Raw genomic sequence first — 144179 nt, forward strand, 5'->3', positions numbered from 1 at the left:
TTGGAGTAATTTTAGCTGGTCAACCATTCCAGGGAATGTTCGCCACGGTTCTCAGTTTTATCCATTTGTGGATAATGGCTATGACAGTGGATTGCTGAAGGCCCAGAGTCTTGGAAATGGCTTTTCCAGACTGATAGATTTCAATAACAATAACATGATGCATTCGTTTCTTGAGCTCTTGTAGCCCTACTTCACTTTATCTAACAGATTCTATTGATGTGATTTATTGATTCAACAAATGTGGTGCCAGGGTGTTGCCTGTTTAAATGAACTCACCTTTCCAAAAAAGGGTCGTTAGTCAGTTATTTTGTGATTTAACATGGGGGGACAATTACTTTTTCACGTAGGGACAGGCAGTTTTTGATTATTATTATTATTTTTTGTGCCTTAATAAATTGAATTGGCATTTAGAAACTGCATTTTGTATTTCCTTGGGCTTTTTCAGTGTGATATTAAAATTGGTTTGTTGAACTGAAACATTTGTATGTGATAAATATGCAAAGAACACAGAAATCATAAAGGGGTCAAATCCTATTTCACAGCTCTGTAACTGCTCATGCTACAATCTAACCTCGAGCTGTCCTAGTTATCTTGCAGAATAATTTCACTTGGCTGTTTGTCAGGCCATCATTTATCTATGAAGTAGCCAAAATGCTGTGCCCAGAGTGGAAAGGATAAGTGGTTGCATGTCCACAGAGAAAAATCCCGACAACTGAGAGGACAAAAAGGAAGAGAGCCATTGAATGGACACAGGCAAAGTTAAATGTTTACACACCCAATTGTTTGGTGCTAGCCAACAGATTCTCCTCATAAGACAAGATGTAGTAGAGGATAAGGAGTTGGGTTGTGATGGAGTTGCGTTGTCGTCCTCCTCGACTACTGTCTCCTTGCTAAAAGAGAAAAAAAAAACTCTTCATGATAATCTCTGTGACCCCCCTCTCACCCCCCCCCCTCCACCCTAAAAATTATTTTCTCTTGAATAACGTAATAAAATAGAATCAGTCACTGTGAAGTACTCAGGATGACTTACGGCAGAAGAGGCCTGGAAGACGCTGAGGATTTCCTGCTCTGTGATAGGTTGGTTGGTGGCCTCGGGGTTGGCCTTTGACGCTGGAGTGAGGATTGAGTTGATGTAAACGTCAACCAGAGGTATTAGCTGAGTGTGGATGGGGGTGTTTGTCTCACACAGCTGACGGTAGATCCAGTCCTGGTGAAAGGCAACGTCAATGAGGCGTGAATGTTTTGTACATTGCACTGAAAAAGTAGTCGGACCAATTATCTCACATAAAATGTCTACCTTGATTGACACTTTGTGCTTGGTGAAAGCTCGACTTCGAAGCAGCTGGTAGATGCAGTGAATGGGGAGAAATCCTGTGATGTTGGCACTTAGATTGTTGGTCACCGCAACCCTCACTGCATGGGCTGTGACCACCTGCACACAAAACACACGCTGTCAATAAAACAATGGAAATTTGAAGGGGGGAAAAAGACGACCACATTCTGTGCAGCTCCAGATAACACAAAATATATACCATGATTGTCCAAATAAATAGTCAATTCAAAAATCATACTTTAGCACTTGAGTCTGCAAAAAGACAGTGCTATAAAATGGACATGGGATTCTAAAAGCACCTGCTCTGTGAAGATCTCTTGTGTGAAGATGGTCTTCATCTTGCTTAGAGAGCTTGGTTTGATGGCAATCTACAGAAGAAAAAGATGAAAAGTGGCAGCTTTAATTCGAGTGAAAACAACCTGAAGGCAGCAGTGCATGTATTGCTATTTTTCAATTTCCTCTCTTCATATTTCATTAAAAAAACTCTTCATGGCAGGCACAATGCTGAATTGATAGTGTTGCCCTAGGGGCGGAAACAAACAGACTCTAAATCCAATTACATTGCACATCTTAGCGGAACATACACTGAGACGGGAAAACCACTTAGCACACATGCGGGAGAAAATAGTGCACTACAAGTTATAAAACAGTGAACATGCTGCAGGGGACATGGGAGTGTCTTTGCAGAAACTGCGTATGTATGCTGGAAGGGTTTCATCAGTGGTGGAGTCTTTTCATGTACTGCTAATGCAGCAGTGGGGGGGGGGGAGCATCTGGTCAGACAGACTAACATATTGATCACTGTCATCCTCCGACCGATCACCTTACCTTCATGCCCAAAGTAGAACACACCAACTCAATAATGGAGCTGAGCTGGTTGCTATGGAAATACATGGCCACCAATAAGAGCATCTCTCCGAAAGAAGCGGATACACCTGCAGCACTGTATGGGGGAGGACACACATAGGACAGCCTGGTTGCTCAACCCGCATTTTATAAGATAACATTTAAATAAAGAAACACCGAACATACACATGATCGGAATCTATAATTTTAGTCACTGTCACTTGAGAACGTTTCCCTGCTTATCTGTCAAATTGTGAATGCACTTCACAGAATGAGATGAACAAATTAAGAAACGCTTGCCGCTCTCTGAAGTCTGACACTTCTTCAGGACAAAATTCCAAAAGCGCCAAAGATGTCATAATTTGAGGGCAAATTATAAAACCTGATGACTGTAATGCCAAATAAATGGCAGACACAACAGCAAAGGGATTATTGCAAACAACAGCCCGTCTCAATGGCACGACAAAGCCCAATAAAAACTTGAATTGTGAATTTGTTGATTTGACATATCAGTGCAATGCAAGCATAGGCATTTCTAGTCGAGTAACAACTGTCATCAGACGATAGTTTTGCATCTTAGATCACTAACAGAAAAGTATTTCCACATTCAAAGTAATGTACCAATGGATACTGACATGTTTCAAATGTCAAATTACACCCAAATAGATCAACTCTCTTTTTCAGACTGACAAAAACGAAAAGTTTACAATGTCCAATTTCTCTTGATTGCTTATTTAACTCGCATTGTGCCTGATAAAAATGTTTGAAGACAACGTTAACCGATTCCACTGGGCATTATGATCGCCCAGTTACAGAAAATTCTGTAAACAGAAGTCTTTACCTCTCAAAGTATTCCTCTTCTTTGATCATCCAGCTGAGCCACATGACCATGAGTTGCTCCTGCTCTGGTGTGCTAAAGGCACGATGTCAGAAACAAGACAAGTGATCTCCGTCAATTGATTTTAACAATATAACACAGTGGCAGGCAATTGTTCCTTGAACAAGAGGAACCAGAATACAGAAATTTACTTAATCCCGGGGGATTAGGGATCAGTAAAGAGAACGTGGCGTACCTGACAAGCGTAGGGAAGGCGAGCAGTTTGCAGAAGGACAGGGAGACAAAGCGAACACCAGCGGGAGTGGCTGGAGGTCGGCTCGTCATCAGCTGGAGTAGCTGCTCTGCCTCCTCGTCTGTTGGTCTGGGTCAGGACCACAGTAAAAGGATTAAATTAAATCAAAAGTTTAAATCAAAGCATTTTCTTGTTTTCTACAAGTGAAACAACAAATATACTTTCCGTAAACAAGAAAATTACGGCTGAATGAAAGTATTTCGTTTCAGAGACGAAAAAAAGGGAGAAAAATGGCCAGCAAAACAAACAATCCCAAAAACAAACCAAAAAAAGCCCACCTACCCTATAATAAAGTGACATTACAAAAATCTGAGTTAGTATTGTATTTCCGCCGACTTACCTTAGGCCAGCTATGCCCATGAGAGCACAGTAGAGTCGGAGCAGAGCACTCGCCTTCACCACATGCTCCTCTCTGAGGCCTGAGTAGCCGAAGCCACCCTCGTCATCGATGGCACCGTCATTGGGAACATGGGTGCTGCGCGAGCGAGGCAGGATAGCAACCAATTCCAACAGCAGCTGCCTTCGCATCTGCCACAGCACTGAGCTGCTCTCTCGCTTTCTCTAGCAAGGAGAAGGGGGGGGGAAGAAAAAAAAAATCACAGGAGCTGATGAGCAATCATCCAGTAGCAACGAGCCAGTATTGGCATTTTAGGGGTGTTCACACGGCACACATTTGCTCCGGTGCTGCACCGATGTATTTTGTTGAGATATATTTTGCACCGCAGAAAATTGTGTGGAGCGTTCACACATACAAAGCCGCAGAGCGTGTCTGCGTCAGTGCAGCCCCACTTTCGTTCACACGGCAGTTTCTGCAGCGGAGCAAAACGACAGAACACAAATGAGCTGTCGTGTTGGTTCTTTTTAAAACGTATACACAACTCAAACGACTACTTACAGGCACATCCTTCTCCTTCTTGGTCTCTGTGCCTTCTGCTCGAGAGTGAGCGCCCCGAAAACGTAAATCGACGATCACTTCAATGACACTCAGAAAAGCAAATGCGTAATGCGCCAAACAAAAAATCAAGAGAGGAAAATAATATTAAATAAATAAATTATATGGGTTGCGAACACACAACAAAGGAGCAAACTACACAAACAACTCTGAGACAATCCAGTCTCCTGCAAAAGGAAAGATGTTACCAGCCAAGTCTTGTGTCGTTATTAAACAAACACATGATGGAAGTCAAACAGCGCGAAAGCAAGGCATTCTCGCTGTACGTAAACTCTTCACAAGCATTTGCTCTGGAGCAAATTGAAACCAGTTGCGTTCACACGTGCAAATTTACGTCGGTGCTGCTTCGCAAACGAGCATTTGCTCCGGAGCAAATTTTTAAACCACCTCTCTGAGGTGGATCAAATTTGGTCCGGTGTAAGTTGTTTTCCGGGGCTACACCGGAGCTAATTTGCACATGTGAACGCTCTACTGGGGCAGCCCAGGCGTAGCACCGGACCAAATCTTGCCGTGTAAACACCCCTTATGTAAGGTAATTGCTTTACTATTGTCTTACAATCAGAGCAACAAATTCATTTTTTTTCTTCTCCTGCTGAAATGCAATTGAGAATTTAGACTGTAAGGTGGTCTAAGAAGGTTAGGCCATATTGTGAAACATTTGACAGTGGCTTTTTTTTCTTCACGGCTGGGGAAAGGCTTTATTGCAGGGATATTAGGAGCAAACACCATGACATTTAGAGAGAAGCGCTCCTTGTTCTCCATAACCAAGAAGAAATGTCAGTAGACGGAAAGATAAGCAAGGCCATTTTCAGCCTCTGTGGTATTTTAAACGCACAATTCCATTCAGACTCACAGTACAACAGTAGGGCAGGTACAAAAGAAAAGGTCACAAATGGTGTGAAGTTGCAAATCCAAAAAAATATGATGGCTACATCAGAATGTCGATGAGTGTAAGTGACTGCAGTGCAATAATGATCGTCCTCTTAACCTTTGTCCTGCATTTAAAACAAAGGAACTTACTTGTTGCCCGTTGCGAATGAACATGCTGAACCATGTGCGGACTTTGCTGTTGGTACCAAGCAGTAAACCACTGACATAAGAAACAAGGGGGCTGACGGCCTCATCTGCTGTGTCTGGTTTGTAATCCAGCGTCAGAGCCACACCCAATCCAGGGAGATGACATTCCTCCACCTAAGATCAATATGAATACATAAAATAAACAATTGTTAGCCTATTCTCATAGTAACTGTTGACTGTGCTGGTGAGGTCCTGCTGTTATATTCGGCAATTAAGGTGGATGGTTTCATCAAATTCAGTCACATTTCTGACCAAAAGCAATTTCATACATCAGCCCACTGCTCGCCATATTTTTTTATAAAAGGTGTAATTTTTCTCAAAAGCAATTCATTTATTTGAATCCAATCTTTTCTTTAAGTATTGAAATATGGTGTCGAGTTCAAATGTTTTGCCACTGACCACCATGGCTCGAATGTTGAGAGCCTGTGAAGGATTCATCTGGCACAGTTGCCTCAGAGCTTCGGTCCTGCGTCGACCACCAACACTCTCCTCGTCCTGGCGCTCTCCATTCTTGATCAAACCTCTGCACACTGCAAACACAAACACAAACACAAACACACATTTTCATTAAGCATGGCTGTCTCAATGTATGTGAGTCAAGTCATTATTTTAGTATTCATACTTGTTGTGACATTTTTAGTTGGTGGCGTTCCATGAGATTTGGTTCAATAAAACAGGGGTAAATGCAGACCTAGAAAATCTTATTACGTTATTTCTGTATTGTCCTTAGAGCTGACAGCTTTAAATATGTATAATTTATTGTGGGGGGGGGGGGGGGGGGGCGGCACTGAAATGCATTTCTATCTGCTGAATCTGAATTTCTTCCCATAAAAAGGGATACTTTGTGTTTAAACTGAGGCGCCTTCAAAATTTAGAGCAGCCATTACCAAAAACTGGTGGGCCCGCAACAGAGCCTGTAGATATTTTATTATGCTCATGAGAGAAAAGCATCCTATTGGTTTTTAGATTAAGTAGGTTCGATTGTAATCTTTGTTCAACCGATAAGTAAAATAGAAACTCGCCAACCCACTATTCATAGCATTAGGAGCAAGAATACTCAGTGAAGTATAGCTGGAGAATTGCTGTGATAGACTCCTCCCTCTGAGTTTAGCAGCTAGCATACAGTGTGTGAAATTTACAGTATTTAAAGCAATTCAAATAGAGAAGACAAAGTGTACTTGGATGGGTTTTTCTAAATCAGATATTGTCAATTAACCCTTCCTTGCCTTGTCAGAAACAGAAGGAAAACAGATCCTGTACCTTCATTGAAGCTGTCGGGCACATTGGCAACCAGCAGACAAAGAAACCAATCTCCATTGCGAACATGCAGCAAAGCCTCTGCGACATCCACAATTGGCAGCAAGGAAGGCAGCTCTGGCGAGACAACATAAATATGCAGTTTATCAAAATGCACAAATTCTTGCTGGCTGGCTGGCTGAGCAGGAAATGTGATGACTTCTGATGCGAAACTAATATGTGTGGGATTTTAATGTAGTATACTACAGGATCAACAGGAATGCCAAATTGCTTTTTTTTGGTCCAAAAACATAACACCCACAGAATTTCAATGTCTATTACACCCAAATGTGTACAGCACTGCTTTACGAGCAAATAGTGAACGGTGGTTCTGTGAGGAGTGAGGAGCACTATTAAAAACGCTTAACAGGAAAGTAATATTGCAATGAAAGAATGGAGATTATTTGGACTGTTAATGATAATGAAACATCCTCCTTATGCCCGATGTTGTTTCATTCATTGAGAAATATGATTACAAACCCATGACCTTCTCTAAAAATCCATCTGGCATTCGAGATTTTAAATTTGATTTATGGGGCCCATCATTTTGCCTTTGACGTTTACAATATCTATTAAAAAAAAAAAAAGAAAATCACTTAACAGTATTTCCAAAGCTTTTATTCACTCACATTAATTTTATTTCCAAAATAGCAAAATGTGTGTTCTTGCCTCATATTTTCTGCATAGAACAAACAATAATTACCAAAAAAATTGTTAAAAAATATAACTTTCAAAAAGACTTGACGTGGTTATCAAAGGTGCATCGACATAGTAGTGAGCTGTGAAGACTTAAGTATTCATTTTTCATTAGAAAAATTTACCCCAAAGGGGTTTTTTCTTTCTTTTTTTTTTTTAAACATTTAAGCATGGAGCGTTCCTCCGTTCTGGAATAGGACTGACATGTAGCAAAATATGTGAGAAGTGAATTATTGTGAATATTTTTGGGATGCGCCTGACAAGAACTTCTGTGTGGATGTTTCTCTTATGAATACAGTCGAGACTGTTGAATTCAACATGATCCTATTTTGAACATATATATATATATATTATACCTGCTTGTAGAATGCAAAGCACATCTGCAACTTCTTCCAAGTAGACCGGGCTTTCAAAGAGCTCTGACGACTTGAGAAAGAATTCTCCATTTGAATCGACCACCTAAGAAATATGTAGATAAAGAACTTTGACTAGAGTGAAGTATTATCCACTTGTCCTTTGCTCTTTTTTTTTTAACTTGTTGCTGCTTTGATAAACTTGATAAACAGTCCTTAGTTAAGGAGCATTTTGACACCATTCGGCTTTTCGGATACGGTTACAGTGCTGCGATTGATTTATTCAGTACAAACAGTAACAATTATTATAGCAAATCTTTCCGACCTCTACAGTTGAACGCAAATGACAGTACACTGCAATCTCCTCGGCAAAAACTATGCAGCCAGCGACCAGAGCTGAATGAACTTCTGATTTGTTTGGAATCACAAATTATTGTTGAAATTGTCGCCATTGTAAAATCTTCATTAATAATGGCTTTTTACATATCAACATTTGCAACCTTCATACAAGCCTAAAAATAAGTTAACCACTGTCAAACACAAAAGCAATAAAACACATCCCTCACTTTGATTGAAAGTACCAACAGATATGATGAAACCTCTGAATTTGTTCAACTGCTTTGGATTTAAGTCTGCCATAACTTTGTTAGCTTACAAAAACTATCAGGTTGTAAAGCTCTCTTATTCATACACTACTCGACAAGTTACTCACCATATTATAAAAATAAGCAAATTATCCTTATGTAGATTTCTGTATTAATTTGAGAGAATGTGTGTGCAAAGCATCTCTCTCTCTCTTGAGGTATAGGAGCAGCAGATCCTTAAAACCAAAGATGATGAAGTCTTTACCTTACTCATGATTGCCAAAAGCTCACTCAGGGTCAGACGAAGTCTCCTGAGAGGATCACTGTGTTCAAACTCTAAGGTAAGGCCATGCTGCAGCTGTGACACCAGGATACTCTCCACATTGGAACCACCTGCCTTGTGCCTGTCCCAGTAATGAAAAATGCATAGCTAAGAAACAAGCAAATGTTGTGATTTGACATAGAAATGAGGTGTCAAGGGGATTACCTGAGCTGCTGCTCCTTCCTGGCATCCTGCTCCAACGCGTGAAAATCAACAGACAGCAGAGCTACAATAGAGTTGACAGCTTCCACTCCTGAAAGCAGGCGGAGGATGAGCTTCTTGTCCTCTGCCCATGCCTGGCTCTGGTCAGCTGGCGCACACAAAGCCATCCTCACCAGGCAGGGAAGCAGTAGCCTCAGCTCCGGGTCACTGAGAGCTGCCAGGCGCTGCACATCCACCTTCTGCATGGCTTCAAATGCAAAAGAGCTGACAAACTGCAGCCCTGCACTGTCTGTCATCTCTGAAACTACACCACAAAAAGTAAATGAGCAGCATAAGTTAACTGAATTAGGTAAATGCAATTTGTCTCATAATAGCATCAAAACGAAAGAGACCAGAAACAATAGAACCACGTGAACGCCAAAACACCACAATTGAGCTGTCAAAAGTAGCTAGAGTCTTATCACACAAGGGCACCGGACTCCTTCATTAATAGATCGCATCAAGTGTTTATTAGGAGTCGATAACTTGTGTATTTAGTCGTTGTAAGCCCAAAAAGTTGGAGGGGGTTTTAATTTACCTGTATATCTCAGTCCAAACACAATGACAGCTCGGCTAAACGCTAATTCATACAGGTGAATGTTATAAATGGTCACGTTCCGGGTCAAAACATACACTCAACATCAGACCAGTAAACAAACGTGGTTGTAATTCAACTTGCACTAATTTATAGCGCAGTCACTATTCTCGCCACTTTTGCGGTTGCTTAGCGTGCTACTAGCTAGGCAGCTATCAGCTAATGCTAGAATAAGAACGCAGACAACAAACCGTTGCACCATACGCGTATTTAAGACGCTATAAAATGTAACGGTTACACGCTTACCTCAATTAGTAGAATTACCGCGGTACAATTGGCTAACTTTCAGGTGGGAGGCCTCCAGACCTCGGGTTTAACTGAGCACCGAAGCCGCCAGAGGGGAGCGCTGAGACAGATAGCCTCCGCGAAAGTATCGTTCCTTTGCGGTCGCCGACGGGGTTCTCAAAATGTGTCACATTTTCCATAAGCTAACTATTAAAGTGTTGCCATTTCCAATCGGGCGGACTTCAACTGTACCCACAGAAAGAAAAGTAAGAAAACCAGTATGCCAGAAGCTCAAACCGCTCTGCAGAAAGACGGAGCGGTCTCGCGCATAGACTGCTTGAAGGATTCCTAATGCGCCGCTGTTCGTTGTATGGGCTTCTAGACATGTGTTATTAACATTTATTTGCATTGATAATAGACATTTGTGAATCCGCGTGTTTATTTCCACATTCATTTTATATATTTAATAGAATTTTATTTTTTAATCATGAAATGAGATAACGCTTTATGCGACATCCTTTTTTCTTTCAGGCCTGTGAAGTACGGTTTCATATACTGTACACTGGTACAGTACGAGCTGGGGACAAAAACACTCGCTATAAGATATACTGTAAGATACAAGTAAATAACTTTGTTTTAAAAAAAGACTGGTAAAAGTAGAACAGATTCTACCCATTTTCATAGGTAAAACAAAAAAGGACAGTCTCTCAAATGTAAGTACTGTAAGTACAAAAGTAAAACGAGCATTTTTTTGTTTAGGCAATGGACGGGAATATACAGTATTGCTTCTTCAAATCGCTTGCGTCAAAGTGTTCCCTGCTTCACGCGTTCCTACATGTAGCTGCTATCCTTGTGTTTTCTGCCTCAAACGTTTTCAACCCAAAAGCTCAGACAGTAATTTAAGAGCTCAGCTGCAAGGAATTTCTACTCTCTATTTTTTAACGTTGTTTGATCGTCCGCAGAGGTTGAAATAAGTAACAAATTATGTGAGCGGAAAAAAAAAGTCGCCCGAAAAATACTCAAGATACCTAAACTCATAAACTGCAGACCAGGAAATACATGTAGGACACATATACAGTACACCAGCGGTGTCCAACCAATTGAAAGGGAGCCCGCGGACTGGTCCCAAGTCGATGTCAGACTTGAATGAAGAAGAGCACTGTAGAAAAAGATGGATGGATTTTCCTTATTGCGATCGTAGTTTCCAGTGGTGTAGAACTGCACTGGAATGGTAAAAATCCATCCATTTTCTACTGCTTATCCAGGGTCGGGTCGCGGGGGCAATAGCTTTAGTAGGGAAGCCCAGGCTTCCCTCTTCTCAGCTACTTCCTTCAGCTCTTCCCGGGGGATCCCGAAGCGTTCCCAGGCCAGCTGGGAGACAGTCTCTCCAGCATGTCCTGGATCGTCCCTGGGGCCTCCCCCCGGTGCGACATGCCCGCCACACCTCACCTCACTAGCTCTAGGGATATGGAATGGTAAAATTAATTAAGCGGTAAGGTGATTTTTTTTAAATACATCAATTTAGAATTGAATTTGGGTGTACAGGTAATGTGGACTCCACTTGACTCGTCTCTGCCAAATTGCAAATTCCACAAGCCAATCTTGCCAAAAGCATAGAGACCAGTTGCAGTGTGATGACAGTGGACAGTAGGACCACTGCGTATTTATAAAGGTCGTTGACAGCAAGGCGCAATGATGGACATGGAACAGACAGCCAGCTGCTTATGCATTTTTGCACAATTGATAGCTCTCAATTAAAATGTGTTTTTTTTGGGGGGGGGGGGGGGTGCAAGGAAGCCGGTTTACCTGGGGAAAACTCACACAAGCATACAAAACATCCAAACTCCATCTAGGAAGTTAAATAAATGAAGTTGGAAGTTCATTTAACACCACACAAAAATGTCCACACTCAAGAAAAGTGACATAGGTAGAGCTGCCAAATACTGAAAGGCGACATTGGCCAATTAGAGGTAAAGAGCCAAGAACAACAATATAATGAATGATCATTTTATGCTGTAAGTCAAACCTGTGGGAAACAATTTGCAAGCGTTTGCCATAATTTGCCCACCTTTCTCATGGTGCGCCTGACCAACTGTGCAACCATTCCTTCCTCCTCAAAGCAATAAATACAACAAGCACAGGAAAATATGTTGACACATTTTATTCCTAAAACAGAAGCCACAGCACCAACTGCTGGCATGGCATTCATATATATAATTATTTATATAGATTGCAGTTTGGTTTTTGTGTCTAAATGTGTGGTATAAAATACTATATACAACAATGTACCTCTTTATTAGAACACAGTGAAGTTCATTGCTGTACAATTCCTATGTAGCAACAGCTTTGCTGTAATTCATAATTCTCCACTTCTGTACATTGTGACAATACAAATAGTCTTTTTCTCCATTACAAAAAAATAATACTCTGAAAGCAACCTACCGGGACTGTCTTTTGTTTTTGTTTTCTGCAATAGTTTCTCAGTTCTTAAGTAAGATGATTACATATATCTTTAGACCAATTGCTTTAAAGCAAGAAGGTGATACAAACCTTCTCCATTGATATATCTCTCTTTATATATACTTATAAAAGCGGTTAAGAAATAATACATTTCAAAACATACAATAAATAAGATCGATGCAGGCTATTCGTTTGGATTCAATTTCATTCAAACGAATTAAAAGGAATTTTAGGCTGCAAAGCCAAAAAATCCATTCTTTAAAAGTTATTTTCTCGATCAAGTACATCCCTTTATCTCTTTACACGTAGACATCTTTCCCAAATGCTGACTGGCCAGTGCGTGCGCTGCCATGTTTAAAAAAACAAAACAATACATGACAACCAATCTGTCGCTCTCTCACGTTCATGTTCTCTGATCTACCCATCACTGTAACTTATTTCCTCGTCTATTTGTGCATGTCTTTGCGCCAAGGGCGACAACCATCAAAATCTATCTCGGAATGAGAACCAACGCTGTGCTCCGGTCGGTGTGGTGAAACCCCTTTAGAGTTATCGCTTTGGACTTCTCTTCTTGAAATGTCTCTCCTATGAGTGGCTACAACATGTTCGTGATGAAGTTGTACATCTGGTTCAGCACCACAAAGTGAATGGGCAGGCATGATCGTCGGTCCTGTGTCGCCGGGTCGCATGTCAGCCAAGAGAGGGCGTTGTACTGCTCCAGCACAAAGCTAACAGGGCACAGAATACAAATAGATATGGTGTCACACACGTATATTCTTTTCATTCAAGTTCTCAATGACTCATCTTCGCAAAATGTGTATGAGGTGCGGTGCTCAATTCTTGTTTCACTGACATAATTTGAAATTCAAGAATCGGGACTTGGCAAAAGTAGCCTAGCCACAGGCTAAAGTGCGGTAAAAGCAGTGGTGATTTAACTCCTGTGACTAAATAGAAATATCAAAAGTATCAACAATAAAATGTACCTAATTACAAAAGTACAAAATTATTTTACACGTTATGTTTTCTTTTTTTAAAAGCAAGCTCTGCTTGGCTTGACTTTTATGCTATCGAAACAACTTTGCTAATGTGAACGAAGTAGAATTCTAAATTAGCCAATAACAACTGAAAAACCACACCTCAACTGTGTTTTTTTTGACAACATGACAAGATTTGCCCCAAATTACAATCTGTCCAAATACCGGTAGTTAAGTTTGGTTGGTTTTGGCCACTTTCAATCTGACTACACGAGGATCCCCTTCTCCGAATGTTTGACAAGTCCGAGTTAAAATATTCCTCCATAAATTGGTACAGTTGCTAAAATCAGTGGAGACAAAAAAAATTCAAGGTCAGAAGCAGGTAGCTTTTTGGCATGCCATGAGGAAAAACTGCTTCAAGTCTTTTGCCATTATCATCGGTGCTCCCTGGTTCAAATTCATCCAGCTCCATCTGATCTCAATCAATCAATATCTCAATTGCGATTGAATCTAACTCTCTCTATGAATGTCGTCTTTTTGTCTTATAATCCTAAGAGATTGAAAAAAAACCTAACAAGCCTCTTTTGACAGAGACAAATTAATTATGAGGAAAATAAATACTCAAAGTATAAACACAAAAGTCAAGTTCAGCACAGAAAAAAAAATGTTGCACGGTAGTTTTCACCAGTGCCAAGAATCCCACAGTGCAATCGGAGCAGTTATATGTTTAGTTGCTGTTTACCGTAGTACATCTGAGGTCTGATTGGAGTCAAGGGGGTGGGAGTGTCTGCTGTGCAGGAGCTCATCTGATTGCACTGAAGACACATGGAGGTGCAAAGAGGCCTGGGAGTGAGAGAGACAGAGTATGGGGGAGGGCAGGGGGAGGGGGAAAGACCTGGTGTCATATACACTGTATACAATAAGGTCATTCCACTCTCTTAGAAATGAAGGCATGATTCCACAGATGTGCAAAATACAGCAAACATAAAATAATAACCTAGTTCTTTTTTTTCCATTGCAAAAAAATTACTTTGCAAGAACGACACAAAACCGCTAAACAAGAAACCAAAAATTAGGTTCAAGAACTCATTTTGTACCTTTTTCCCCCCACAAAAATAAACTCACTTTCCCTGCATATCATTGCAAATCCACAAAAAAATATTAGGCCAACTCATGTGTAATAAGAACCGGTGTCAGTGCCAATTGAGACACTTCTGTCTTCTCGGGGTTTGAAACCCATGCATTTGCATGTTTGTTGACTTTTTATTTTCATAATTTTGATTTTTTATGAGCATTTTTTAAAGCATTTTTGCAAGGTTTGTTTAAAAAAAACAAACGAATACCGGTACCTTTCTGAGTCTATTAAAAATGAACATTACCTACTGTACATAAATGTGTCAGAAATTCTGACACATTTACTTTTACAGATGGACCGTAAACAGCTGTAACCAGTCAGTACATTTCTAATAGGCTTATTATAATGCAAGCGGCTCACATTTTCCACCATTCCTTTCTGGGAAAACTAACAAAAAGGGATCATGTGTGGGTCAGCAGAGCCTCCATACCTTGAGGAAGAGTGGACACTGGTTCTGAGCCTGCGGACAGGCTGACCAGAACCAGTCGGGCAGTGGGCCAGCTTTGGCCGTGGACACAAAGTAGCCGAGAGCGAGGGGTTGCTGCAGGAGGTTTGGCACCTCCTCACGAGACTCCATGCGGTCTGCACTCTGGCCCTGGAAAAGGAGCATATTTCAAGTTAGTTTTATGGGTAACCTCAGATGATGTGCAGTGTGCAAATTGAAAGTTAACAAAATAAAATCGACTGTTAAAGGCGTCGGTCCTCGGTTAACAATGGTCCTGACATATTACGATTCAAGGGCTGAACAACGAATCTACGGCATAATTCAAATTGACCTTGCAGTAGAGTGCAATTTCAATTGCAAAGTGTTTCATTTCGGTTGGTCACTAGGCTTTATCTATCTATACATGGATGCAATTTAGGTTTTTAAGTAATTGATTGATTAATTTATTTGCTTATATCGTCCCTTGATAAGTTCAGTGCTGTAGAAAAAAAGCCCACTTGGTTACGTTTACCACTAGTACAGTGGTAGTAGTTGTAATTCAGTTACCGTCGTACTTTTTTGCATTTGGCTGTTTTGTACGCATGGCCTAGAAGTGCATATTTCATACTATTTGATCTTTTTCGATATTTCATACTATTTGCTCTTTTTTTAAACTAGTCAACATCATTTGCTGAAAAATTAACCGTTTCACTCTTTCTGTGCTCATGCTAAAGCCTTGTGTAAAATAAAGTTCTTGGTTTGGCGCCGTCTTGTGACATCTTGTTGCAATGGAACTAGGGTGAAGTGAGGGGAGGAGCTTCACTTGCATAAGTCTTAGGAAAAAAAAGTCAAAGAAAAATCGTGCTTTACTCCTATCCTGTGGCCTTTTTGATCCCTAAATACAGCACTTGTCATTTTTGACTTTACTACTCTGCTACCGTAGGCTAGTGATAAACAACAAAATGTTATATGTTGCTGTCATAGGAATGTAAACCGAAGACCCTCTGTTCTAAAATTTAATACAGCGAAGAAGATCCGAGAATCTTACCTTACTGTCATCACCTCCATGGTGATAATGGGAACCTGGTGAATGTACTGGTGACGTGTTGGGTGAGATGTTGATGATGTCGGGATCCACCAACTCATTCTCTGGGTCCAGAAGAGCAAAGATGCCTCCAATATCGTCAGATCCATCTAAGTAGAAGAGTAGTAGAAGAAAAATTAGGTCCTGACACCTTTTTTTTCTCTGCTAGAATGTTACGTTCACAGAAGATGCTTGAAGGAGCAGCATTCAGTACGTATATTCGGATGAGAATGTCAATGAAAGGTGAACTGCAGAGAATGGCAACGTGCGTCTGACCTGTGGTAGCATTAAGAATGTCGATATTGGTGTCGATGTTGGTGTAATTCGAGCTGGCCACTTGGACAAAGGCAGAGGTGGGGAAGACTAAGATGTGCGTGCAGGAGGTGTCCTGGGGCGTGTTCAGCTGGGGTGTCTGCATGTTCAGGGTGGTGCTGCGGCCAAACACTGAGCCTGTCGACACAGAGTCTAATGGGAGAGATAGAAAGAGAGTGGTTCATAAAACTGAGTGACAAGAGAATAAAACAATGTAAGAATGCTTTTTAAATTCAATATCACACATATGTTGCTGCCCTATCATGTGTTGTAATATATGCGTGTGTTTATACTGTGTGAGTACTGCTGTTGTGATACCTTCATTTCCCTTACGGGATCAAGAACAGGAAGTGGAAATAATTATATAGAGTTAAAGTCTTGTCTGTCAATCTATCTTCACTATACAAATTCTGGAGCTGCAGATGTGAAAATGCCCCAACAGGCCAGTCCATTTGCTCTACTTTGTTAGCCTGCCAACTGTCAAGAATATAATGCTCTCCTTGGACTAACAATATTAGATGGATGGGCATTCATTTTGAAACGTGTGCAACACTGTGGTTGAAGTTTCCAGTATTGCACTTTGTGAGGAGCAAAATCTATTCATCATCTCTCCCGTCCCAAAAGTAAATACGGTAAATAAAAATCATCTACCACATTGTCTACTAGAATGACAAAATGAAATACATTTATTCTAATGTTGAACGATTGCAAAATTAAACTCAAGGTCGTTTATTGAATATCAAATCGGCATTTGAATTGGATTGGATCAACTTTATTGTCAAATGTACTGTATGTACATATGTATTTCATACGGAGAGCATTGATTTCCAGTGATTGGAGATTGGTGTTGAACTTACATTTTAATGTGTGTAGATTTGGAAATGTGGCACCGACAGCTTTATTTTATCTTCAAGTGATTTGAACTCATTTAGGACCAGCCAATTCTGGACCAAGTCTGAAAAGACGTTTAAAAACGTCTTTGGGAGTGAATGAGTTAAGAAAGTAGGCATCTTCATTCCATCACTCAATCCTGGTGTGTTGCACTGACAATCCCTCACTCACTGGTTTCCCAAAATAAACCTATTGATCGAGCTCCCCACCACACAGCATTTAGGTCAATGGGCATCTGAGAGGTAGTGCTTTATGAGCAAAAAAGTACACCATCTTCCCCGCCATCAATTTGCTCTGGACTAGGAGGTGACAAGCATTGTGATGTGCCTCTGCCATCCATCACGCCGTACCCACACAAGCAAATACACAAAAACTCACAAGACATGGCTGTTGTCATGACTCGAATGAACAGGACACACTCAAACGGATACCGTCAGTGAATTCATAGTCTCCATTTTGTGTGTTACCTGGCATGATGATGAAGGAACCCTGAGGTTCCATGGCAACTAAGCACACACTTAGGATGCAGGGAGTATCCGAGGAAGAGATGCCACACATTCGACACATTTCCTTCAGACGGCGACTCAGTGACTGAAGGTTTCTTCTACTCAGCAATATACTCCAGTCTGACATGTGACGAGAAGAGCACAAGGCGTGTCAAATGAAGAAAAACAAACAGTCGAGAATTTTGCCCCGACATTGACAGTCACCTTTCAACTCGCCGTGTCCTATCCTGCCCAGCCGTCCAATTACCACTCTCCAGGGCACCGATGTCATCTGCACTAGTCCCAAGCACCAATCCCACAGCTTTTGCAAGCCAAGGCGTCGAACAGAGCCCTTTTTCCTCCTGGCCCTGAGCAATGCGGAAAAACATGCGTGCAGTCATTCTTCAGTGTTCATAAATGTGTCAGAGTCGAGTACAAAAACAGCAGTTTTAGTCAAAACGCATACTTCTCAAGAATATGAGCAGTGAGCACGACTGATAGTTATATGCTCCATGCCTCAGGAAAAAAGGCAAATTTGACAACTCTTTCGATGTAATTGATGGGCAAAGTCACAGTATTCATATAAAAGTAGCGATATGACAATTGGAAATAACAGAAGCAGGATGCGGGGATTCGGAAATAAGATGGTTTTACAACAACGATGATTCTACCTGTTGGGCACATCGATGTTGATGATGCAGGTCTCCAGGAGTTCCCCATACTGGTCAGTGCACGTGGCAAGGAGCCAGCGCTGGTCATGGGAGAGACAGTATCCCACAAACAGCACATTGTATTTCTGCGACGCCTCGCCGAATGCCTCCCCGAGCTCGGTCTGCTTGTCCTTAACAGGTGCAAGGATGAATGGAGGTGTGTACAGACGCACACACTCCGGTCTCTGCAAAAAGGCAACACATTTTAGCAGTGAACATGAGGATATTTTGCATGTGCTCAAATGGAAGCAGGACATCGAGACAAAATTAAGAAGAAAATGATCACACAATTGCACTTATGTCACACTTTTTCAAGCAAGGCAAGTGTATTCAAGGGAAAATGTAGCAGTGGCGAATTAGAGCCTGTATGAAAGCCCATTAGGGGTTCTTGTGAAGTTAGCCAGAAAATAGAAAGAAAACTTTGGAGTAGCAGAATGTTAGAAATTTGCTCTGCCTTGTTCCAACAAACAAAAATGATCTTGAGTGCAAAATCAACTTTTTTTGGACCAGGGCTGAAAGGATCATTTTAGGTCAAGTCATGTCTCCAGAGAAATGGAAGGAACACGTTTGAAGAAGAAGCAGAACTAAAACAACTAATTAAAATAGTACAATTACATAAGAAAAAGAAACTGCTGAAAATATATTTATTTTACCTCTGAGCTTTTAAGTGCTGTGTCAATGGCTAAACCCGGGCCAAAGCCCGTTAGCGATTTGACATTGGTGGAAATGGGCAGAGGCCGCCTGCACTGAGCAAAGACGGAGAAGGCTAAAGATTTGAGGTGCTGAACGTAGATGTGGCGGTCTTCACTTCTCACAGGCTGAAGTAGATATTGGCAGGGCACAATCTGTAACAAGAAAAAAAAGGTATGAAGGGCATAAAAACATCCATCCATCCCTTTTCTAATCCACTTATCCTCACAAGGGTCGCACGATGATTAGAAAGTTGACCCACCTGTACAAAAATGGAATTACGGATCGGTGCGGGAAGCAACTGAAGCATCTCAAGGTAGCAGCGTAACAAACCAAGCGTCCACACACTAGACTGTGTTGGCACTGAGCCCGGGCTGCCTTCAGAATCCTCGTAGCTGAAAGGGTCCACGATGTAAACAACAATGGCCGGTGGATAGGTGATGGCGTGGGAGTCGCCATTTGTGGGTACGCCAATCTTGTCACGATCCAAAGTGCTGTGGGGGCACCGCACAAATCCATTTCATGACACAAGTCAGGTATTTGATTATTTCTGATCTTTAGAAGCGAACCAGTGACATATGATCAGCTTTTATATGCTGTCATGGCATGCCATACCTTTCTGGGGGTTCTGTGGGGGTCTGGCTGTTTGAATTGTCGCCTGAGGTGCTAATATTCTGGGTTCCAGCCTGCGGTCCCACCTGGCCACTTTGAGGGCCACCCCCCTGGTTTTGGCTGCCTATGGTTCCAAAGGGGGTAAAGGAGCTTGCTTTGGCAGACGGCATCCCGCCGTTAGGCTGTCCGGATGATGTCACCAGACTGTTGGATGATACGGAGCTGCTGTTGCTGTTGCTGTTGGGGACCGAGGAGCCGTGCATTGCACCCTGCTGGCCAACTGAGCTGGAGGCGGATCCCGTCAGGGGCGCAGATAATGACTGGTTGGATAACGACGGGGGACTTGGTTGCATGAGGAGAGAACTATCCAATGGTTGTGATGCGAGGTATGGAGCTAAAAAGAACAAGATGGAGACATTACTGGGTGACAAAGATTAAATTTGAGAGAATAAAAGCACCTCAACTGAACACTCAGCTTTCACATTTTTAAGACGTATTTTCAATTCACTAAGGCTCTTTCGCTTTTCTTTTTGCAACAAAAAGAGAGTAGGGTCAAGAGTGGGAAAGAGTAAAGAGCAGACGAAGCCAAAAACTGAGCAACAGATGCAGATCATAAGGCTCCCCTTACCGAGGCTGTGGCGGCACACTTGTGCATAGAGTTTGAGCTTTGTGAAGGCGTCGTCGTTGCTGCTGGCAGCCTTGAGGAACCAGTCGCTGACTGGCTGGTCCTCAAAGCTTTTAGCTCCACTGCCACCGACAAGGACTATTCCATCAGGGTAGCCTTTGGATATGGGCCGATGTTGGCCAAGTCGACACGACTGTAGAAAGGAAACAAAAGATTTGTTTTAATTCACACCGTGGGGATTCCATGTTACAGCAGCAAGATTATGAAAATTTAAGTTTAAGTGACGCATGCCAAACATGAACAGATAACCAACGTTGAAAACATTTCTGTACACATAATATAAATATTGCGCTATGATCAGTGTACAGATATTACCGTATTGGCCCGAATATAAGACGGCCCTGATTATAAGACGACCCCCTCTTTTTCAACACTCAAGTTTGAAAAAAAGACTTTTTGAACACCAAATTAATTTTTAGACAGAAAATAATTACAGTACATCTGAAACAAGTGATTCTAACAATATATTTGAGAGAAAACATGTTATTTTGCCTCATTCAAATCTGAACATTTAAATATGTAAACGAAAGGGCAATCACATTCGTAAATGAATGGCTTCTGGTTTATGAAATGTTATGTCCTAATTGCCCCACGGTGATAAATAAAGTTTTCCGAATCTGATTCTGAAATGTAATTGACATCATAACTTCTCCTCAGTTGCCGGTTAACCTGGCCGATCTTCGACCCACTTTTCTTCAGATTGTCACCAAGTTTCATCATTTTCTGTTATCTCTTCTATTATTTTCTTCTCTTTTCCTTCTTACCGCTATTTTTATTTTTATTCTTCGTGGCAGCGGTTCACACTTTGGCCTGGGGAGTCAAGTTCAGCATTCGCTTCATTGATATTTGGTGCCATCAGCGTCGTGAATGGGTATAATGTCTAGACCCCGTATATAAGATGACCCCCACATCTTTTTTCAATGCAAAAAACACCGTCTTATATTCGGGCCAATACGGTAATATTGTAAATCGGACTGTCTTCGAGCGATCCGATGGGAGCCACATTAAATCATAAACCCTGATAGCAGTTAGAAGGAAGGATCATCATCTTGACTGTTCCTTTTGGCACCTGTGGGTACCACACCATGTTGCTCAAAAGCTAACCAGTGCGGTCATTGAGTGCGCAGCACGGTGTGACATGTGTTGGGTATGAGAGATGACAGCTTGGCTGCCATTCTTCAAACATGCAACACCTTCACTGTGTCCAGAAGCTGACCCAGGTGAGCGCTGGCTCTCCTAAGTAGTTTGTTTATCCAGCGCCTGTCCTGCAGTAAATTGCTGGCAGACAACTCCATAAAGGATGTACGATGCTATCAATGGGTCAAGGAAGATGCAAGTGATTTTCATAGGAAAAAGTATTGTATTGTCTTTTTTGTGTGTTGATCAATAGTTAGTAGTAATATTCGAAGACTGATTCTGATAACAGTCAAATAATTGGCCTGCAGTAATCAGAATGAGAATACATTATTCATCCGTGGGGAAATTGGCAGTGTAGACTTTCAAATTTGCCCCGAAAGTTGTCTGAAGAAAATTTTAATATTGAATGAATTTATTTTTACATCAATGGACTTTGATCTAAATCTAGAATTTAACGACATCAATAATTACTGCAATGGTGCAATGTGCTGGAAAATACTGAACAGTGGTCCGTTCTTCATCAGGACAAGATCTTGGTGGCAAATAACATGACAAAAATACAAGTTGTAGCATTTCATTAGATTAGTGATGAATGTAAATTAGGGTGTGACATTCTGGGAACGCGGTAGTATATATTTTACAGCCGTACGACAGCTAAACCAGTGAAGGAACACGTAAATAAACATTAGACCAGTGCAAATACGAAAGCATTTCATCCTTCTATACCTCATAGACAGCTGTGAGGTCCCTGAAGAGGCTCTTTGCACCGCTGAGCAGAGCCTCATTGTCTGGACACACCACCAAATACCCAACGTCCCGCTGGGCGCCAAAGGGATCCAGCAACAGCTTCTCCCAATAGGGTAAACCAAAGGGAGACAGCACCACAAAGTCATACTCGTAACCCACTAGGAAGGTGGGGATGGGCAGTGGCTCAGGAGACTCATCTGTACCTGTGAGAATGAAACAGAAGAGGTGAACAGATCACACAAAGAGGGAAAAAAACATGACTCAAACGTTTGAAAATGGAGTTGATTTCTCTATTTTTAAATCCCTGGTCATTTCTTCTTATTTATGTCACTCGATGGCGTGACGTGTGCACACTCGTCTCATCTCTAAGGCAATTTGCATTAAGTCTTCCGCTACAAGAAAGTGACACTGAGGTGTTTTTTATTGATTTTTAAGACTACCTCTATCATGAGGTATAGTACCACAGTACTCTACAATAGTCGTAATGTGTATTAATGATAGGTGGGTGAGGAGGAATCTTGTAGTAATTGAAGGTTTTTTGGCTCCGGGACTGAGCGCTTCCCCTGCTCTCGTTTGGTGGTTTTGCATAACATTATCAAGTTATGTTGACATTTCTTTTTTACATAAATTGAACATGTGACAATCACAGCACGTCGCTTTAAATAATTGGCACTCGCTAAAATTTGAGTTGGCTTTCAAAATAATAGACCGAGTCAAACCTCTGCATACTGTTTCCAGGTAATCACAAACTCATCATCACATTAACCGATTTACCGTAAGAGCCCCGTCCAGCCATTTTGTGAAACTGCTGCCAGGTGAGTGGGCCCTGAACACCCCAGGAACGCACAGTCCTTTTCTTCTGGATGGCATCTTGGAGCACAGGCTGTAGAGACATCAATACTCGAAGCACGTCCTGAGAGCACAGCGCACTCACGTCCACTGCTGGAGAACGGAGGAATAAAGGCAATAACGATTAAAAGGCAGGACAATTCTTCAATTAAACAGAATATTAAGAATGCGATGATATTGAATAATCGAGCAAACCATTTGCAATTATGTCTTACCGTTTTGTTTGGACCAGTGGTGTAGACAAGTGCTTTTGACCAGTGCCTCGTCCACCTTTCCACCTGACATGTTGTCCATAAACTGCCTGCCGTGCTCCAGGGCCATGTAGCAGTCACTGTGAAAATCCCTCTCCTCCACCCTAACACAGGGTGGCACATGGCCGCCCTTCGCTCCACGTGTCGCTCCGTCATCCGGGCCTGAAATCGGCGAAAAGGGGTTGGTACACTGGTCCTGCATTAGCAGAATCAGTTCATCCGGGGGACGGTCTCCCCTCCCAACGCCGGTTCTATCCAGCGAGGAGAGCCGCAGCTCCTCAAAGCGCCTTTCTGCCTCGCGGCTGACATCCGAACCACGGCCGATGATATCCAGCTCGTCCTCTAGGAAGAGGCCTGAGCCGTTGCCGTACCGCCTGTTGACCACAGCACTGAAACCACAGCTGCAGGCTTCCTGGGCCTCACTGATGGGGTCGCTGAGATACACGCCCACGTCGGCTCCTTTGATGTTCATGTTACAAACGCAGATGCAGCAGCTGTCAAAGTTGCAGTCCTTGAAGAGGTTCATGACTGACTCGGAGAGAATGAGGGTGACGTAGAGACTGTGAGCCTCTGGGACAGGAGCGACGGTGGCTGGCTCCACTGAGTTGAGCGGTCGACAGGTAGAGGGGGTGGAGGCTGGCGAGTACAGGTCTGAGTTCTCGTACTTGAGTGAGCCCTGGACGCTGGCGGGACCTCGAGGTGTGCGTGGAGTGCGCGGCGTACGTGGGGTAGGCGCTGAAAAACGTGGCGTGGCGGGGGAAGGCAGGATGCCAGTGCCGCTGTTACTTGGTGGAGCGCTGTTGGACATGAAGGGCGTGTGAGTTTGCGGGGTGTAGCTCTGGTTGTATTCCTGGTCCAGAGTACTGCCCACACTTGGGATATTACTGGGAGAAGAGAGACAAAAGAACACATGAAAAAAATGACAGCAATTGAAAGTTGAAACACACTTTGCTTTTAAGAAAGGGGAAGATTTAAAAGTAATCAAAGTTAATACTGCTAATACATTATATTTGAGTGGACACTTAAATATTTGCGGTTCAGCACCTGCCGATTCGCACATCCATGGATGTTTTTCAATATTTTATTGATTGAATGTTGGGAAGAATCTTTGGGGGTCAAAAAAACGCTCCCGCCAATGCACTTTAAAGGGGCATCAATTATATATTTGTGGATAGGTTCGGTCCCTATTCTTACTATATACAGCGCAGATCACAATTATTTACCCACCTGTCATAAATACACCACCGGGAATCATGAAGTGCTTGAGGGCAAACTCATATTGAGTCATATTTCTTTGCAAATTCGAGCTATTTAATATATATAATATGTTTTATGTGCGAGAATGACAGTAAACAGAATGACATCTTGATCAAATCTCAGTTGAGGACCTTCTGAGTGAAGTTTGCATGCTCTCCTCTTTCTCCGGATACTCCCGCTTCCTCCCACATTCCAAAGACACGCATGTCGATTCGAAAAATAATCGCAAAAGAGATGGGAAAAATCCAAGTCGCCCAATCACAAACCTGGCAACACTGATTGCAGTGATTTTGTCAACAAGCTCATTGTCACTGGTGCTATTAGTGGACGTCAGCGAACTCTGAACACCCCCCCCAAAAAAAAAAAAGTTCTACGAGAGATGTTCTACTGTAAAAACATTTCCTCAAGCGCCCCTCTGAGGAAGGCTTATTTTTAGGCTGGCGACCAACTGTGAGGACGGAGTTGGAGAGTGAGGGAGCTCATTGTTTCCCCCCCAGCTGCATGTAAGCAACAACACCTGGCAGCGGCCTATTGCAAAGAAGTCCCCGCATGAATGCAGACAGGGCACGTTCCTAAACGGGACATGATCTCAAAGGCGGCAGCGACACATTGTTACAAGATTGTTAAGTATGATTATTTGGATGTTGGCCAAGTTGTTTTTAGTGCAGACACTTTTCCCTCCCAGCACAGCCCAGCCCATTTTGGGGCTAGCGACACATCATGTTTCAACATCACACAATGAACTAATTTGCGTAAGGATGTGTTGACCGGTGGCACAATAATTTTATTTACTGCCATACTTCCTTTTTTTGTTTGCTTGAAGGGGTTCACATTCACTGCAGAGAAGTCTTGTACATCCAAATATTTAATTATGACTTTACTATTAACCTGGTTTAGCGATTAGACTATGACACGCATAACAGGCCATTGATAAGCAAGTAGCAGTCATATGGTTCTCCTTTTGCAATCAGTCCTATTTCGTGACTCTCAATGTTTGTGCCCTGTTCATAAATAGCAACACGATCCATACTTAAACCAAGCCACAATCGTTGAATAATGTTTGTTCAAAACAAGCCGGTTGTAAGATCAGTGCTTTGGGTGATCTCATTCGGGTAAGTACAAATTTGTGTTTGTTTATGAGTCGGCAAACCTTGTGTTCCCTGACCAAGCATGAAAAGATAAATACAGGATTGGTTTACAACAAGCAGCAAAACATGTTCAGAACAAAACAAGGTACTTCGATTAAATATGCAGCGGATATGCAGAGGTTTTAAAATGTTGGCATATCAATGTGCAAGTAAGACAGGCAGTGTGACAAACACTACATAAACACCAAACTGTTAGTGTTAAACGCTGTCCTCTGATAAACACCTTTTCATAACAGAGATTCATTTTACTAAGTTCCTTGCGGGACCTGAGGCAGCTCTGCTTGGGAAATTGAAGAGGCTTCATAAGGACGTGCCCAGGGAGAGACCAAATGAGTGATAACTTAAACAAATGCAAATTGCGCAGCAACACAACAGGCACTAGATGGGAGGAAAAGCAGCAATTAACATTCAATCCCACCCTGTGGCATTTATAAAAATTCTGCGCGAGTCTCTATTTCGGATCAGTCAGGATGAAAAAAAGAAAAGCAAAAAGATCTGAGTGATTTGGAAATAGGGATGAATGTCGGGGCACAGATGGCAGAAGCTTGAGTCACAAAGATGCTTCACCGGCTGAGTGAGTCAACATGAGCAATGACTAAAGTGACGTCTGCATTTTAGATCTATGAAAAAGACATCACTGCACATTTGACGACCGGGGAAGCTAATTTATTAGTGTGAGATGTGAATAACAATATAGCTGAGTGCTCCTCAGTTGACTGAGAAGGTCAATTCGCTTAACATTAATCTAAACGAATCCACTTTCTCAGTGTGCGTATGCAATTATTCAGGTATGCATGCAAGGAGGATATGAACCCAAGCAAATCTCTGACAAGCAGTCGCATATCTTTGAGGCGTTTGTCACATGTGCAAAATTTCGGAAAACGATGCAGTAGTAAAGTTGTATGATTACATCTACTGAACAGAATCATATTAATTTAAGCGTAGTCATGTGCATCTAGTTGTTGTCAATAGTTCCCTGAATGCCTTTAGCCCTACCCACAAACTGGCACGGGTCGTATTGAGAAACTTTAATGTAAAGAAAGACATTTCTTTGTGTACTATTTAGAATGTTAAAATCATTTTTAGTGCATTGATGTATTTTGCTCTTTCAATCACAGACTTGATAATTGCAAATAACGGAGGGAGTCTGAAAACCTAACATACTTTTAGTGTTGGGACTTTTTTGACACTCCACAAATTCTTCCAAAAAATGATAACATGCAATATCGTATTGTGTAATGATACTGTGTGCTTATAAGGGCTTAAAAAATGTCAAAATGTGAAATCCAAAACAAGCGCTATACCTGTCTTTGTTGAGGACAGACATGACAGGTACGGGATTGAGCATCTCCCTGCCCATGGTCCAGCTTGGTCGGTAGATGCAATCCTCTGGTAGTTTAATAGGCGGCAGACAATGGCTGGGTAATGACTTCAATGGCGCAAACATGGAGCAGCCCACAAACGCCTGGCAAAGTTCTGGCTTGTACACAAATGAATAGTCCTGCAAAACAAACAGAATATTTATATAGTAACTGAACCTGCAGAGGAAGTCAATTTCATTTACAGTGTTCCCGAAAAGAAAAGCAAATCAAGGCGGCATGGGAATTCATTTGCTCGCCATCAATTTGAGTGACACTGAAAAGTGTTTCACTGTGCAGCCTCTCACTCAAAGTCAGCACACATAGGCTCCAGCTCAACCGTGACCCAAATGAATTTAAGTGGTATAGAAAATGGATGGGTGAAGTACATTTATCATAGACGTTGAGTAAAGAAGCTGATTTATTTTTCTTGTTCTTTACAGTCATATCTTCTATGTGCCTCCACGAGTTTCAACAGGGCATGCTGATTAATATTGGGGCAGCCATTTTGCCACTTGCTCATAACTGAAAGTGACATCACAAGTTGCTCAAGGGTCAGGTAACGAACGACCAATCACGGCCCGCCCGTTTTCTGAAGCTGAGCTATGATCGGTTATAAATCGCTGGCTCAAAGTGTAAATGTGTCGAATCAGTTCAGCCATTGTAGTTTCCTAAGCAATTTCACAAAACAAATTTAAGAAATTGCTGAAGGCTGACCTTGATCTCAGAAGGCTTTGGGCTACAGAAACTCTCCTCCACCTCGATCTTGAAGTGACCCCCCAGAGACGAGGTTCCATCCAGTGTGGTCATGCCAGGAGGTGGCTCCATGCTGCCGTACTCTTTGCTACACATGTTCATGGGTGAGTAGCCCATAATGTGCTGCTCAAGGGAGGGAGGAGTGGGGAACATCTGGTGCAGGTCTGCCGAGCCTGTGAGGATGGAGTGAACACAGTCTAGTCACTATAAAATATGAAATGTCACTATTTGTGAAAGGTTGACTTGACTTCAGCTATGCCCTCATATGATCTAGCAAACCATGTGCATGGTAATGTGAGTCGGACAGATTTTAAAGTCTCATAAAAACATAAGGAATGATCCATGCCAATATTTCAAGACACTAATCACGGAACAAATGCAAAATACAGGTTGTAAGAATGTTATTTCAACTTGAACATATAGCAATAAATGCAAAAACAAGAATGGAGTACAACAGAACAATAAAAAGACCTCACAATAAAAAGACCTCAATAAAAGGGACTGTAAAATAGAAAAAACCATAAAGACCTTAATAAAAGGCAAAGAACCCCTGGGTTCAATTCAAATACTATACCTGCTTAATAAAAAATAAACATACTTAAATTAAACTGTATTAATCGCATTGCAATTAATTGAAATCCTCCATCATTTGCAACCGGGTACCTTGCTTTATCTCTTGACCTTTTTTACCCTTCGTACTGGCCAAGACATTCCATAACAACTCTTCATTGTGGCTAGCCCACTTCTGCAATGGGAGTCATTTGTCGCAAGGCTGAGACGCACTCACATTATTCAAGACTAAAAGTCAAAAGTTCACAAGCTATCAGATATCATGGTAGTTTCTCCCATACACAAATGACAACTAGCGATCGTCTAGCGAAGAATGTGTCACTTCAAAGGAAGAAAAAAAAAGTGCACAACACCATTTCCACATTCCTCGCAACCACTTGAACTGGTTGGTCAATTACACAAAAACTTCTCAGACACACCGTGAGAAAAAAAATCTGCCAAATTGATGAGTGAGAAGTTTATCATCAGGGCTGTACGTTTCAAGAAATGATGCATTCTGATATCTAAGCTTTGGAAGCGAGTATTCATTCATTCATTCATTCATTCATCTTCCGAGCCGCTTGATCCTCACTAGGGTCGCGGGGGGTGTTGGAGCCTATCCCAGCTGTCTTCGGGCAGTAGGCGGGGGAAGCGAGTATATATTTCTCCATTGTTGCAGAACATGTATAGAACGTAAATGCACAAAGAGGCTTTGGGGCAGAAAACCTATATAAAAAAATATAAGAATAATGAGAATAAAATAACTCAGGCGACCCACTATTCCAGTGGTTAGCGCGTCGACCTCACAGTGCAGAGGTACCGGGTTCAATTCCATCTCCAGCCTCCCTCTGTGGAGTTTGCATGTTCTCCGCGGGCCTGCGTGGTTTTTATTCGGATACTCCGCTTTCCTCTCACATTCTGAAAACTTGCATAGCAGGCTGATTGAACACTCTAAATTGTCCCTAGGTGTGAGTGTGAGCGTGGATGGTTGTTCATCTCGATTGGCTAGCAACCGGTTCAGGGTGTCCCCTGCCTACTGCCCAAAGACAGCTGGGATAGGCTCCAGCACCCCGCAAGACCCATGTGAGGATAAAGCGGATCAGAAAATAGATGGATGGATAACATGACTCCTTAAAGTTCTGACTTTTTTCCCTAAACTCAAACTGAAGAAAACGCATAAAAAACCTCAAAGTACAACTGCAGCGTCACTACTACAACCACTAGGTGGCAACGTCAATGGTGAGTAGTAATCATATTTCGAGGGGTATCATTTTAATCCACAAAGTACTGTCTGATGATTTTGTCATTCCAATTAACATTAATTGAAAAACTGAGGCATGTGGCTGAAGCATCACTCAATTCACATCTGAGAAGAGATACTTACTAATGCAGGATACCGGGTCCAAAGTGGATGGCTTTGATTCCTTGCTGCCAAATTTTTCATCTGTTCCATTTACAGGCCGTCTGGAACCAGGCTGTGGACAAAGAGAAAAAAATTGTTTTAGAACCACAGTACCAGAGACAAAACACTTTCCCGTGGCTTCCACAAAAACAAGAGAGTTACAAATAAGGAGAATGTCTCACAAACCCCCAGTTCGTCTTCATCCGAGTTGAAGAGGTTGTCAAGGTCGTTGATGGAAACCACCAGGTCGGTCTCATGGATCAGGCTTGTGGAGGCTATGCGATTGTTAGCGCCTGCTCGCTGAGGATCTGCAGGCAAACATTCGAGAGTTAGGTTAAAAAAAAATGTTCAAAATGCAAACAAGAAAACAAACATTGTGTAATGAGATTATTTGCCATGGTTTACAGCTGAGACTTTTATTGAAAAAAATACACAAACAATTTGAATTTGTGAATGACTAACATTCATATGGACAACTGGGAATGTACTGAAACGACACCGATACAAGTTGCATTCCTCAGATGTGAATAGAAAGCAGGATGCAATGTTATTTAAAGACTTTGAGGTCGCCCGGGCGATTATGTGTCCGTGTAACAGCAGCCAAGTCATGCAAATAAACAAGAAGGATACAAAGGGAAAAAGAAATCAGCCTTACCATCTGATATACCCGATCCTCCATCGTCACCCTGTTAGAAAGTGTAAACAGAAAAGGATAGCGGGAGGAAGTAAAATACAGTGTGAAGTCTCAGATTAAACCGTAAACATGACACACCGCTTGTAGTTACTGACCGTACATTTGTTATTGTAAAGTAATATGAAACCACTGTCACATCTAAAAGGGCCTTCTTGAGCTTGTTGTAAATGAAATGATATTACTAAAAAATCCTTGGCCATTATACGAAAAACACAAAGCGTGCCATCAGGGGGATAGCAAAATGCATTTAAAGTACCACTTGGTTTGTAATAAAATTAAACCAACAATAGATGCTATAGTAGCAAGATTGAAAATATAAGAGAGTTGCAGAAACAGTTCATGGGGGCTACGGGGCGGGGGGCTATACCCAACTGTGGCAAATGGGATTTCCAGTGCGGATCAGAGGGAAATCAAGATCCAAGGAATGGGCTCTTGGGCTCCCACCCAGAAATCAATATCTCGGAGGGCTTGCCTTTCTTTATAACACGCAGGCAGTGTGTGTATGTGTACGTACTCCGAACAGTTCTTATTGCAGGAACAGGAATGTTATGTCCTAGCTATTGATTTCATTCTGCTCCGAGGCTTTTCTCAGCATAACAGGGTTTAATCGGTCTCCCTCTAAGAACCTGGTCCACAATAGTGTACAACCAGGGCCACAAGGCTCTTCACTATTTGCTTAACCTTGCACCCTGAGGAAGCTCATGTGGGGAATGTAGCTTTTCAACGTAATGCAAGTCCGAGATGCTTACATGAATCCCATCAACTTTTTTTTTTTTAACCGTTGTATAGCTTCATTTTATTCTCAACCCAGAGACGTCTAACAAAGCTCTCCCCCAGTCAACGTCCTACATCCTCTGTCTGTTGCTCAGCCATGTTAATCTGACATCTCACACGTGACCGCACATGTGTCATGACGTTGATGTATGATTGTGGGTGGATTCCAAATGTGCTCCCTCAGAAAAAAAACCATATATTTTACATCAAAAAGTCATAATATCACATCTCACTCAAAATAATATAAATACTGTATATATAGTATGCATTAAGATGAGGATTGTTGTCACGATGCACTTTAGTATGTGAGCTTCACAAATAAAGTTAGTGATGTTTTGGCACCTCAACAGAAACAGCAGTTAATATTTGACAGATATCTACAGAGAGACAGCTGGTACTTGTCTCAGACTGTTGCTTTTACGAGTCGTGTGGGAACTCGTCAAAATGATGACTTTACTCTAGTAAAAATTACAGCTTCTCTCTTGAAACAATATGATTATTCTCATAAGAGCTTTTTTTAACCAATAAAAAATGTGACTTTTACCTCTTATATCACATCTTTTTTCTCATGAAGGAAGATATTTTGGCTCTATTATGCCTTTGTACGTACCAATGCAGATGCAATGAACAAAAAAAAAAACAAGGAGAATGGACACTCAATGACTCTTTCCAAGAAAGAAACTGACACGCAATAAAGACATTCACAGATGCGAGTCCATTATATATACCATATTTGTTGGACCATAAGGCACACTTAAATTCTATTATTTTTCTCAAAACGTGATAGTGCACCTTGTAATCCGCTAATCCGTACTATATGGATGGATGTCGGCTTTTCAGTATGTGATCTTGAATGCAAATGGATTCTTAATACAATCATGTTCTCATTCTCATCCGCATCGAACCATCGGCAGGTGTCCATGTTTTGGTCATACCGGAATAGAACTACTTCTTGCATCCTTTTCCCAGCATCAAGGGCAATACAGTTCTACTATCCAGCTGCGCTAAATCCGAACGGGAGCTGTGTGTTTCCGGCCGCGTGTTCCAGATGTTACAATGTTGAATCGTGAGGTAAAAGACACAGCCAACTTCCAATAGCGGTCAGGACCGAGCAAAAAAAGGTTAGATAATGGTGAGCGAGGAAGCTGACGGATCTGGTGGGTGCACTCACTTGCTCACAGCTGTTAAACTGTCAATCAAGATAGGATTTAACATTAGCCAAAGTAATAACACAACCACCAGTCACCGGATTAATTATGAATGTTCAAACTCCCCCTCCCCCCCTGCACCCCGCATCTGTTTGAGGATCCCCCTCCTGTTCTCCCCCGTGTAGTTGCACGACCAACATAAGTAAGCGAGACACGCAGCGCTACACAATAATTCATGTCTGGTCTAAACTTAGCATAGTAGTGCTCAATCTATCAAGTTTCAAATCAAAACCCATTCATTGATATTACACCAATAATACAGTGTGATTAATATTCCGGCAAATACTGCAATGTGTCTTGTGACTTCCGACCAGTTTTATCCTGTTGTATTTTTTCTACTATGGATGTCTTGAGCCAGTCAGTAAGTAGGTTCTTAGTCGTCTGCTTGGGAATAATTACGATATTGATATAAATATCAGCAAACACACCGACAAGGTACATTTGAGTTATTTGGAGAACCTCAATTTCAAGGTGCCTATGAACTTAATTTGGGTGGGCTCTATTTGACAGAAGAACACATTTGAGGTATAATAGTTCACCAAGTCAGATTCTGTGCAGTGTTCAGATTACTGTCTGTAAAGCCTGCAGCAGACGCGCAGATAGACTCGACCGCTCAATAACAGGTGGCCTTTGTCTGGCAGGGGCAGCACTGAGGAGGACTGTATGTTTAAAAGGGGAAGGAGGCCAGATCAAATAAGAAAAACAAACGTAAAGAAAACTGGACAGGCCAACCAATTGATGTTCCTCTGGGCGAACTTACAATGGGGATTTTTTGGACAGCTTCCTGTTACAATAGACATCGGGCAGTGAAAGCGGATGAGGAAAGCAGTTATTTTTAGGGCAGTATTGCTTGAGACGATGATGGTATTTTTCTACCTCGCATCAATGATCCCTCTGCCCTCTTGTCCACCCCTGCCAAAGTGAGGACGGGTGAAGTGGTTTCTCTTCTGACCTTTCACAAAAGCTCGGCAAAGAATAAAAATAATGGAGAGTCTATTGTGTAATAAGATAAACTGGTCTGATCGATTCAAATACTGTAAAGTAATGCTTTTCTGTTCAAGAAGACACAACTAGTCCATATGATAAATTGCAATCGTGGTTCAGAGTGAATATGGAAACCAATTAGCCAATGGCACAAGCATAGAAAGCATGTTAAGAAAAGTAAATACATTTGAGGTAGCTTTACATTTTAAACGTTTTTTTTTCTGATGTATTTTCCCACAGCAACAGAAGATGAGAAAAAAGGTTCAGGACATTTTAACAAAGAGGACAAATACATCCATTAGTTCCAGCGAGCCCTGAAGCCTTACCTTATGTTTCTTGCCTGGCTCACGCTCCCCGCCTGCCTTATCCTTTTTGTTGGAAAATGTGAATTTCACGTCTCCTTCCTCAAAGGCATAGGGGTCCACCTCAGGCTCGTGATCTCCGTCTGTGATGGCAGCAACCAGGTACTGGCTTTTCCTGGCGCGATACATCTGAATGCGTTCATCAGAGACCTTCAGCGGGAATTTAGATGTGGACATCACCCTGGGGGGGAAGAGAAAAATGCTGGCACATGAGGACTGAAGCGTAAAGCCGGATGAGAGAAATCCAAGGCATCAGATAATGAATATTTATTACTCATGTCAATTTTGAAAGCTTTATTTTCAACTGTACACCAATAAAGATTGAATTTGATTAGCGAGTAAATAAAAATACATTTCAATATTTGCTAAAGTGCTGCGCCGCTGCCTGATAATCCTTGTCAGCACTGCTTTGTGTTTATCAACATTAAGCGCAAAGGCAGCGACAGCAAACAACTCTGACAGCTGTCTTGGAGCAACACTGGATGCCTGGTGTTGTCAGACATTTCAAACAGATTAACGAGAACATGGCGACGATTACCACGACGGACTGTTCATACACAGACACATTGATCACTTGTCACTGTGAGATGGCTCATCAGAATCTCCAATGTGACCGCGCCCTAATTGTTCTTCTCATGTGTGAATATTTAACGGGTGGTGCATCATAGATTACGCTGCTGTCAGGGTCCCCTCCAAACCACTCCTTAATTGTATCCCCCCCCCCCCCCCCGTCCCCCCACACACACATATGTCCTCTCGTCATGCATGTCCTATTCTGATGTGAGGTGATGGAATGCAGTGGTCTGGGCCACACATGAACCATCATTCAGGGACATAGCCGGAAGGGTTATAGCTCAACAGAATAGCCCATCCAAGCCTTTGGTCCATCGGGATTGCAGAAAATTTCCACTATGGCCACCCCCTCAGGGTGCTGCTCCTAAGTGCTATTCCTCAAACTCGACAGACACCCCTTGCTCTTTTCCATCCGTGCGCCTTCACTTAAAACAGCGTCTTCAGCGTAAATGTCTTACCCAAAAGCAAGCAATATTATAGCCATAGCTTTGACTCTATTATATCAACAGTTCATTTTTATCTAACCCGACGATTACTCTTGCTCTCTCCTAGCTTTGGCGCCTGCTGCTTGTGAGCAGGAATCATTGAGTAGTGCTGGCGGTGCACATCGGTGATGTATGATGTCAAAAGGGCACATAGCAAGGGATTAACATGCCGTGTGCGGCTAAGCGCTACACCGAACATACTGAAGATGAGGAATAAGATGGGAGACTGCAAATGGCTGAAGGGTCAACTGTATTGTGTGTGGCTGCAGAAGAATCAATTCCAAAATTAATTGAAGATCTCCCCCCCCCCCCGACTCTGTAGAATTTTTAATTCAAGTTGAATCCGTTGATGAATCATGTCCGAAAGCAACTGAGGCAAAATGGAGTGCATTACTAGACTATAACTAGCAGATGTGCTGTTGAAATAGTTTTAACTCCAGTGGTTCCTTTTTGAGAGTTTAATTCGTTCTGTGACCAAGACCAGACCTCAATTTAATTATATATCATATTGCTATTCATGGGCTGGTCCGGTCCATATTTCAGGGGCGGGTCTACTGAATACGCCTTTAAGGGGTGTGTCCGTGTGAGTGACATAAGGTGCATGGGTTAAAAGGATATGTGTGTGAGTTTTGGCCTTTTGTAGCCACTTTGAGGGTTCTCATTTCATATTTGTGTTTTACAGATAACTGTATTTTTTTCCTTTAAAAAAATTCTGAAAGTATTGGGAACTGCGGCTCTTTTTTTCCCCATCATACTCAAGCCGTGACGCGTCTAAAAAAATTGCGGCTCGCAACACAAAGGAGAAAAAAAAAATCTACCAAGTGACGAATAGTAGCACTAAAATAAAAACAACTTGTAATTTGGATAACATGGAAGTCCAGGTATCACTGTCGTAGAAAAACAGAAAGCACAACATAAGTTGGCGCAACTCCTGCAGGAAAAATTATTCTGCTCAACACGTCAGATGATTTCAAAATATCCAGAGAGCTTCTCCCATCAAAAGATTGATAAACGTTTATCAATTAAACAGACACCATTCAAGTGCGCATCTTGAGTGGCTGAGGCAGAAAGCACCCATTATTGATTTGTACTTACTCGGTCACAGACACAAGGTTGTCCTGTGAGGTTAAACCATCTTCCCGAAACTTTTCCCCCGGTAGTTGTGGTGTGGGCAGCTCTGCTTCTTTCTTGCGGGATAGGTTGAATAACCTCCATGGTAAATGAGTGCTGTCATCTTCTAGCTGGACCCCTGTGCCTGTATACACGGTGGGTTCGGGAGGGTCTGAATAACCAGAGGCTGAAGACTGAGGGTGGTGTGAGGAGAAGTGCTGGGTCAGACCCTCTGGGCCTACAGGCTCCTCATTGCCACCCTTTGCCCTGCCCTGGCATGGCTCCAGAGGAGGCTGGTAAAAGTGTTGGTTGTTGGGGGTGGAAGGGTTCTTCAAACCCTCCGCAGGATCTTCACCGCGCTCGCATGGGTGGGGGCTAAGTGGCGGTGGTTGAGGGGAGTTGGCAAGTTCTGACGCCCCTCCCGTGCTGACCACCCCGCTGTTGAGCTGAGGTGGTTTTTGGATGGCTGACACATCTGCCGAACGAATACTCGAGTATCTTCCTCCATCCTGACTCCTCATCACAAGTCTTTGGCCGGCCGTTGCCTCAGTCTCCATCGAGGTGTCTTCGTTGGTCAGGTTTCGATGATGGAAAGGTGTCTGGGGTCTTTTCTGCTGCTTGTCACTCTTGTCTGGCTTCTCTCCTCCAGCTTTGTGCTTAGTAGGAGTCTGCGAGGCCTGGCCCACTGACTGAGCTTGGCCCACATTTCCGCCTGTTCGCTGCTTCACTGATTTATGTCTGGAGGAAAGAGGATGAACATGAATATACGATGAGACTTTGATGGAATGGTGACACCAACCAAAAGTGAGCAGAGAACTCTGCAATGGAAGCAAATCACCTGTCAGTCAATGGATATCAGAAAGAAAGTTTTTTTCAAGTGCACAAATGGAGCTGTCATCCGACACATAACTGACACATCTGATTTCCTGGCAAGTAGAAATGACTATAATCTGTAAAATGTCATCCACGTGTATTCATCTAAAATCAGTTAACAAGAACTGTCAAAAACAAGCGTGTCAATTACTGTGAAAACTAACTACTTGCGTCTAAAACAAAGGAATAGAAATATAGGTATATGATAGAATAAAGAAAAGGCTAATGGCCATTCAAATTGAAAATAAACAGGGCTTCAAAATTCTATGTGATTAAAATGCTGGGCTATCCAAACTAATGCTGATCTCAGAGGCGGTCCAAACCAGCTCTGCTTTCAAAAGGTGGAAGAAAGATTTCCCACGTTAAACACATTTCTCTAAGATGAGCTAAGCATTTCGGCAGCCTGCTCACTTGGAATTTCAAACCACAAATTCATCTGACGACTATATAAATGGTCCTTTTTTGACAAACATAACTAGTTTGACAGGATCTAAATCATGGCTGAGACCAGGTGGTTACATACTGTACGGGGAAAAAAAACCCTGATTGGTTGGTCATAGAGAGCCATTTACCGGGAACAGCTGCAGTACGACCGCTCAGATGGCTCCACAAAATCCCAAATTCCCACTCTCTCTGTCCGGTCCTCCTCGCAGGTACCGTTGGTTGCAGCGGAGTATTTCCGCCTGTGGTGGAAGCAAATGAACACTTATAATAATGACCACAGCATGTTTATGAATATACATACTCTTTATTGATATATTCAAACTGTAGATGTTCATCACCCACATTTGATCATTTCATTTGATTATTTCTGGCATTCCACAATGGTAAATGCTGTTTGCTGCTGAGATTGACTTGACAAACCTGCTTGCAGCAATAGTATTTTGGATGACACGTTAATAGCTAACATCGACTGACATTTTGTGCTTGCACAGGGGCAACGGAACCCTTGATGCTCCCAATGTGTCAGATTCACTGATAGTAAATAATTCACAGGACCAAGGGAAAACACTGCAATATATCGCAGTTGAATAATATTGGTACAGCGTCAGGGTTTGTGCAGGTGGAGAATCACGCTTATGTTCAAGCCATTCATTTGTTTGTGTGCGTGTTTTTTTAATTATTTAATTCGTCCACATTAGTTGTAATCGTTGAAAGCTATTCTACCGCCAGCCTATCAGGATAGATGTTAAAAGTAGTTGATTTTTCATCAGATTCTGCTGCTTGTTGCTTAGCAGGGCGATTGTCCAAGAGAGCAGAACACTACTTTAATGTGCCAGCCTGTGCGCTCAGCCCATGTCATCAGCAGAAATCTATCTCCGGGTCTTTGCTGCCAGGATGATTGAAAAGTTGAATGTCTTTCAGACAGGGATTATCTCATTTAAATAAGGACAGCAGCATCTCTGCACCTCCCATTGAGAACTAATGACTGAGTTTAGTATTGAGAAGTGATGGCTAAATGTTGCGTTTTGGACAGCGACAATGGCGATAAGAGTATTCATGTAGTGATTTCAACTTGTGGGTCGCTGAAAATCGTTATTGAACACGATACATCGTTTCCATTCGATGAATATAAAATCAGCTTTGGAGTGGCCGCTTGCTTCGAAAGACAAATCAAATTAAAAAATGTTCACCACTGCTGGCATCGCAAGACACTTCCAAAGCCGAAGAGGACTCCACAGAGGCAATTAAAATCTTACTTGTTCTGGGCTCGGTTGATATTGCACTCCTGCCAGACACGCTCCACAACCTGACTGGCAAGCTGTCGAGGAATTTTGCCTCCGTGGTGACTTGATCTGTCCACACTGAACGTGTCACATGAAGAGGCCATCTTCAACCACTTCTGGGCAGAGTGAGAGTCCACTACGGAGAGAAAGATCCAACGCTAAACAAACCACTTGACTCATTGAATGATTACGATTAATTGAAAGACAAGATCCCATTAATAGAGTGAAGTCCCTTGTGTTGCAAATGCTTTTCTTTTTGGACTACTACCTGTGTGCACCTCCTCAGGCGACGTGGGAGGGGTGAGGGTCACCAATGACATGGCAGGCTCTCGCTGGGATGCAGGCACTTGGTGACTACCCGAATAGACGGTAGTACATTGGGAGGACCCCACGGGGGCTACAACAGGGATGTCTGACTGGGGCACAAGAACTAGGCAGGCTGGGTACACCATTCGCACACCACCTATACAGAAACAGGCACAGATAATTTACAGTAAAATATCGATACAACTCAATAAAACATCAACATAGCAATGTGTAAAACATGATAAAATAAATTTTTAAAAAACTGACCAACAAGGACCTCTACGGAGGCCAGAGAATCATCTTCCCAGTCCATATCTTCCATTTTGTCCTCTAACACACCATCCTTGGCACCAGGACTGATGGGATAAAACTGGTTCCAGTCCTCAATCAGCTTCTGGGTGGGCGGGTCAGACATCTTGAACGATTGGCCAGTCAGGGTCCCATTCAGCCCAAAAGGACTCAGGATGACTTTTGGAACGGGACCATTAGGGAGGACAGAATGACACACAGGAGACTGTTAGCCAGTAGCGGGCTGTAAGCACATCACGCGAACATCAATCTGCCAAAACGATGTACAGTCGCTACACTCATCGAAAATTTCACCCCTTTGTTGCTTTGGCTTACAGCTTGACTTCCATCCATATTGATATGCAAAATGATTTTATCCTTTTACCCTACTTTGCCCATTTCTTTTTCTAAATGTCTTATTTGCCCTTTTCCTTGCTTATCCTGAACTTAATAACCGCTTTCCTTTTTTCAATATTTTCAGCCCCATCGCCGCTCTTATAATTTAATCCTTTATATCCTCATAATGTTTTTCTTCCCCCGTTCTTTATGCTTTGGTTTCCTCATCACTCTGTCATCTCCGGCCTATTCAGGAGCATGGTGACCTTTCCATAGCAATGCTGGACTCAGCCAGTCCCAGAGGGGTTGCCAAATACTTACAGAGCAATCCAGACGTCAATTATTGGCAAGCGGCAGCCTCTCAGAGGCCATAAACAGAGGCTTATAAAAAGGGCCATTCCTCGACAAACACACTTCACTGCACAGACATATGGAGTCACAAAGAGCCCATCAGTCTGCTTATAGAACAGACCTTCATCCATCAGCAAATGGAGATACCGCTATAAACGAACATGCATAATGCATACATGTATGCATGAAAACCGTATGAATATCAACGTGTGTGCGCGAGCGGGCGTCTATGTGTGCTTTGTGTGTGTCGACATGCACATGTGCATCCACTCTCTCTGCATCTATCATACGTTTTAAGTGATGAGGGGTTATACAAATGATTCGACCTGCTGGGTGGGTGTGTGAGTGAGCATTTGTTAATGCCCCTCTCTTTTTCATGAGGAGACAAGATGGCCTGGAAGCCTCAAGTATTGATCCCGTGACTGGACCGTTGAAGAGCTTCAAGGATGCCAAAACAGGCTGTAGATAATGAGAAAAAAGTTAGGATACGGAAGGGATGTGTCCTTTCAAATCTTTTGTCACAGAGGTTTCAGGGCTTCTTCTAAAAGAAACCCTTATGCATGGGTGTGAGCTTCCATTCCATATCTGACACTTTAATTATTGGGGAACATGAAAACTATCACATTCAGGTCTAAGGTGAGTCAGAACGGTGACTGGCAGCTTGTGTTGGGATATAAATAATACTCAGACCTAAAAGACATTATTTTTTACAATTCTTGTAATTTATTTATCTCCAATTTATTGCATGTATTTGCTTTTTTCTTTTTAATTTTGGCCTACTTTTCTGGTGATTACGGTAATGTATGTCCTGTGGCCAGGAAACCACACACAAGCACGACAACTCCTCGCAAATGACAACTCAGCTCGTCAATTAGTTCATTCAGAACAGAGTTGAAGTGGAGCAAGAGGATGTGTGTGTTTGTGTGTGTGTGTGGGGAGGGGGGGGAGACAGGCAAGCTCTGAGGAGAGACAGAAGCCCCCCAAGACAAGAAAATCCCCGCCTGTGCAATCATCCTCTCGACAAAATTTAGGCTTCATTGCACCTGTGAGTACAAGCAGCATCAAAAATGGATGAAAGATTGAATTTCAGAAAGGTTTTACGTGACTAAAGTTCTCCAATAAATATTGGCAGTAGGTCAAGTCAGTGGTTTAACTGAATTGACCTACTTTCAATATGATGCGATATTAATATAAATCTGGACTTTACTTTGAAAGATGTTCATGGACTCCATCTCTTGGATTATTAATTAACCGATATTCATAGCTAGCAAGACTTTGGAAGGTAAAGCACAAAACATCTTGTATGGAATGCCCTACTGCTCAGCGTTTCACGCCAGCTGACAGCAAAGTCAGCAGATATGACCTGTAACATTGAAGAAACACAAGGTCAGGTTTCTGTTACTATACAACAACGAAATGCAGCTAGGGTTGATCATATTAAACCTTAATTGAATCCAAGCACTTAAATCTCACAGCATGTTTTCTCCACCCACAGCCACCAGACCCAGGGGCTCTTCATGGAAACAAGAAGAAATCCAGCACAATTAGGAATATGGTTGATCATAGTCCCCTCAATGTATCCTACCCCCCCTTCTCCTCCCCTCTCCCCGCAACCTTTTCTGCACTTCGAATGCATCTCTGACTCCCCGAAGACATGTCAAATGTTCTCAGATCAGTGTAATGGGCTGAGAGTTCATTTCATTCACTCTGCGCCCTTTTATGGGGTCACATCTTGGAGAGATCTGCTTTGTCGAAGAGTAAACTGAGCTCGGCAGAGGTGGGGGGGGGGGGGGGTGAAGAGGGAGGAGGAGGTGAGGACAGAGTGAAGACGGATGGATGGGAGTCAGTTCTCCCCTGACACAATGCTTAGAAAGCTTGTAGGAGAGGCAATGCAGCAGTGAAACACAGCTGGACGTATGTATTATAAATATGAATATGTATTATACAGACATACAGTTAAACCCCAAATGCACCAGCCAAATTTTAAAATGGTATTTTGTGAAGGGATCTTTAACTGCAAATGACAAATTGAAAGAAGTGTGGGGGGGGGGGGGGGAGTTGTGCTTGGAGATGAAAAAAGATAATATACTGTGCTCACTACTTTCATGATGACATTATTTCACATTCAAAATAAGGCTGCACAATGTCTCAAAAGTATTGTCATTGTGATGGGAGAGAGAGAGAGAGAGAGAGAGAGAGAGAGAGAGAGAGAGAGAGAGAGAGAGAGAGACAGAGAGAGACAGAGAGAGACAGAGAGAGACAGAGAGAGAGAGAGAGAGAGAGAGAGAGAGAGAGAGAGAGAGAGAGAGAGAGAGAGAGAGAGAGAGAGAGAGAGAGAGAGAGAGAGAGAGAGAGAGAGAGAGAGAGAGAGAGGACTGTTCAAAAAAATGGCTGACCAGTGACGGGACATTGTGATTTCCTGAATGTGGTAAACACAGCAATAAAGTGTTGACTTTTGATTGTTTATCTGTTTCCTGTTAAATGATTGTGATAATTATTGTGAGAAATCATGAACATGAGCAATGTCATCACACAGATGAATATCAATTATTAACAGCTGCATAAAGGCAACATGAGCAAATTGGCTATTTTAGAACATCCGCTTTCTATTTCCAAAAAACTGGGGACCCCTACTCTAGATTATTCCAGATAGGACCAGGATCCAAAACAAATGTTCAGGTTGAATTCCCACACACACACACAAAAAAAGACTGATATCTCTTAACACTTATTACAGGCACTTGTTTTTAACTCTATCCAAAAGATATGTCTCAACAACCGTAAAAATAACTTTATAGTAACCCCGCTTCTTTTGAGCTCATAAATATAAGCGCTTCTCACAATATTACTTAAGTGCTTCATGGTGATTGCAGTTCATCCAATCAAAAATGATGACTTTCATTTCAACATAGCAACAGTAAAAGACTGTCGAGGCAGCAATCACAGAAGCAGATGGAGTAATTTAATTGAAGCGATGACTTCTCACAGTGGACATGGTGGAGGCATGTGTTTATATGAGACATTCTGACATTTATTTATACACCAATAAAATGACGTCATTAACAATCTGCTGGTTGGTGAATGCACAACTGTATGATCTGTATGAGTCCCTGTGGGTGAGTAAGGCTGCCAGTTTTGCTACGGCAAGTGATTACAGCGAGTGTCCCTAGTCTCTGGACCATATCTTGAAATAGAAAAAGCCAAGCAACCTCACAGCAAATGGTTTATTGTAACCTTCTGTCTAGAGGGGCCGGCTTTATATGAATTACACCTGTGGATAGAGAGGTAGAACCATGTTATTACGCTGGAGTGGCAGCATAAAGATGGAAGGTCTGGATCACAATTTTCGAACTGATGAGAAGCTATTGGACTATTCTTACATGGAGAGCCGTCTACTGCTACAAAAAATAAAAACAACAATCTATTCAAAAAGGGCAGCAGCCTTCTTCTCTTTGCAGATTTTAAACTGTCCAGTATAACACGAGGGTCATGTTTTAGTTTATGGAAAGATCCTTTCAAATGCTTCTCTGCTGCAGAATTTTTTTGTGAAGAACAGCGGGGGTGCGGCAGAAGACCTTTTTTTGGTTAAAGAGTCTTGCCTCATGTCTGATGTTGATAAAAGATGGAGTGTGAAGTGACAGTCTTGCTTGTAAGGCAAAACATTTCCTCCACTGGATAACACGAGTACAAGTTTATGTGATCATTACATTCGCATTTTTTGAGCGGGCGGGAAAATGCACACTGATGACGACTTTGAGATTGCATTGTGTTTTGCCCCGCTGATTGATTTACGATATATGAATACCGTTATAGGCTCAGATGTTGTACAACTACCGGTAAACAAGATTGTAATTTATCTGGAATGAATGATAGGTGGTAGAGGACGGCATATACATCATCACCCTGCACACAGCACACTTCCATCAAATTTGATGCAGGTGTGGATACAAAACATTAATTAATTAAATATCCACTAGACACAGATCGGAAGGCACATCATCTTTTTATTTTCTTCAAATACTCTTTTTTTGTGTGTGTCCTCGGGGCAACACGTGTGTTTTTCTGAGAGGCTTAAAATATGTTCTGCTAAGCGGTGTCTGAAAGAGTACCTGTGTGCAAAAATAGCCCCGGAATATAGTTCTGATTAGATCTGCCACGTAAATTAGATTACCGTTTTCGAGGCAGGCTTTTGATGAGTAATTAATTTTCTTTGAGAACTAAACAGACATTCACTTCTGACATACGTCCTTTGAATTTATATTGAAGCAATTACCTCGCCTGCAGAAGTGTCATGACACTCGGAATAAACAGTACACCACAGTAAATTGTCAAAATGAATTTTTTTATTATGGATTTATGGATCAAAATGATGAGGCCGCTAATTCTACAAAGGCAACTTTTTTTGCCTCGAAAAGAAAAGCAGAACAGATCAGTCATAACTTTCGATAATTCAACCTCCACTATTCTAGTTGTGGACCAAATAATATGAGAGTGGAGAATAACACGGTTTATCAGATGCTGACTATGTCAATACAATGTCTGCAACCTTGACACAGCAGGGTTTTTCTTTTTTTGTAACCCTCGGCTCTACCCACCTTGGAAGGGATTGGATGCCTGTTGAGCCAGAGTGAGATGCTCCTCGGTCAGGTGGTAAACGGGCTGGTGCTGGTTGATCTCCACGCTGGTACATACGTTGCTCTCCCCGTGCAAGAAGAAAGTGAAGGCGCAAGATAGGTGCTCGCTGGAAGGAAGACAGACAAAAGAATGAGGCTTCTCGGATGCTTCATTTAAGTACAATAAAGAACACATACGTGACAGCAAAAATATAAAGTCTGGATTTTAAAAAAAAGCCCTTAGTTCAGAAGCAAAGTAAAATCTATCCACACTTACAGTATCTTGCGTGTCAGCGAAATAAGGGGTATTCGATTATTTTTTAAATTATTTTAAAAGGTGTAGTAAGGGGTAATTTGAAAGACGAGTCTGATAATGCCGGTTTCATTTAACTCAATTAATCTTTGAAATTTTACGCGCATACATCCAACATATGTCAAGTGTAACTCCAGTTTATAACCAAAAAAGGATTATTATATATAAAATGGAGAAAACAACGGCAAGAAATTAGGCACACTGGAGACAGGCAGACAGGCAGACAGATAGACAGATAGACAGATAGACAGATAGACAGATAGACAGATAGACAGATAGAGCAACTACGATGCAAACTTAAAACCGCTGTTGACGCTTGCTATTTTTGCTAATAGCAGAGTTCTGCTCAGCTCAGCAGTTAGCGTCTGTTTTAATAGCATCTGAATTGAGGTAATTAGAGTCACAATAGGGAAGGGGCTGGATTACACATTTACTTTGGGGAGAGGGGCACGCGTGTTACGAGGGAACAACACACCCGTTGATTTCTTGATACAGGTTATAAAAGTAGAAGCTATCTTAGGAAGCACTGAAGAGCAGAGTAGTAGTCTCTTCAGAAATGTGAAGCAGATGAAACATGACAAGTGGGTGGATTCTAGATATGAAACTCAAATGTGTTAAGGGCCTTGCGTACAAGCAAATGTGCCACTGTTGCAGTGTCTCATTTGTCACTCCCCAACTAACTCTTGTTTTTTCAACGATGAGCTCAGAAAGAAGGGTATTTTCTTGCTCATACACAGCGGCTCTGGTTACGACAATGCCTGCCTGTGCCAGTCTGACCTCAACAGCTCACAACAAAAGTGAAACGGAGAAAAATCGGAAAAGAGCGAGGCAGTTGGAAATAGAGCGGGGCACAGGGGAAAATGCCAGCCATTGTCTACACGGTTTCCCTCATACTTTCAGCCCCCCGATCTTGTCCGACATACAAACACATGCGGCGACAGGGGAAAAAAATGCAAGTGACGGACAGCCAGGGTGCGCTTAGAAGTGGATCAAAGACGGTTGCTTCCTTAAGGGATTTGATTAAGCAAATATCGGTCTTCTCCCTCTGACTCTCGCTCTCGCACACCTACTCGGCGGAGGATTAAGAAAAGAGCAGATAGGCAGGCGCCGCAATGAAGAAGGAGCGAGAGCACTTCAAATAAGATAATAGCGGCGAGGTAGTGACGAGATGCCCTAAGCTGGTGCCCACGGAGACTCGCATTCAATCTTATAATCATTTTCCTCAGAAAAATGTAGGGATGCTCATTAGTGAATGCATGATATTCATATTCTGGATGTATGCACTCACTACAGCTATCTATAGCTGGATGAAAGGAGGCTGATGAAGGTGCGTTATAGATATACGCATCCACTGCAGGACTATTACATCAAGTCTGTCAACTGAAAGAGCGCAACACCTTAAAGTACACTTGCATAATCACAGAACAGTAAAAATGAAAAAAAGCTGCCTTTGGAAGGATGAGAACTGTATTCTTCTAGCTGAGATCAATGTATCTCATTGGAGTTCTGGATTTTCTCCTGAATTTCAAATTCACTGATGACTCAAACAATAAAAATTGCATTCGCTCTACCCGCTGGAAGAAATTGGTACATTACAGATTTAGTCATTCATTTTTGGCCTGTTTACATGCATGTTCCATTCATGCACCCGCTTAATGTGCCTATGCATTTAGTCCCTTGCCCAATGGCACCTCAAAAATCCTCAAGCAGCAGTCAAGCGGCTCCCCGTAGTCTGTCCCAGTTTCTATCATTTCAATTAGCTGTTTCTACATTTTTGTCGACAGTGAGATTCGAACCTTCTGGTTTACCTCCTGCTCCATAAACAACAAGAACAAAAATAACAGACATAACAAGTCAGGTGCTTTCACTGCCAGAAATTCTGTACATAGAATTTGGGGATATTTTTAAATACCAGAACAGAATTGATGTGTGGCTTTTAAATGAAAGTTAAATTTGCTTCCATCTTTTTTTTCCCCTAAAGACCCCATACTTCGAATGCAATGGATGCAGAATACAAGTGAGATGGAGCTTCATTGACGTTCAGTACATAAAATTGTGTAGTAGACAGGATCGTTGAACTGCTCAGGCTTTCTTCACAAACACTACCGTCATGGTTTATTTCTTCCTCTTTGAGACCCCCCGTCGCTTTAATCCAAACATGAATATTCTCAAATGAGCTCCGCCTGAGCTTGGAATGTAGCAGTCACAACGTATGACATGGAAACCTAGTTTATGTTCTCAAAGGTGCCCTTCCATCATAATCCAATCCCCCCCCCCTTTTTTATGCATATGTCAAAATGAGTCTGTGACACAGTTTAAGATTGACATGTACGCGGTTGGTTCCTTGCATACAAGGGCCTTTGAAAGGCAGAAACTAGCAGATTTGAATACAGAGCCATTGTGTCATCATTATTGAAGTACGTGCTCACTTTGCGGCCGCTCCAGGTCCACCCAACTCAGGAGAAATGAGTGACTGCGACAACACACATCATCTAATTTTAAACCTTTCCGTCAACTGCCAATCTCAAGAGGATTAAGAAATAAACTGCTCCGTCTTTGTGTGAACAACTCGTAGAAATAATTTTTTTTGAGTGTGCCACTGGATGTGAACCAGCAGCCCTCCGGTCGACATTCGTAGTGTGAGTCAACTAGGCGGCGTCAGCGTCAACCCAATATATCAGCAACAATTTCTCAAGTTCGTGTTAGACACTCGGCATTCACAAACAGAATAGGCTAGCTTTTAACCTCAAGTGTGCTCCAAGTCTTCCCTGGAGTTTCCTCCCTGTTGGTAATACTTCTGGAGCAGGACACCCGACTGGCATCCTTATCAGATGGCCAAACCACTTGAAATAATACCTCAGCTCTTCACCAAGTGCATAATGCTCAGCCAAGCCAACCTGCCAAGGAAATTAGCTTGCGCCACGTATTCTATGAGCTCATTCTATTCGTCATTACTCAAAGATTATGGCCATGGTGAGGCTCGGAACATAAATTCAAAGCTTTGCCTTCCAGCTAGATGACTTCTTAATCATTATGAGCCGCTGTAAGGCCACCCGTCCATTTCACCGAAACTCAAAACACGACTTTCCTCACCCAGGAGCACTTTCAACCAAAAAGTAGTAAGTACCCACTTTATGAGAAAGAACAATGGCCTTTGACGAAGAGCTGCTTACTTGGATTGTTACTTTTACACAGACCATCAAACACTATATTTGAATTTATCAACAGATTCCAAAGGGGGTAATGCATCGTTTCAAGAGACCATTTCTTCGGATTCAAGGGCCCAAGTGAGGAAGGCCCAGAAAACAATTGTTCTTTTCATCATCGGGTAGTCACATCTTGTACTGGTGATGAACGGAGGAGAGGTAGAAGATTCGGGCTGTAAAAAGAGACCATTGCGCAACAAGGACATGCTGGTCCAACCCAAAAACGGGGGCTTTGTTTAAGGAGGTGTGATGTGACAGCTGCGGTCATCGAGCAGTAAATTACACTTGGCTTTTTTGACTGCTGTTTAAGTCTTGTAACCATTACCACCTGGAAAGGGCTGGGAAAAAAGTTTTGAAGTCAAAGACCTCTTGTCACAATTACTGTACAGTATAAGCCTGTACATGGACTTTATATAACTGTTATCGCACAATAAAACTGGTGCGCTTTGCACCACAGGTGTCAAAGTCAAGGAACGGGGGCCACAGTCGGCCCGGCGCGTAATTTTAGGTGGTTCCCCAAAAGAAAATCACGTGTGTCAAGTTGTAAGATCCTTGACAAACTCTGTCCTGAAATGTCAAATTGTCAAGTGTAATTCCGTAATTTTACTATAATTGTGTTACACACTTGAAGAATAATTGACAAACTATTATAGCAGACTGATTTCAAAACTACTAATCCATTAATTTTCTAAAAATGTGATGAGACGATGAAACATTTTTGCGGTTTCACTGTCGTAATGGCCCATCCGAAGGAAGACGTAACTCCAAAGTGGCCCGTGACAAAAATGAGTTTGACACCCCTGCTTTATTTATACCAAGTGCATGGAAGTAAAACAAGATGGAGACCAACTTAGGGCTGCAAGAAAAAAGAGCCAGACAACAATGGAGAGACGGGGCGTGTTGTATTCTGCAGACCTCAACAGAAATCTCCTCTCACCAGCATATAATACCTTACACAACACGTTCACATGCGTCTGTGTGTGTAAAGCGCTTGAGAGAGTGGGCTGCCATCTGTGGCTCAACCCGCAGAGGTGCAAACACACCCCGCACATTCAAATTGCTGGCTGGCATAAACAGACACACGTAGAATCCGCCAGCATGATTAACAATCATACTACTTACAACCTGTGGTATGTCAAGGTAAAAGTCCTTTAATGAGTCTTTTCAATGGTCTTTTCTGACTGCTAAAGCCTGGATGTATTTTCAAGGCTATGTTATCGTGCACTCTGACAACATTCAATGTGGAACAGCCAAGTACAGTCATTGGTGAGTAAAGGGTGGGACACACGTTGTCAACAGGTGTGTGGTTAGCCTTTGACTCAGCAAGGCCCGGAGCAAAATCGCATGGAATGTCTTCTCACATCGGTGTCACCCACAAAGACACATTAAGGACTTCAAAAAAAAGTCATCCCTTTGCGTAGTGCTGCACAGTCCTCTATCTGTTTGCGTACTGTATATACACAGGTAGACATCTCCAGACATATGCGAAAAATAGGACGATAGAGCAAAATCATGTTGAAACATGGCGAAAGATCCAATTAAAACATTACATTTCATGTATCGTAATGCAACGAGTAGGTCAATTCATGTTACAAACGTCAACAAGATTGAACTGATGCACACAAAGCATGAAAATGTGTGACATGACTCACATCTTGGGAATGTGTGTTTGTCAGAGCCAGAAAATATTCACACATTTATTTACACTAAATAAATGTTGAATTTATTTGGTAAAACCACTCCCTCGCTTGTGAGTTTTGATTCCCTAACGTCACTTCCACAATCAGAAATGAAGGTCGAACTGGAGAGAAGGTGGGGGATTCTTTTTTGTATCGTAGTAGTGGCACTCTGGACAAGATAAATAACAGTGGTCCACAGCAAATTTTAATTAGAGATATCTCTCTGGGCGGCCCGGTAGTCCATTGGTTAGCACGTCGGCTTCACAGTGCAGAGCTACCGGGTTCGATTCCAGCTCCGGCCTCCCTGTGTGGAGTTTGCATGTTCTCCGTGGGTTTTCTCTGGGTGCTCCGGTTTCCTCCCACATTTCAAAAACATGCATGGCAGGCTGATTGGACGCTTTAAATTGTCCCTACGTGTGAGTGTGGGCGTGGATGACTGTTCGTCTCTGTGTGCCCTGCGATCGGCTGGCAACTGATTCAGGGTGTCCCCCGCCTACTGCCCGAAGAAGGCTGGGATAGGCTCCAGCACCCCCCGCGACCCTAGTGAGGATCAGGCGGTTCAGAAAATGGATGGATGGATGGATGGATATCTCTCTATCCCTAAACATTCTACATCATGACACCGAGATTAGCAAAATAGCACCCAATGAGTTACTCTTTTCCCCAAACCCGTGTATCCAAATGCCTCTTACGGAAATCTCTTTGACTAATTTCATTCTGCGAGGATCTGTTCAATTCTTATCAGACATAAAATATTGGATTAAAACTGTAATTGCCAAATAAAACTACTACTGTGAGAAAATGCAACCGTATTTAGTTGAAAAGCCTCCCGGTGGGCGCATCTGAGATGTGTTGCAACAGAAGCATTTGTTCATGTAAACCTGAAGCAACGGAGCATCCTAATCCAACAATATACTGCCTAAGCTGCTATAAATGAACACTCCTTATATTTTCTGTCTCTTGAGATCACGGCTTCTCTGCCAAATGAGTTGCATTTTCCCTAACCTCCTTCTTTAGAGTGTTTTCTTTCCAATTTGAGGCTCACTTGCACTCTTTCGATGCTGACGCCAAACAATTCCGTACCCCAGTGTCCAACGATTTTTGTTTGCCAATGTCAGACATTTAAACTCATTCAGTACCACCCAATTCTAGAAGTTTAAAGAAGTTTAAAAACGTCTTTGGGAGTGAATGAGTTAATTCATAGAAGCTGTCACCGGTATTGTTACAGATTTGTATTATTACCCGTTAGCGATATATGACTTACATGAAGAAGATTCCAGGAATGGGTAACATTTGGCCACACAGTTAAAAGAGCAATAAAAATGTTGTTGTCATGAGAGTGGCAACGGACAAGGGAGGAACATTGGCATTAAAAGATGGGAGGGAAAAAAACAAGGAGACCGCAGAGCTGTGACATTACTGAAATGTTTTTCGGGCTTGGTGTGTCCGCAGCTAAGAATTACGCATCCGCTGAGTTGAAGACCACATCCTCACAACAACAACTACATGTGTCGCTTGCACTGGAAAGGGCCAATTAGTCCATCTCTTGACATTTCGCATGAGGACGCAAGGTTGCCACCTCTGCTTTGACGTGTTCATGGATAGCCATTTGTTTGCTATCACCATCTGAGGCGAGCGAGCAAATGTCTTTTGACGAAGTGCGTGCTGTTTCTGGAGTTAAAACCTCAAACAGATAAAATCAGGGTTAAAAAAAAATAATAATCAAATAAAAAAACCTTTGACAAGGAAATGGTGAAAAAGAGTTAATTCCAATTTTTCTTAACTACAGCAAGTTATTCGCCCTCTGGAAATTGCTTTCTTTGTCAAGTCAAGTCAAGTCAACATCTTTGCTATGATTATTCGTTAATTAACCCTTTCAGGGACGGTGGTTACTACAGTGGACAGCTTATTGTGTTATCAGTTAACAGGGTGCATGAAAAGGTTAAATTAACCACGATTTGATGGGTTTCGCTTTGAACAAAAATGTTATCCTGTTGACAATGTACGACATGTCGGGATCCAAACATGACCCCCAAGAATTATAACCGTTGTTCTCCGAAATCCCAATTTTATCGTGAGTGCACCAAAAAAAAAAAAAAAAAAAAATCCTCCAAAGCCCGGTCCCAGAAAAAGACATTGGAGGTCATTCCAAATCTACCTTATCAAAGATTTCTCACAAACGGCTACCAAATTTGAACCATTTATGCTGCACGGCCAGCTAACAGCTCCTAAAAAGCACGTGGGCAGAGCATAACAGCGAATGTCGATAACTTGCCAAAATATGAAACTCTAGTTCTAAACACCATAGTTTTATGAAGAATGAAGGTCGCGACCTGTAGAGATTCATAAGTGAACTCCTGCTGACAGAAGTGTATTGCCGCAACGATGCTCAGATTTCCTTCCAACGCCGGATATTCTCATCACGTTTTCTGACCGGGGCACCTCACACCAAGTTTCATCTGCTGCTCGCAACCTAAATCTAAGTTTGGAATCGCTGCAACACAATGCAAAAATATTAAATACTAATATAGTTATATAGAGCCTTGAACAAGACGATATAACCTCCTGTCAAGTCACCTGACCACTGGGAAACACTGCGCTGACAACATAGCACAAACCCAAGACACACAGAGCCACAAAAGACTTGCCCGCTTCTACCTTTACTCGCTGTTTACACAAGAGACCGGTTGCTGGGAAAAAAAAATACAAGAAGCTGAACTTCTTAAGGCCAGCAAGTTTTCACACACATACACACGCAAAATGTGATTACTCAGAATTGATTTCCCTCAGTCACAAATGCAGGAGAGCCTCTTTACACATGTCAGATTAAAGCTGGAAGGCAGAGGGGTCTATGAAAACAGGAGGAATGCAATCCTCTTGGAGAACATCAACCCCGCGCACGAATACAAAAAGAGCGGTAAGGCTGACATAACCCCAACAGCATGTCAGATTCCAGAATTGTCTCATCACACCCAGAAAGAGTCAAACATACACACACACACACACACACAAACACACACTTTGACGTTCATGTGGAACATTTTTTTTAATTAACATTGTCAAATAACTCAGCACCCAATGTGGTTGAGATTACCTTTTCTCTCTCATGCAGATGCAATTTCCTACATTAAAACTATAAATCAATGTATCCAAAAATAAATTTATTCCCGCGGTGGGTAGACTGTGTAAACTCCCTCACAAATTACAAATTATGTTTTATATAAATATGATCAGCTGAAACGAAAGCAAAGAAAAATATTGTGGAACTGCTGAAGAGGGATATCATATATATTTCCGTAATATTACAACACACAGTGTGAGAACAGAGGGCAGGTGAATAATAAAATAAAGGATGGAGAGATTGATAAAAACACAAAAAGCGACATAAAAAAATATTACGGAAAAATCTGGAAAATTGCACTCATTCTGCCAAAATGAGATGGTGGATTAATGCCCCACTTCAACTTTTTCAAAGCAAAGGCCTGCAGCATCCAAAGTGTCTCTTGTGAATTCACCCACATAATAAAAACCTTTTAGGTGACCTGTTGATTTCAGAGGGCTAATGTGATAATATAAAAGTACAAAGTGAGAATCATTTCAAAACAATGACTTTATTCTTCGGACTATGAGTGGCACTTTTTTTTTCCATAGAAAGGCTAGTTGTGTGATGTATACTCAGGTGCGACTTGTATTTATCAGAAGCTTGGACAAGCACCTAAAGTTATCTAGCGTTTAATATAGTAATTGTCAAATTCTGGTTTCAACGCTACATACAACTTTTGGAAAACGAGGCGGGGGGGAAAAAACGGAATTTCTTCAGACCTTTGCTTGATCTCGGCCGTGGCCTCTTGTCGCAGAGTCCAAATGGGGAGAAACGACAGCATTTTATAGCAATGTGAAGGTGGGAGGCAAGGAGAGAGGAACTGAGAGCACAAAGAGGAAATGTAAGGACGTGCATGCTAAATTGGGTCCTTGCTAACCACACTCCTACTGCGAACAGCAATAGCTGAATACTTGAGAATGTATTAACTGATTCCCCTCAGATGTCTACATTAATTTATATTTTGGAGCTTAACATTTGCTTTGAGGTTAGTAATGACTCATGCATGTAGCAAAGAAACGGGAGGTGACAAAAAAAACGATGCTTTCCTACAGAAATTAAAATAAAATGTGAATATTACGAAGACGCTAAGATATTAAAATTGCAAATAAATGACAACATATTCCGAAGTATGCCGTGTTCACTGTTATATGAATAACAATGCGGAATTGAAAGAAATGGTCCATGTCAATTGACCTGGGGCATGATGCGTTTTTTTTTTTTTTTACGGATACAATTCGGATTGATATAAGGCCTAACGAGTCGACACAAAGCGATGTATCGCTTTTTGTTTTGTTTTTTTTAACGATCAAAATTATTTCATTAATTATATTGATCTTATAATTCAATAACTTGTAAAGTCCGGTGCTGATCGATGTTGCTGGATCGCGGGGAAAAACATATTGAATAAATAGATGCATCGTTACACCCCTATGTTCCGGGATCAAATAGTTTCTTCGAATACAAAAACTATGTTCACGTACGTATAAAGCATTGCAATGATAAGTCGTCCAAAGACTGAGATTTTTTTTAACGAAATCACCTGAACAATCACAGTCATGACATTGAAAACACTGCATTGTAATTAACTTTTCATGTCACTACAGTGGACAGCTTATCATCTTATCAGGTTACAGGTTAACATATTTGCTGCATGAAAGGGTTAAAGTATTTTCTGGATGAGTCAGCCCCTGGAGGAACGCTGGTATGTACATGAAATATTAGACATAGTGTATTTTAGACAAAAGACCCATGCCGTATATAACCTGAGCAGCAAGACATATGGTCATGTTGCTGGAAAGACGAATAAATTACAAGAAAATAGCCAGGGGTAAAATATCCTTTACCCGCTTCGCGGATGTTTACAATGTGTTATGATTGTTTCGAAGCACATTATTCCTCGCCCGCGTCGGCTTTTCTTTGGAGATCGCATGCAGGTTGTCGACACACACACATGCTTATATGCCCGTCTCCCTGTGTGTTTGTCTTGTGCTCGGAACATGGAGGGGATAAATTTAGCGCTTTAGCCCCAGACTGGAGGCAATGGCCCTTTATCCCGCACTGTCCTACTTAACAAGAGTGCTGCCTGCCGCTTTCACGGTGCACTGGGACACACACGCAGACAGACACTTCTAACGACCAACGCCGGACACAACAATGCCAAAAGAATGTTCTCGGACACATGACAGGAACACGTGTGTCATGTGCTTGAATGTTTCTTCTCATTCAAAGGAAAATGATTTCAAAGGAACACATTTTTCCAAACGCAACAGAGATGAAATGTATCGCTCTTATTATTGCAGCACTGCTGGAGCACATCTTGTAACTGCTGCTTTGAACCACACGGCACATATTTGAGCAGACGAAATGATATCCCTTTGTCCTGATCAAAATTTAGACATCAAAGCCGACTGGATGGAACGTCGTACTAGTTTTCGCAAGCGCGGCCAATTAGGAGCAAGTTGACAAGTCGACTCTGGCCAATGGAGCGCAAGCATCCCGCTTCACCTTGGAAACACGCAATCCCAGGGTGTATTTCTCTGCTGCCATGACAACCAAGATGAGCTCTCCCTTGTCCGTTCCCTCTCTCCATCGCTCTCCGGCTTCTCCCTCTTTTTTTCTCTCCTGCTGTTTTCCAAAGCCAGTGTGGCTGATAGCTTCACCGGAACAACCTTATTGCACTACTTGGAGACGTTGCACACCAGACAAAGAATGCCTCTCACTAGTAAATACATAGAGTTTATTATTTTAGGGTTTTTTTTTGGGGGGGGGCAACAATGGCAAAAGATAAAACAATATGCGCATACCATTTCATGATATTGACCTCTTCACAATATTTAATGCTTCCAACAGTACTTAAGTGTATACGACTTAGTATTCAGTACACAAAAAGATAAAGGAGGCTGGTGCAGGGATGGGGATGATGTAAGCATTGCAACACAGGCTGAGGGCTAGGGTTGAGGTTATGAACACTGTCAGCTGGCTCTAGCCGCCACCAACTGGAGACTTTGGATGATTAACGGGGAGGCGTGGGGTTGGGGGTCTTTTCAGCGTTTTCCATCAGCAGATGGCAAATGAGCAGCCCAACCCTAATCTTAAATCTATTTTTATTTTCCAAAGTAGGGAAAGGTACATAGAATAGATTCAAAGCCTCAAGCATTAAATAGTTAACGACCAATTGGGCCGGCATTTGAAGACACAACATAGTCAGGATTTGATCGAGAGGAGTTTTAAAGCGAAACACCAATAGAAGGTGTCGTGTCCATTAAAATTCCAGTGCGTCCAAAACGCATAAAAGGAATCAGAACATCCCTGACAACAAGTAAAATTCAGGGTGGTTGCACCACTATTTATAACCTGTCCAGTCTGTTCTGAGACAGCATAAGGGGGTGGAGAGAGAGAGAGAGAGAGAGAGAGAGAGAGAGAGAGAGAGAGAGAGAGAGAAGAGAGGCAGAGAGAGATCCACAATCAAGGGAAAGAGGAAAGCACTCATTTTTTTCCTCTCGGCTAGTCTCTCTTTACGGCATAATGTAAGCGAGCTAAACAAGTCATGAATGTCGCCGCCAGTTCTACTTTGCATCATTTTACCCATTTTTTCATCTCATGCCGATGAAGCTCACCATGCGGAAATCCGTGACACGCTGTCATCAGAGTAAAACCAAAAGAGACGCATGTCGGCGTGCAAAAAAGATAATGATGCGGCGTGGCCCCCATGGTCACTTGACTGGGAGATCTGACAACAACAGCTGCAAAACTAGTTACATATTGACACATGCAAACGCCAATGTGAATTGGAACCTTGCAGTCACAAACCAAAAACAAACAATGAAAAATCAACACAAGAGTGGCAGGTGAGCACATCTACCTGTAATTTAAAAAAAAAGGAATCAAAATGCTCCTTGAGCATTTGATTGAGGTGACCGGTGGTGTAGCAATTTAAAGGGCTGCACTCACCAACCTGTGCAACTGTTGCCCAACAGCAGTGCCCGACAGGACCTTTTTCAAATACTTTTTTTTTTCCTTCTCCAAAACGTGTCTCATTGTCTGTCATGTGTACACACAAAAGCACTGGTAGACAATTAAAAAAATAATACTGGTGCTGTCATCATTTTAACAGGTTGTTAAAGCTCTTAATAGAATGAATGTAAGCCAATGTCTGAAGTTCATAATAAGCTGGTCTTTTTTTTATCCTATTACTTCACTTGTACTACTTTCTGGCAACACATAGGATTTAAAGATTTGAATTGAATTAGTGGTAATAATGTGCGGTTGTGCCATGTTGCTTTTAGCTGTGGTCAGTGAAATCAAACGTGGCAATGCTGTAACTTCAACTTTCGGAACTTCTAGCTATTGCCGAAGAACTATTAAACAGGTCGGGGGAACTGCAGACCCCAGGAAGACCACCACTGGTGCTGCCAAATGCAAAGCCTGCGAGGTAATGACAGAAGCTTATTTGACCCTTTCATGCCCCTTGTAATCTGATCACATGATAAGATGTCCACTGTAGTGACTTCTGTCCTTCAAAGGGTTAAAAAATTGACCATATAGATTTGTAGCATTGAAATAAAAGATCACTGTACGCTTACACTCAAGCCGAGTGAGCACTCTGCAGCTTAACCTTATACAAAGGCAATAAAACTGTTCACCTTGTGTCATCGAAAGCCTTGTACAAGCTACTGAGCTGCATTAGACCACATCGCAGCCCAACAATCAAAAACAAATCCAAAAGAATCAAAAGCGTAACACGCTGACACTAACCTCTTGTTTATGGGCTTCTCATCTTTCTCGTAAGGCTTGACAAACCACTTGCCGATGCGCACAAAACTGCGATTCATGAGGCAGCGCTCCAGCAGGTTGCGGATGGCTTTGAACAGCAGCGTGCGGCACTCGTAGGAAAGACCGTTCTCCCAGAGTCCGTCATCCTCAGCTGGAGGGGAGAGAAGCAAAAAGTGAGGTGGAGAGATTCACTTTGACAATTTTTAGAAAAATAAAAAAATAAAAAATAAAAACATCAAAAAGGTATTTAAGAGTAAATGAGGTTCATATTGTGACTGCGTAAAATGTATTTTGCCATTACATCATGTCACAGCAGCAATGGGGAGCAGATACATTCCTTTTTGTAGCTGCACATTAATTAAATCAGTGACATAAAAATTTAAGCATATAGGCATTCATCGGAGGAGGATTCAAAATTCTGTGGTATGGTGACATTTCATAGCAACATGAAATTCTTATTCCACTTGCTTTCCGTGAAAGACGAGACGGGATTTTGGACAGATATATTAACAGTAGGAGAACCTTGAAAAGGTTGTTCAGGGGCCATCCGACGAGAGTGCCACACCTTTTCCAAAGGGCCATACACTTGAGACCGGACACCCAGACAAACAGTTTCTTGAAAATGCAAAGCGGTTAGACGCGTCTCAAGTGACATTTGAAAGCCATATCGAGCACGCCATGAAAATGTAAGCGGTGTGCTCACTGTGACAGACAGAAAGACAGCTCGAGGAGACACCTGCTGCTCCCTGCTTTTATTGTTCTCACTGGAGAGGATAACAGTTTGTTTCCTGACGGTCTAAAACTTCTAGGGATGTTGTGTACATTATGCATCTCTGAGCCTGATGCATTGTGCAGCTCGTACAGTGAAACTCCTCTACAACGAAATCATGTCTGCAGCAAGAAAATTTTCACAACAGGGGGGTTTCACTGTAGCAAATTTGATCTCAGACAAACACACACACACACACACACACACACACAAACGAATGTGTACACGCACACACAAACATACTGTATGTTTTTGTTGTAGAAAGAAAAAAAGAGAAAGAAATAGCAAAATTTACGATCAGCATTCACTTTCACTGACATCAATTTCTTGGATAATGTCTTTTATTTTGCTTCCTCCGTCTTTCATTTTGATCATTTTTACCCTCTCCAGCGTCGGAGCTCTTCTTATCTTAGCTGCTTGACATCCAAATGTCCATTTTGTAGCCATTTTAGCAATGCAACATTCTTGCTGCGTCTAAAACTAACAATAACATACTTCCTGGACTACTGCACATGTGTAAACCAGTGTGGTGGTCGCGAAACCTAACCAATGTCCGAACCTAACAATAACCATGTCCATGCAGGATGCGTTCACTGTGATTTGAACACAATGGAGGTTTTAGTCTATTTTGAACAAGGTACCACATGAAGCTTAGTTTAACTTATGCAGTGGGGCGGGACCAAATGCTGTGCCCTGAATGCAGATGTGCACTGCATTACTCATGTTTCTAGTACACCTTTCATGGACACTGTAACCTGATAACATGATAAGCTGTCCTCTGTAGTAACCGCTGTCCCTGAAAGGGTTAAACCACTGCAGGTAAGCAATGAAGTAGAAAATAAAAATGTGGATATGATTTCAAGTCATTTGGTTCCATTTCGCCAAAATCTGCCTTTCTATATCGGCATGTTTCACAGCGGATACTGGAGAATGTATCAACTCATAAACCACAAATAAATGAATAAATCTGCAAGGTACAAACAGTAGCATGACATGCAACATATTTATGATACGACGAGTACCTGCAAAGAGCGTACCATAATTTGACTGAGTGCTTCAATCGGAATTACACCGAGCAAAAAAATAATAATAATCATAAACAGATGAGAGAGTATTAGAGCTTCCATTGTGTTGAGAATGAATACGCATCACCAGAACCATATCACAAGGACAAACAGCCCGCACTAACTTGGCTGCTGGATAAGCCATTGCTCAAATCTGACAGGATTTGCTGTCCTTTGAGTCAAGTCTCCAACAAACATGAGCATCCGAGAAAGCTGTCTCTGCATGAGCACCGTGACCCACTCTTCCAAGTCAGCTTCGTGCGCACGAAGGAAGTCCAAGCCACATGAATCAAAATGTCCTGAATTATTAACCTAAACTGCGGCTCGCTGCTGTAATGTATCCGCAGGTAAAACATTTTAAATGTCATTGTTGAAAATAGGTGGCCCAGTAGTCCAGTGGTTAGCACCTCACAGTGCAGAGGTACCAGGTTAAATTCCAGCTTCGGCCTCCCTGTGTGGAGATTGCATGTTCTCCCCGGGGCCTGTGTGGGTTTTCTCCGGGTACTCCGATTTCCTCCCACATTCCAAAAACATGCATGGCAGGCTGAATGAACACTCCAAATTGTCCCTAAGTGTGAGTGTGAGCGTGGATGGTTGTTCATCTGTGTGTGCCCTGCGATTGCCTGGCAACTGGTTCAGGGTGTCCCCCGAAGACGGCTGGGATGGGCTCCAGCGACCCTTGTGAGGATAAGCGGATCAGAAAATGGATGGATGATTTGTTGAAAATATACACTTTTACCTGTGTCAGCCAGCTCAACAATTTTAAGGGATCGTTAAAACTTTTATGAGCATAATTTTGACAGCTCTTGAAAAAAAAAACCACCACCAACATTTTAAATATGAGAACAGTACAAAAACCTCAGGTAAACTGCCAAGTAAGGAGGGTGACATGCCCATTGAATTTGATTTATTATTAATTATTAATTTATCAGACTCACAGACAACTCCGGGGGTACGAGCAGGAATGCAGAACGCAACAGAGAAAAAACAAAACAGTTGGGTTGGGTGACAAAATTGATTCTTAGATGCAAAATCCACAATCACAATTCACAGTTCATGAATATATTACGGGCGGCCCGGTAGTCCAGTGGTTAGCACGTCGGCTTCACAGTGCAGAGGTACCGGGTTCAATTCCAGCTCTGGCCTCCCTGTGTGGAGTTTGCATGTTCTCCCCGGGCCTGCGTGGGTTTTCTCCGGGTGCTCCGGTTTCCTCCCACATTCCAAAAACATGCATGGCAGGCTGATTGAACACTCTAAATTGTCCCTAGGTGTGAGTGTGAGCGTGGATGGTTGTTCGTCTCTGTGTGCCCTGTGATTGGCTGGCAACCAATTCAGGGTGTCCCCCGCCTGCTGCCCGAAGACAGCTGGGATAGGCTCCAGCACCCCCCGCGACCCTAGTGAGGATCAAGCGGCTCGGAAGATGAATGAATGAATGAATGAATGAATGAATATATTACAATAATTGATTGTTAAATTACAATGCAGGTAGAAAGAAAAAAAAGCGGAGCAGCATAATGTCAGCCTCAGTTGATGATGATTTTGTAATTTAAAAAGTGCAAAGTGAAGCGATTTAAGAGCCACTGGTGGCTCTCCTGAGCTGTAAGGGGTCTGAAAAATATTGTGTATCATTACACAATATATATGTTAGAGTTGTTTCCTCAATTTCTTAGATTTATTTATTGCCACTTGTTTGGCAAGAGAATTCCAACTCTAGAGAAAAAACAAATTCAAAAGGAAAATGAACACGTGATCGATTATACAGTACATTCAAAAAGTGACTTTGCTTTGAGTGATTTAGCAGCTGGTTTGACCAGATACCTTGCAGGCGAAAAGGGGCAAAAAGTCAACAAAAAAAGATAGCACCCCCCCACCCTCCCCCTCAAGGTGCTGACAGACAATGAAGAAAAAACACACGGTGGAAGGAAATATAAGCTTTTAGGCAATACTCCGATGTCGGTGTGATAGATCAATGAGACTGATATGGTTTGAAAGCTGTAACTGAGAAAAAGCTGCAAGGCACGATTCTAAAGCAAACCGGATTCTACATTTGACTGAGCTTGTGGAACCTCTTCTACTCCGTTTTAATAGTGGCTCTTATTCAAAAGTGTCAGTCTCCCTAAATTTAATGCCATTTTCTGCTTCCATGATCACATCCGCGCTAGACCTCCTCCACATCACATGGCCCTTTTCAGTCACAGCATTTCATAAAAATAAATAAAACTGCTTGGCTTATATCAACAGTTCTTAACCACATATTTGTGCTTGATGCAACACTCCAAAAAGACACTGCGACAACAGGGAAACCTCTGAAACTAAATGACACTCAGCCCATACAATTCAAAATGAAACCAAATTTGCAGGAGGCGGTGGTGCCTTTAAATCGCCACGATCTCTATCCATCCATCCATCCATCCATCCATCCATTTGCTGATCCGCTTATCCTCACGAGGATCGCGGGCATGCTGAAGCCTACCCCAGTTGTCTTTGGGCAGCAAGCGGGGTACAAGCTGAACTTGTTACCACCCAATCGCAGCCAAGATCTTTACGCTATGTTTAAAACGAGAGTGAAACAACGATTCATCTCGTGTATTTCGCGGCAGTTGGATCGCGGAATGCTAACATAGCTGCTTCACTCGCACCATGCTATACCAAACAAGTGGAGGGGTTCCTCCTTCTCCTCTGACAGAAAAAAATAAAAATTGTATTAACATCGGTCGTGACTCAGCTGTCTGGCAGTTGCGATAAACACCTGATCCTAAATGCTTTTGCAACCTTGGTTCACAGGGCAACAGTTGTTAACAAGTCAATGCATACAGTTCCCAAAGATTTGCCAACTTCCTCACTCACCACTCAACAAGCCAGCTCCTTTTTGGCTCAGGCAAAGGACGTTGTGTGTGTGTGTGTGTCACTTAGTAAATCCGATGGGCTGTCACAACGCGACCTGCGTCTTAAAGTTCAAATTTTCCAATTTAAGTGAATGTGCTCGCATCACATCAAACATTATTCGTGTCGCTTGGCACGGATTTGCCGCTTTCTCCGCAAAATGTATTGATTTCGATTTATATGTAATCAAGTTGGGAGAATAGTTCAAGTCGCGTTCGGTCTGACCAGAGCAGGTCGAGCTGTGTGATGCTGCGTGACACACTGTATATCTCTCAAGACCTCATTTCAGTAGGCACTGAAAGATTACTTCTGAGCCTGTAATTTGCATGTTCTCCCCCCAAAAAATTCCAAGACTAGCCCCTCGTGTTCTCACGATATCAAAATCTTTACTTTGATACTAAGTGAGACTGAAACAATACTAGGGCAAAAGTGTAAAAACGTAAAAAGCAAATGAATAATATTAATAAGTGACGGTTAAAATGCTTCAATATTTTTTTGGTATTAATTTAAAACTATTACAAAGACACTAATTTGAATACTTTTGAGGAAATAAAAAAAATTAAACACTTTGGAGCAATTGAACACAAAACATTCAACAATTTTAAACATATATTGTATATCCAGTACTAACCAAAAGTTTTGGGTCACCAAAACAATTGTTGTGTTGACAATGCCATGATCACAGATAACTAGAAGCCTATTAAGTTTGTTGGACACCTCCACCGAGGCAAGACTACTTTTTTAGAAATAGTGAAAGCAGTCCAGAGACCTTTGAATTTGGGTTTGTGTGTCCAGCTATGTGTTAGCTAGCATGCTATTTCCTGGTGGATGGAGGGAAGTGACAATCCAGGGTGGTGAACGGTGCTATGAAAAAATAAATTACTATCTTAAGCCTATATTAAGATCCACATCAAGGCGTGTCTTCATTTAATCATGATTTTTTTTTTAAATAAACATTGCGGCAGTATTAAATGTACATTCAGCATTGAAAATGTTCATTAATTTGAGTGTATTAGTAGCTGAGGCCAAAACCTTTTGGTGGCTTTTTGATGGCATTTTGTGGTCCGAAAGATAAGTGGCCTCATTGAGACAAAGATTAATTGGCCCAGCTGATGGTTGGGGCACTATTATGTTGCTGCCTCGCGTGTCGCAGGCCTCGATGAGGTGACCTTTCTAAAAGCTCTGAAGCGGATGCATAGCAGCTCTGTTCAGTATAACGCCACCTATTGTACCGCATGCAAGGATACACAAAGCACAACTTCGAGCAGCATTGGCAATGGAGTCAACTAAAATTCTTGAGTCCGTCACAAAATGATGCGCATACATCAGTTAAGGAATGTGAAAAAAAGCTTGTGGAATTATGAAGAGGTGGTCTAAATCCAGGATCCATACGCATTTGTTCATCTATGTATATTCACTTAGCCGCAGCAGTCATTAAACAGCAAGATTAATGCTTTGTGATCGACCGTGTTCGTGGTGATTCTATCAAGCCTGGCCAAAAGGTTTCTGCTCTCCTCTATTTACTCCGTATCTGCAAAGGGAGAGAAAGAAGCGGCACTGCTCTACGAAGTCTCCATTACTAATTAATGAATATTTCCTGAGCAGACAACAGGGACAGAGAGCCAGAGAGGGAAGAGACTGCACCCATGGGCCAGCACGCCATGCATCGCCGACTCCCAGCACTATGCCAATCAAAAAAAGATCCATCGGAGAGCAAGAGAGAAGGAGGTGGAGCAAAAATAAGAAAGGGAAAAGCAGAGGGTGGTTTACGAGCGGGAAAGTAGCCCTAGAAAATTGATCCCCCAGCTAGGGATGGGAGATGAATCAATTAATCAATTTCAAATATCACCAAAAATGTCGGGGGGGGCGGGGGGGAGTTCCCCCTTGTCTTCCTTTCTTGAAAGCACGTCCCGGCTTTACGCGCACTGTTTACAGCACACGGCCAATATGGTGACAGAGAGAGTAGCGCCTTTACAGAAAAGGTACGGTTCAGTCAATCATTTGGATGTGTTTCGGGTATGCTGCAAAAACCAGCCGCTGAAAACTTTGTTCAAAGGATGCCCCAAGCAAAAGCAGTAAATATTAGCGGAATCCTTTTCACAAGTTTTGGTTTATGAGTCATTTGTAAAAAAAAATGGTGAGACATGTCATCCATTATGACAGGAGCCCAGTAAATAAATCACTGTTGCCAAAGTTTATGACATGACACCCATTTATGCATTGTAAAAGTAGTCATCCACATACCTCTTCCACATTCCTCTTTAATTTCCTTCAATTTTTTTTTAGCTGTCTTATTCATCTGCTAGTTCATGCAGAATAACTTTTACATGCAGTGTAACTTTTACGCAGGAACATTTTTTTCAGGCAACAGTTGTATTCATTCATTCAACAGTCATATCTCGGTTTTCGACCATAATCCGTTACAGAAGGCTGTTCGAAAAGCAATTTGTTCGAAATCCGAAACTATTTCATTAGCCCATGATTAGGGGCTAATACACTGCATAAATAACAAAACAAAAACAGTCAGATTTGCGTAAATCACAAAAAAACACGTCTGCTCACAATGAACGTTACACGAGGAAGTGTCATTTTCTCGTGTAAGGAAGCCGAGCGGAGTGGAGTGGCATATTCGGGTCTGCTGAGTTTGGTCGAAAACCGGTTTTCGGTCGTAATCCGAGGTGGAAAAATCTAGAATTTTCTTCTCGAAATCCGATTTGGTCGATAACAGAGATGTTCGAAGATTTATTTTCTGGCCAAATCACCCAGCCCTACGCTGAGCACAAAACCGCAAATATTCATTCATTCATTCATCTTCCGTACCGCTTGATCCTCACTAGGGTCGCGGGGGGTGCTGGAGCCTATCCCAGCTGTCTCCGGGCAGTAGGCGGGGGACACCCTGAATCGGTTGCCAGCCAATCGCAGGGCACACATAGACCGCAAATATATTTTTTAAATTACTAGATGGACTGGATTTATGCATTAATCACTCTCAGGTTGCACATCAAGTGTCAAAAGAAAGTAAATCTTAAGGGGTGTTCACACGGCAAGATTTGGTCCGGTGCTACACCGGGGCTGCCCCAGTAGACCGTTCACACGTGCAAATTAGCTCCGGCGTAGCCCTGGCTTACACCGGACCAAATTTGATCCACAAATTTGCTCCGGCGCAAATACTCGTTTGCGAAGCAGCACCGATGTAAATTTGCTCGTGTGAACGCAACTGGGATAAATTTGCTCCAGAGCAAATGCTTGTGAAGAGTACGTACGGCGAAAATGCGTTGCTTACGTGCTCTGTCGGACAAGACTTGGCTGGTAACATCTTTCCTTTTGTAGGAGACTGGACTGTCTCTGAGTTGTTTGTGTAGTTTGTTCTTTTGTTGTGTGTTCACAACCCTCCGCCACCCATATAATTTATTTTGTGATTTCCTCTCTCGATTTTCTGTTTGGCGCATTACGCGTTTGCTTTTCTGAGTGTCATCGTTGATTTACATTTTCGGGGGCGGTCACTCTCCAGCAGAAGGCATGGAGACTAAGAAGGAGAAGGATGTGCCTGTACAGTAGTGGCTTGAGTTGTGTATACATTTTAAAAAGACACAACATGACAGCTCATTTGTTTTCTGTCGTTTTGCTCCGCTGCAGAAACTGCCGTGTGAACGCAAGTGGGGCTGCACCGACGCTGTGCCGGTGCTGACACGCTCAGCGGCTTTGCACATGTGAACGCTCCACACAATTTGCTGCGGTGCAAAATATATCGCAACAAAATACATCGGTGCAGCGCCGGAGCAAATGTGTGCCGTGTGAACACCCCTTTAGTATCCTCAGGCAGGGGTGTCTCAATGTCTAATTATCATTGATAGACAGTAAGAGCGTCTGTGTGATCACAGCCAAGTGGGACAATGGGAGAGTGTCTCTTGCATTGTAAAAATAAAATTTACTATGAAAAAAAAATAAGCAGAATTTTATGAAATCAGGTTGATAGTCCTCTATAATGACGCTATGGGTCAACTTGAGTGTGCGTGTTATTAGGCTAATGGAAGGACTGTGCCCACATGCAAAGGTATTACCAAAAGGCATTGCATCCTCTTTACTGACCCAAACAGACAGTCCAAGCTGCAGAGGGAATAAAAAAATACAACTAAATAAAATCAACTGCATCACAAAAAGTGTTCCAGCATGTTTTTATGTCCTTGTAAACATTCCTACACTAGTATGTAGGCGCTCTTTAAAGGAACGATCATTTTTATGGATTTTACAGCATACTTAACTTGCCCTTAATGCCCCCTAACATGAGGAAGGGGAGGCCCACAGTCGCTGAGGCACCTCTCAGCAATTTATTGAACATTGGGGGAGGAGTAAAACACACTCATGCAGAAGCTGCTGTCAGCCACAGCTCATGCTGAGACACTCGCACGCAGACATTATATGGCACCCTACTGTGCCCGCCTTTTAAAGAATATAAATATATCTAAAACAGACACTAAAGTATATTTTAGACTGGCACTTTTTGTTTATGTTAAAATATGTGTTTGTTTGAAGGACGGCTGGGGGGAAAAAAAAAAGTCGACCAACTCAGTTGCGGTCGACCACCAAAATTGGTCCACACGAAAATGTATGCCTCAAAAATTTGTAATTTTAAGACCATTGCTGCACAGGACTGAAGTTGCACAATTTTAATTTTAAGATGAAAATGCTGATTAAAATTATATGAATTTGACTTCATGGGACTTGAATCTAAGTTTACAATGTGTCCAAACGAGATTGCCGCGAGTTGGACAAAAGGATGATTTGGAAGCATGAAGCCACCTTTGCACAAATATTTATTCACTCTCTCAATTATACAGAAGTGTGTCTCTTGTAAATATTGAAGTACCATCCGTAATCAACAATTTTCCACACAGTCAAACACCATTTACACAACTAGGGGTAATTAGCAATGCTTGTTTTCTTGAGCTCATAGGAGTGGGACCTTCATTGAGTACGCAAAGATTGGATTGACCTATCAAAGTGTGAAGTGGGGCTCAGCCTCACAGGATGTGATGAAACGCCGTTTGAAAAAGCGTATTTTATAAGCGGTGGCAACAAAAAAAAAGGGAAAAAAGCGTGTATGACTAAATGAAGATTTTCTTTCCCTAATCATCACATGCATGAATGCAGCACAAGTAATCATTAAGAGTAGCCAAGGATGAGCACTTTAAAATGCAGCCCTTGTTCCCTTCATCATCTTCTCCGTCTCTCGCATTCGCTTAAGATGACCAACCATCCAAGAGTGATAAAAATGTGTGTGCTACGACACCAATGCCGGAGATTATTTTCTAAGTGGTGGGGTAACCGCCCCTTCGCATTGAATTAAAAATAAAAATGTCAGGGCATGGAAGGAGCTGTTTGTTGCGTCGTGGCTAAGTAGAAATGTAAGAAGGGGGCGGGGGGCACAGCTCAGTGCAGCAGAGCAATGCCGAGCTGGTTGTTAGATGAAACGATCCATGCAAAGCTACAGTTAAACTTTGTCTGCATTGCATAGACAGTGAGTCCAGTATAGATTTGTCAATAACTGGAAGCACATTCGTGCCCTTTTGGTAACATTTCCACATGGGTACCTCAACGAGCTAAAATATAAAGGACAGTGAAGTTCTGTGTGTGTGTGTGTGTGGGTGTGTAAGTATCGAGCCCAAGCCCTGTGGCTAGAACACTTAGCATTACTGTTCATCAGCCCAGAACATCTGAAGACAGTGTATAATGTGGCACTTATCTCTCACTGCATAGTTCGCCGTCTCTTTGCAATCATTTGCATGTTATTACTTTCAGCAGATGTGTGTGAAAAGACTCAAAGCATCGGACTTTGGATTTACTTGTATACGTGTGTGTAAAAAAAAAAAAGAATTCTTGACAAAAATGTCTTTATATGCAATAAGTAAGATATGATGTATTTGAGCAGTCAAAACACCAGCGCCTGATTTCAACAATTAAGCATTTTAAACTGAGAAGAGCTTGTATGAGACCAGCCATGTGATTTGGGAAAATTGGCCAACATTGGCTTGGAAATTGGATGAAAGGGGTGGAGTATATCCCACATATTGTCTTAACAATGCTGCATTTGCATCTGCTCAAGGGGGATCTTTCGGTACTGCTGTCCAGACTTGATGAGCATTAAAAAAATAAAAGTTGTTTTTAAGTACTTAAATTTTGGAAATGAAGACATGTCATGGCATGTAGAGCTAATTGCATCCGAGGCATTCTGGTGAATGTATTCTTCAGACTTTAGTGGGATAGACGATTGTGTGATGGCAGCGATGAATGTGGCCGAGGCCAAGATGGCACAAATAGCAATTGAACAACCATATTTGTTACTCGTTACCGATGATCTGGAGAAGGAGCACATTGATGTAGGTCTCATGGGGTATTGTTTCTAAATAAGGAAGATCTGAACGTTTTCAGACAGGGATTTTTACGATTAAATTATGTAATGACAACTATTGTGGTGGAGGTCTGACAAATAGACACAATAGGAAAGTCAAGAATGGCAAGGAAAGTCAAAACAATGATTCTCCTGAAATGCAGTCTTCTCAACAGCAACATAGACTCACCCAACACGCTCACGTCATCCTTGGGAGTGGGATCCAGATAGTTTTATTTTGCAATAAAAATTTTGCTTTGCTCAACTTTCATAGTTGTGTAATCATTTTTTGACAACACTGTACAATTAAAGGATGCGTACATAAACCAAATTTGAAATCAATAGGCCACGTTTGTGTGTGAAACAAATCTGCCGGGCTAGACTCATTGATGTCGAGCCCTACAACCACTAATGTACACCACAATCAAAACGTTGTCCAAATACCACTGGGACTCGAGTGGAAAATAACAAGAACCGAGGCAAACTACCATGAACTTAGGAGGCATACCATGAAGAAACTATTCCCACACACAGACATCCATTGCAAATTCCTGTCCTGAAAAGATCAGTGTGTCTTTAGGGAGGCGGGGAAGGCAGCCATTTATCTTTTGCTTTGGATGCCCCTGGTCAGAAGACTGCAACAGCTTTGGAGGGGAGAGGTCGATGAAGAGAGCTTTGTATTTGCATAAGAATACATGCATATTCCCCCACCCATGGGAGGAGGGGGGGGCTCCCATTTAATCCAGCAATGGTATTCACTTTTTAGGAACAATTTCAGTGCAAGGCCAGGGGAAGATTAGAATGATTTTTCTCATTGTGGCAGTAGAGGTAAGGGCTGATTGTCCGACGATGTATAAACAGCACTTGGTAGTTTGTTACCCTCACCTTCCCTCAATAGTGATTAAAAGTGTGCGACGTTAAAAGATTCCTCAAATTTCCGCTCTTGACTGCCCTCATCTCTTTGGCTCAACTCCTTCTCCAGCCATGTCCCTGGAGAGAAGGGATTACTGGCACACTGGTTTACAGAAATGGCACTCGGTCAAAATTAAAAGACTTTCACAGGCCGCTAATCTAATGAGGGTTGAAGAGAAGGGGGAACGGGTGCCACTTCAGCTTGCCAAAATGAGAGGAAAGAAGCAGATTTGCATGGTAACCACCAAAATTGCAGCTAAAGCTTGATATAAGGCTGGAAATAGAGAGAAAAAAAAAACATGGACGATGTGTGATTTGAATCTAAAAATATTAAAGTTCTTTTGTTAACAAGCGAGCAGAGCTTGCTCTTGAGAAACAACGTAGCTGCTTTCAAAACATGCAATGCACAATACTGAAAATAGTAAACATTTTCACAAATTACCTTTTTCCAAATGATTTCAACGAAGAACCTGTGGCTTTTGTCGCTCTGCATTGTCGTATGAAGTGCAGTGGTACGCTCGGAACTCAACACTTGCATACCAACTGCTGTAATCGTAGAGTCCGCAGTTTTGTTTTACTTCCTGTCAAAGTCTTTTCGTAGTCAAATGGTAAACTTCTATTCTGATGACTGTAGGTAGGCTGCGCCCAACATAAGATTCGATATAGGCGATCAGATCACTGGAAGATTGGGCGTGTGTGTGTGTGTGTGTGTGTAGGCAGAATTTCCACTGTGGAAGTTTGGTGGAGGGAGCATTTAGTTGTTCTTTTAGACGTGGTTATGGCTGAGGGCAAACGTGGTGTTTCAATTAAAGAGATCATACGATACAATAAATATGACGTATACTGTACAGGGATGGGCAACTGGCAGCCCACACTATCCCCCCCCACCCCCAAAAAAAATGTGTGTGTGTTTTTTTTTTCCCCCAATGTTACTTTTTGGAGGGGAGACATGCTACAAGTGAAAAATTGTGGGCCACCTCCATAATTGAAGTTGCACATTCCTGCTGTCGACAGTATTTTGCCACACCTAAAAAAAACAAACAAAACCACACGTTTGCCACATTACAGAAACTCTCCAATAACAGAATATGGGTTAAGGAAAAAAAAAATCAACAAATAGCCGAAGCATGCACACACGCATGCACGTATGCCTGAGAGCCCTCAAATCATTGGGTTCAGCTGGAGGAAGAGAAATTGCGTCTGTTTGCATCAGGTGCCATCAAACAAATTAATATAGGTTTTCAAAATGATAATTGGTCTAGTTTTTTAAAAAAAGCACATCAAAAGCCCCAAGTCCTTAAAAAGGATGACTCATCATTTCCAATTCCCAAGAGGTACAGCTGCTCTTAGCGATATTCAATCATCAAATTTCTGGTGTGAACCTGCCCAAAGCATGCGTTAAACCCTCGCTGGGGTTTAAAGATTATCCCTAATATAGCTCATTTATACCACCCACTCTGCCTTCAAATGTAAGCACTCCCTATTAGACCTGAGCCATAAGCTTCAGGTTATAACTGGGAATGCCTGGACCTGAATGGGTCACCCATCGAAGCCTTCACGTTTCATTCCGACTCCATTTCAGCCGCAATGTCCAATAATGAAGGGCAGTGATACAAAGCCTTGGCTTATCTCAGCCTCCAAAGTTCAATCAACATGGCCGAGAGAATGAACACAAATGGCCTCTTCCCGCTCTCAGCGCTAATGTTACAGTGAGTGACAAGGGGGAGAATTAAAAAGGGGTGGACGCAGTTTCCTTGTTTCCACATGGTTGCACCTGTGCGCTGCGCTCGAGTTAAGATGGAGCTGAGCGCAGTTTTACATCAGCATAATTTCTTGCTCATTCTCTGTAGAATAGCTACACATGCTCTGTTTAGTGTGCTGCATGGCAGTACAGTACTCACAATGATACGAGCCCCCCGCCCCTTTCCCACTTCTCAAACACTAATGTGAAAATGAGACCACGATAGTCACCGTCTCCACGGAGACAGCGGTGCCCCTACAGGTGCTGGCACTACCAGTGTGGCTGGCTGCCTCATCAGTCACAGATTTTTTTTTTTTACATTTCCCCGTGGTGTCGACTTATAGTCTATCCCCTGTGCCCACCTGACAGGCACTGAAACCTGTATCGTTTTTCATTGTACAACCAATAACCTATCACAGCAGTGTGATTTATCTTTACGTTTTTATGATAACGGAAAGTGTAAAGGTTTTGCAGCTATCATTCTTCTGGCTTGAGTGATTCCCAACGAATGGTGACGTCGTTAGGGAGGTGTTGATTTCATATTCATAGATTGTATTCCTTGCCAGGGTAGTGAATCACATTTAGTGCCTGTTTTCTTTAATCACCTAATTTGCAAATGCAACCCAAACTACTGTGATTTAGTTAAAAGGGTTGCACTTTTATCACAGTCAAAACACACAATGAAGAGTTGATTTTAAAAAATAATAAAGCAACCGAATTGATGGATGCAGAGGCTTGCATTTTTTTGGCACTCAAGCCAAAACATGAGTGCTACCATATATATAAAACTCTCTCAGGTACACAAGTGTTTGGCATGGAGGCACAGTTGGAACTAAAGCAGCGCTAAACTCACTTTCAAGTCAACGGTCATAACCCCAGATTTTCATTTTTAAAGTGTTTTGGAATTCCTGCGGCTTCCAGTGCAGCCATAAAATACTTTTATCACATATGCAGCTGCACTTCCCAAGACCTGTAAACAGACTTTGATGTGATATGAGCTGCAAAGTACATTATACACTCACTCTCGCGCGCACTCAAACCCTAGAAAGTCCCATCTCGCCCGTCCGGATGTCATAAGGAACAACACGTACTACTGTGCAGTAAAGAAACGCCATAATGGGAATGTACATCAAGCAGTCCTCACCAGCAAGCTCGGGGTGGATGAGATCAGCAAAGTTGGGGTCGTCCCCCCACCAGAACAGCCAAATTTCCCGCCGACCTTGCCGCTGGCTGCGTCGCCATACACTCAGCACGTCTGCCTTCAGACAACGGCTGAAGCTGCACAGGATGGGGTCCTCCTCCGTCACCGGGAACAGTATGGGTGCAGAGGTGGGACCCTGCCAAACAAACCTCTTCCATTTGATTCCTGTCAAGTCAGCCTGCAAGGGAAGGGGAAAGGAGATGGTTAGTGTGCATATCTGTTGGTGTTGTAAGTTATCAGTTGGCTCAGGTTGAAATGCAACAATCAAGGCAACACATGTATGAGGGCTGACATGCAACTAATTACGGCTGTAAACTATGACTAAGAATTCATTTGGTTGATAGTGAATACGGAGGGGTGTTCCGATCAGGGTTTTATGCTGCCGATTCCCATAATGACCCTTACATGACTGAAATCCAATACCCATCACATTAGCTGCACATTTTTCAATTGTAGAGCTGCTCACATTAGGTCATGTTAATATTTGTATGATAATAATAACAAAATAATATATAAAAATAAATGAAAAAAATATGTTTTCAATCAATTGGTGAATCAGACAAAAAAAACATTTTATCCAAATTTCTGCACCAATTTATCATACAAAAACAGATCCTTATTTTAAATTAAACAAACAGTGTGGATTATGATTCATTTACTGTTTTGGTTCATAATGTGCAGTGTTAAAAGAAAGGGGGAGAAGATGCAACACTGCACAGAGGCTGGTCTCTAGTTGGCTGCAGGCTGCAAAGCATGAGCTGCAGGTGATCGCATTTCGTGATCGGCAATGTCCCAATCTGATATATTTCAGCCTAAAACAGGTATCAGCAAAATAATAAAAACGCACATTCGATTATATCAGACTGAATGTAAAATGTCCGACACGAGCAGTTAATTCGGTGCGCGCTCGAGCACTTCTATCACCCGGATTTAGCATGCAGAGCCTCCAGTTTGTGATCCAAACGTCGAGGGTGCTAACAAAGTAGCGCAGCGTAAGAGTGATGTTAGCCGTGTGGTAGTAGTTTTTTCTTTAGCAGCTGACCGAGTACATAACTTGTTTCCCGCGGTGGCAAGTCAAGTTTTATATGACCAACTTCATCACTCACTGAAGCAGCATTACAGAAAAAGGTTGAGGTTATTTTCCAGGTCTTATAATATATATTTTTTGTCGTCTATTCAATTGTGGAATATCCTGATGTTGAAATTCAATTGAATAAGTAAATCTTTAGATTAAATGCCCAGTTTTTCTCACGGCTACATTTGCTGACTATTGTATTCTATTTTGAGTAAAATAATTTGATTGAAATTTTTTCGAACAATACATACTACAAAATAATGAATAAAAGCATGTACGTTTCATGCTGATATCGTGTTAGATCAGTGTCGGCCAATACAAAAGGCTGCACATTGGAGGTGAAAAAGTTCTACCGGGGCATCCCCGTGTTATTTTCCTATTTTTACATAATTCATTGAATAGTGCAAAAAAAAAAAAATCTGTGCTAAAACTGGAAAGGCATTGTCACATTTATGCACAATTATGTAACCAATGTCACTCTCCTTTTTGATACTGTCTTTTTGCTCGAAATGTAAAAACTGTGTTTTGAATGAAAGTGCAGTTATGCGCGGGGGATATCAAGTACTACTCCAAATGCAAAACTTGAAAATGAGCCAAATAAAGCCTCCACTTGCTCTGCGCGCACACACACACACACACACACACACACAATCTCTGTGGCAAACGGATGTTTATGAATACAATAGCCCATGCTTGCTCAAATACACAAATCACTAAATGTTACATTACTAAGTCATCAATCACTATACAATGGATATAATAGTCCGAGTACAAAGGCAACTAAACATGGGGGGGGGGGGAATATGGACAATCTAGAATACCGGGAACAAGATGTATGAAACATGTAACTAGCGTAAACATGCTCACACTTTAATCCTCATTATTGGCCAGCGCTGTGGAGCGCTTGTCGTTGAACAAATGTATCCTGGCTTGAACAGAGTGAACTAAACATACATGAAACCATCTCATGGGAAGTAAATCAGCAGCAGGGTCATGAGGTATTAGAGATGGAACATAAGGCTCCACTGCGGCTCAAAAGCCCTTGTCTGGCTGAACACTGGCAAAAGTAAAACAGACACATAGAACATGTCATCTCCTTCAGCTATCAACTCCCATATTAACTTATCTGTGCCAATACGGCCATTTCATTTCCATGCCGTTCAGGCTGAGTTAGCAGGCTGTCCCTCTTTATATTCCAGCAATTAATCCATTTTAATTCTGGGGAGATATTAACTGTGAAAGCAGCGGGCCTGAACAAGCTATTAGCTGTGTTTGTGCCAAAGCAGTGGTCTTTTCTGGCTTGGCGTAAGATGGGAGATTTGCAGTGTTAGTTGTGTTGATGGCACTGCTGGTGGGTGGGTGTAGATATTGCTGAGGCCTCCGATTGGGCAACACCATAGCATACAATTACATGTGAGGATAAAGTAGAACTCTGGGCTCCCTCCAGACTGACCGCAAATGTTTGGATCCATCCATTCATTTTCCGATCCGCTTTATCCTCACAAGGATCGCGGGGGGTGCTAGAGCCGATCCCAGCTGTCCTCGGGCAGGAGGCAGGGGACACCCTGAACCGGTTGCCAGCCAATCACAGGGCACATTGAGAAGAACAACCATCTGCGCTCACACTCGCACCTAGGGACAATTTCGAATGTTCAATCAGCCTGCCATGCATGTTTTTTGGACTGAGGGAGGAAACCGAACTACCCGGAGAAAACCCACACAGGCATGGGAAGAACATGCAAACTCCACAGAGGAAAGCCGCAGCCGGGATCGAACCCACGACCTCTGCACTGAGAGGTCAACGTGCTAAGCAATTGCCCACCGGGTCGCCACAAATGTTTACACCTAACCCCTAAAATTCAAAACAATGAGAGAGTTTTAATCCGCTCGAGCTTGTGCGACCTTTAAAGTTGCCATTTTAAAAATGAGTATTCATATTTTTTTTATTTTTGTTGCTGACTAACTGGTTTGCCACTCTGAACAGTGACATGGCGGTGAACAGAAAGGAGGTCCCGTAGTTTACTTAAGAGGCATTGCTTTGTCAGTCATTTGGAACCAGTTTGGGCTTGCAACATCTGACAATGAGCAACAAGCAGTTTGTTTCTGCAAAGTATGTTTAGAGGCTGTTCAAATCAAAGCCATTATATTACATCATGTCAAATAGACACAGGCAGCAAATGTTGCTTCGTGCGTTACACCGGAGCGAAAAACTTCAACTAAGAAACAGACAACGTGTGTTGAATAACGTCACATTTACTTTAAGACAAGGAGCCCGGGATTGAATCTATCGCTCTAAACTTTGTCAAAGTGGTCCGCTGATGCGTCGATACATTGCAAAAGAATTTGTACAGCCGCAAACTGACACTGATCTACTTCAATGATGGGTGCAGCTGTATGTGATAAATTTCAGTATGAATGACACATTTCACCACCGGTGTTCTGTTCAAAGTTGCATTCCATTTGTACTTGGAAGTACACTGCATGTTTTATGTGTCAAGTGACAGGGTGTCGTCTTTTTACACAACTACTTACGGTGATGTGACTTCACAATAAGGGAGTAGCGAAAACTTCAAACATTGGAACAGCATGAGCTCTCCATCATTAAGTGCCCCATCAAAAAAAAAAAAAAAAATTCAGTGTTGCAGGGAGATTGTGACATGCCATTGCGATGTGTAATCCAAATCCTAATAATGAGTCCAAATCGTTGTGTGAGGAAACAGTCCCGTCAAAACAAGGCATGAAATTCTCTTCAGGGTCGAGTCACTGTGTATGATTAGAAATACTGTCAACAAATAAGAGGAATTGTGAATATTTACTTTGCAACTCGATTCAACATTTTTCAATTAGGGGCAAATGTGCTCAAAGTTAAAAAAAAAAAGGTGTGTATGGGGGGGAGGGGGGGGTGTTAACCTGGAGCCTTGATACGATTCTTATCAGTCGGTTTTGCAGTAGATTGCAGTAGATTTGATTTCTGATAACATACAGTAATTGTAATCCAAAGAAAGAAAGTGTGAATGCTGAGATGCTTAACTCATTCACTCCAAAGACATTTTTAAACGTTTTCAGACTTGGTCCAGAATTGGCTGGTACTGAATGAGTTAAAAAAAAAACACGAGATTAACCCTTTCATGCACCAATAATGATAACCTGTAACCCGATAACACGATAAGCTGTCCACTGTGGTAACAGCTGTCCCTCAAAGGCTTAATAGAGGGTTAGTACAACATATCATAACCCCTACAGGCTTGTTAACTGTGAAGGGATGACGTCAGAGAATTCTCATTGTATGCTTGGTTAATGCTTACGCGTCACCACCACCATACTAGTCAAAATACTTGTTTGTGCAGTATAAGGACTCCAAAAATATCATCACATCACTGATAAATGTCGAGCAGTGATACTGTACAAGATTTGACGGCACCAAAGGTTGTACAATTTGGATTTTTTTTTTTAATGCAGAAAAACATACGAAGTTTAACAATTTGGGAAGTTGAACCATCCCATCACGCAAGTGATCAGCAGAGCGCATGAGCCATTTGCGATCATTTCAGCCGGCATCAAATCATTAACACATTGCAGGAGCAAACATCTTTTGAAGTGCGTTACGGGGCGGATGGTGTTAATGCACATCAAACCATGTTTGTCAACTGGCAGTAAACGGCAAATGATCACTTCGGGCCCCCACAAGTTAAAGGGAGCGAGCTCAATTGCAAACGAGACAACCTCCGTCTGGCTCGCTGTTCGTTAACTATCATGAGATATAGTCATTTACTGAATTTAGAGCGGCTAGCTTTGACACCCATGTTAGTTAATGTTAAAGAGAGAGAAAGAAACGCAGGGGGAAAAAAATCCTTGTCAGTCTTCATAGAAGTTAACTACAAACAAAAGTAATTTATGTTTACACTCGCATGACTGTTAAGAACTTAATGTTTCATAAACCACGAACTATCTGTACCGATAATAAAGGTTTTATGTTGGTTGGAGTTCGACCATGAACTCGATTAATTAAATTTCATATGCTTCTTATCGGAACAAATAATAAAAGTCCAGATCAATTGGTGGTCGACCGGCGTCAGAGAAAAGATTGTTTTCCCACCACTGAAGTTCCACTGCTCCACTTGGGTTATACTTCTTGCTGTGTTTACATGTTTTCTTTAACGACTGATGCTACTGTGCTTAACAAAATTCGGGCCACTACAAATGCTCCATTTACCATGCAAGTACCATTTCTGAACTACACCATAAATCTACTGAACAGGTATCAAACTCAAGGCCCGGGGGCCAGATCTGGCCCGCCACATCATTTATATGTGGCCTGCGAAAGCAATTCAAACATGTCCACTTCCACAATACTTGCTAAAATCTCTATCAACATTTAAAATTCTATTAAAAATGTAATAAATAAGAGACATACTCTAAGCATTTTATTGTAACCAAACCCCTCATGACAGTAACTTAAAATAATAGTTGACTCAACCGTTATTATTGACTTTTTTTATTTGGTTTCAGTCATAACAGCCCTCCAAGGGAAACGGTAATTAAAATGTCGTCTACGACAAAAACGAGTTTGACACCCCCGATCGACTGTATCTTTTGTGCTGCTTAGTCTATACAGGGTGATGTCAGGCCTCGAGCCTGTTCTATATGAAGCTAAGAAATAGGCGGCGCAGATCCTGGAGATATCATGAAACATACGTCACCGCTCAAAATATCTAAATTGGCAAAATTACATATTTAGAATACTTAGAGGACGGTATGTGGATAGCAGCCAGACAGGCACTTTGGATAACTCTAAATAAATCCAGATGCATTTGCTTGAGTTGTCTGCATGGATAAACTTTGAGATTGAACCTTTTCTCCTCCGTATTGTTTACGCACAATGTTGACGAGCAAAATTGTCAGCCTCAAGGTGCTTTGTCATCGAGGTTTGAGGAAGCACGGTAAATAAATATGGCGATATTCACCAATGAATCTGTTGAACATGTACAAGCAGGCTCTCAAGCGTCAAGTGATTGTGCCATGAGAAAACCCTGGAACATGTCAGGGATGGGCTTGCGCTGTGGCGGTCACAACACCGGAACTGTGGTGCGGCCGAGTCATCAGGCAGCTCTGCAGGAAGTTCCCAAAGCCACGTGCTTACCCATGCCCGGGGGGGCTTCCGCAGTCCGCTCCCTGTCGTACGTTTGTGCCGGCTGTGCATAAAGGCGACTTAGTTCTGGAATGGATTCATTCTATTTCCATTCATTTTAATCAGCTTGTTATTCTGGCAAACTTTACATCACCCGCCCAAGGAGGTCCGCTCGCAGCTCCTTTTAACCGCACTTCGCATGCTGAGACCTGCCACTGGACGACAGCAAAACAGTTTCTTATTTCGCTATGTCAAGACCAGTGCGCTTCTCGTGCATGGCATTCACGGGGGATGAGAGAAGCCACTTTATAGGGGATCTGACAGAAAGCCTTTTTGGATGGTGGCCCTGATACCATAAGGTCAAATTGTGGTGCCGCAGCCAAAAGTGGCACTCGCTCTGAACAAAAACAACACTGAACAAATACACACCGCAAACTTTTGTCAGCAAATGGCGCGAGGATATGTGCACAGCGGGGGTGAAGGCAGCAACGATGATTGATCAATTCAAGTGCCCTGGGTTGTCTGTTGTTGCTATTTGTTTATTTATTTGTATTTAACATATTTATATATTTATGTATTGTGAAATTTTAACACATTTTAGCATTACATGTTTGCACTGTGGTTGAGGGAGGAAAGTCATTTCATCTGTGCTGTATGTTCCACATAGAGCATATTTGACAATAAAAGCTGATCATATTTATTTATTAAATTTGTACTGGTGGCCCAGTCTGAAGAGAATAATTGAAATTAAGGTGGCATGACACAGTCACGTTGTGGCCACTGTTAATGTCGGACCTTGAGGCAGCGAATCAAGTTGTCTGTGTTCACAGCGCTAATGGCGCAAAACGCCCCTTTTTCAGATCTGCCACTCTACACTGGCTTGTAAGCTTGCAACCCACCTCTGCAAATTTACACTATGCCTGACACTACACTTGCACTTGACCCAAAATAGAGCCCACGGTCTCTAAAATCCACCAGCTCCATGAGAACATCTTGAAAGACTGGTAAAAGATTCCAGTGGCAGCCCATGAAGCTCGAGTGAACTCCATTCCCTTGAGGGTTTTGAGTAGAGCTGGAAAAATAATGGTGGCCACGGAAAATATTGACACTTTGGGTCTAATATTGACATTTTCAGTGAGGGGTGGGCTCACTTTTATTGCTGGCAGTTTAAACAATCGGTGCTCTTGTGTTATTTTGAGGGTAAAAGTAAATTGACTTCATTATACAAGAGGTACAGTGATGGCTTTGAAGCAGCCTCATTGCTTCAGTGGTCCCGTGAAAAGATAGCAAATGTGAGTAGCCTCAGTTTTGTGAGCTACTAGATGTAATGCAAATGCTGCAGCCACTATTCTCATCACACAACATCAACAACAAACATTTTGTCATTGTCTTGAAGTGAAATTACATTACATCAGAAGTCCTCTGAAACACAAAATTTCCACAATGGAAAATTAGACTGAAAAAAGATATTTAGCGTGAGACTTCCAAGCAGTTCCACACGATATTGGCAGTGAGAATGCCTCGTATCCGGCGATGGCCGAAAGAAAACACAGACGTGCCTGTTTGTTTTTGCTTGTTGTTGATAAAGTAAACAGAGTGCAAGTGCACGTGAGGAAAACAGCTACTGACTACATTCTTTCGAGCACTGAAAAGTTGAACCTGGATCCATTCAAAGACGAGCCCACAGCTCACATTAAAGAACTGGAATAAAATGATTAATAGTGCTGAAGTCCTCATTATTTTATGAAAAGCCGGTGTATAACAATTTAAGCAAAACCAATTATTCAGGAGAATCAAAACATTTTTGAACTCGATGAACTCAACTTTATTTTTGAGAACTTAAAAACAACCACCGTTCTACACAAAGTGCTGTACATTGAGCAAAAATAATTACCGAAAATGCAACAACAAACAATAAAACAATTACAAAGTCACTAGAAAGCACAAAAACAATAAGACTAAGTCTCATTCTGAATCAAATGCCAAAGAATAAAAATGAGTTTGAAGAGAGCTTTTAAAGATGGACAGCGAGGGGCTTTGCCTAACGTTCAGTGGGAGGTCATTCCGAAGAGAGGGACCAACAATGGAAAACCTCTCAAACTCTGCTTAGTTCTCGGTATCTCGAATAGTGCCTGGTCCACAGACCTGACGCACCGGGGCGGGTGCGTCGGGGCAGAGGAGCTCCTAGTGGTAAGGTGGGACAAGGCCATTTCAAGATTTAAAAACAAGTAATATGTTATGCAGTATACAGTATATCATTAATGGATCAAAGTACTGCACATGAAAAAACATAAATACGCACAAGACCAATCTCCAAAATTTGGCATATGCTGGCAGTTTAAGAGTATAGTAATCTTGTCTTCTCTGTTGCTTGGATGATGAAGCGCACGGGGGTCACACATTTTGTGTTCCGGGCGCATGAATGTTGAGCCAAACGTCAAGTGAGCTCTAAAGCTGCAAGGTCGATGCATTTAAATAACACACGCACACACACACGAAACCTGCTGAGCCAGATTTTGAAGAATAAGGCCAAATACATCCTGCATTTCCACAATCAAAGTCAGCTACACACCTTCACTTTTGGGGGGGTAAGTCCTCACAACCACTGCAGGCTATCGAAGCAGCCTTAATATATGGAAATATGGTTTCTTTTTAAGTGGGACCAGTGTTAATACACATCAACCTTGGCAAACCTAAGTGTTATTTGTAGAGGCGCGCTTATCACTGTGAAACACGTTACGAAAACAACAAAAAAAGCAGGTGTGAGGAGGAGTTAGGAGGGTGGCAAATACTCAAGCGATTGACAGAACAACCGATAGGAAACCCGATTCTAAAAGATTAATTTGTGACTGCCCCTTACTGAAATATTTCATACCAGTCAATATCGATAATGACAAGAAAAAAAAATCTCATTCAAACTGGGTCAAATCAGCAAGACGGCAAAAACATTACTTTGGCTAACAATGAGGTTGTGTGCATAAGAGTATGTCGGAACACTGCGCAACCTTGGAATCTCTTTCTACTACGATAAATGTCAAAAAAAACTTTAGCTTGTGCGTACAGGTTCTGGTTTGTAGGGTAAAGGCGGCCATTTTGCTGCTCCATTCGGTGGCAGTTTCAAACCAAATCCACAGGATACATGCAAAATGTTTTGCAGGAGTGACGCAAACTTGAGGGTTACGACCCGAATTTGCCAGCTGTTCACCTTCCCCCTGGCCACTTTGCTGCAAATCTCAGTGGTGGTGGTGGGAGGGGGGGGGGGGGGGGGGGGTTCAAACAGCTGCCTTCTTGCCTTTCAAGATGACATGAGCAACAGGTGATGTTGACCAAACGGTGTCATGGATGCCCCTCCCTCACCCCTCAATGCAACGTTTCACTCGTCTCCTCTCGTTTTCAAACATGAAAGAAGTTTTGATATTTTTCAAACATAATTAAAATATCAATTCATGGAACTGGCGGTTAAGAATTATGACATGTCCAATTTACAGTATTGAGATAGCAAAAAAAAAAAACAAACAATAAATCTCGTTTAATCTGAAAAAGCACTACTGTATTTTTCAATACCGATTACTTGTTAAAGTTTTGTGCCTCTTTACACTCAGTGTTGCAATGCATATATGTAAATGATAAAAGTAAATTGCACATTTGTCTAAGGAAATCTTTCATGAAATACTTTGTAAAAGATATGTTCATTAAACGTCAACATTTTCCTAATGTTCTTGTGCTTCTTTAGACCAAAACAAAGGAAAGACATGTCATTTATAGCCGAGTATGGTACAATTTTAATGGTCCGGCCCACTTGACATCTACAGAGGCCGTATGCGGCCCAGAAAGTGAAATAAGTTTGACACCCCCGCTCTAAATCATTCACCGACCAAGGTCCTTTTCTCTGAACTCTCCTCTTCATTCAATGGGGTTGAGGTCTGGGGACTGAGATACAATGCAATGCAATACAATACATGCTGATTTATATAGCACTTTCACAACAGCGGCAGCTGTAACAAACCGCTTAACAAAACAGTTAACAAAGTAAAATAATAAACGACACATAACATAAAACACGGACAGTCGTGCAGTCCTAACCACTTTTCCGTCACACGCTTTGTTGTTTGAAGCAGTTTGAGATGAAAGAGGAGAGAATCAAAGTGTCCTTTAACCAGTGGATCAGAGACGTCATGCTCAAAATGTGCACACTTCGGCTACAAGCCAAGTTTCAAAGTCAACAAGTAGCAGCCATTGACGAAAAAAGAGATTGGTTCACTTCTCTTGTCTCATGGAAATCCATTTCAATTCCAAGCAGCGACTTTCAGTTCCAAATACGCATCCAGCCGCACCAACGCTGACTGTCCAACAGCGCCGACATAGCCACTGAACAAAACGGGGTTGTGAAAAATGCTGCCCATTATAGGCGCAAAAAACATAAGCGCCCCAGGTCTGTCCAGCACCGAAAGTCAATGGCGCCGACATTCCTCCCAATAAAAATCTGTGCTGGTACAGGCGTGCTGCCGAGAAAGCGCAACCACCGCGCACAGATATTTCTCCTTTGACGAATGTCGTGGCCAAAAAACGCTGAAAACAGTCTATATCAGGTCCACACGATGAAACAACAAACAACATGTGACAAAAAAAAGGCAAAAACAACAAAAAAAGAACAAATAAGCAAGGCTCTTGAAGAGCACTTGCCGAAGGCTGCCTACTCGGGCGCCATCTTGGGGGGGGGGCCATGGGGGAGCTTGATTCCGTTTCTGGTTAATCGTTTCTCCAATTTCCTGCATTAAAGTATGCTTCTGGCAAACAAAATGTAATTTTGTTTCAGGCTTTTATCTGTAGCCGATAAGTTAATATCAATTTGCATCGCAATAGAGAAATGATCAATATCAATGCAAAATGCATTCAACAAAATGTTCCATCGAAAAAAAAATCTGGAAGAAAACCCCGCCCCCAGCATTCTGTGTGCTGTAGGCACAGGCTGCAGTACGTTGTTTGATCTGTGCCACATTTACGAGCGCACAAGAGGAAATTTGGAGCACAAAAGCATGTTTTGAGCCTCGTCTGCAGAGTGCCCACCCATAGATGAAGCCGCTTGAACCACCAAAGAAGTGCGCGCACGAACCCATGCCACACAAAAGTGTGGCTTCAACTTGCTCAAATACGTCCAGTTGCCTCAGTGCAACTCTTGCGATAAGATTACTGGTATATTGTTGCAAAGTAAAACCTCCAGATGGGCCCATAGAATAAAAAGTCAAGGAGTTCCTTGTCTTTGACAGGCTGGCTTATGTGTTTTTAGCCGGTCACAATAAGCTGAAACATTAACAAAATCTTATGGGCATAAGGAGCCCACGAACAAGTTAAAGTTCACAAATTCATTGTAATGCGCGCACCGACACACAGTTATGAGTCCACACTCATAGACGACTACAGAAATCTGATGTTTATTATCAAAAAGTTGAAATTCTGAGCATATGGAGAAGTGTAAACAAAAAAGAAATAATGTATCTGAATGTTTCCTGCGATTGGCTGGCAACCTGTTCAGGGTGTACCCCGCCTATTGCCCGAAGACAGCTTGAGATAGGTTCCAGCACACCCGCGAACCTTGTGAGGATAAGCGGATTAGAAAATGGATTAACGGAGCTTAACATTTCATTGTTTAAAATAAATTAAAAAATAATTAGCAATTAGTTGTAGATTAATCGTTGCACCACCAAGTTTGTCATCACCAGCAAAGTGCATCCGTTTGTGGAGGGTAAATAGCAGTTGGCTGACAAAATCCGGTCTGCCGTGTTTACCTAACAATAACAATGTCCAAAAAAATAGGAGCATTTTTTTTTACCCCCCTATATTCAAGTATGAGTACAGACGTAAACTATTGGCATTTCTAGTATGCAAGTAACCTAACATTCATGTCTGCAGTGTTGGAGGAAACCCAAACACAGAGAACCCATGCAAGCAGAAGAACAATATGGAAATTCCGAACACGGGAAAGCCGGAGCAGAGAATCTCTGCTCCGGCTCTCTGAACCTCGGAAAAGTGAGGCGGGCACGGTAAATGTCAAGCCAATCTCTGATTCAACTAGACTGCTGTCTAAAGAACAACAACATTACATCAGTTAAGGCCTCCACTTGTGTAAGGAAGAGGGGGCGTGGGTTGGGGGGGTCCAGGGTAGCATCAACTCTGCTCAATACAACAATGGCAATGGAAACCAGAGTTCAGAACACTTGGTCATAGATTGTCTCAACTTACTATATAAAAACAATGGCTTCATTTAACATGACTTTTACCCATTGGTCAATCAAGGACATTTCGTCAAATACTCTCACCCTGGGAGAATTCGGCGCATCTCAACCGGCAAGCATAAATCCCTGCATGTTGTGAGTTTTGCTTTTGAGCATGAACAAGATGTCATGAGACATATCACCATGCAGGAAACATCTAATGACTCACAAAACGAAGGCTGGGTGATTGTGGAATTTTTAATTTTTTTTTCCAGACTGAAATCACAATGAACAAAACAATTATTCATTTCAAAACTTTGTATAGATATAAGTGACCAATACTCAACTATTCAAAACTATTATCGTAGACAAATTTCCATTCATCCCTGCATGTTGAACACTTCTGTCAAGTACAGAATGACCTTGTAAATATGGGAAATTCAAGCTTCTTGCTCATTCCGCGGTAGACACACTTTTTTGAAGCCTTGCATTTTTGCACACGTTCAAGCTAGGCTCTTTATCATATTGATTTTATGTTATGTGATTTTTCTATTTTTATTTTCACGAATCTTAGGGCTTCCCGAGCTAACCTGTGATTTAGTGGATTGTATTTCATGTCATGTCATGTGGAAATGTGTGTTGGTATGACCCCCCTCTCCAAAAAAAAGTGCTTAGAATTAGGAGACTTGAATTTTGAGGCAAGCAAAATTCCTTCAATCTTTGAAAACTCAATTTAAATATTACTTTAACTAATCAAGAATATAAATTAGTAAGAAAGAACAATAGGACTACACTCCAATAATGGTATTTTAAAATATATATTAATAAGAAGTACTGGCTGTTCCTGCACATGTTGGCCTCTAGGGGCAGTGTCCTGAATGAAAACCAATTTTCACAGATGGTGAATAATTTGTGTTTGTTATGTTACCCGTGTATTTATGTTTCCCCAGCATTTATGAATGAATACTGTATTCGTTAAATGAAGGAATATCACTGCCAAAGTTGCCAAAGCAAATTTATCATTAGCATATCAATGGGATTTTACATTGACTTTAGCTCGAGCGCTATCGATGTTTTCAAAACAAAGCATGTTTTCAATCTGTGTAGTTCTTTTTGTTGCGTGTTTAGTTTGACAGTAAATTTCAACTAGTGTATCATTAAACTGCCTAAATTACGCTTAGGAAGAACAGAATCACAAACACATCACAAGCTTGCAGCACAAGCCACATGGTGCATTCAGGGCGCTTTCACAATGACGAGAACTTGACAATGACGGGCGTTGGTCTGCGCAATAAAAAAAAAATCTTCAATTATAATGTTTTAAAGAGTGAGAGAAATAAAAATCACAATGATTTCAATTAATTGTTCAGCCCTACTCCAAATTTGTGACCATTTTTAATTGACATTAACGTTAGGCTTGAGTGATGCATTGTTTTCACTGTGGTTAACATATTTTTACACTTTTTTTAACAGTTGGAGATGTTGGTCAAACATTGCCCAACCCATAAGGTTTTTATGACGGTGACCAGAAGGAACGGATAAGTAGCTCCGACATAATAGGCAAGTGATGTGACCAACATGCATTCCTTATTTACTCCCAAATTGAACAACAGATTCAACAACTACATTGTTTTCATACAATATCTACCTGATTCGAAAAGCTGTCAAATGAGCCGGGATGCTGACGTCATTCTAAGTACTATCCAGTACTGTTATCCTGCTGAATTAAAAGTAGTCACTAATGAGGAGGGGGGCGACGCAATGTGCATGCATTCTTTCTTCGTGAAACCACAAAGCAGAGTGTGTTCTGTGTGCGAGTCATAACAGTAGTGGTGTTATGCTTAGTCTCAGTGCGCAGGAAAATGCCAGCCAGACAGCCTTCTACCAGCCTGGACCTCGCCTGTCCACTGTATCCAGTGCAGCCTTCAAGTGCTGTCATAAACATTGTAATTACGTGTTCAGTGCACACCCCGTGCGCACCAGAGTAGAACTGAAAGTAGGGATTTTCTTGCAATGAAATGTTACCTTCTGGGGGTGGACAGCTGGAGCTGAGTCAATTGGTGGTAAAAGACTGTGCTATTATAACACTACAATGTTTGGAATATTATGGGTACTGTACACTTTTGCATTTTCAGGTCACTGGTCATTTGGCTGCTGTTTTTATAGCTCTGAAGGAAGAACTCAAACACAGGGGCTTCCAATAAGAACATTTGGAAGCACACATGAAAGGTGGCTAATTTGCAAGCGAATCAGTTAAGGCTGGAGACAAGTCAATTAGCCGCAAAACAAAACCTAAACAGATACAGATCATTAGTAATACAATGTCAGGCAGCAAGACCTTTCCATTTTCTGTCAACTGTGCACGATACAGCCAAGAGAGCAAGCCCCTCAACTGCTTGGACTAATGTCAACTGACAAACACATTGCCACAACTTAGAACAAGTGATGAGGGGAAAAGATATTGAGAGACAGATAAACACATTGGATGCCAAAGACAACTCCCAGTAGCTTTTTAGTATGCAACAGAAAAGCTGGGAACTGAAGCAACCTGGATGTCTGTAATGTCTAGAAATGCATGCCAGAGATTATATAATAATCAGCCCGGGGCCTCTGTGTCCTAGTTGGTGTGAATACTCGAGAATCTGGAGGAGATTAAGCCACTTGCGAACATGATGACAAACAACGTAATTTTTTTTAATTGGTCAACAAATGCTTACACGGAAAACAATCAAATGTCAGGATTTTAAGTCAAACCATTACACCGCATGTCAGTACCGTAAAAAAACTGTTGTTTGTCATTGTTTTCCCAAAGTAAGCAGTTCGTGCGCTTGTGGCAGTAGGAACTTACTCAAAGCGAATGAAAACAGTTCAAAACAACAACCACGTTGAGGGTAAAAAAAAAAAAGATTTTCAGAGAAACTGAAACTTTACACACAAAGTGGCACTTACTATTTTCCAGCACACTTCATTTCCGTGCCAATTTGTTGCCATGTTTACTTTGACGAGAAATGTAAATAAAATACAAAACGTGCGAGTGGCGTGACCACAACAGTTTAGTACATCCGGTAGAGGTGTAGTAAAGAGCATGGTAGTGTGACACCCGAGACGAGACGAGGTGTTTGTTCAATGGAAACATTGTCTTGTAACATTCGCGGAGTGGGAATCTCGTTGTCCCAAAATGATGTCAGGTCGACGGGCCGTAAGCCTTGCTAAGCTGCTATCAAAGTGATGCCTCCGAGGCTAACGTTAGCTTAGCCGCTTCTCGGCTAGTTAAAAATGGCTGCTTTCCTTTAGTTTTAAATCTCTTACCAGACAGAATAGATTGGAATGGCAATCCTCCAAGCTGGCCCCGTTTGGCACAAAACAAGAACTCATCCTTCTTCAGTCCGAGGTCCAACTCGCCATCATTTCACTTCCCGGGAAATAAAAGGGCAATGTTCAGATTTGTCTTTTCTGAGATGTTCAAGCTTAATCAGCGAGTAATAATTTCTGCAACATTTGGCTGGAGGATAGTTTATTTAACAACCTTCCAATTTCAGTTCACCCGCCGGGGTTTTAAAGCTGACAAAATAGGTTATGCTGATCTTCAGGGCGACATCTCAAAAGCATCCCAAGTTCAATCGATTTCCAGGAGACAAAAATGTTCATAAAACAAAAAGAAAAGGAGAGCCCAGATGCAACTCTCCCCCTCCCCCTTAGCCCTAAAAACGGTCTCAGGTTAAGAAATAAAAAATATTCCGTCGCACTCTTCCATGCCGAAATTAATTCTAAAAGCGAAATACATCCCCGTAAAAGCCGCTAAAAATGGCATCAGCCTTGATTCGAACAATGATTCCGGTCATGATTTCTGTCTCGGTTCCTGTTGGTTTCCATTTGAATTCATGGATTCCTTTCTTTAATGGCGGCCACAGGGACATTTCTGCCTTCCACAGCCGATTGGCTCGTTCGCGGTCAAAGATTTGTCAAGCATACCAGATTTCACCCTTTGGAACGATACGTTCTGTTAACTTCCGGTAAGAAATAAATCTACGGGAAAGATTCTTCACCACATAGTCGTTTTTGTTTAAAAAAACTATTTGCATAAAAATAATAATTTCATGTAAAAATAACCGTTACGATAATATTACATCATTTCAATAAATGCTTATTGGTATATCAGGCTGCCTAAAGGTGTCCTGCCTCGTTAATAGTTTTATGTTGAAAGTCATAATATGAGCGTTTATTCCGCGTTTTGCGAAATTCACACTGTCGCGGGCATGAGGGCTGTAACAACACATTGCTGGTGCGTGTTGCCACTGGGCCGGCGCAAGTGGCGCTACCGAGCAACAGATCTCGTTACTGAATATCAAATCCTATCAAGTTGCTCACTTTACATAGTGCACCACCTAGCGCATTTGATGTTGCATCTGCAATTGATATTGTGCACTCGCGATGCATCGATTAGTTCTTTGTTATTGTTTTCATTCATTTAAATTACATTCATTTAATCCTCAATCAATTTGATCTGATTTGACAACGCTATAAATCTAAAGGGAAACCGAGGGAAACTGCAGCGTTGTTTTCACGTCTGAGACAAAGCACAGTAGGAGCATAGGAGGTTAAGAGCACAAAAACACTCAATAAAACGTGCATGGAATAAAAGGGACACGGTACGCAAATTCAAAGTCAAGGTGAAATACCTTACCTTAGAATTATTACCACTGTTAGTATTCAACGCTTCTACTGTATATTTACAAATAGGAAAAATGAGGTACATAACGGTAATTATTTAATGATCCGTTGCTGTTTACTAGTGGGATCTTGTAATTTCCCTCAAGATAACTCATCCATGTTTAAAACTGTGTTGCACAGCAGAAATCATTTCAGCCGCTCACTTTTTGCCAAGCCCTTCATTATTTGACACAGTAAATTTGAATTTGTCTCTCATTTGTTTGCCACCAAGGGCAGCAATTATGCAAGCACGTTGTTTCTGGTGGAGATATGAGCTGGTTGAGTCATACTATTCGCTGGGAGGAAAGCCATGATTGGAATGAAAAATAATTGCAGGTATCTCTGTCCAGTTGAGTTTGCATGACTAATGTGCAAACTGGTTTGGGATTTTGTTTTACAGGCTCTGAATACAAACAATTATTACAGCCAGAGCAATCTGTTCTAATTATTTATTTCAACAACACACAGAGCACTGTGGCACTGTGGAAATATAAAATCATCCATAATCTTTCAATAAAACCAGCCACTGATAGACAACATTTTCAAAATGGTTCAAAGTGTGTTCTTGTCTTGTAACTACATTTTTGCCTGAACAGTCTGTTTGTTGACAGCAGAATCTGGATAACATAATCTGGCCGTGTAGCGAGGAAAGCCTCCACATACAGGCATTCCCTACAACATAGTACTGAGGGAATGTCACCGTCACATCGATGCATCGGGTTGGTATCCGGTCAGTATGATTGACGAGATACTCAATGGTAGTTTTTAACCAGTGCATAAATGTCAATCATGATATTACTGCTTCATAATTGTTATACGTTTGCAATAAATATCTTTGTCATGTTCCCATAAACTAAAGCAGATTTGTTACTTTTAAAGTGGGGGCATGCCCAAATAAATTGGCCAGGTCAGAAAACAGCTGGCGAAATGTTTGTCAGAATCAAAATAGTCTGGAAAGTAAAGGGGCCAAAATTATGTCACAGACCCCAAGAAAATTACAGTCTTCCAACTATGTTTTGGAAAAAAAGATCATATTTATGACTCGACGGTGTTAACAAGACCAACTGAATAAAGTATATATGGCTTACTCTTTGCCCACTGAACTGATCACCTGTAAATCACAGAGCTGACAGAGACCATCACACTCGCATTCAGTTTTTACACTGTGGTAGAGAGAGTGTTCGGCGGAATCCACGAAAAGCATTCACATTAAGTCCTCAACCACTGTTATGAGCAACTCATGTTCAGCAACCACATGGAGTTGCCAACATAGCAGCATGCACTGTTTGGGTATGAATAGAACTCATTTACTTTTGCTTGTGGTGAAACAAGCTTTCAATACAAAGATGTTTATGTTCTAAAAAAAAAAAGACTGAAGAAACATGCTTTGAATTGATGTGATGACTGAATGATAAAGGATCCTTCATTGAATGATCCTTCTTAAATATCCGCCGTGAATGACGCCATCATGAGTACAATGCACAATGGGAACTTTGTGCTCTTATTAAGCAATCTCGGCGGTCCCGCAATATCAGCTTCATGATCCCATATGATCCTCGTTGAGGGATTGAGCGGCTTTCTCAAGCTTAAATTTCCTCACAGGAAAATGAACGGTAATCACTTAGAGTGACTGTCATCATTTATTTCTGCTCTACTTGATGTGAAAAACAATTGGATTATGATACTATCTTGTGTAAGACTGTTAAACAGCCAGCCGTCTTTGCACAGAGAACTAATGGGTGTGCTAGATAGCTATCATGTCTTCTGATTGTTTTCTCCACCTCTCTGTTATCTCACACCAGGGAGAAACATTCGGTCATGTATTTTCTGTTCTAGTAGAAATCTGCAATATCGGACATTAAGACAACACAAGATAGTTCGGAGTTGGCAACAAATTCGACTTGCTCTGTGGTCCCTGGCATTCGTACAGTACAAGCAGTCAGAGTTGTGTGACGAACCCAGATGAAACCTAATTAGTGGTATTTAAATCTGCACAACAGGAGGATTAAGTGGTTCTCCATGTGAATGGTCGACCATTGGGAGTTTGGGGAAAATATGTTAACTCTCTCGAATAGCTGGTGTAGGCAACATTGCAGACCACCGCTAGACCTCATTGACGTTATTTCTCAGCAATTGACAGCCGCTTTCAAATTTTGTCCCCTGGCCTAGAAGTATGTCAAAGGTGTAAAGTAAAATGAGGTTATCTTGCTTGACTTATGAGGCCCTATTTATGTGACCTGTAGCACAAGTGAAGCGCAAAGTGTGGTCTAACGCTGCGCATTGGGTTGAGCGTCTCTTTCTTTTGGCATTTTCCATAGACGGACAGTTAGAAATTTGCGTTTGCGCCGTTGTGAGAGTGAACACCACTGACTTGATTCCCAGTCCAAGGAAGTGACTCGCCTCATTCCCTTTAAATTTATGCGCATGAGATTGGCGCACACAAAGCTCATTCATGAGGAACTCCAAGAAAATCTTCACTTGCGGATTATTTGCCCACAGCAAAATGATCACTTTGAGACCGCTTTCCATCCCCGATCGTGCGTTTGTCTATGTGACACCCCCTACTCCCGTGACCCCACACAGAGACATTGTGCGGATGGTGCTTTCAAAAATATATTAAAGATGAAAATGAATATGTGGCAGTTTTAACGCCCAGCTCACGTGTACCTGTCTACAAAAATAACACCCTTGGAGTGCACACATTGTGGAGAAATGTTTGTCAGGACAAGATATGTGCTGGAAAACCTTTATTCTCAAATCAATAAAATTGACCAGAAATTGACCCTTTTGCTTGAAGACCGAACTGAGGCATCTGAGAGTTGAGCACAGCTTGACTCCAAGGTCTAGAGTTCAATCGCATGATTTGTGTTTGAATGGTGTCGAAGCGGTTGTATCCCATCCTTCGCCTCAATGGCGAGATGATCATCTTTGTTCAAATAAAATACTCCACCTCCTATTTCTCCCCCCAAATCCTAAAATGAGAGAGCAGAGCACCACCTCAGGAGAAATGTTTCCATCCGGAATTAAAAAAACAAAACAAAACATTGTTGACTTGCCATTCACAAGGTAACTCAACCACATGCATACCAAAAAAAAAGAAGTCATTTCTACAAGCATTGTATACTTTACTAAAAACTACCCAATGAAATTTGTGTCAAATTATTAAATAATGTAATGGGACACACATTGTTCAAAAAGTGAAACTGGAGAGGTAGGGGTTAATTATACGATTTTTGGCCACCTTTTTTCCGTGATACTCTACCTAAATAGAGTAGTATAGTTTTCTTATTAACTGATATACGGTAAATATTGAGCTGACATTCAACTGCTGTATTTGTTGAGGCACTGAACAGATTTTGGAAGTTACGTCATTTTCTTAAAAAGCTTCCACTCTGTGACCTGTGGAGCCACAAAGTGTTGGCTTTTATTTTACCGTATCCAAACTATTTTCTGGCCACATCAGAAAAGTCGATTTTGTGTCAGGCGACACCTGTTCAAGTGCACGATAAAGCTGCTTTGCAACCTGACCGGCGTTCTTCAAGACGAGTCTCTTCAGCGGGACATCAAACGGTATCGTTCAGAGGCAGTTCGGCAGAGAGCTGCTCTTTGTTCACTCACCTCTGTAGTTAAAGAGTGTGAATTGCTTGTCAGCTCGGTTGGTGCAACAATGCCTCTCTAGGCTAAGGGAGGTCTGGCGGTGGCGGAGGTTAGCGCCACGTTCCCTCCATTAATGGGACTGAGGGTTATAGTTGATGAGGTTCCGCCCGTGTGCACACGGGAACATTCCAGTTACACAAATACGGGCAGTGCTGTGCCTTTGTTGCGGTGCTGACTAGACAAGTGAATGTCTGCAGGGCTGCCGCCTCAGAAAAGACCAAAGTCTTGCATCCCTGCTGCTAAATGATCTGACACACTTTTTCCTGCTGCAGTCTTTTCTCAAGCCCTCGTTGTTAGGCTGTTGCCGCCGTCTCTTTCACTACAGGTCCTTCCTCCTCCCAACCCTCCTCCCACTTTCATGCTTTTAAACACATTGCAAGCAGATGGAGGAGAGGGTGGCCGTATCATTTCCCCGCCTATCCGAAGCAGCCTTCTACCCAATAATCAGCACGGGATTAATACATTCAATATGAACTGAAGGCTAATGAAATGTGCACTGCCTACCATGCGGATGAAGAAAGCAGAGCACAAAGCTTCCCGAGACCTGAGAGCGAATGAATGAGATCATTGTCGAAATGACTTCCACCAAAAGCAGCAGTCAGCGAAAGCATAAAACTGGCCCGCTGTCAGGATTCTGACCTGGGTGGCGGGCCACAACATGCCCAGCATTCCTCTGTGACACGATGCTTTGTCATCTTCTTCACAGTGGCACTGACCCACGGGGCTCGTCCAAAAAAGCACAACTTGCACTTTATTTACCAATCGCACAGATTGTCTGCCTGTACAGTGTGTTTCTCGTTGTGAAATCAGGTTTCGGGAAACTCTATGATTAAAGCAGCGACTGGCATCACGCGGCGAGCCACCTTGTAGCAACTGTGCAGCTTAGCGGAATGATGTCGTTCTCTCCGTTTTACAAGAAACAGCAGTGACCGCAGGACTCTGCAGTTTTCTCAGCCATATGCACCCCTACACTCACGTCAGAGTCAGAGACATTCAGTTCCAAGTGAGAAAGAGAATAGATACTGGCTGTTTAGGAGGCGGGTGGGGGGGTGGTTTGGTTATGTGAGACAGAGAGCAATGGGGATGTTAAGAGTTCAACTCAAGGGCGTGTTGAGAGGGTGGGGGAACAGCTGCTGAAGGGCTGTTGATGTCACGGAGCCCTTCGTGCAACGGGGCCAGCCTCGTTTCCAATTAGAGAGGCCTCGGCGCCTAATTGGTTAATTGAGGGCTGCGTTGGGATGGAGGAGGCTCCAGGGCCCCTGTGTTCTCATCTCCTCATAAAGCCAATCAGGATGGAGGCCTGTGTGAATACTTCTTCGGCGTCACCACCAACACAGACACACACACTTGTGGTCAGGCATGAAGCTTACAATTCCTTAAACACGCTGGAAATAAAATGCATCACTTGCAGAAATAGGTAAAACTGAGCCGTGACTGCCGGATACCACCGGTGCCCGATTGTTTATCAGCAAATGTGAATTGATAAATATCAAGTGCATGCGCAACCAGGTTTTGAAACAAGACACGCGCTCTATGTAATAACGACAGACTGATTGTAAACTCCACTCTGGTCAGGAAATCAGGTAACCAACATAATACACCACTATAACTACTACCACAACAATTAACAATTCGTCAAATTCAATTCGTCCGTGACCCTGTAATTCAAATCTTACAGTATTTTCCGCACTAAAAGGTGCACCTAAAAGCCTTCCATTTTTTTAAAAGCTCACAGCGCACCTTAAAATCCGATGCGCCTTGTGTATGGTCATTACGGTAATATTCCGACACCAAAATGGCTCCTTGCTCGAGACATGCTGACAACGCAGAGTTCAAACTTAAGGCGATCGGTCACGTAGTTGAACACGGAAATAGAACAGCGGCAAGAGAGTTCAACGTTAACGAGTCAATGTTATAACTTGCTGTTGGTTAAGTGAACCATGTCGCTGCTTTATTAAATAAGTTTTACTGACATCTGATCGTTCTGTTGGTGTTTCCTTGAGCTTAGCTCCATCTAGTGGAGGCATTGTAGATTGCGTCTTATAATGCGGTGCGCCCAACATATGAAAGAAATTACAAAATAGGCCATTGAATGAAGGTGCGCCTCATAATCCAGTGCGCCTTTTAGTGTGGAAAATATGGTATTTTTAGACACAGCGGTAGATCATCAGAGCCAACAAGATCTTCTCTGCTAGGCTAAACACTATCATAGCGCTGACCTACGATGACAACCAAATGTTAACATTTATAATAAAAAAAAAATTCCATGTCGTATTGCATCCTTGTATAGTGCCGATGGAACCCATTCCGAAGGTCTAAAGTTTTTTACTCAGTTTTGGAAAACTGGACAACAGGAGTTTGGCCAACCAGTGCATATGTGCTTATTTAACTTGGAAAAGGCAACTGCTGTGCAAAATAAAATCAAATGGCCGCTAACTGTGCAATATGGACCAAATCCAGACTATATCAAAAGCTTCTCACCCTGAATGAGTGGAGCAAATTTCATCCATTTTCTAATCTGCTATTCCTCACTACGGTCGCGGGCATGCTGGAGGTTATCTCAGCTGTCTCTGGCCAGTAGGCGGAGTGCACCCTGAACTGATTGTCAGCCAATCGCAGAGCACACATAGACATAGACACATCGACAACCATTCACACTCACAATCAATCACACCAGGGGACAATTTGTAGTGCCCAGTGAACCTGCCATTCATATTTTTGGAATTTGGAAGGAAACTGGAGTACCCGGAGAAAACCCACGCAAGCACGGGGAGAACATGCAAACTCCACACAGAAAGGCTAGAGCCGGACTCGAACCCTGCACCTCTGCAGTGTGATGCCGACGTGCTAACCCGTTGACAACCGTGCCGTCCTCATAGCAAATTTCATCATTTAAAAAACTTGATCGGATAAAATTCAGAACTATATTTTTTAAATGAGAGCATTCATTTAAAAAAAAATTCCAGGTTCATCAAACACAAACAAATGCATACTCTTGCAGTCATTATAAATACAGGAGGTGAATCAATAAGGAGTCCATTTTGAAATTCACATAAGATTAAAAAAAAAGAAAAACTACATACATATCCACACAGAATTCAGTAGTATGTCAAGAAGTATTATCATTCATTACCGTCAATACCGCCATTAATCTCTAACTGCAAGAATACCCCCAAATAAATATGTACGAGAAGGGTTCATCTGAACATACAAGTTAAGAAGATGAGTTGCCTCCCAGGCCTCTGGGAAAGAGACTCATCCAGACCAGAGTGTAAAAAGTGTTCAACAGTTGCCGTAAACGTTACCTACTAAAAGTGATGCGGATTTAAGGAGCTGCATAAAACAGGGCTGCTCATCATTAACACTGGATAAAACTGTCTCGTGAATACTGCAGTGGACATTTTCACTAATGCGCGCATTTGTATGATGATTTTGCGAATTATCATATCCATACAATTACAGATCCCATTTGCCTCGTGTACGGCAAACAGGTTGTGTCATACAAGACGCCTGCCGCAAACAACACATGCGCCTTTACTGCTGCCAGAAGATGACATTGCTCAGCGTGGGCACTTGCAAACGCATGTGATTGCAAAAAGCACGTGTGTGTTGGAGGACATTATTCACCGTGCAATATGCCATAACGCTTTCAACATGCTCATCCTGACACCGCAATGTGAACACTTGCTCGGCACTCATGTATATTGCATATCCGCGTCTGTGTCTTCCGTTCACTGTGTCTTTGTTCGGATGAGCAACGCGGCTGCGTGTGTGTGTGTGTGTGAGTGTATGGTACTTTGTATTTGCAAGACTCTTGACAAACGTTTCCCCAAACCATCCTCACTGGAATGTCCGCTTTACTCAAGCAAACTTTTTGTGGGTCGATGCAAATGTTAAAATCTGTCATGACTGGCAAAAGCGGCAAAGCGTGAAATCCGTGTCATAGGTATGAATGCTCGTTTGTCTATACGTGCGCTGCAATTGGCCGGCCACAACTCCAAGGCTGCACCCCGTTTCTCGTCCAAAATCAACTAGCGCGCTGAGGATTTGTTTTGGAATGTCAATCAAATTGAGTTCTTCCCAATGCAAAGCCTGAAAAGTCATCTGTCAAACGTCTGGTCTTTCCTTTATCATCATCAATGCACGATGATATGACTTTCCTGCAGTCTCACACTGCGTAAATATTCACATCTCCAGGACAGTGTCATCCACTGTGGCTGTGTTGATGTATTCAAATTATGATGGCATACCAAACCCTTTCATTTTTATTCCGGCACCTCAACCTGCTGCCCGTCCACACATGGAAATATTCATCGCACATGCAGGGTGCATGTACTGCTCCCACTGGGGGTTTCTCTCTGATTCACGGGGGAAAAAGATGACTGCCTGGGAGATGGTTTTCATATTCATCATTCTCTATCCATGTGGAAAATGCATCGGTGTACAGTATTTTTCATACCAAACAGAGTATGCTGAACAAACCAAAACCTGGAGCCTCACGTACCAAGACTTGGCGTGTCTTTCAAACTGAAACATCGTGTACGACCAAACACCGAAAATGTGCCCCCCCCCCCCAAAAAAACGGAATCATGAATCTGTGTGTATATATATATATAAATATGAAAATGAGTAGAACAGGGCCTCCAGGTGCGAATGATCACTATCCCAGCTGTATTCGGGCAGTAGGCAGGGGACACCCTGAACCGGTTGCCAGCCAATCGCAGGGCACATTGAGAAGATCAACCATCCGCGCTCACACTCACACCTAGGGACAATTTTGAACAATTCAATCACCCTGCCATGCATGTTTTTGGAATGTGGGAGGAAACCAGAGTACCCGGAGAAAAGCCATGCAGGCACAAGGAGAACATTCAAATTCCACACAGGAAGACCGGATTCGAACCCTGCACTTCTACACTGCGAGGCCGACGCGTTAACCAGTTTTTCACTACGTCACCCGCATGCTTACATTTGAATACAAAATTTTCAGAAACAGCAAGCTACTACAGAGCACCCTGCCAACTCTTCGGACAACATGAGATGGGACTGACAGAGCCAATACCCCAATAATCACAGATATCGATCTTGCATGCTGGCCTATTTTAATTTGCATTGATGGGCTGCAACTTCGGTTGCCCAAATTGTGATGACAAAACTCTGCGTTCAGCAATTCAGTGCAACTAGTAATCATAGTTTAGAGCCTGGAGGTCTTAAAATGATTTGATATCATTTATAAATGAATATGTAGAACGACGTATGCAGCCATGGCTGTTTGAAAGTGCTCTATAAATACTGTTGACTTGACTTGACTTGACTTGACGTGACATGTACGCGGATGCTTTTCATATAGGTGGCTGTCATCAAGTATAAACTCCTGTATGTTTTGTTTATGTTCTGAAAGAAAATGTAGCATAAAAATCATGTGGCTAACAGTCTTGCTGCCTCACAGCCCATCACCTGAATATATATTTTAGCATTAGAGTTTCTTTCTACTTGATTTAGACCTTCCCCTTGATTATGTCATCTTCCACAGAATGGACTTTTGTCTTCAAGGTCATGCAAAAAAAAAAAAAGAACATTGGGCATTTCATGCAAGTCAACTTGCATTTTTATCTCCATTGTGTGCCACTGCTGGTGGGGGAATTAATGTCCGGGCCTGCACGATCAACAATTTCTCTCTGTATTGTGGCTCAAAGTGATATATGACCCTGCAGAAATATATGTTCATTTAAGCCTCCAGTCTGTGTGCTAATTTAAACTACAGTAGTTGCTTTGAGTTGACTTTTCATGTGCCGATCAGAGATAGAGTCACTGTATACAAACATGTACTGACAAGATTAGGTAAATCTGGTTGGAAATTATTTCTTCATATATATATATATATATTTTTTTAATCCTCATATCACCCCTCGGGTGGTGTCCGTCCCTCATTCAGCTCGGGTCCTCTACCAGAGGCCAGGAAGCTTGAGGGTTCTGCGCAGTATCCTTGCTGTTCCCAGCACTGCACATTTCTGGACTGAGATGTCAGATGTTGTTCCAGGGATCTGTTGCAACCACTCATCTAGTTTGGGGGTCACTGCCCTGAGTGCTCCGACCACCACAGGCACGACTGTCACCTTTACCTTCCAGGCTCTCTCGAGCTCCTCTCTGAGCCCTTGGTATTTCTCGAGTTTCTCATATTCCTTCTTCCTGATGTTTCCATCACTTGGGGCCGCTACATCCACTACAATGGCTTTCCTCTGCCCTTTATCAACGATCACGATATCTGGTTGGTTCGCCATTACCATCTTGTCAGTCTGGATCTGGAAATCCCACAGGATCTTCACTCTGTCATTCTCCACCACCTTCGGAGGTGTTTCCCATTTTGACCTTGGTGTTTCCAGATGTTTCGGTAGACTATGCCAGCCACCTGGTTACGGCGTTCCATGTAGGCTTTCCCTGCCAGCATCTTACACCCTGCAGTAATGTGTTGGATCGTCTCAGGTGCCTCTTTGCACCACCTGCACCTTGGGTCTTGTCTGGTGTGGTATATCTGGGCCTCGACGGCTCTGGTGCTCAAGGCCTGCTCCTGAGCAGCCAGGATGAGCGCCTCTGTGCTGTCCTTCAGGCCAGCCCTCTCTAGCCACTGATAGGACTTCTTGAGATCAGCAACTTCAGTTATGGTCCGGTGGTACATCCCGTGTAGGGGCTTGTCCTCCCATGATGGTCCCTCTTCCAGCGCCTCATCTTCTGTTCCCCATTGTCTGAGTCATTCTCTGAGTACGTCATCCGTTGGAGCCTTCTCCTTGATGTATTCATGGAGCTTGAATGTTTCATCCTGGACAGTGGCTCTCACACTCACTAGTCCCCGGCCTCCATCCTTTCGGCTTGCGTACAGTCTCAGGGTGCTGGATTTGGGATGGAACCCTCCATGAATGGTTAGGAGCTTTCGGGTCTTAACGTCCGTGGTCTGAATATCTTCCTTTGGCCACCTTATTATTCCTGCAGGGTATCTGATCACTGGCAGGGCATAGCTGTTTATTGCCCGGGTCTTATTCTTGCCATTGAGCTGGCTTCTGAGGACTTGCCTCACTCGCTGGAGGTATTTGGCCGTAGCCGCTTTCCTTGTTGCCAGTTCGAGGTTGCCATTGGCTTGTGGTATACCAAGGTACTTGTAGCTGTCCTCAATGTCTGCTATTGTTCCTTCAGGGAGTGAGACCCCTTCAGTGCGGACTACCTTTCCTCTCTTAGTCACCATCCGACTACATTTCTCAAGCCCGAATGACATCCCGATGCCGCTGCTGTAGATCCTGGTTGTGTGGATCAGGGAATCTATGTCCCTTTCGCTCTTAGCATACAGCTTTATGTCATCCATGTACAGGAGGTGACTGATTGTAGCTCCATTTCTGAGGCGGTATCCATAGCCTGTCTTGGTGATTACTTGGCTTAGGGGGTTCAGTCCTATGCAGAACAGCAGTGGGGAGAGTGCATCACCTTGGTATATGCCACATTTGATGGACACTTGGGTAAGTGGCTTGCCATTGGCTTCAAGTGGCCACATTTTTTAATTGAATTGAATATATATATATATGTGGCTATAGAAGAGCCATGTCTTTGCTCACTTTTTCATTATTTATCAATGAGTGTGAGAAGGCGTGATAAATATCCTTTTCATGTAGAATATACACAGTGCCGATGTCAGTGTCAGTCATTGAATCATGCTTCCCTCTCCTCCTGAGTCAATAACACTTCATATGTCCGTGTTGAAACAAACACGGGCACACATTTGCTCGTGTTTGTACTAACGAGGCTTTTGTGTTCGAGCCTCATAACGTCAAGGAGAAAATTAGATTTACAAAGTGCCTTTATTTGCTTATTTGCCCTTCAACAGCTGATTAGTCTCCCATGGCCAGCGGGTTTCATGCCAGGCTCATAGTATTTCAATTCAGAACGCATCCAGCTTTATCCTGGAGCCAAATAAGTGTCGGCCTGCAGTTGAAGTTTCAGCCCACAAGCGCACAACCATTTCTGTGCGCGGCAGAGGAGGTGCCTGGGGAAGGGAAGAGAAAAGGGGGGTAAAAAAAAAAAACACTGCATGCTCGGTGATTATGATGAAGAACGATCAAGAACAACAATGAGGCATCGCCTCAGGCGGGGAAAAAGTCTTCCGGTTTTGCCGACAATGAAATTAAAACAGACAAACTGGTCAGTGCAGAAGACTTGCTTTCTTTTCTCCATTTTCCACTTTGCTCAACAAAACAAGCAGCAAGGCAGGACTTCTGAGCCGAACTGAAGAGGCTGAAAGGCGCTATTTGGAATAGAAAAATTATTTGCCAGCTGATAGCTGACAGATGAGATTCAAATTGGACTGGATTATCCTTCGCTTAAAAATCAAGGCAAAGTACAAACCAAGCCTTGTTTTGACATGTTTGAAGCTTAAAATGTGGCAAAAGGTCAAAAGTTCAAGGGGCTGAATACTTTCCCAAGCCCCTATATACAGTACACTGGGTATTATCACAATGCTACTTTATACTTTTGGGAAGCTGTATTTCTTTTATTATTTTGGGTGAGGACAGTTATTCTCTAAGAGCACTCTTATTTTTTTTTAACTGTTCTCTTGCCCTTAGACCCCCGGCTGTGTTGGCTGAGACTGATGCTTTTTGCTGCACTTTTCATTTGCCAAGTAGCTTGGCACAGGAATAATTACCTGTCTCTATGATCAATTACCTGATTACTCACCAGAGACACACAAGACGTCAGAGAAGTGCTGGGGAGCATGCACGCACACATAACACTCCGCACGCTGTACAACATGAGGTCATAAGGAGACAAACACGTATACATACATTACATAAATATACTGAGATAGCACTCCGTGTCTTGCAAATCAATGCGGGCAAAATCGAACAAACACACACACACACACACACACACACACACACACACACACGAGAGCGGCAGTGAGATCAGAGTCAAGGACACATTGACTGGCGGGCCGCTGAAAAACAAAAAGATCATTAAGAACAATCCCTGACCTATATCACTGCAAGAAAGTCTCCCTGTGCAGGGTAAAATAATTTAAATTACCCTGCTAAGATGATAAATGTCACCTGAGGAGCAAATCAGCTTTGAACAAAGAGTACGTGACATCATTCTGCGATAGCCAGAGATTGTCCCTGAATGAACAGGTGACATCACATCACAGTGGGTTTCAATGTAACGCAGAGCTACATGGTTTAGAAATTTAAAAACCCATCACAAGAGCGTGCTGTAAAAATTGTAATTGTATTATATTTTTTTGGTGGGGGCGGTGACGCAAATGATGAGAAAACATGTTTTATAGTAAATAGTATTTGTTTGAGTGGCGCCACACAGCATGCTTAATTTACAAAGGTAAAATGACGTACAATGGTGTACTCTTTTAAATGTACAAATACACACACACACACACACACACACACAGTAATCCCTCGTTAATTCAAAAAGAACCAGTTAACTCATTCAGGACTAGCCAATTCTGGACCAATTCTGAAAAGACGTTTAAATACGGCTTTGGGAGTGAATGAGTTAAAGGTGAAATCCGTGAAGTAGTGAGCTTTATATTTTAAAGTTATTATACAATACTGAACTATGTATACAATGAAACCAAAGACCAAAACCTGTTTTCGGGCCCCCCCCCCAAAAAATGTTTTCAACAAATAACTATAATAGTTTTTGGAAATACTGTACTGTAAAATAATATTGCTTGAGCGCGTCCTCAGGTGCCTTTGAACGTTCCGTCGACATTGAATTTATGTACAAAGATAAGGTGCGGAGACTGTTCACGTTGGTTAGTGCCTTAGCCAATCAGGATGCAAATCGCAATTCACTGTATAAAAGCATGAAAAAAACTGCACTAAAAAAATCCGTGAAACAGCGAAGCCACGGAAAGTGAATCGTGGTAGAGCGAGGGATCACTGTGTGTATGTATATAAATATATATATATGTTCTGACAAATCCTAAGCTTCTGACCGTTTTTTTCCCCTCCGAGTATTTTGTGCGTGTTTGAGCACGGGTCATTTACTGTTGGAGCACTCATGACAGGCGGTACGAAGTTTTCTGATGATGGACAGCACGCTTTAAGCCTTTGATATCTTGGAGGTGTCATTGAACACGACAGATTCAAGATGCTCTGTGCTGGATGTAGCAAAGCGGTACCAGAATATACTGTAACAACCCTGCTCCATGTTTCACAGTCGGTACAGCGTTTTTTTTTTCTTTGTATGCTTAATTTTACATGTGTAAGCAGAGAGCTAATGTAATGTATTTATCAGAATATGGTGGAGTTTGTCATTTTTGTGGATGGCTGGATTATCAAAAGAGCTGCAAGTGTGTTTGATTATTTAAAAATATGTCCCACCCAATACTGTAGTCCTTCTTTCGGTATTTGTTCTTGACCGGGATGTGCCAGTCGCAGATGTATGACTGGCACCAGATGGATGATGTTGGGCGTGACCATGACAACCCACGCCGGTTGACCTTCAACAACTCCTTGTTGAGAAATTGGCTGCCATCTGGGAGCAAAATGAGACCAGGCTAGTGACCAGCATGAGGCGGATGTGCCAAGCTGTACAAAATCTTCCACACCCAACTGAAAGTCGCTGACAGTGTGCAATGAGAAGTGTCAAATTGGTCAATACTGTACGCCCCCCCCACACTATAACCATGTGTGTGAAGACACTATGCCAATACATTCAAATAATTTAAAAAGAAAACTTTGATTTATTTGTCCAGTGCATGGTTTCTGGGCATTTTTCCCCCCAAACAGCGCACAAGTCAATATCCTTATGGGGGGAAAAATGCTATGTTTGTAACATTCAGCCAAGTACGTTCCAAGGTACTCACAAACGTGTATTTAAATACATTCAAACGTATGTGCAACATGTTCAAAAGTACTCACAATTACAGTCCAACATACTGGTATCTGCCAGTCAAAAACCTTTCCTTCACTTCGGCAGTCCCTCGCTTCCGTATGCTCTTCTCATCCATCATGCAACTCAAAAGAAAAAGTGAATATCAACAGGATGTCATTGCAAGGGATTTCTAATGATGCAACACCGATTGTCAAAGGCAAACAAGGCAAAGCAAGGCTTTATTTATACCTGAATTGCGCATTTCATGCACAAGGTAACTCAATGTCCTTTACATTGTTACAAAACATTTAAAGTCTGCCGACCTCTGAACTTTACTGAGTTATATTCCATAAATATGCAGGACCTAAGCCCTTCACTGGTTTATACAATAAATCTATTGTAAAGTAACTGGGAGCCATTGAAAAGTCTTCAGGATGGAGTACTAAATTTCATCTGGGAATTGAGGCCTTGTACAATAAAATAAAATAAATAAATACTTTTTTTTAACTCACTTGAGCCGCCCCACATCAATGCGACGAATTGAAAAAAAAAGTTTTTTGAGCCCCTGTCATTCCTGCACACTTTGAATCAGCATTTTGTTTCACGCCTCCTTTCGGTGCCCAAGACTATTAGACAAAGACTGAGTGACAGAAAAAAAATGATATCCTAATATTCCTCGATAGTGCTCTCTCACTGGAGATGCCACATTAACATAAAACATGCAATTTTAAATCCCCCATTTAGACTCAACTTCAATGCGAATCACTAAACGCACTAAAGTGAGCTAGCGCTGCCCTCTGAGGCTCTCTCTCACAGATATACAGAGGTAATGATCTAGAAGTTCTCCAGCCATTGACCTTTTTCCAGTCCCTGCACGTGTCATTGCAAATAACAACAAAGTGGTGACTTGGCAGGGAGACCAGACCAGGCATTGGAGAGGGCTCAGCAGAATGCGGCACGTGAAGAAAGTTCAAATACAGGGACGTGGGAGTGGGGAATGAATGAGCAGTGGAAAGCTTCCCATTGTTTTCTCCATATCGTACTTCAACATGTCTGTGACATGCTTTAAAGTTGACATCAGCTGCATGCGGTTTGTCATTGCGACGTAGGATCGTGATTCATTCGTCAACTATGTGCTGAGGAAAATTTGACCGATGGTAACAATGCTCAACGTCTAAAATATCACTTGCCGTTCTCAAAGGAGTTGAGGAATAAACTGTTTCCGATTTATTTTTGGAGAAACTCCAAAGTAGTTAACAACTGGAATTGTAACACGTTCAAGCACATTTGGTGGAGAAATAGCTTTGTGAACTGAAGCTTTTCACACGCTTTCAAACTTAAAGCTGGAAAGAGACTGTGGACAAGTTTGCCATGAGTGGAGAATCTGAGAAGAATCCATCCGTCTGCTTCATTGTTTAAATGTGGATTTAGATTGCTCTCAGGATGATATCGACCTCGTCACAAGCCAAAATGCAGCCAGAAAATTGATCAAATCTACTTTGCGGAAGAGTCCGAAACCATTTTTTATGAGCAAACAAAAAACTTATTTTTTCCTCAGTCCATTTATTGGATTTGGTTGAGCACTGTTGCATTTCACCTCCATTTGCAAACTGATACAGCAAAATTTACTACATACCGTATTGGCCCGAATATAAGACGGTAATAAGACTGAAAAAGTGGGGGTTGTCTTATATTCGGGGTCTAGACATTATACCCATTAACGACGCTAGGTGGCGCCAGATATCATTGAAGCGAATGCTGAACTTGACTCCCCAGGCCAAAGTGAATCTCTGTCACGAAGAAGAAAAATAAAAAATAGCAGTAAAAAACAAAAGAGAAGAAAATAATAGAAGAGATAACAGAAAACGGAGAAACATAGCGACAATCTGGAGAAAAGTGGGTCGAAGATCGGCCAGGTTAACCGGCAGCTGAGGAGAAGTTATGATGTCATTTACATTTCAAAAACCAGAAGCCATTTATTTACGAATGCGATTGCACTTTGGTTTACATATTTAAATGTTCAGATATTAAGATTTGAATGAGGCAAAATAACATGCTTTTTCTCTCAAATATATAGTTAGAATCATTTGTTTCAGATGTACTGTAATTATTTTCTGTATGAAAATTTATTTGGTGTTCAAAGTCTTTTTTCAAACTTGAGTCTTGAAAAAGAGGGGGTCCTTTTATAATCAGGGCCGTCTTATATTCGGGCCAATATCGTATATCAACTAAACCACTAAAATCAAATTACGTTACAACCATTGCAAGCTTATTTTAAAAAACGGCAACACATGTTGACCCAAATAAACAAAGTCCAATATGTCTCAAGTAAATTAAAAACTGGGCAGCTTCAACAGATTCTGAAGAATGACTGGGAAGAAAGCCTGCCGCCATATTTATAGAATTTTATTTCTTTATTTGCCAATAGTCTTTTCCGCTTACTGATCATCGAAACATATTTTTGTTACCTCCCAGGATAACACAAAGAAATGCCTGCCCATCTGGAGAGCGCTTTGTGGTTGTCAAAAGCTTGGAGAGTGGGTGGACACTATCATGGCTCACTACGTAGTAATTACTAGTCTTTCTTTCACTTCTAAGCCTCTTACTAATCTACCTTTCAGTTGCGGGTGTGTCCTGACAGCTCTTGTGATCGCAGCGGGGCAATTTCTCCTTGCCTGCTGCTGTATAATTTCAATTCCCATTCTTGAAGCTGTTCTCTCGCATTTTAAAGTGTTCACTTCATGTGTGCATTGCAGCGCATTAACCAGACCCCCCCTCCGATCCCTTCGTACTCCTCATATTCTCCAATAACCAACCTCGCTGTGAGAGTGGCGCACGTGTTTTAGTGTGACTCAGATAATCGTCAAGGTAGTAGTGTGATACTAATGGAGGCTCTGCACGCGGACAGCGTGAGTCATTTCTTTCCCACTGTGAAGGAGGCGATGCTTGATTATATAGATCCACTCAGGGTGAAAAGGTGCGGCCATATGCCTTTTCTGGGAGCCTTCCACTTGCTGATTCCTGACGATGCGAGATGCAGTGAGAAACTGCCACTGGGATGGTGAAAGTGAGGACAGAAGAGTAGAAAAAAACAAGAGAAAAGAGAATAAAAGCAAAAAGGGGAAGGAAAAAGAGAAAAAAAAGAAGAGTACAGGGAGGGGTGACACCAGGGAGGGTGCAGACACGCCGTGATGAAATGAGATGAGCCCCACCTTGCGGCTTGGTAAATGGTTGCTCGCGGTGGTTGAATTAATGGGATGGATGTGAATCAAGACAAATAACTGCAAACAGTGCTTCCTCATCCACGATTGTTTTCACTATGAGGACTTGACAACCGAGCCGGTGTTGATCTCTGCGGGACACCGACACCCGCTTGCCTCCCCCTAGGTCAGTCTTCAGTCACAGCAATCGCCTACTTTGCAAAGAGCAATTACTGCAACTGGGCCATCAACGTGCAGAAGTGAGCGGATAGCAGGAGTGTGCGTCCGCTGGGGAAGGAGACACAAGAGCGGGTAGGCTGAATGATTGCACAAGCCGGCGATATAAACAACACATGCAGATTCCCCCAACCGACACTGTTGCTTCTGCCTGATTATTTAACAGGAGCAACTGGAAGTGGTTGACATGGTTTCATGGGCTTTGTGCAGTGTGCACTCCTCAATTATAGATGGGGGGGAAAAGTGACACTGTGACAGCTGTAGCTCTCAGGGGGTCAGCGAGAGCGAAGGAGGGGAAAGCGAGGGAGCCACTCGCCCCTCCTTTAGTGGGAAGACAGGAGACAGTGTTTGACAAAGAAGTGACACGCAGAAAAACACATATCAAACAACAAAATACATGCCCAACCGCACACATCCTCTGTCTCCTTGTTAAATTAAATATGCTCTGAAAATGACAAGCGGGTGGCGGTAATGAGGAAATTATTCAGAATCTTTGACATGCTTTAAATCAGATTATGTTCCTCCCCTGCTTCACCATGCCCGGTCTAAAAGACGCAGAGTGATCCACTCCTTGCTTCAGGCACACTGCCGCCTACTCACACGCTCACAGACCCAGACAACGCTTTCAGTGATATAGGTACCAAGAAAAAAGCTCCAGTAAGACACAGGCGGGCAAGGAGAGGTGAATTATCTGCAGCTCACTCACTCTCTCCCTCTGCAAAGCGAAACAGTGGGCCCTGACCTGCTGCCATCTTGGAGAATCATCACATCCAAAGCTGGAGCCCCGAGTACAGGCCATGAGCCAAAAGAGCATGACTCACTGCCAGCTGGCCTGGCAAATAAAATGCACGGACAACTGCGGTCAGAAATTTACATACAGGCACCATGTGCATGAATGTCATCTGAATGCGGGGCTTTTAATGATACATTTATTTAGATTAGCCTTCGTGTTTGCTGCTGCCTGTCACTTCGACGACAACTAAGTTGCTACGAGAGAACGAATGATGTGAATGAAGAGAAGGAATGTTGAATCAGACCATTCAATGTTGCATTGCATGGCAACATTTCGCCATTCAATGCTGCCTGGCAGTCATTGCAGATTTGGAAAAAAAAACTAGCCAAAGTTTACACTGTAAGGCGTGATGCCCGATTTGGATTTTATGTTACACATATATGTATTTTTATATTTATGTTTTCACATACTCGTTGACATGACAAAAACAAAGGTGACTTCTAACAACGCAAAGTGTCCATGATATGACACACATGCGCACAAAGCACGACGTCAAGTGACGTGCGCCAAAAAAAATAAAAAATACATCCCATAGTGCAATGTTGATGGAATTAAAGATGGACCCGTGTGGGTCTCATTTTTTCAATAGTGAGGTGGGAGGAGGTAGAAATATTTTGAAGATAGGAAGCAAAGCTCCTCAATCTCTGGATTTAATGGAGAAATCTACTAAACATGACCTCACGTCATTGCCGCACATTATAAATCTACCGTCTGCGTGGCTGAATTAATAACATGACCACAAATATCCACTTGCTTCACGTTTCAAGTGGGACTCATTGAAATTCTAATGCAACGACAACAACAGTTAATCAAAACAACTGCAGTTTCACGGACAATGTCAGGAGGCTCTCGACACTTGAGCGCACCCCCCACCCCCATGGGAAGCGAATATTGGAGTTTTGATGATGCCCAAGTCTGATTTGTGCGGATGACGCATTACACACATCCCTAAAGAGATTTTTATCTCCATGCGCTGAGAGAGCGTGAGCGAGACCGTAACCCCCGTTTTCAAAATCAACACCTTGAACTTAATTGGACTGAAATTCACAGCTACCCACACGGACAAACCAAATGCTTTGTGGGTAAAAGTTTTATGGTCACAATGACAGAAGTACATTGGTAATACTTAATATGAGCCGGGTGGTGGCATCATGCTCTCGGGCAAATTATGTGGAGAGACCTAAAATGATATTCTGGGTTGTTGTTGTAAAGCGTTTCCTCTCCTGTATTCCTCCTCTCTATTACTTATACACCGGGAGTAGAGGCCTTAGTTTAGCTATCAGGACTCTTATCCTAAGAATGGCATTTTTACTCGGGGGGGGGGGGCCCATGCAAGTTATGTGACTATAAAGGTTCATGCATACTTGAGCGGTCGTTGACCAAAATACAGATACAGGAGAATGTAAATGTATAAGCGGCAAGAAGCTTATCTTGCGATGTCGAGAGGAGGTTCTGCATACAATGATCTTGTGCCACGATGTATGTTAATGTATGGAAATTAACATCAGCGGGTGCATAAATGAGAGCTTAAAATGTGTGTTTGGTGATACACTGTATGTGGTAAGTGCGTGTGTTGGATCGTCTTCGTTGGATGTGGGTGTTGTCATACATGTCGTGTCATAGCATCAATCCAAATTCCATATTCTCATTTGTGTGATTGTTTTTTTCGTAAAAACATCACATATGTCTAATTCAGGAAGGAGCACGCCCGGGTGATTGGTCCCGAAGACAACGGGGGAGGTACGACAGCCGAGGCCTGTGATTATGTACACAGCAAAAGTTAATACGCTATGTCATCAAATTGCGTCAAGGTAAATAGTCTACATCATAGGTGTCAAACTCAAGGCACGGGGGCCAGATCTGGCCCGCCACATCATTTTATGTGGTCCGCAAAGGCAAATCAAACATGTTGACTTCTATGAAGCTTACTAAAATGTTTACCAAAATGTAAAATGATCATATGTAATAAATAAGAGATATATTTTAAGCATTTTTTTGCGACCAAACCTCTCATTCCATTAACTTAAACAATCGTTGAATAAACCGTTATTATTGACTTTTTCTATACAGTTTCAGTCATAACAGTCCTCCAGGGGAAACGGTAACCAAAACGTGACCCACAACAAAAATGAGTTTGACACCCCTAGTCTACATTATCAATAAAGGAGCGAAATGGAAAGGAGACTTAGACTGACCGGAAAAAAGCAGCCACAGGCGATTAGACTGATTTCACACACAAATGCATAAATACATATACAGTATATACACTCACATTAAAAATATCTCTATCATTTGAATTACAGTCAAGGTGTGACAAAACCCCCGTTGCACGCCAATCTCAGGAGACGCCGCCATTAATGTCTTAAGAGTTTGCAGTTGTTCAACACTTTGTTACTTTCTAAAGGACCACAAGCAAACGTGTATAATTTGAGGACAGATATGCGCGATTACGTCATGTTTTCATACGTATCCAGCTGGCGAGATGAATGATTGTCAACAGCTGTCCAATATTGTAGATGCTTGGGGGGGAAAAACATGGTATGAGACAGATATGGACACAGTTTGAAGATGGACCCGCCCCCCCAAAAAAAATTTTTATTCATGCGCACAGACAATATTGAGCACCTTTCTTCCATGTGGCATTATTCAAAGAGTCGCCATCTTCCGCCCTGAAGTCATCTTTGTGTCTTTCCCTGCAGTCGCAGGTGGAGCTGGAGGTCATTTATCACATTAACATTTTTGCGATCCTGTGACAACAGACTGTAGGAGCAAGGGCAGAGACATATTTTATGTGTCTCGACTTCACGTGAAGCATAAAGGGTGTTTTGTCGAAGAACGGAAGGCTTTGCAAGGTTAGTGCCCACTTTAAGGGCCTCAACCTTTGGAGTAACTCTCGCTTTGCATGAACTGCGCTTCCAATGAGCTTTTACTACCCATTTAAACTTCAATGAATGTTACAGTGATATTATACAACCAAATGATGTCAGACCCTCCTCCATTCTTCAGCCTCTACTTACTGTAAATAGCAAGCGACCTGAAGGGGAAAGGCTTGTAATAATGCCGGTTTTACATGATAATCAAAAATAGTCCATGGTGTTGTGATGGGCTATTTTGTTTCCTTGCACAACCACCGCACACAAATGTTTATACGGGTAAAATGTCGACCCAGTTCGCAAGTTGATGAGCTGCATAAAAATGAAGCGCTTCTGAGTTTTCATTTTGTGCAGGAAACAGTGTGCACCGTTTATGGGCAATCCAAAAGACGTGTAGGGGGGAAAAAGGAAACAGCGGGCTATCTGTGTTAAAAACCCTCGACGCTACCTGGACAGCTGTTTGATTCTACACTGCACCGAACTCCCGCCATGATTAATTGTAATTAGCTTTTGGCAATCAACACAAGATGATCTGCTTAATGACTGGGGAAAACAAATTGTATCCATCCTCCTTGTGGAGGAGCTTTAGAGTGATCAAACACACAGCATCATTAAGGATCCTGCATTACAAATTAGTGCCGAAGATAATCAAGTTGAGGTGGAGGTTAGGCCCAGTGGGACAGGAGCTTTTTGAACAACATATTCAATTATTAAAGATGTGTAAACACAGTTTTTAAAAAAGTATTTAGTTTGTTTCCCACATATCTTTGTGGTTTGCCGTTCATCTCTTTACTAACTTTAATCTATGTTTTGGTTCTTGGATGGCGGCCCGGTGATCCAGTGGTTGGCGTGTCAACCTCACAGTGCAGAGGTACTGGGTTCAATTCCAGCTCCGGCCTCCCTGTGTGAAGTTTGCATGTTCTACCCGGGCGTGCGTGGGTTTTCTCCAGGTACTCCGGTTTCCTCCCACATTCCAAAAACATGCATGGCAGGCTGATTGAACATCCTAAATCACAGGTGTCAAAGTCAAGGCCCAGGGGCGAGATCTGGCCCGCCACACCATTTTATGTGGCCCGTGAAAGAAAATCAAGCATGTCAATTTCCATGATGCTTGCCAAAGTCTGAACCAAAATTTCAAATTGTCACATATAATCCACAATAACAGTCCTTATTCTTGACTTCTGATTTTAAAACTAGTTATTCATCAATTTGTGGTGCGCTGAGTATGTAAAATGTGGAGGGGATTAAACATGTATATGGTTTCCCAAAATTCATACCGGACCTCCAAGGGAAACCCAAACTACAATGTGGCCCGTGGCAAAAACGAGTATGACACCCCTGTTTGAGCGCGAATGGTTGTTCGTCTCTGTGTGCCCTGCGATTGGTTGGCAACCAGTTCAGGGTGTCCCCCGCCTACTGCCCGAAGACAGATGGATCGCCTGCAGCACCCACCACGACCCTTGTGAGGATAAAGCGGATTGGAAAATGTATGAATGGTTCCTGGACTTCTGCTGAGTGGAAAGTGTCACGATTGATATCCCAAAAAAAAAAAAAAAAATTTAATTAAAAAAAAATATAGTATAGTCCTGTGCTATCTAGAAGTGTGATGTGAAACACTCATTTTCAATCAGATTAGGAACAGGGATGTTCCCCAAAGTCACTTGCACGCCAATACGGCAATAAAGCCACTTTCTTGCTGCACTGGCTTGACAGCTGGGTGTTAAATGTACCTTGTTATCATGATTTAAAGCAAAGGTTGGAGGATGCCGCGCACCTCGCAGGACCTTGGAATAGATGGGAACCGTGTAGGAGAGAGTGTGAGGGAGCGATGCACAACGCACACCTACACACCGGGTATACAGAGAGTGTATATCAGACAGAGCACAGCCTCATTTGCATTCTCCACAGACGCAGAGCGGAGGCATCAACCATCGCCACCGCCACCGTGCCCCAAGGGACCTGCTGCTGCTGCTGCTACTCTCATCCTCAAAGAGGAGACGCCCAAGCTGTTTTTGCTGATGAGCAAGCACGATGGGACTAAACGCAAACACAAAGATGAATAAGGACAACTGGAAAATATGTTTAGATTGAAAACTGATTATTCTTGTAGCTCACTATCTGGATATATTGACATCAGTGTGATGAAGGTTTTTATATGGTCTACTTATTGCTTTTTTTAGTATAATATTATGTGTACATATCCAGAGCATTTTTTAAAGTCAACTATGAAAATGCATCTAAATCCAGATGATTCTAATGTGTGCTGCCACTTGACAAAATAAAATTGAGTCATTTCAACACACCATTCCCCCCGTGTAACTAATGGGTCTCTTCAGGACGTTCCGAATGGTGATAGCAAGCCCCACCCCCCCTCCCTCTCAGTCATAAAAAGGGCACCCCACATAACAAAACTCACCAGCCCGCCACATCATGTTCCAGTACTTTTAGTCAAGGGAGGGAGGGGAGGAAAAATGGAAAAGCATTCTAGCCTGTTGTGTATCAGATCCAGATTACAATATCTGTGAAATAAAAGGCAAGAATGGATAATGTTTTCATAGTCAGACTATTGTTTAAAAATCAAGACTCCTAAAGGTGACTGCACTTTTAAACGGCAGAATCTGGCAAAAACTGTCCCAGTTTTCTTGAGCAACAGATTATGGTTTTTCAATTAATGATGCTCGGTGATCTCAAACAAACAGATAAGCCAGTTATTAAATATGCTTTCTATACTAGCAGATAAATTGAAAAATGATCAAAAGGACCCAATGGGGCTCACAAAAAAAAAAAAAAAATCATTTTCTGCTCGGCTCCCGTGTTCATGTCGATTGTTTTTTCTTACTTGTCTGGCCTGACCGATTCAGACTACCCTTTTCATTTTGTTCAACCTTTAACCAAGCATTTGTTGTCTGCTACATTTTATTTCAAAATGTACGGTGCATTCCACCTGACAAAGTGCAGACCCCGCTTAAGAACTCGATGCGCAAGGTCAAACAGTAAAGTCCAGAGTGATAAGGTGAAAACACTGCAGAGCGGCCCCGGATGTAGGAAGGTATTCGGTTAAGTCTTGGCACTAAAAAACACACAGTAGCGTGGTGTCAGATGCCAAGCACAGTTGCGAATGCTCCCATTTCTGCAACCTCCCGCTGGGCCGAACAATATTCGTGTGCTGCTGTAATTAAACACGGACCACCAGTACACGCACGTACACACGCGCGTGCTAATTGCAGGCAGGGGGCATTCTAATCATTATGAGCTAAATTAAAGCAATCAATTGAAAGGGGAGACCAGCAGCAAGGAATCCATTTGTGGTCTCCCCCCCCCCAGCACACAGACATGTGTCATCCATTTAATCGCACAAAACCCTTTCCTATTTAGGACATAAGCACCCCTTTAAATCACTTTGACAATCAACTAGTGGCACGCACACAAAAACCAAACAAACAAATAAATGTCAGCCAACAAAAAGCCCTTGGCTGACGCATGAACGCATCAGCGTGCACATCTGCAAGGCATTTCCTTTCCTCTGCTTTCTCAGACGAAGCCGAATGTTCTTAAAAGCGGGGCAGGTAATGTCCTGTTTTTTTTCCAACATCTGCCTCTGCAATCATAGAGTCAAGTTTTAAGGGAACGCGAGAGTGCGAGTGGATTCACTTCCAACATTGCTGGCATTTTTTAGTAAGTACAGTACATCGGGCTCCATGTCACCATGGAGCCCGATCACTTGCTCTCTTCCACTCTCACCCAGCCAGGCCAACTCAGGGAAGTGCTAGCTCCTGAATAATACAGGCCTGCTAAAGTCACAACAACCCTGTGCTCGGGATTTATTAGGAATGGCCCGGCAGCACTGGCTTGTGGCGTTTGACCAGCGGAGGAGGGAACAAAAGCAGCTCCGGCAGGGAACAGAATATTAAAGGGGCTCTATATCCTTAAACTGTGTCGCTATTGGAAGCCATTACCCCAAAATATTCAATTCACTCCCCGAAGGCACGCATTTGACATTGTGACAGTGAAATCAATGTTTCGGGTCATGAACTTTAAGTTGAGGAACAGGATATGAGCGGTGATGGGAGAGTAAGGAGAAAGGGAACGTCCTCACGAATAAAATAACCTCAATCCAGCCTGTAAAGACTGATCGCATGAACAACAAGTGAGAAGAGGCGTTTTTCTTTCCTTCTCTCTGAATCACTTCTGTTGAAATGAAAGAGAAAAGGAGGACAACTCAACTTGCCTTTGGACTGGCAACAAACCGGTTTATATGTGGCTTCGGGCCCTGAACATGAAGTCAGGCAAATGTTCATTTTGAAATGAAATGTTTACCAACTGTGTACTCTGAGGGTCTTCACTTTTCCATTATTACCGCCAGCAATGTTGTTGGCACGAATTCACCTCATCTATGACTGCCAATTAGCACAAAATTACAACGGGACAAAAAAAAAAAGTCATCTTTCATCCTACATGCACGATGACGTAATAAGCCTTCACCAGTGCTCATATTTCGTTTTAGCATCGGAGATTGAAGATGGATCAATTCCATTTGTTGAGCTGCTTTCCTGACGTTATCATAAGGCGCCACCTCCTGGATGATGAAAATCTTTTTCAGCGAACGTGGGAACAGGTTTTAAAACGTCGTTTACATACGGTATACACTTGGAAAAAGGGCTAGTTTGCATCTTTTTCTAAACTGGAATCATTTCTTTCCCCACTCAAAAATCGACGTGCATGACCGACATTATGACAAGCTGTTATTTTTGCCAAATGCAACTATTAAAAAAAAGCAAAGGCTATAAATATATTTAGTCTCTTGGGTTTCTATTATTTATTTGTACACATTTGCATTTAAATTCAATTTTAGAACAAAGCGTTAAAACCAAATATGAGGGAAATGAATTAAGCACAAGAAATACTTTCTGGATAGACTGTATGTATTTAAGTGCAACTTTCCAAATTTTTTATGGCATCATTTTTTTTTTTGTGAGACACTTAACAGACAGGCGACACAGTGATCGACTGGTTAGCACGTCCACCTCACATTGCAGAGGTCATGAATTTGATTCCAGGCCTCGGCCTTCCTGTGTCGATTTCTCTTCATGCCTGTGTAGGTATTCTACGGGTACTCCTATTTGCTCCCACATTCCAAAAACCTGCTCGGCAGGTTAATTGATCACTTTAATAAATTGTTCACAAGTGCAATTGTAAGTAAATGGTTGTTTGTCTATGTGTGTTCTGCGATTGGCTGGCGGTTCAGGGTGTACCCAGCCAGCTGGAATAGGCTACAGTACGCCCGTGATTCTCGTAAGGACAAGCGGATCAGATAAGGGATGGACTTAAAATACACTGGTTCTATATTTTTGTATTGAATAATATTTTGATGAAATATATTTGTACAACACATAAATGGAAACGCTGGGATAGTTTACACAGCACACAAAGGACAATTTTTATTCCTTCAACATCACTCAGAAAACTATTTGGTGGATGAGCGTCACTGAATGAACGACGATTAGAGAACTGGATGAATCAAAATTTGCAACAAAGAACCGGTTGAACCTGTTTAACTTGTCTCCCCGAGTTCTTCCCGTTCAACGAGAAACCATCTTAACCATTATTTCTCTCGTTTTTACATCTAGAACAAACTCGGTTCAAACAAAAGCAAAGTGAAGACTTTCAAACCCACCGGGTTATCATTTGCTTCAAGAGTGTCACGTTTGAAATTACAACACATTGCAGGTATACAAATACGACGCTAGGTGGCGATAATGCGACATTTGACAACAAAACAACACAGAGGAAGCTTGTTGTGACGTCAACTGGAGGTTTATAGCTGAGCTAGAAAGTCAACATCTTTAGTGCATTTCTTTTTGCTTTTGTTTCGTTTGGCGTTTTGGTCGAGTTGATTAAATGGCGACTAAAAGATTACCATGAAACTCCGGTTGCAGAATGACAGGTAAGTGAATGCACTCGAAGCTTTTCACAAAACATCTGCGCGCTACTGCTAATGACATTTCACTGTCGCCAGCTCGCGAACTCTTGTGTTGTTATTTTCCCTGAATTAAAGGAATTACGAGTCTTCATAACTTGTGTTTGAAGAGGAGCAGGCCTTGTGGTGCCTTAAATTCAAAAGGAGCTCGGTTTAAAGTAGCCAGATTATGTGCGATTGTTAATCTTGTGTAACAACATGGCTGCTTTTAAATGTACAATGTTCTGTTTCAAGACATTCTTTCATAATTATAATAGAACGAGGCCACTACTTTCTTATAATTCATTGATCTTTAAAGACTACATATTCCGTTGCAATTCCCTCACGCCTGACAATTGTGGCCAATCCTCCCCCCCCCCCCCAAAACAACAACAAAACAAGAAGTATTGTACACTTCACACACCCTTCTCTTGTATTGCTGAAATCAGTTAGTTTTCTTGAGGCGCTCTCATGCAAGTGAGGTCGTCCATGCTCCATTTCCTGCTGTGCCTAGGAGACGACCGCTTACATGACCATGATAACCGGGGGCTGGAGCCTAGGGTTCGTCATTTGCCTGGATCATTAAATGTAATAATGATTTCAGATGTCACTTATTGTGATCATAAAACAATCAAGAGAGAAAAAACAATTAATGTGCCAATGCTAGGACTCAATGTAAAATCTAAAAAGATTTCCCTTTTGTGTCCAGAAGAGCTGTGAAAGTGAGGGAGTCTCCTACTGTCATGCAGCCTAATTCCAGCCAGGAAGGCACTCATTTGAGAACTGGTTTGTCCCTTACTCTACAAGCAGAGCTTCCAAGCAGGACGACAGCCTCCGGTGCCGCAGGCACCATCCATTCCGATACCAATGAGTTGCGCGCAGCCCTGAGCGGCGGCGCGCCGGGCGAATCCGGCGGAGCCGCCTCGTCCAGGAGGTCCAGAATCAACCCTCACAGCCACTCTCATTCCCACGGACACACTCGCGGGCAGCGACAGCCCACCTCCGATGCCGACCCAACAGACTCCGCAGACCTGGACTCCGGAGAGCCCAGTTCCTCGCTTTCGGAGCTACGCTGCCTGTTTCGCTGGTTCCAAAAAAGTCTTCCTTTTCTCATCATATTAAGCGCTAAGCTGGTCTTCCAACATGCGCTAGGTAAGTGTAAACAGACTCACAGGCTGTACTCTGCAGCACCAACTGTAAAAGACCAACTTAATCTGACGCTCAAATTGCACCAACACCCTAAGCGACAAACAGCAGGGAGTGACAGCAACACAGAAGTAAACAATAATTCGTAGTTAATATAAATACAAAGTGTATAGTTGGCCCTGGGCTGACTCGTTCTTGCCATTGATTTGAATGACGTCCAATTATTTTGCTTATGTAATGATCGACCCACTTCTAACATTTATCCCATTTCATTGTTCCGCAGTTTTTCATTTATTTGTGTTTTTGGGAGCAGGCGCCCATCTGTCTCCAATTTCACTTTCGATGACGCCAAGTTCACATTAACGGTGTAAATCCCCTCAGCGTTTGTATTTCACTCGCATTGTCAGATATCTGATACGCATCTGGGTTGCATCTACATTTGGAAGAGGCCTGATTCAAGTCTAAATATATCCAACCCCGTGCGTTTTTTTTTTCTTTTTTGCGCCGCCATGCCAGATTTCTCAATCGTGCCACTTGAACCGTGCGGTGAAAATCCCGCTCTACGGTGACTAGCTGTTTCTATCCAATCGGCTTATGTAACAACATCTCTTTCTCAAAGGGCTTGCAGTTGGCGTAGGCCTCTTCACAACGTTTCTCTATGTCAATCAAAGCATCCAAACCCAAGTATTTCTTCAGGTAAGAGCCGGATAGTTACAAAAAAGAGTGAGTAGGAAAGCAGTCCTTTTGAGAATCATTGTCCTCTAAAGCATTTGGACTGTGCCCCCCCCCACTCAGGGTTGCCACGCCAAGTTGCATTGTGTGTGGCTGCTGCTGCTGTTGGTCTCCTCCACCCTCCTTCTCTACTACACTTTTCTCCCGCAGACGCTTTACAACTGGTAATGTACCGTAGGAGCAGCACACGGATTTTAAAAATGTTAAAACTGTTTACGCAAGTCAAGTATGTTTTGGACCCTAATTTAATTCGTGCCCCCCAGCCTTGTGTTCCTCAGTCCAACTTTTGAGCCACTGGGATTCTGGGAGGTCCTGTGGGCCGTTGGAATCACCAACTTTATCATCAAATTCCTCTGTATGGGGATCAAGTGCCTTCTCTTGCTGCTGCCCGCTTCGTTGCTCAACTATCGAGCACAGGTGAGAGCAAGTGACTTGGTTTGGAAAATGTCACATTAGGTGCGATTTGGCTGATGAACTCACGCACAAAGTCAGCTGGGATAGGACCAGTTCACCTGCAATTTTTTTTGTTTCCTTTTTGTCTCTCTTTTTTAAATTCTATTCATTTTTTTTGAGTGGGTTAGTGACCCAATTTATTTTTTCCTTTTAAGTTTACTATTGTATGATGAAGTAAGGTCAACTTGAATTTTCAAACAGCTTTTCGACCATCCTTCTTAATGTATGGCCGTACAGTGATATCAAAATAAATACATTTAAAACGAACCCCAACATTTCACGCAAGACATTTTAGCTAAAATTAGTGGTCAAATGCAAATTTATCACAGATGGCTTTATGTCCCGAAAAGGTATTTTTGACGCCATTTCAAAAAGGTCTTTACTCCCATCCCCCTCATCCCATTGTCATGTCATTTTTAAGTTTAACCTATAAAAGCTTGAGCTATATGGATTTTACCATGCGATGTAATTTGTTGCCATGTTTCATTAAAAAAAACAAGAACAATTCCTCCTGTTGCTGAACCAAATCCTTAATTGATAAATATTACTGCATCACATTTTAAGCAACCTGATGTGCTCTAGAAAAAAAATGAAGACTGATTTGGAATTTGAGAGCAAAAAATAATAAAAGTTGTATCGCTGTTGAAAAAAAAAGTAAAAATTTTGACTTACAATTACTTGCAAGTTACTTTTATAAATAGAAAATGTAGTGTTGGTTAGGTTCCGTTTTTAAAAAATTTCAATTTTAGCTGTCATTTCAGTATTTGTTGAACTATAACAACCTGGAAGAGAACAAGTGCTATCGAAAATGGATGGAATTATATTCTGCTGTTTCCATCAAGGCTCAGCGTGGATATTTTCTTTTTATGGTTCTTTCATCAAGTTTTGAAGGACAACAAAATGACTGATCCCTAAAATGTTCCCTTTGTCCTGCAGAAATTCAACTAATTGAAGGCCGCGTTTGTGCGAATCGTACGAGTTCCGACTGAAATATTCCCGTTGCAGCAGCGCAGGAGTGTAGTGGTTGACGTGCGCCACGAGATAACTATCGTACTCTAAAACTCTTGACTTGTAACGCGGCGATTGTGCGCAGGGACGCTGGCTGCTGCTGAGTGAGGAGCTGGCTCAGGTCTACCAGGCCGCCGCCCCCGCGCCGCTCTGGTTCCGCTACCTGGTCACCTACCAGGAAGCAGACGGTAACTCGGCGCTCACTGTGGGCGTTTTGCTGGCTCTGCTCTACCTCATACTGAAGGTATGACGCTTCTCAAAAATTAAATGACTACCAAATATCTTCTCAAAACTATTTGCTTGTACTCTTGCAGCTTTTGGGATTGTACGGGCAGTGCAAGTCTTTACTGAAAACTGTGAGGATTGTTCTTAAGAGCGAGGTCAGTTTGAACCCCCTGATGAAGTTTTGATTCACCCAAATGAAATATTCCTCATTTTTTGTTATTGCTTTCTGATTGATTGTCCTACCACTCACCTGTAATGCTGCTTGTCCTAACCGGGGTGTTTTTCTTGCCTTTCAGTATACAGGGACGGCAGCCACGAGGAGTCATGGAAGCCGGTGGTGTGTGTCCCATCTGCCAGGGAGAATACAGGGAGCCTCAATCTCTCATCTGTCAGGTAAAACATTTGTCAATTCTATCCTTTACTTAGGCTCTTGAGACGGATGGATTTTAACAACTGGGATTTGAATCCAGGTTGCCCCCAGAGTTCAATGCCAGCAGCGTTTCCCACGCTGGTATTTTATTGCACCACATGACTAGCATCACGAGATGGAACGTACTGTTACATTAAGACGCGGAAAAGTTGATTCCAGTTTGATTGTTGACAGCCCCAACGCGGAGACGTGTAATAAATTGTACCGCTGTGTCTGTGCAGCACATATTCTGTGACCAGTGCATCGCTCTGTGGTTCAACCGGGAGAAGAGCTGCCCCCTCTGCCGCACCGTGATCACAGAAAAAGTGTACAAGTGGAAGGACGGAGCCACATCGGCGCACCTGCAGATTTACTGATCGCACGCATTTGGGAGCATTGATGAATGTTACGTTATTTGATTGTTGAAATTTGTACAACACTGGTCAATGAATTTTCTGAGGCCACTTACTGTCATGAAATTTAAGTTGTAGTTTTCCCCTTATTGATATCTCAAAGTATATTCTACATTCCCAACCCCTTTTATTTTACTTTGTATATTATTTTCCTCATGGGCCTGCATGTTGAGCTTCTTTGAAATTATTCTTCTACTATAAATACAAGAACATATTTTTGGACAATTTGCTAGATTTCAGGTTTCACGAGCTGTGTGTAAATCTTTCCAGCTCTACGTTTGATCCTTTCATGTCGGCCGGAGGTTAGCGGATGTGCGCAGACCTCCGACCTGGAGTGATTGGTGAAGACGCATCTTTCATCTTGAAGGGTTAAATTTGAATCGTGGGGCTACTGGCAAATTGCACACTGCGATGCCCTTGGAAACGCTTCTACTAACACTCCAACAGCAGCCTGTATCAGGCGATGGGATAGGCACTGTATACGTGTAAGCTGGTGCTATTGCTATTTTTGCAGCTCAGCAAGATTTTACACACATTTTGGAATATGTTTTTACAGGAGATGATTTACAAACACCAAAGAATGAGAAATATATTTTATGTAATGGAAGAAAAAATGTCACCGTTCTTGTCCATGAACTAGCTTAATAAATTTGAGTGAGGTATATGTGTGGAGTTTGTTTGCTCTCCAGCAGTAACCAACCGAACCAGCGTGTCTTCTTGGACCTTAAGCTGGGCTATGTCGGAACGTCAAAATACATCTGACTTTTATCAAGAGTAACTTCATTTGATAACGTACCAAAAAGTGGTCTTGGAGTCAGCGGTGTCCAAACTCGGTCCTCGATGTTAGCTGTCGTGACTGTTCTCCATCTCTCCCCGCTGCAACACACATAACTGAAATGATCAGGATCATTATCAAGCTTCTTCAGAGCTTTGCTGATGAGCTGAACATTGGAATCAGGTGTGTTGCAACAGGGAGAGATGGGAAAACGGGCAGGGGGGCGGCTCTTGAGGATCGGAGCTGGACTTGCCTGCTCAAGGTGGTCTCGTCAAACCCCGGATGAACGACAAAATGCGCTCCGAACCAAATAACATTTCATGTTTTTACTATTCATATATACAGTATAGAACATCTTCAAAAGCAGATGTCAACATTCACTAACTTTACAAACTCAATTCTCGTCACTGCCCAACAGTGATTAAAAGCAAAATAGATTTCCTAGATGGTTTTGCCAAACATCTCAAAGGTGTATTTAGTGATCCTCAACCTTAAAAAAAATCACTTTCACATCAATCACAATCTAAGGACTCTTGACTAAATACGCAATTCCACCTGCATGCTGCCCAAAGCGCAGTAAAAAAGTTCAAGTTTCATTCAGTCAAGAACAGTAGCATATATTATACACATGAAAAAAATATTGTTAAAAAATGACATTGCTGCACAAAAATCATTACATCCTGGAAAATGTGTTTGATTGAAAGCTGCGTTTGTGGTTGCCATTTGAACTGTTTTTGTGAGGAAAAAAACATGAGAATGTATATCAATTAACCTTTTCTTCCAAAATACTGTCACACTGTCGAAATAAGACTAAACAATAAATAGCTACATAGTTTGCATAGTGTGAGCCAATGGCCCAAAAATGAAGACGCAAAAAAATTCACAGTTGATGCTTTCCCGCCGATGGAAGAAAAATCAATTGAACACTGATCCATCTTTTGAACGCTATAGAAAAGTTTAAAGCATTTGGTTGGCAATTATTTCAGCCATAAAAAAAAACAACAACAAACAAGAGTCATTAAAAAAACAAAAGCATCTAATGGCTTCAATCCAGAGGCTTGTCACACTCAACCGAGTATTCATGTTCTTGGTAACAGTCAATGTAGAAATGCAAAGGCTTTAACATCAAGTGCCGTGTAGACCAAAAATAACATTTACCACTCACACTCACCAAAGACATTCATACTCGCTCCAAAAACTCCCACTCACCCAAAAAACTGCTTAGTGAGCAAAAATAACAAAACAAAAAAAACCCTGACTTGTTGACTTTTCTTTTGATGACGGCGCGGACACCCGCAGCGGCTCCTTTGTTTTATGTCGAGGGAAGAAATTTCATCTGTGCTGTATGTTACACATACATACAGCACATTTGACAATAAAGTTGTATTCAATTCAATTCAAAAACTGAAACATAGAACAAAGTTTCACCAGAAAAACCCAAAATCCATAACATACAAATCCACACAATATGAGGCCCTTTTAACCTCAAGCCAAAGTAAAAAAATTGTGTTTGTGAAAAAAGGAAGCTCAAAACTCTCTCCCCAATGTCAAATGCTGATTGGCTCTGCCATGCAGTAAGTCCCGCCCTCTGTTGCTGTTGAGTGTTTGGGGTATTTTTTTTTTTTAAATCGGAGAGGGACCTTCTTGGAGGGAGATTGTTGGTGTTTGAGGTTTTTTTTGGGTGCTTTTTTTTTTGGTGTGACTTTTTTTTGTGTTTTTGATAAAATGTATGTGAGCATTTCTTATTGAATGTGAGAGGTTTTTGGGTGCGTGTAAGAGGTAAATGTTATTCGTGGCCCATACGGCACCTCATAGTGTTTTTACATTTACCACAAGGAAAATGCGTGACTTTTTTCACTGCAAGTTCATTGTGAATAGCGAACAGCTGGTGCCGGGTGGCATGTTTGTTCAAAGTTTTCCTTTGAGGAAAGAAGAGCACCATGAAACCAAACTGACGGTCAATAAGGACATTGGTGACTCGCACCAAAAGCAAGATTCTGGAGCAAGGCCAAGAGATGGAAGCGCTGGTGATGACATCAACAGTGACGGCCCATCATTTCTGCGAGCGGGGAAGGGGCTGCGCTGTGCGTCATAGGTTCAGCCGCAAGTGTTCCGGTCGTTTGGAGTTCAGAGGATAGGCTTGTTTTTTGTAGAGCTGCTCGCCGACGCTCGACGGCCGCCTAATGGGAAGTGGTGCCGAGGCTTCCGACGCGCCGCTGCTGCCGCTGCTCGTGTCCATTTGCTCCATTGTGAACACCTCCATGGGTTGTTCCGCGGAGGCTCCCTGCGGCCAACAGTCTCCCCGTGCGAACTTCACCGGGCTGCGACGGGAAATAAGCTGCTGTTATTTTTCTCAACATTAGGACTGTCAATTACATGAAGCGGCGGGGTGACAAGTGTGTCCCAAAAGAGAGGAAAGCTATAATTTGTCATCACCTCACAGGCGTCCTCGGGCTTCCCGGGAACTTGCGAGGCGAGCGGACCTTTGGCTCGAATGAGAATTTCTCCTTAACGTTTTCCAGCACGGACGGAGCCACATATGTGAAACCCTGCAACAAAGCCAATAAATGACCAGTCAACTGAATGCCAGCAATGTGGCGGAACAGTGAGGGAAGCTTCCAGGAAGAGGACTCCTGAACCAGATGTGACTCATTAGCCGATTCTGGTAAAACATATTTGCTGAACAGGAAATGACAAAAACGTCCACAGGTTGCCCCGGTTGCACAAAATATGTTTGTGTGCAGATAATAGGCACAACTTTCTTCTCCTTAAACCTTTTTTTAAGTATTTTAGTACTCCAGCATCAAAAGTCTCTTGTGTGATGTTATTTACAGCCAGACAAACAAATAAAAATAAAAATAATCTCACTCCGTTAGCTTATCACTAGGACAGCCCAGGTAACGTTTTCAGAACTTGGCCCAACAAGGAAACTTTTCTCGTTCTGCGCACACCAAATCAGCGATTCTGCATGGTGGGTATTTGCAGTGTTAAATCATCTAATCTAATCTATGCATCTATCCGTCTTTCATCCACATTGACATTGACTGACAGATAAAATCAAGTGGGTAAGTGGCTCGTAGTGTTACATATGGAATACTTTGCAACAATAATTCAAGACACAAATCCCTCCTCGTTTTAAAACATGGGTGTTGTGATGCCTCCAAAGAAGTAGCATGCACTACACTTACTGTACTTCAAAATCTGGAGACTGTTTTCCACTACCTGCTATTTGTTTTATGGATGGTTGTTTTTAAAATATAGTCGAGTTTTTACTACACAATACTTAATGTGATGTTTTTTTTAATTGCAGACAAGAAATACAATTTTGAAAAACTAAAGCTAATACTAAAACAAATGTTTTTTAAAACTAACAAAGCCGCTCCAAAGAGTAATTTCGAAATGTCTGAATTTAAAAAACAAAACTTGAAACAAATTTAAAAAAAATAACAACTGAAAATTCTGAAACCGTTATAACCCCGATCTGGTGCGGCGATGAATGAATCTTTGACAACAACGGATAACGAGGCAAGAATGACACAACCGGGACGCACCAGGAAGACTTGATTGGCGCTCTCGCTGAGCATGGAGTCATCCGGACTGTCCACTGGAGGCTGGCTGGTGAACTTGGAGTCAAACTGGCTGACATCGTCGGCCGATCGCTGCCAAAATAAGCGGCTCAGTGAAGATGATTGTTTTGGGTTCGGGTCAGGGAGCGCGGCGGCACTGTATGCCGGATGAACTCACCAGGAAAGGTTTGAATGGAGGTTCCACTCGGTGTGCTAGGAGCTCTTCCCAGTTCGTATGGCGGAAGAAAGGGTGGGCCTGGGGGAAATCAATATTTTTTTTTTAGATACCATGAGAGACGACAGAAAATTGAGGTCTCCTGTTGAAAGGCTGAAATTCCAAGGATTTGGACAGTTTTTCATTTAACATTGTTTTGAAATGATTCATCGATTGATTAATCAATAATTGATTTGAGTGCACCTTTAATCGCAACATTGAGGGGACGGGGGCTTGCAATTAGATTCTGTTTCACACTCGTTCAGCCGCAGTTATGATTCTAAGAATTGTAACAGCTCTTTTGATGGTGGCGCGGGGCCCCGCAGTGGCTCCTCTCTCTCCTGAGGAATGTCATTTCGTCTGTGCTGTATGTTGCACATGTAGCACATTTGACAATAAAGTTGACTTCAAAAAATTACCTGCACCTCGCCGGCGTCATTTGGCCCTGCCCCCAGTCGCGTTGAGGCGCTTCGCTTTAAAAGCTGAGAGAAGAGGAAAAATAAAAAAACGTCATGTTGAGCAGATACAAGCTGTGCAATACGAGGTTGGTGGAGAGGAGGAGCAGTGAAGGTTCACTTTTTTGAGGAGATCTCTGGCTTCTTGAGTGAGGTAAGGTGGAAGACTGAGTTTGCATTTTAAAATTTTGTCGATGGTCTTTTTCCGGTTTTCGCCAGTGAACGGAGGCTGCGGGAGAACAAGACAAAAGATCTTAGCGAACAGAATCGGCTGACTCGGCAGAAAATCGGACGCGGCCATGTGCGCTTACTGCTCCTGTCAGCATGTCGTACATGAGGGCCCCCAGGCTCCACCAGTCCACTGCTCTGTTATGGCCGCTCCTCATGAGAATCTCCGGAGCCCTTGGGAAACGGTGATGCGGTTAACACCGAACGGCAGAAGCGGGCCCCAGTGCCACAAAATGTGTTTCTGACGACTACTTGTATTTTCGCAGTGCAATTGCAAAAGGTCCATAATCTATGGAAATCCAAGCCCGGTCTGTCACTGTTCTGAACTATTGCCCGGCAAACTGAACTAAACTGGACTGCCGGTTACTTGGCCTGTAGGATTGTAATGAGCAGGACATACATGTACTCGATGGTACCACAGAAGGTGTGGGTGACCGTCCCATCATGGATGGACTCTTTGCACAATCCAAAGTCGGTCAACTTCACATGCCCTGAAAGTACAAATCGCAGAACTATAAGCATGGAAAAACAGTCTTCGGATAGCATATCAATTTGTCAATCTTGAAACTCACGAGAGTTGACAAAAGTCCGAAATATTTACAAGCTTGACATGCGTGTGGGTTTTTCTTTTTGGTCCACTTGAAAATAAATGTTTTGGACACAACACGCATTGTGAAGGGTGGCTTCTCAGCGATCACACAAGAATATTGTACAAGAGCCGCATGTGACAAAGAGACAAGATTTTTGTACCCTTGTTGTTGAGCATAATGTTTTCAGGCTTCAGGTCTCGGTAGATGATTCCTTTCTGGTGCAAGTGGCCCAGTGCCATTGAAATCTCAGCCAGGTAAAAACTGCCAACGGAAGAAGACGGGCACAAAAAAAAAGGGGGAAAAAAAGCATGAGACATTTCTCTTTAAGACGATCACATCTCACATAGGATTTGCACATTTCAAAATGTGTTTTACGAACATACATCCGGTAACTTAAACTGACCACAAATAATACTGTTCACAAGCCTAACATGGATTCTGGAAACAATGACATTTATATATTAAGAAGGATGGCACGTTACAATCACGCGGTATGAATTTTTATGTTAATGGGATGCCTGAAATGCAGACACCATATTCCCGTAAAAGTTTTTTTTAAATGAAAAAAAATTGGACGAACAGGTTTAAATAGATAGAAACCATAATTTCAGACCAACAAAAACAGCGTGCAAAAAAGGGCATCAAACTAATTTTCAACCATAAATATCTTTCAAAAACCCTTAAGAGGGTGTGAAAGATTGTACAGTATAATTATGAAAAAAAATACATTAAAAAAAGTTAACTGAGTACATATGAAACTTACCACGCTGTGTCTTCCATAAAGATGCCCTCGCGCTCCAGTTGCATAAAAAGCTCCCCACCTGCAAATGCATTCACGTTAGAAAAAGTGTGTTCACACTGAAAATGCTCCACCATTCGATCCTCGGACATGAAAAGTGGATTGCATCCATTTATGTCACTGAGCAAGGCTGTGCTGATGCTTGTGGATGCTCACCGCTGAGATACTCCAGGATTAGGTACAACTTTCCTCCTGTCTGGAAGGCATAAATAAGATCCACTATAAAAGGATGCTTGACCTCTTCCAGAATGCTCCTCTCGGCTTTGGTGTGCGCTGTGTCCTTTGCGTTGCGAACAATCATGGCCTGACAAAAGGGATGGGGGGGGGGGCACAGAAAACAAGGGATGATTTGAATCTGAGCTATAACTTTAACCCCGTTAGAACTGCGTTAAGTCTCCGCACCAGTGACAGCGCTGGAATCAGACACCATGTGTGAGGGGAGAGGGTGAAGCCTCATTAAGCCAATAAACACATCATTACCCAAAGCCTCAAACTGCTGGGAATGGAGGAGCTAGGCAATCGTTTAGTGTCAGCTGAAGCTAAGAGGTTAAGCGGAGCATAAAAGCCACGATGAGGTTTCAAGAAGAGAGAGAGAGAAAAAAAAGCCTGCTTCCATTACTTTGGGTGGTCTGCTACTCGCATGTGGCTTCACAAGTGAATGCACAAATCTGTCACCAAGACAGAAAAAGGGGCACATTGTGGCATACCGTATATGTGAAACATAATATGTGCTTAGGTGGCGGTGTGCTTTTAACTGTTACGTATTTTGGGGACCTAATTCTCCACAAATAAGGGCTGCTTGCGTTTCCTCACATAATGCCACCCCGATGACACTGCTCTGCTTAGGATGTACACAAGAGGGCAGTAGCGCTCACGATGGCACATCATAGGACAAGCACATCAAACAAAAATGAGAAACAAAGGATTCGTCCTCACCTTTTTCAAAACTTTCATTGCAAATATCTTCCCAGAGGTGGAACCTGATACCTTTCGAACCTGAAAAACCTAACAAAAAACAAAATGTTCAAACAAAATACAACATAATCCTCATGGAGCTCCAAGTAATCGAGCAGCTATAGGATCGACTCAACCGGCGTTTCACTTCTTTGGCTTTTTGTCGTTTTTTTGGTTTTTATTTTTTTTTTGTGGCGCCCTCAGAGAAGAATATCCGTGACAACAATGGTCATATGGTAATGATAATAATGACCCTCTTAGTGAATTTACAGCGACAGACTACCAGTTGAGGACAAAATGACAAAAAATTGTGTTTACAAAGCATACATAATTCCAGTATTAAGTTTTAAACATCACTACGTGATGTATTGCTCTGCAAAGACCTCCCTGAGTCTGTCAAGTTGTCTTCAAATCATGACCAGTTTAAATTTATTTTTGTTTTCGTATACTGTGGTTAACTTCTCGAAATGGATATGACAGTTAGCAATGGAAAATAGTTTCACAAAATTTCCTTGTAAAGTAGATGACTCCCCCCCAAAAATGTTCATGGTTGCGGAAAAATGCCACAAAATGGTGGAAAACATTTTTTTTTCTATTTCACAGAAAAGACAATGCTGTGACTAAAGCGCTCTTCCCTCACTTCAACATAGTTCCTTGGCCTTAAAATGGCCTCAAAGAAACTGAATTTTTGTATTAGACATGGCTTTGGCTGAGCGCAAAAACAGCAAGTATGTGAGTTTATTTCAGCAAATTATAGAGTGGTGCTTCCCCCCTGAAAATCTGCAAATTGCAAACATCACGAAAAGCACTGGAGCTGTAATATGGCTTTACAAAAGCAAAACAAGATTAAATGTTGCCTGACAACATCGAAGAGGCATCTATTTTAACAATATGTTAATTATGCCGAGTGTAGAAATGTACTGCATCATACTGAGAGCTAAGTATAATATTCGGACTGCCTTGTACTTGAATGAAGTCACTGTAATACTGCTGTGACCAGTCGGTGTGTATTTGAATTGGAACAGCTCAATGACCAACAGCATTGAGGAGTGAGGCACAATTTCCATTGCCTTTATGAAAGAGATGAACATAACGGCTCACCTTTCCATAGCCACCCTTTCCCAGAACCTTCAGCAGCTCAAAGCACTCAGGTCTGATTTGTTCGGTTCCCTTGTTCACGCTGTTCTCGGAAATCTCAAACTTCTCACAGTCATCTATGTTACTGGTAAAATAAAAATAAAAAAGGGGGTGGGGCAGAGAAATTAAAAACAAATTACATTGCGGCAGAATTACCACTGGATATGTGCTAGGATTGGCTGGCGTTCCTTGCGGATAGAACAGGTAGACTAAACTGCCTTTGCCTGGCTCTAAAGGTCATTACACAAAGGTGAACACCTTTTCTCAAATCTCGGTTAGTGATCCGATCAAATAATCTTACCTTTTAAATTAAAAAAAGCAAATGATAGCAAACAATGAACACATTGTAATACTTGCACAGCTTTAATTATACAGGTTGAGACATTTCCTTTTGTACCAGTTGATGCTCACAATTCAAAACCGCTGCATTGGTCCATGTATTCACTGATCTGACCCTGAAAGTAAAGAAAACAGGAAACCTTTCAGAAAATCTGAACGTTTTAAAAAGGCAAGGCAGGACTACTATGTGACTTTTCATGGTAGGATGGAAACTGGAACACGTGCCTCGGGCTTAGCTGTGCACCATTTGTTTTGGTCTTTTGTGTGTAAACAGTAACAGTAGTCATTTTAAAAGTCGTTCAGAGAAAAGAGTTGTTAGAAATCGTGTGTTGGTAAACTGTTTGCAGGAATGACAATGTCGATGTACCGAAACATTGATTACTTAATTTTTGTCAAACGTATATTCAAAGTTCAACTTGACAAGGTGCCGATAGTCTTCACCAGGTATACATGGATGCTCATACTGTATTTTGAACTGTGACTACTTTGTGTTGGATGATGGGTGTCCTAGGGATCAGGGACATGGGAGGGATGGATGAGTTTGTCTTTGTGTTGTGTTTTCAGTATGAAAGAGCAATATAAACAAAGATTTGATTGGATATAATTGTTATTTTATTTCTCATAATATTTAACCTGAAGTGCTCAGTGAATTTTTTGTGAAGCATTATGTGTTGCTTTTCAAGTATGAAACAGCGAATTTGCACATTTTGTCTAAGATAATAAAACTTTCATCTAACTTAAAATGTCTTCTTTGTATGCCTTCTTCTAATATTGGACCATAGCTTTTTTGCATAAAATTTGTTTTATTCTCATTAAATCAAGACTTTTTTTCCTGTAATATTATATTTTTTTATCCCACGTTGTTTGGCCCAAATAAGTATTTCTATATTGCAAACTACACAATGGTATCTTGAATGTTATTGAACACAAAGGGGGTAAGAACATGATGAAATGCTTAAAACAGACATGAGATTTATTTAATGCTGGCTAAATCACTTTTCTTAATATGTCATTAACATTAATGTAGGCTAGTTAATTAGACATGAATTATGTTTTATTTTCCTGCATGTTTTGAATCTTGTTTTTCGACCAACTAAACATAAAAAATAGATATTTAAAAAACTGACAAGTGTCAAATAATAACTTCTTAACATATAGACGCCTGCCGTGAATGCAGCCTGATTACGCGACACGTGTTATCTTGTATTGCACTGAGCATGCCGGGAGAAAACAATTACAGAAGCAGTATCCAGTAGGGGATAGTCTACAAAAAAATATTTTCAAATTACAGTAAATTTGCTACGAAAAATACCGTGCTACAAATGTCGTTAAGACTATTAACCGTTTACTGTAAGATAAAAGAGGTTCTCCTTCTGAACTAAGAGCATAATTACATTTGGTTTTCAGCTGTATGCGCTTTCGCAGTGCTCGGAGACGGAGTACCGGACACACAGACAGACGGACCTCGTCCGGACACTGGCGAAAAACTCAAAATCACTCAAACTGTAGCGTCACCAAAAAGAGCACAAGTAACGCACAGAGTGTACCGTCACTTTAAATCGATGAAAAACTATACAATGACGTTTTTGGGCGTATTTCGGTGAAATGGAAGAATTCGCGGGAAACGCAGGGCGAGGACAGTGTCCGATATTGGGTTTCGTTGTTGTATTAGCAACTTGAAGGCGCCGCGAAACATTTGAGCGAACACACGCTATTAGCATCCATGCTAAAGCGTACTGTAATTACCCCGTCTTCCAGTTCGTCGTCCGATACATTCTCATCCGGTTGGTCCAAGTCGATATCGAAGACCCCCGCCATGGCCTCAAGGCGTTTGGCCCGGTGTTTACACAGAAAACGCAGGCCTACTCCCACGCCTCATGGGGTAGCCGTACCAGCTACTACGGCCGGTCGGCTACAATACAGAAAGCGTGAGCCACTCGCCCGGCTAATCAAAATACAACAAGCGTTCAACTGGCGGGAAGCCGGGAACGCCTCGAGCGTCGAAGGTCGGTAGTGGTCGGTTTAGCTCGGTCGTTTCCGGAAAATGTCGGCAAAGTTCGGCAACTTCCGTCCACACTCAGTGAGTGGAAACCGTGACTCGAATAAATCGAAGCTTTACGTCTCAACTGGACGGTATGCATTGGCACACTCTGGACACCAATGCCGAATTAACAGCTAAATTCTTATGCAAATTAAAAATCTGACAACGTGACAATATTAGACGATCAAATCTAAAAAAGCCAGTTTAACCAGTAGATGGAAGCAAAACCCCCTTAGAAAGTAAAATAGATTTTCAAACATACTCCTACTGTACGGTTGACTTTTTTTTCTCTCCCTCACATTTTTAACACTTTATTCGTGACTTTAGCTTCAAGAAAAAAAAATTATCTCTAGTTTTATTTAAATACACCAAAATATATACAAATATGCAAAAAGAAACAAAGTAAGGACACCATAAAATAAATGTGTTTTTTTATTCTAGCTAATGATCCAAAAAGTTCTCCAGGGCATTTTAAGTTTTCAGTGCCATCTTATTTTTTTAATGTTCAAAGCTGTAGGAGTTGCAGTGGATCTATTTACAAAAAAACAAAAAGAAGTTATCCAAAATTTTGTCCTCAATGCAAAAAAAAAAAAGGGTCATTTTTCCTCTGTTAAATGTAACACTGTTTCTAGGTTTGGTTCTTGTATGAAAAGAAAAACAATAAAACAAAGCAGTTAACATTTGTTTTGTCAGACACTCCAGCCAGACTTCATTGTTTTTATTTTTACATTTTGATTTTGATTTTTTTTTAATTAACGAGAATGTTGTGATTCTGTATTTTATACACGACACGTGAATCAGTTTGTCTTTATAAAGAGTGAATTGGAGGTGTGTGGTGCTTTTGTGTTGCTTTCTATTCTACTCCCTCTAAGCTGACATTATCTATTTGCATGTAAAGCATCTTTCAGTGTTTACATAGTGATGATGTGTTTAGCGAAAATGGCGATGCATATTTTCCCTGTCCTACTGATACTATCACTATCAGTGGTATTATACCACCATGTGTATTGTTCTCTACGCAACCAGACGAGCCAGATGGCCACCCAACAATTAGTTTTTTCATGAAAACAAGAGTGCTCAGGTGGGGTTCTTTTAGTTCTCTTTAAGAGGCATGGATCGGTCCATATAAAAGTCCCTTGACACGTGTCGAATAAATGTAATCATCTCTGCCCATGAGTCAGCAGGACATCCCAGCAGTCGCGCAATCCAAAACACTGGAGTTGAAAATCTCCAGCAGTGCTTTAGTTTTAGAGCTTGGAGTCTTGTCATTGCTTTTTTAGCCCTCAGCATGTGTGAGAGGGGAGCTGACCTGACTCATTCATATGTGATTGACCCATAATCAAAATCTTTTTCAATGCAAATTTGGTCACGCAAATTTTTGTTTTCTTTGGGGTGTGGTACAGCTTGACCATATCTGTCGACGTCTCATCATCTCAATAGGCATACCTTAGTTTTGTATGATGTAAAGATTGACTGAAGATATATTTGACAGTGCCTGAGTTAAAAAGTTAGTGTCGAGCCCTACATTACCCAAGATGAGAACAGCGCGTTGAATAGAAACAAGTACAAGTCTTTTACGAATTCCAACAGCTTCATTCAGCGTGATGTTGAATTTTATTTTCAATCATCTGTTTTACCCGTAATGGTGACTGCTGTATTCCGAACTCTGGGAGTATCCCGTAGGAGGAAATTACTGTCCAGATTTCAATGAGGGAATGTCAGAAAGCCAAGAAATGACAAATATTCTCATGTTAAGTCACCCCGGAGACTGCTCAGAAGTACAAATAAATTTCTTCCCCCCCCCCCAAAAAAATGTCAGAATGTATGAATAATAGTTCGACCTTGGTTATTGTAGTTGGTATTCCTCTTGTGTCCCTATGGGTCACAAGAGGGATAATAGGAGACCGTGTAGACGTGATGAGCCTCGGCTGATGCACGGTTTGGACACACAGACAAATGAGCCATCGGTCCTGTGTCAAAGGTTCTGGGAAACCACCGTGTGACTCACCTTCACCCTCCCAGTGACTACACGCTTCGATTCCGCTTCCAAAGTGAGGAAATTGGTTTAAATCCAGTCTGAGTTGAGGTTCAAACCCGGATTGTCTCTGCTGAGATGCAAATGTGCAAATCACAGCCACAACTTTATTTCGTTACATAATGTAAAATGTACTTTGCTGATTTAAGCAGTGTCAGTTCTAGATTGATTTTAACGGGGCTGGGGGGGGGGGGCACAGTTTTGAACACACACTCGTATTGTCTAATTTACTTCACTGTAATTATTTCTGAATGGTATCTATTAATTATATCACTTGTCTAAATCTAACGCCATTCGAAGTCATTACAGTATATATCAAGTAAGTCTGTACGACACTCATGGCAATGATGCAAAGAAACACAAACCTTGCTAAGGCGCATGACTTAGTCTCGACTTGGCGGGGGGCAGGCACAACATTAAGGGGCACCGTCCGCCGTAGAACTGCCATTGGATTTCTGAAGAATTCTGCTTCCTTATAGTCCCTGTGACTTGAATGCAGACAAGCACGATAGATAATGGAAGGTTAACGCACACAAATATATCAACCCTATCGGTCAGTGTTCTGTGTCTATTGTAAATTTACAGTACAATTGTTCTTAATCTCTCAAATTATTCCTTGGCTGATTCTTGTGGAGTCGCTTGGCTGTTGACCATTCGCCAAGTTTCATGTTCGGGAATTTGCATGTACATAACGACCGTTTGAGAGTGTACATTCCTTGCGTTGGTGAGGCTGCAATACATGGCTGAGTCATATTTGTGCAATGGCGTCATGTCATGACGCATACACTCCAAAAGTGTTTGCTTAATGCCGCCTGACAAAAAAGAAAAAGAAAAGCTCAAAGTGGAGGAGAGTCCGCGCAGCACTCTTGTAAAACAGGTCACGCTCAAGGTGCGTGTCAGGTACACAGTTCGTTGCAACTGTTTTACGCCCACTCGCTTGCCTCATTGTTACCTAATTTCATTCATTCTCCCCTCCCGTGTGTTCAGGACACACCTGAGTGACGCAGGTTTGCTGGCAAAACTCCTGGTTACAACAAAAGCCGAAGGAGAACTCAAGAAGCGGCGTGAGGCTCGACGTGGGCCTTCTTTCCATCGTGCTATGACGCAGAGGCACACACACCTTTTGTGTTTAGCTGATGAGATAATACACACAGAACATTTGTGACTCACGTAACCTAATACAAGGGCAGGATGTTTAAACATTCATATTAAGGTGTCCATAATCTGACAGTGACCCATAACACGGAAGAGTGAAACGTTTGCCAAGCTTGATTGAGTCACGGCACATATTTAACAGGAAAAAAATCTCAACAGTGCACCGCCAAACATAAATGTCACAATGTAGGCGACAGTTTAATGATGTACTCTCTTGTCATCGTATGGAAAAGCATTTTTCATTGTCACAACATTGCTGACTGATGAACAAAGACGCATTGTTGGTTCAAAAAAGTGACTTACCAATTCAATGGAAAAAGTGGATTATTTCCTTCACCACACCTGATTCTCTCTCACAGCATCCTGACTGGGAATCACTGAGAACTACAAAAATAAAAAATCCACACATCAGACCATGTACACTCGTACAATCTAATATTCAATACAAGCTCCGTCTCAAATGAGACTCTAGAAAGATAATTTTTGATAGACAGTCAGAGAGGGATTTAACGTGTGGCTGTATAAATGCGACTTCAAATATCAGCAGGAAAAAAAAATGTATAAATCACACCCTGAGGGTTCGAGGTCACTATGACTTGATTGTACACCAATTATAGACTCAGATAGTCAACCAAAAATATGTATATACTCAACAATAATGATTGTACTTTCATGTGTCTTTTTATATCGTTATATGTATTTTTTTCGGATTTTTGTTGAGCGTGAGCTTTATTAAGGTGTGTGTGTGTTTTTTTTAAAGAAAGTAAGTCACACAATCACATTATTTTCCTTGATGAATGTTTGTACTGTAGACTTTGATATATATATACACAGTATATATTTTTTTTTCTCTGTACTTTCCCACAACAGAACTCAAGCACAAATGGTAACATCATCATTTTGAAATCCAATATTGTATTATGTAGAAATTTGAAACCTTTGGGCGGAGAGTGTGTGTCATTGTTGAACAGTCAAATATTGACATTTACATATGTTAATGAAGGGACAGACAGTTCTGCATTACACAAAGTCAGACTGCTTAAACACATCCTGGGAGTTTGTAAATAAATAAAAAAAAACTCCTTGCGACTTGCTAATAAAACAAAGGATCTTTATTTAATTTGGTGAGGAAAAAAAGGAGAGGATATTGAAAGTTCTCTGTGCTTTAATAGTTGGGGACTGTGAAAGGATAACGAAATAAAGAAAAGGCTTAAGGGCGACTTGTGATGAGGTCACAGGATATTTTAGCATCCCTCAGACTTTGAGGCTCCCAAGAGATGACAAGCGCACATGGGGAGAGTGGGTCAGTGTGCCAGGAATTAAAACCAAGTCACATGCAAATTGGCATCCAGAGGATGTTCGAATCTTCACTTTTGGTCTCTCTGTGTTCGGGCAGGAAAAATTTGTGTGTTGGACTTTCAGGCAGTGCGTCACCTGTGATTCTGTGGGGTGTGGTTGGTTTCGGAACCTGAGGACTTCAACAAGTCACAATTGTTACGTCCATATATATATTAACAGTGAGTTAAGATATACTATAATTGTACCAATAAAAACCTGTAACCTGATAACATGATAAGCTGTCCACTACTGTAGTAGCCGCTGTGCCTGAAAGGGTTAAATATGTTGACCTATATATAGTTTTTTATTAACAGGAGGTTATCACAAAAAATATATACTCACTTTAAAAACTGGTGATCAGAATTTTTTTTGGGTGTCAAAAGTAACGTCATGTGATATTTACATAACCGAGGGAAGCAAGCGTAAGGGCTATAAAAAAAAATATTTTGCTTGCAATCCAAAATGGAGATGATGTCAGTGTGGCGATAGCAAAGCGGTAATGCGATAAGTGCTCGAATGTGAAACATTAGACGTGACTATGTAATGGTGGTGATGGATCCTCCTTGTCCTCTCTTGACCGACGTGAGATTCTTGAGAGGCTTCAAGGTCAACGTCTGTGGCTGACGGTGTGGTCACCGCTTGAGTCAAAATCAAGGAATACATCTTTTTTTTTTTGGAAGCACACTTTATTAGAAGTGAAAAAAAAAACAAGACAGCAATGATCAATTCAGGTACAGACAGTAAGTAGTACAATGCATAAGACATTTACACAATATGAAACAAGTCAGGGGTCTGCTTCACTATTATCCAACATTATTATATGTATGAGCAATTTTCTGCTTTAAAACAACTCACCTGTTGACTGACTTTTGGCTTTTTATCAAAAGGCCACCTTAACAGTCGGCACGATGGAGTGGCAATAAAAAAGAAAAACATGTCGCAAGAGGCGAGAGTTTAGGACAGGGAAGTTGTAAAAGGGAAGCGTGTGTACTACGATGACAACTGCTGTCACAATCGCATGTGTCGCAATGAGGTGTGTGCTGTCTGGATTCTCTGGAAATTCAAGGACTCTTCACACCCACACAAACACACAACTGACAGAAGTTCATCGGTACTGGCACGCATGAATCCGCCCCAATATACCCTTAGTTCCACATTTTAAACAGCCTCAGACGTCAACGTGGAGGAAGAAATAAAGACTTGGGATGAATGGGAAGTATCACGGTAGCGCACCCACCCAGAAATGGGAACTGATGCTAGCTGAGACAAAGAGAGGAGGAGGAGGAGGAGGACAAAACAGGATGCTGGTCAGATGAAAGAGCCCGGAATGTCAGACAGCCTACAGACTGTTGTCGCCTTGTAATCTTAACAGCCAACACCAGTCTGATAAGCTATGTGGCAGGCCAGGAGAGTGACCACCGCCGATGAGCGCGAGGACACCGGACAGAACAAAAGCCTTATAATCCCACTTACCGTGACAGGGGGAAGAGGGAGACGGCAGCGTCGGGAGGGGAAGCCGGGAGCCAGGGCGCCCAACAGTACCTCTCTGTTTCGAATCTACTCGAGTGATTCGTCTCTTGGCTCTGCGACCGAAGGGAGTGCAACGGGTTCATTCGGGGGTTCAGCTGAGGTAACGGCATAGACGCTTTTCACTGTGCACTCGCGTGAGGCTTTTTTTTTCTCTCTCTCCCATTCCACCTCCTCCTCCTCCTCCTCCTCCTTCCCTCTCTCGCTTGTGCCGGCTCGAGCGCCTGCTGCGCTCAGTCCGGCGTAGCGAGGTGGCGGCACATAAGAAACTAGAACACTTCACGGCAAATAAAAGATACCTGACACACACACACAAAAGACAATTGATATAAATGCCCTTCCATGATCTTGCGGGGTTAAAGGTTTCAAAAGAGAAGCACTTACCAGAATGTACATGCAAGCGGCTAGTTTGGACAGACTATGAAGAGATAAAAGCGAGAGCACATGCAACAACACTAGCCTATTGCAACTCTGTTTCCCTTCGCACACGTCGATGTGATTCAATACACGCTTGCATCTGGTAGCTGACTCATGCTCCCTTCCTGCAGGCAGAACAATAAGGGCAGACAAAAGGGGCGATACGGACCGCGTTTTAACGCTTGGCCTCGGAAGGTAGCGGGATGAGCGTTAGAAGAAAGACGTGTGCCGCGTCTCAAACAAAAACGCAGGCGCGGCAGCTGACGCTGACACGGCTCGCCAAACTCCTCCGAAAATGGGCAGGTAACCGGGGAAAAAAAAATAAGTTCAAACAATGACTTTTTGGAATGAATTACTCACACCGTAGCTTTCGAGTACTCACACAATGACATGCACGAAAGTAGAGAGGGAACCCGGACCAGAGAAAGCAGATGAGGTGATCCTTCGCTGATGCGCCGGTGAAAACACGGCGGCGTGAGACCGCAACCTTCATCCAGCTCTCCTTGTGGGGACCACGAGCGCACCCGTGTGCTGTAAACCGGTGCGGGATCCAGCTCCATGTGCAGGACAGATAGAGATCAGTGGTAATAAAACACGTCGCAACCCCCACCGTCCTCCCTCCGAACGCCCCTGCTGACCCCAGCCCTGCGAGTAAAATTGCCTTTGCCGCTCTCCTGTAACTGCGGCGGGGCTCGAGTTACAAGAAAAAAGGAACATTGTTCTTGAAACTCCTTAATCTGTCTTTACGCAACTTAAAGTCTTTCCTTCTTCTCATTCCAAATACAGCCCATTAAAAAAAAAAAGGAAATCTTGTTCTCAAAGAATCACTCGCAGCGACAGCGAGGAAAAAAAAATAGCGTTGGACAAGACATGAGCTGGAGCTACAACTGGCTCTTTTTGTTCCAGACAGGGAGGTTTTGATGGATTGTCACTAGTAGAGAGGGTGGGGAGGGTGGCAGTGCTGGCTGCCCCCGCCCCGGTCTACAGTCAGTGCTGAGTTCAGGCGGGGCACAGAGTGCAAGTGCGTATATGTGAGAGACACACAGGGGAGTGACCATACGCACGCACTCACATGCTCCCAATTGGAAAGATGCGAGCATGAGTCAGCACGCTACAGTCGTACGCTTCAATACTGAGTGGAGCCAGACCCCACAGTGGCCCCTCTCCTCCACCACCCACACACACAGCCCCCCCCCCCCAGCCCGCCTAGTGCAGTGCTCGGTTACTCTAAACAAGCCCCTGTAATCTAGCTGACAACTAAATAAACAGTAATTAACATTTTTTTTCTGTCTACGAGTCCAATTTGGAAAGGAAACAGAACTGTCAATGTACAATGAAGCAGAAGAAGAAGAAGAAAGGAGTAAAAATTATACAAGTGCGGGGAAAGAGGCAAAAGTGAGGGGGGAAACATTCCTTCCTCGGTGTGCACATGTGAATGAATAGAGGCAGTGAGCTGGGGGGGGGCAGTGGGGGTAGGGTGGGGTTGGGGCTTGAAGGCCCCTGTACTTACAGTTGGGATCCCCTATCCGGCGCGGTTTGGCCCTCTGGGGGCCTCCGAGCGCGCCCCTTAAGGCGCGCTGCAGTGCCGCACCCAGCAGAGGGACAAGTCTGCTCCTACCGACACCCCCCCACACACATCGGAGGAAGCGGGAGACAGAGAGAAGGAGAGAGACACAGATAGAGGTGGCTAGGTATGGAGGGTGGAGGGGAGCTGGTGAGGAGGAGGAGGAGGGGGGGGGCACAAATCACGTCACATCTTTGTTTCTCACCCGCCCAAGGGCAGCCACAAAGGGGGACACGCTGTTCTTCGCAGTCTCCACCGCTTCCCTACGTCCATGTGGAGGAAGACGAGGGGGTTGGGGGGTGGGGGGCAACGAGTGCAAGTCCCATCGCTGCGCACGCACACGGAAACAAAGACACACACACACACACTCGTACAATAGAAATAGCTAATAAAACAGCGGCAAAAAGTCAACATCGTGTTCAAAACCCCTCCAATAAAACAAAGAAGGAAAATTAAAGTTGTCTGGTCTTCAGATGGTGCCCGCGACAGCTGTAGTCAGCCACATTCTCCCACTCGGCGCTCAGTTTCCTCCCGCTCTCTTTCATACACACACTCAACACTCACACAGACGGATGAACCCGTTCAACTCCCTCGCAGTGCCGCCTCTGCCGCTGCAGCGAGGAGAAATGAATGACTTCTCAGAACTCTCACATTTATCACAGGCGGATCCTGTAAGAACTGGTTTCAGCCAATTAATGGGGAAGTGAGTCGTACCGAGCTGTGTCATCACTGGCTGAAACCTGAAGGAGGGGGGGTCACAGGGGGAGGAGGGCGCTCCTGTAAGACGGCCCATATTAGGAAACCCTTTACAACATTTAGCCACCAAGTACAAGCTCACTACCGAACCACCACCAAGAGGTTGCAGAGACTTCCCTCGAAGAGCGAATTATCGCCCCAATCCCTAAAATGCCGTTTGTAAGTAATCAAAAAGCAAATATATCCTAAAGACACGCTCTGGGGGCTATGCAGTGTGACATACAACATATGAGCTGGATCATGGTTTTACTATTGTTTCTTTCCCGGCATCATTATCAAATATTCTATACGGCAAGTCCGCGTGGGCAGGCACGTCACAAACGGTTGACTTTATGGCTGATAAATTTCTCTTGAAGGAGGCAAGTCATTTCCGTCCCTTCCCACTTCCTCCAACACACACACACACGCGCGCGCACACACACACACACACACACACACACACACACACACACACACACACACACACACACACACACACACACACACACACACACACACACGCACAAATAATTAACGTCATACAACTCAACTGTATTTGTATAGCATTTAAAAAAAAAACCTCCAGATAATAATTCCAACATTTTATGTTTCACAGAACAGGAAATCACAAAGAGCCAACATTGAAACTGTTGTGTAGAGAAAATGGAACCTCCTCTTCCATTCCCTTCCCCCGACATCAACAAATTCCTGGGATCTTCACACACAGAGGATGCAACAAACTCAAAACAAAATTCATGGAAGCTGAATGGACATTTTGCCAGGAGTGCACAAATAGCACAAAGATTATAAAACAAAGTGTAAAAATACAAGAGCTCGGCAAGGAAAAGCAGACCGCAAAGAACAAAGAGCCCAAGAAAGGGTTTTCAGAAATGGCGGGCGACTCATCGCTGACTCGATGAGCAACACTTGAGTCATGAGAACGAGCATATTCACCAGCTAACGCCGCAAAAAACGCTCAGTTTGAAAGTTGTTCATGCTCAAGGAGTCACAGGACTGGTTCACCAACAAAAATTGATTTGGAACTTTTTGTTTTTGTTTTTTGTGGGAAATATACTTTAACTTTCTGAAAATGGATACAAAAAAATGGAATTCGATGTTCGATACCAACCAGTGAGTAGGACTGACCTTTGGAAAGTGTTTCTGTATGGCATCAATTTGTTCCCAAGTGTTTCTTCATTCGTGTAGCTTGATGTACAGACTGTATATTTTTCGATTCATGTAATAAACAATATTGCTTTGTGCTGTAAATGTGGCTTTTCATGTTGGGCAAAAGTTTGGAAGTGCTGAGCAAAATTGAGCACGTAGGAGAAGAAAAGTTTGCAAAAAAAAAAACCTCTTCCGGTAGTGAAAGGATGTAATTTGGAAATGAGCTTCTCATCAAACTAACAATTCAAAAGCTCCCATGTACTCTCTTTTTTAACATCAATAAATGTGTTTGAAATTCACATCCAATGTCAAGAGTAAATCATTCACCTATTAGCACTATTGCCAAGTCATTTTTAACTTCCTGTCACAATATGATTAAAAAAAATCAATGTGTTTGCAAAAAAATGTGTGTGTGTGTGTGTGTTGTGTCTGTGTCACTTCTCAGTTATCCGGGTTGCACTATTCTACAAAAGATTGAATCCAGGCAAATGGATTTTGCTTGCTGGTGGTTTTCTTCCGTGCCAAAAATGTTCCAAAATGAGAAAGGCAATTAATTGTGTGTGATCTTCGGCTCATGGAATACTAACTTTCACCCCCCCCCCCCCCCGCAAAAAAACAAAAACAAAAAGGTTCTGTCAAATAATAGTAGTGGCAGTTGCAAAAATGATCATGTCCTCATTATATTTCATTTTAAAATGATATAAGTATAATGAGTAATTCTATGCCGCATTGTGTCTGTCTGTGTATGCAGTACTGTATTACAGCTACAAAATTCCGCAGTGGTGCATTATTCTATCAAAGTGTTTTACTGATGACATGCATCATTCCGTGACTCAAGCTTGTGCTTTTTTTATGTGTTGTAAATGTGTTCAAAAGCGTCCGGTTAAAATACCACATTGTCCTTATGTACAAAATGGCATGACAATACTCGTGTATGATACAAAAATAGGGACCTATAACCCAGTATACGTCAATGAGAAGTCTGGTTTCTGGTGACAAAAAGTGTCAAATGTGTTCACAGCCCTAAAAATAATTTGTTCAAGCACAATTGCTTTAATTAGAATGTTGAGGCTGTCGGCACTCCCAAGTGGATGTGACAAAAATTTGCCCGTGATTTCTTGGAAAGGGGCTTCAAATGAGTCACTGTCCAAGGGCATCATCACCTGCACACAAGCAGGTGATGCACAATTTGTCAGGTCGTCTCCAAAACATTTCCAGTTGAATTTAGAACAGGGCTGGGACTGGGCCAGATACATCCAGAAAATGTATCCTCATTCTTTTGTTTGCGTGGATACAGTATGCTTGAGTTCATTGTCATGCAGAAAAGGGAAAATGTTTTTTATCTGTCGTGTTTGGGAGACAATTGCTATGAACAGCACAATTCTGGAGTTACGCAACCTTCACAAACGCGTAGCTTGGACCTGAAGAAAAAAAACAAGGCCCAAGTGTGATGGGCCCACTCGCACGCTTCTTTGTGGGTATTGAAATAAAAAAATAAAATAAAACGTACTGAAACAAAGGTCCATTTTATTTTACTGGACTAGAGTGCTCCACTCTTCTAAATAGGTTTGTTATATTTTACAGGTCACGTACAGTGCTTAATATCTACAATTTTGGTTGACACGTCACTAAATAAATCAAAATATATGTAAAGGCCCTGTTAAGAGAAAGGATAGACTCAACTTCCTTTATCGATTAAAAAGCAATCTGATTATACATTGGAAAAAGCACAATTTATGTACGTGTGTGTGTGTGTGTGTGTGTGTGTGCGTAACACACACACACACGCACACACACGCAGA

General features: G+C 42.3%; 4 protein-coding genes and 1 long non-coding RNA gene across 7 annotated transcripts in view; 1 reads left to right on the plus strand and 4 right to left on the minus strand.

Annotated features, from left to right (window-relative positions):
• ints2 (integrator complex subunit 2) overlaps window positions 1–9989 on the minus strand; it is a 16765-nt gene extending 6776 nt beyond the window's left edge. Inside the window, exons 1-16 of one of the 2 annotated variants that reach the window (XM_052047744.1) lie at window positions 9746–9989; window positions 9632–9691; window positions 8755–9055; window positions 8533–8671; window positions 7687–7789; window positions 6599–6712; window positions 5738–5868; window positions 5282–5452; window positions 3650–3870; window positions 3253–3378; window positions 3021–3092; window positions 2162–2276; window positions 1633–1701; window positions 1298–1432; window positions 1031–1207; window positions 776–890 (exon numbers count right to left, since the gene is read on the minus strand). In XM_052047744.1, the coding sequence (XP_051903704.1) occupies window positions 776–890; window positions 1031–1207; window positions 1298–1432; window positions 1633–1701; window positions 2162–2276; window positions 3021–3092; window positions 3253–3378; window positions 3650–3870; window positions 5282–5452; window positions 5738–5868; window positions 6599–6712; window positions 7687–7789; window positions 8533–8671; window positions 8755–9047 (1981 nt within the window). In that variant the 5' untranslated portion in view covers window positions 9048–9055; window positions 9632–9691; window positions 9746–9989. Of the gene's footprint in view, window positions 1–775; window positions 891–1030; window positions 1208–1297; window positions 1433–1632; window positions 1702–2161; window positions 2277–3020; window positions 3093–3252; window positions 3379–3649; window positions 3871–5281; window positions 5453–5737; window positions 5869–6598; window positions 6713–7686; window positions 7790–8532; window positions 8672–8754; window positions 9058–9631; window positions 9692–9745 lie in introns of those variants that run through there. The other variant, XM_052047745.1, reaches the window with a different exon arrangement.
• A 1767-nt stretch (window positions 9990–11756) lies between these two features.
• On the minus strand, window positions 11757–88602 carry med13a (mediator complex subunit 13a). Its single transcript, XM_052047719.1, has 31 exons — window positions 88184–88602; window positions 87967–88069; window positions 72186–72420; window positions 57267–57435; window positions 44193–44338; window positions 38890–39090; window positions 38585–38779; window positions 38290–38452; window positions 37162–37272; window positions 35702–36454; window positions 33513–33729; window positions 30182–30212; window positions 29713–29834; window positions 29509–29599; window positions 27537–27748; window positions 26766–26962; window positions 23021–23940; window positions 22731–22898; window positions 21936–22159; window positions 20016–20205; window positions 19391–19781; window positions 19038–19269; window positions 18739–18930; window positions 18047–18270; window positions 17601–17743; window positions 17358–17516; window positions 15964–16152; window positions 15652–15797; window positions 14610–14774; window positions 13787–13887; window positions 11757–12798 (listed from the first exon to the last, which is right to left on the minus strand). The coding sequence occupies exons 2-31, from the start codon at window positions 88030–88032 to the stop codon at window positions 12666–12668; spliced, it is 6486 nt and encodes a 2161-aa protein (XP_051903679.1). The 5' UTR covers window positions 88033–88069; window positions 88184–88602; the 3' UTR covers window positions 11757–12665.
• A 28007-nt stretch (window positions 88603–116609) lies between these two features.
• On the plus strand, window positions 116610–122003 carry rnft1 (ring finger protein, transmembrane 1). Its single transcript, XM_052047940.1, is given in 10 exon segments — window positions 116610–116943; window positions 117665–118107; window positions 118721–118797; window positions 118897–118997; window positions 119097–119250; window positions 120380–120538; window positions 120609–120674; window positions 120816–120841; window positions 120843–120912; window positions 121171–122003. Coding segments are annotated over 10 exon segments (1257 nt in total). The 5' UTR covers window positions 116610–116917; the 3' UTR covers window positions 121306–122003.
• Window positions 122004–122427: 424 nt separating this feature from the next.
• On the minus strand, window positions 122428–135442 carry rps6kb1a (ribosomal protein S6 kinase b, polypeptide 1a). Of its 2 annotated transcripts, none has more exons than XM_052047894.1 (15): window positions 134840–135442; window positions 130471–130514; window positions 130024–130144; window positions 128905–128973; window positions 128125–128272; window positions 127933–127990; window positions 127330–127430; window positions 126980–127070; window positions 126663–126753; window positions 126473–126580; window positions 126316–126378; window positions 125861–125938; window positions 125668–125775; window positions 124553–124665; window positions 122428–124437 (listed from the first exon to the last, which is right to left on the minus strand). In XM_052047894.1, the coding sequence occupies exons 1-15, from the start codon at window positions 134852–134854 to the stop codon at window positions 124206–124208; spliced, it is 1440 nt and encodes a 479-aa protein (XP_051903854.1). In that variant the 5' UTR covers window positions 134855–135442; the 3' UTR covers window positions 122428–124205. The 2 variants fall into 2 exon arrangements, with proteins under 2 accessions (XP_051903854.1, XP_051903853.1); XM_052047893.1 differs by lacking the exon at window positions 134840–135442 and adding an exon at window positions 132145–132433.
• A 2189-nt stretch (window positions 135443–137631) lies between these two features.
• Window positions 137632–144179, minus strand: part of LOC127588959 (uncharacterized) — a 46327-nt gene continuing 39779 nt past the window's right edge. The window contains exons 4-5 of the long non-coding RNA XR_007959238.1: window positions 140681–144179; window positions 137632–140519 (exon numbers count right to left, since the gene is read on the minus strand). The exon at window positions 140681–144179 is cut by the window's right edge and continues 1109 nt beyond it. This is a non-coding gene — a long non-coding RNA (uncharacterized LOC127588959). The remainder of the gene's footprint in view (window positions 140520–140680) is intronic.

This window comes from Hippocampus zosterae, chromosome 16 (genome assembly GCF_025434085.1).
Source record: "Hippocampus zosterae strain Florida chromosome 16, ASM2543408v3, whole genome shotgun sequence".
Lineage (NCBI taxonomy): Eukaryota > Metazoa > Chordata > Actinopteri > Syngnathiformes > Syngnathidae > Hippocampus > Hippocampus zosterae.

What these genes read in the sequence shown, in the direction of transcription:
- med13a (XM_052047719.1), bottom strand. Translation starts at nt 88,032, where the DNA reads ATGAGTTCTTGTTTTGTGCCAAACGGGGCCAGCTTGGAGGATTGCCAT. An exon ending in AACCTTGTGTCTGTGACCGA is followed by an intron (nt 33,730 to 35,701) that starts GTAAGTACAAAT and finishes CTTCCCCCCCAG; the next exon opens with GGTGATGTCCACATCTAAAT. An exon ending in CAGCACTTAAAAGCTCAGAG is followed by an intron (nt 18,271 to 18,738) that starts GTAAAATAAATA and finishes GCCTTTTTGCAG; the next exon opens with AGACCGGAGTGTGTGCGTCT.
- rps6kb1a (XM_052047893.1), bottom strand. Translation starts at nt 132,216, where the DNA reads ATGGCGGGGGTCTTCGATATCGACTTGGACCAACCGGATGAGAATGTA. An exon ending in TGTGGTACCATCGAGTACAT is followed by an intron (nt 126,754 to 126,979) that starts GTATGTCCTGCT and finishes CCGTTTCCCAAG; the next exon opens with GGCTCCGGAGATTCTCATGA. An exon ending in ACGACATGCTGACAGGAGCA is followed by an intron (nt 126,581 to 126,662) that starts GTAAGCGCACAT and finishes GTTCTCCCGCAG; the next exon opens with CCTCCGTTCACTGGCGAAAA.